The sequence below is a fragment of the Cebidichthys violaceus genome, unplaced genomic scaffold (genome assembly GCF_023349555.1).
Source record: "Cebidichthys violaceus isolate CVI_PGR_0920_01 unplaced genomic scaffold, fCebVio1.0.p SCAF_62, whole genome shotgun sequence".
NCBI lineage: Eukaryota > Metazoa > Chordata > Actinopteri > Perciformes > Stichaeidae > Cebidichthys > Cebidichthys violaceus.
The window spans coordinates 621,499-743,863 of record NW_027176839.1 but is presented as its reverse complement, the minus strand read 5'-3'; the positions used below and the strand labels follow the sequence as shown (position 1 = coordinate 743,863).

The window sequence follows — 122,365 nt, the reverse complement described above, 5'->3', positions numbered from 1 at the left end:
TGCTTTGCAGCGGTGTTCTTGTTTTTCTGTTAGGCTTTTTCTGTTTCAAGCACCGGCACACTTTTGTCACATAATGTTCAATTTCCTCTCTCATTTTTGGCCAAAAGAATCTCTCTCTGGCTAAAGATATCATCCTGTCAGCTCCTAAATGTCCTATCTCCTCATGTAGTTGCTGATAGATCAGTGACTTGAGCTCTTCAGGAACCACAAGCTGGATTCTGGAGTTTGTCTTTCGTCGCAGGATTCCATCCTTATCCAAGTGAAGACGAGGCCACTCTCTCAAGAGGCATTTCACTGTCATTGACTCTCTGATTTTATCTCTGTATCTCAGGCGTTCGTTCTGTTGTTTTAGAGTGATGACTCTGCTTATCACTTCATCCTCTCTTTGACTTGCCTGAATCTCTTCGACTGGTATTGGTTTTACAGTAGTTTCGCATGTAGTGGTCAGTTCAGGTAGCACATCTACATTACATGTGATGGCTGAAATCCAATCAGTGTCACCTTTGTTCTGAGCTCGCAGTCCTTCTCCAACTGCTGCGATGTTGTCTGGTTTACACTGCTCTGTGCATTCTTTTATCATCTGGTCCATTTCTGCTGGTTGACGGGATAAGAAGTCTGCATCACGGTTGACAGTTCCTGGTCTGTATTTCAGAGTGAAGCGGAAATCTGCTAACTCTAGACACCCAGCGATGTCCCACCGCATTTAGTTTTGCTGTTTTCATCACATACGTCAGGGGGTTATTATCGCTATACACCGTGAAGTGAGGGGCATGGAAGAGGTAATCACGGAATCGTTCAGTTACAGCCCATTTGAGAGCTAAGAATTCCAGCTTCCCTGAATGGAGTCTGTAATTCTTCTCTGTTGGAGTGAGTGTTCTCGATCCGTATCCTATCACTCTCAATGTCCCCTCTTGACGCTGATACAAAACGGCTCCAAGACCTTCCTCAGATGCATCAACATGTAGCACAAATGGCTTCTCAAGATCAGGATATGCCATTACTGGAGGATCTGACAGTGTGTCAACCAGTCTATCCAACACTTGCTGATGTAGTGCTGTCCACTCCACTGGCTGAGATGGAGGCAGCTGGGGAGAACGACGGCCTCGACCCTTCTTTATCGGTTTCTTCTCAGTCTTTGGGTGCGACAGTAGTTCATAAAGAGGCTTGGCAATCCTGGAAAAATCAGCAATGAATGACCTGTAGTAGCCCAAGAAGCTAACCAGGGATCTCACCTCTCTGACTGTTTTCGGTTTTCTTTTTTTCAAAGCTTGAACAGCCTCTACCTCTGTCAGGTTCATTCGATATCCCTCCTCTGAAATGACACGTCCCACGTAGCAAACTTCCTTTTTAAAGAAGTCACATTTCTTTGGTCTGAGTTTGATTCCACAGCCCTTTTGCTTTTGCAGCACCTTTCTCACATTCTCTACATGGAGGTCAAAGTTCTTACTAAACACCAAGACGTCATCAAGGTAAGGCACGCATACCTCATCTCTCAGGTCTCCAAGGCAACCTTCCATGTACCGCTGGAAAGCAGCAGGAGCATTTGTCAGTCCAAAGGGGATCCTGAGCCATTCATATAATCCCCAGGGCGTGATGAAGGCAGTGCATGTACGGCACTCTTCACTGACGAAGCCCTGATGATAGGCTTTACCTTGATCAAGCACTGTGAACCATGAGTTTCCTCCAAGATTCTCCAAGATTTCCTGGATTCTTGGGATGGGATGTCGATCAGAATGTGTCTTTTCATTCAGCTGTCGATAGTCTACACAGAGTCTGATAGTCGAATCCTTTTTCCTCACAATCACGATCGGTGATGAGTAGGAAGAGGTTGACTTCTGGATCCATCCTCTGCTGAGGAGGTCTTGTATGTGTTTTTTCACTTCCTCATACAGGTGACGTGGGATGGAATTGTATGTCTTTGTCACTGAGATGTCATCCTTCAAACGTATTTTCATCTGCAGATCAGGAATACATCCAGTGTCCCAATCATCCCTCGCGAAAACTTCGCTCTCTTCCCTCAGCATCTGTCTCACTTTGTGTTGCTGCTCTGATGTTAGGTGAGAGAGATTGACAGGTGGATCCCAGAGTTGCTTTTCTGGTTTACTTTCATTACAACTTCCGACTGTTGTTTCCTGACATGGTCTCACTTGTTCATTTTCGCTCAAATCTGCATTTTCATTAACTTCCTTTACAGCATCTACAGCATATAACCAACCAAGTACAGTTCTGTTTTGTAGTCTGTCATCATCTGTGTTGTTTTCAATCACAACCAACATGGTGGCTTTATCTTCACTAGGTAACTGTACTAGCTGTTGCTTTATATCCAGTCCAGCAGGCCATGGTGTGTCTTCATTTGGTTCCAGTACTGCATACTGCTCCCTTAATATGTTCTTGTTGAGTTTCCCACAGACCACCTTTACCATCTTGTGCTTTGGGATGATAACATCCTGTCTTCCCAGCCTTGCAATCTGACTCTCTGAGATGCTTTTCTGCTTTTTCAGAACTGAATATACTGCTCTTGCCTTTTTGTGTCCGACATCGAGGGCTGATCCAAGACTGTGCACAAATTTGCTTTCTACTGTTCTGTTAGTAGACAAGTTGGTCTGTGCTAACTCTTCAATCACATTGAACCCTATTATTGGTTTTGCAAGCAGGTTTGTGGTCACTAATAGCGGCACTAGTAGTTCACTGTCCTTATTTTCTGGTAGGCTGAACTTCACTCCTATCCATCCCTCATAAGGTATCTTTGTCCCATTTGCAGCAGAGAGATCCAATATACCCTCATCAAAGAGCTCTTGCACTGGTCGAATCTCAGCATCTGGCAAATGTGTCTTTTTCCAGTCCATGTCAACAATAGACACTTGGGATCCTGTATCCCATAACACTGTAGTCTGAACTCCACCAAGGTTACACTGGACAAGACTTTTGCGTCCTACTAACTTTGCTGTTCTTTCTTGTTTTCTTGTCAATATGGCCTGACTTAGCATAGCATCATTGTTCATGTTAACATCGGCCACTTCTATTTTGCATGTGCTGGCGGTAGTATCTTTTCTCTTTCGACAGCCAATAGCCCAATGTTCACTGCTGCCACACTTGTAACAGTGAGTACATCGGCTCTCTGGGTTAGATTTTTCACACTCAGAACACTTTCTTGGGTTTCGTGTCGCACTACTAAAGTTGTTTTGCTTAGTTTTAGCTGGTTTGTCTTCTTTTTTATTTCTCTTTGCTTGGTTGAGACTAGCCACATGAGTAGTGAGGTTCTGGAGAGCTTCACAGATCACTTTATTACCAGCATCAAGCTTCTCAAGTATAGGGTTAGGCTTAGCTGTGTGGCTTTTATTGTTCTTCACACCTCTAACCTGATCAACTTCACTGTTCTCCTCTTCTTGAACCATGGCCACTTTCACTCCTTTTGGTTTGGAGACAGATAAGAGTTTATTTCTCCTCTCCAGTTCCACACTGTAAGCGGCGCTCATTTTCTCGAGTAACACTTCGTCCTGTACAGATGGATCCTGCAGATAAGGCTTGATATCGGTACGTACAGCATCATCTTGTAACCCTGTCACCAATGTTTGCAAGAACTGGGTCTGTATGAGTTCTGGGTTATACTTCAGCCCTACCTTGGCTCTTTCTGAAGCAAATAGAACTTTCTGTCTGAAGTCCATAGTGCGGATTAGAAACTGCACAGGAGTTTCTTTTGGCTCTTGGACAGCACGGGTCAGTGAATGATAAAGTTCTGTGGCATCTTTCTCTATGAAATGAGTCCTAAGGACTTGTCTTAAAGAGTTCAGTGATAATTTTTGTCTGCTCTCCCAAGTACATCTTTAATCTGACTTCAGGTGCAATAGACTGGATTACTGCTTCTACAATCTCACCTTCATCGTAGCCTTTTTGTAGTCCACGTTCAATCTGTCTTTCAAGGCTGGTGAAATTCAGCTTGTCTTTTTGTCCCACTTCACCAATTTGACCAATAATCCTGAAATCCTTCCTGTACATGGGATGCATATTCATGTTGTTTCTGGTTTGTTCTGAGTCTCTTACTGAGCCTGTTAAACTGCTTAGCCTCTGTGGTGACAAAGCTGGTTGCGGTGTAGTACCATCTACCGTCGACAGGGGGCGTCCCATAACTGCCTCTGGCTGCCCACTCATCTCCTCCACACGTACCGATACATTCTGTCCACCAGCATCGTCAGTCTCTTTTCTCAAGTTGACAATAAAATCGTTTGTGGCTAAAAGCACTGAAAATCCTGTATCCTCCAAACCAGAAACTTCTTCACTCTCCAGGTAACCCAGGATCAGCCTTCTCAGTAACCGACTTGAAGATGTTATCTCCTCAATGGGCTGAAGTCCTAGCTCCTGACTTACGGCACTGAGATCAGTTACTGATAAAGTTAGTTTCTTCTCAACATCAGCCAGTAGCGATTCCCACTCACTGTCCATCTTTGCTCAGTCTTTGAATTACTTACAGCTTGAAGAAAGCAAGAGTGCTTTGTTTCTTTTCCTTCCACGCGTGTCTTTTCTGCTGCATCGGTGAGCTGGTAGCTGCTGTTAGCCGACGTAACAAGCTAGCTCGGCTACACTCGTTGTTCCCAAAAACACACCTTTTTCCGTCTGAAAACTTACTTAGACCGGGCGGAAACACCAAAAATTATGTTGCACCCTTAAAATGAACTGGACAGTTCATGAAACTCTTATCTGTCTCCAAAACACGTCCATCTTCTTTCTGCAACTTTTATTTACAAATCCCACGGTTAAGCACAAGCACATTTTGCCTTCAGCCTGCATACATCACGTTCTCTAAAAACTCTCTTAAAGCGACAGCGCTCTCTTCTAAAGGGTCAGTACAACAACTTTCTTCCCTTTACAGTTAGTAAGCATACAGTTAGGTAATGTTATTAACAACTGAAGTAATACAAATATGAATGAACGTAAACACATATTTAAAGCAAATGAGTTTACATAGACAAACTGATATTAAGTCAGCAAGAAATGTGAAATGACATGCAGTATTTCAGTGCGCTACAAGAGCAACAGAGGAGGATCCTCTATCAGGATGGACAGAAGTGGAATAGATGTCATGTGTACAGAATGAACAACATTACAGAGTTACACACATTCAAAGCATATGACAGATATTATTCATATAATATATTATATATATATATATATATATATATATATATATATATATATATATATATATATATATATATATATATATATATATATATATATATATAATAGTAAGTATAATGATGGAACAATTACGACTACTAATAATAGTACTATTAACAGCAGCAGTGGATATATTAGATCAATAATTATAATAAAAGCAGTAATGATGTTGGTAATAGCAATGTGACAAATAATAATAAAATCTGTAATCAGTATTACTGACTATGAACAATTAGCTCATCCCAGCTGACTGCTAGCATTCTAGCAGTGACCTGATCTCATAGGAAGGCTAATTAGGGCCAGAGCACTGCCGCGAGGACCCTATTGAAATTGTAGGAATTATTATTTTTCTCATTTTATCATATCCGAAAACTCACCAAAGTTGGTATGCATATCAGGACTGCAAGAAAATGTTGTATTTTATGGGTCCCATGCTATGAGAAAATTGCTCGCTAGCGCCCCCTAGAATTTAGCCCCCTCATCCTGTAGGGCCGATTAACTTGAAATTTTACACACACATGCAACCAATGAGGTCTACATAAAAGCCTCTTGGACACCTAAGCTCTGTCTTCCAAAATTTTACGCAATTTTGAATTTAGTGAAAAACACATTATTGCAAACTCCTCCTACACGCTGGGTCTGATTGCTATTAAATTTGCTGTATATCAGTAATGGATCTATATCATAAAATGCAATCAAAAGCTTTTCATTATCTAATTTAATTTAGAAGATATGGACCAATGAACTTGATAGGGCGTGGCTTTGTTTTTCAATACTCATTCACTTCAAACTTCAAAACCATTTAACCTATAATCGCGAAATTTGTCGCATTTGTGCACATAACATTCTGTTACGTACCCGAACATTTTCATTCCATTCAACCACTAGGGAGCGATACAGTAGTTAGTCCATTTTTGTCTTTTTTGTAAATTTTCATCATTTTCAGGCGTACTTTAACAAACTCCTCCAACAGAATTCATGCGATCAACTTCAGATTTGGTCAGAATGATCTAAAGACATTAATGATGAAAAGTTACTGAAATGGTCTACTGCCATTGAACAACCTTCGTTTTATGTGGCGCCCATTGCCCATTGCCGTGAAAATAAATATTTCATATGGCTTTTTGGCTTGACCGTTTTAAATTGCCTCGATAGCGCCCCAGTGCTACGTTTGATCTACATGTATGAAATTTGGTAGGCACATGTGTCACATGGAGACTTAAAAAAGTCACTTGGGACCATGCTCTAAAATTAACCGGAAGTTGGACATTTTGATTTTTGTGTTAGTATTCCCTTGATTTCTAGGTGCTATACTTTAACAAACTCCTCCCAGGGACTTTGTCAGCTCCATTTCAAATTTGGTCAGTACAATCTAAAGACCTTTGCAATTAAAAGTTACTCAAAGCTTTACTACGTTTGATTAAAATGGCGTAACCGTGGCATGGCGGCCATTTTACGTGAATCGCCATTAAACAACAAGCTAATGTAACTCCACTGGACTTGCTCAAATCTGTCCCAAACTTGCCATACTTGATAATAGTCATGGCCTGAGGATTTTCACTCATAGTCATAGCACCACCATACTGGCAACAGGAAAACAGGGTTATATGACAAATGGCATCCGATTTACATGATGTGGTCTATACTTGATATAGAGCAACATAATGCATGTTTGCGCGTGTTATCTAGCGCAACATAGTGGAGACAGGAACTGGTGGAATAACACTACATAATTTCCAGCGTCACACAGTCCACGTGGGAAAAATACGTTAAACTCCGGGACACGTTGTCTGATGGTCGAAGACATTCGCACCCATGTCTGCCGTCGTCCCGCCAGTGCCCCCGAGATGCAGGAAGGTGCGAGGGCTACATCGCTGCTTGCAGCTTTAATAGCACATTTCCCGACATTTCCATAGATCAGAAATGCTCCTTTTATCTCAGCCAGCTGGAGGAACGTGTCAGTGGCTGTGATTGATTGACAGCAGCTTGCAGACTCCGAGTGCTGAGGATACACCATAGGGAACAAGAGACATAGTAAAGAAATGGCTGTAGCCTAAATACGTAAGGACCACATCAGCATCCAACCAGACCCACGTTATATTTGAAGTGATGTTTACATGCTGTTTAATGTGCTGTGATTTAATTAGCTGCATAGAAATAAGGTATTCGATTACATGACCTGAAGTTTTTCCTGTTGAATTAATGCAATACTAGGGGGCGCCACAATGAAACCAGAAAATATAAAACTCCTCCTTTTTGGTTGCTGATTTTTTTCTCGAAAGAGAACACAGGACAAGTGATTTGCAGAGCAGATATGTTGCTGTAGAAGACGATACAAATGTAATTTGAATTCAGTTGAACTTTAATAGTTGAGCTGGGACGTTCATTCTTGACACAGGATTGGTTTGACAAAATAATCTCAATTCAAGGTCCACTTTTAAAGATTTTTACTGTATCATATTTGCTGTGTTTCCATTCAATTGTCCAGCGAATTTTCAGCAACTTTTACGAAATTGGTGAGAAGAAGAGGTTGTGAACCCGACACAAAACAAGTCACCTGGGCCATCTAACTCATCTCCGAGAGAAAAATGGAGAGAGCTTCAGAATATTTGGTTAAATCTTGCAATTTTGGTATCACTTTATAATCACTACACACTATGAAGCATTAGTTAAGTATGAATAAACACTTAATTCATCATTTGTAAAGCATTGTTCCTACATTAACACTCATAAGTATACTAATTTATACTTTATTTACTTTATAAATGATGGATTCCCCATTTGTAAATGAAGAATTATATATATGAAAAACCAATTATTAAGGAGTTGTAGATGATTAATAACATCATTTAGTAAAGTTAGTAAATGATTAAGAACTTATTTAGATGTACATTATTCATGCATGTATGTATGTATATATATAACGATTTAGATATGCACTAATGGTTAGGCACTATATTAATATATGCTTTATAAATGCGTATTAATACGGCAATTCATGATTAATTCAGGTAGTTACTAGTCATTAATTAAGTATTTTGTGTGACCTCATTTAAAGTGAGGACTATCTATGCCTTACAAAACATTTATAAATGATATTTAAAGGCCATCACATATCAATATATAATATGTGTGTGTGTGTGTGTGTGTGTGTGTGTGTGTGTGTGCGTGCGTGCGTGCGTGTGTGTGTGTGTTCAAGGACGTCTGACAGATGGAGCTCAGACTGGAATAAAGCCCCCACATTAGCTGATCTCTCTGAGTGGCACCTTCACACCTTGAATTAACACAGTAACACTCATACATCTAGTGCTATCCGGCTAATGGCTAGCAACCAATAACTAACGTTGAGCTATAAACATACCAGCCACCCCCCAAACACTGTGATTGACATTGCTACTGTTTGGAATTATTCAGGTGCAAGTAGCATAGCAAGCTGATTCACATCACTTTCTAGGTAGCAAGGAATACAAGGAATTTGTTTTGGTATTTTGGTGCACAACACTAAACATAGTAAAAATAAAAAGCAAGTACTGCCAACATTAACAATGATACATAAAATAGATATTTGCAATGAAGAAAAACTATAAAAGAAATATATAAATATATATTTATACTCAGTAAACATATCAAATATAGGTTTAAAATGAAAAGAGCGTTAAAGTGTTTAAACCTGTTCTGCACGACGCCCCCGAATTCGGTTTATCGATCAAAAACATAAAAGCTCCTTACTTGATCGATGTTGTCCAGTAAATTCCTGCTTAATTCCTTCAAACATATGTTCTATGTATATCCTGTGCGTCTCTGAAATGTTCCCGGGTAGAAACAAGGGTCTGTCTAACTAGGGGACCTGGGGAAAGGGTTTTGACTTTCAGCGAATCGTTTTTTATGCTTCAGGAGGGGCACCACGTTTTTAATTCTGACTGGCTAACGATTCTGTCAACTTGGGGAGCATTTCAATTCTACAATTTAAAATGTATGTTAAATGGTGAATACATTATAGGCTGATTTCAGTATTTTATATTTTACAAAAAAGTATATTTACATTTTTAAGAACAATAAATGAATTAATAAAACTAAACCTAAAAGCTTTGGACCTTCATGTTGGGAAACAATTGATCAGTTAACAAAATAAATAAAATATAAATACTAGTGCTGGGCAACGATTACAATTTTTAATTGCGATTAATCGCATGATTTTTTTGCGATTAATCTCAAATTCAATAATGAATTCAAAAGTAGTGTATTGCGCACTTTTATTTTAAAAGTACTGCTATATGAACAAAAGTGCAATAACATTTGGTTTGCAAACACTTTAAACAAATAAGGATATTTTTAACAGCAGTATACCCTTTACACAGTAGCAGCTAAAATACAGTTATGATTCTGATAATAGATATTCAGCCAGTGTTCACAACTTTATTTTTATGTGTGTAATAAATGCAATTTGAAATATACACCTTGAAAACTACAAACCTATCTTAGTCATGTTTTTTTCTTTATTTTTTTACGTTTGTTAAATTCTCAGTAGCGATAACTAAATGATATACTAATTATACATATTCCAAACAAATGAAACTCTAAAAAATAATTTAGATGAATCATTTATTTTTTGCTTTTTCTGGTATTTTGGTTAGACACATATGCAACGCTGATTAGCGTGTAATATGTGTGGTATTTGTTATAAATGTATGTTGGTACATAGAGGGTAATAAGAGCTGTACTGGGAGGGACTTAGGACCCAGGGTAATGTAGGTGAAGGAAACGGGAAGAGACGGAAGAGATGCCACACAAACAGCTGTTCACCGCTCGTTAACACCGATAAAATAATTGTCGGCATTAATTAATTAATGCGTTAACACGATATTAACATGTTAACTTGCCCAGCCCAAATAAAAACCAAATGAATGGAAAATGAACAGACTTAACAGTTAATGTTAATGACTGTGGCTCAGTGGTAGAGCAGGGTCGTCCTTCAATCAGAGGATCGGCGGTTCGATCCCCGGCTCCACTGGTCCATGTCCATGTGACCTTGGGTAAGACACTTAACCCCAAGTTGCTCCCGTAGCTGTGCCTACGGTGTGGGAATGTTGTGTGAATGTTAGTTAGTTGTGATGGGCAGGTGGAACCTTGCTGCAGTGCTGCATTCGACATGGTCCACCATGACATACTACTAGAAAGACTAAAAATCTGGGTGGGACTCTCTGGCACAACACTTAAGTGGTTTGAATCCTACTTGAAGGACGGAGAATACTTTGTGTCTGTATCTAATTACACATCAGCGCTGACTAAAATAACATGTGGTGTTCCCCAAGGTTCAATACTGGGGCCTCTTCTGTTCAACATCTACATGCTTCCATTAGCTCAGATTATGGAAAACAACAAAGTGTGTTATCATAATTAAGCAGACGACACACAAATCTACATAACTATATCACCAGGGGACTATAATCTCATGCAAGGGCTGGGTAAATGCATTGAACAAATCAACAACTGATGTGCCAGAATTTTCTTCAATTAAACAAAGATAAAACAGAAGTAATTGTTTTTGGTACCAAGGACGAATGATTGAAAGTCAGCGCTCAGCTTCAATCACTGATGTTAAAAACCACAAATCAAACCCGAAAGCTAGGTGTAGTTATGGATTCAGACCTCAACCTGAACAGCCATATCAAGACAATTATAAAATCAGCCTAGGTCGTCTGGGACCGGTCTACTTTCTGTTCCCAGAGTCAGAACTAAACATGGAGAAGCAGCGTTCAGTTTTTCTGCTCCACATATCTGGAACAAAGTCCCAGAAAGCTGCAGGTCTGCTGAGACCCTCAGCTCCTTTAAATCACGATTGAAGACTTTTCTGTTTGCTGCTGTCTTTAATTGAACCAGATTCAAGGATATTAAATAATTTCCTGCATTTCTGCATTGTACTACTCTATTTTATTTTCTTACACTGCTTTTTAGTGTTTTAATGACTGTTTTGAATGTTACAATGAATGTTCTTTATTGTTTTTAAATCTCCTTTTCTTTTGCCGTATGTTTTGATGCTTTTAATGGTTTTATGTGAAATACTTTGAATTGCCTTGTTGTTGAAATGTGCTATACAAATAAACTTGCCTTGCCTTGCCTTGCACGGTAGCTCCTGCCATTAGTGTATGAATGGGTGAATGATGACATGTAGTTTTAAAGCACTTTGAGTGGTCAGAAGACTAGAAAAGAGAAATACAAGTACAGTCCATTTACCATTTGGATTGAGATTTGAGATTCAGCTGCTGAACGCAACAAAGATTTCCATCCAACATCCATATTGACTTATTATTTGGCTTCTGGGTTTTGATTTCTCAACAACATTGGGAAGGCCACGTTCTTTAGCAGCTAATAATCAATTATTGGATGTTGGAGCATCTTGGAATGCTCCACAGAGGAACGTTTCTAGAATTGCCCCTTGACCAAATGATCGTAAAGAAACGCGGTAAATTGTTCATACTTGGAACCAGGTGGTAAAAGCCAACATGTAAATGTAAATGTACACAGGAAACCAAACTACTGTAAAGGACACTCTGCGCTGCAGCAGTCCTGCTGTGGATATTGACGTTGGACAGCAGAAGGCAAAGGTTCACCGTCTTTAACAGCAGTGCACCTGCTGAGAGGTCAAATAGTGCTGGGAAATACTGAGCTGGCTGGCTGTTGCCGACATGAGATTAATGAATATTCCTATGTTTTAGAATTAAAGTATTACCAAAAGTAATGAGTTTAGGATTGCCGATGAGTGTGGAACAAAAAGAGTCGCTGTGCTACTGCAGCTTGTTATGCGTGAGCTATAGGAAAGTGATGATCATTTCTGATTTGATGCTCTGTATTTTTGTTTGTCTGATGTATTTGGTGGTGTGGACACATTTTGTTTCCTTTGTAAAGTCTACTAGCTTCTAAGTTTGATAAATTATTACAAATACTGCATCATGATTGAAGCAGTGTTTTCTCCTCCCACAGAGGGGCCACTCCCTCATGTGCATGATGTAAGTGCTGCGTTGGTGCTGAAATAGTACAAGATTTATTTTCATTTGAACAGTACCTTTATTTTGGTAAACTGAACACCATTTCCTTCTGTGGATACTTTTATTCTAAAAATGACATGATCAAAATTGTGACTACATTAAAGATTCCACAACAATATAATTTGAAGTCTTTTGTGTGATTTATCCCGGCTTCACATGACTGTGTACAGTATGGGTTTACATCATCACTGCATTGTATCAAAGAAGCAAAACATGGTCATGTGCTGCTTTTAATAACGTTTCTCCTATAATATTTTGTTTTCCTTCATCTCTGCTTAGCATACATTCTGAGAAGTTCTGTGTTAATACTATTGCTTGTTATTTCAATGAATGGCCTTAGTTCAGTAAAGGAAATGTTCTGCGTCACTTGTGTCTCACTAATGGAACAGTTCTGACATCAAATCTGTGTCCAAAAACACAGAGAGCTGATTTAGCCAGGGAAGTTTTTTGAGGAATAATTTGTACTGCGTGATGGAAATACACCACAGTGTGCCTGTGCAGGACTCCTATCAAGTTAGAAAACATGCATTGCTGTTATGTGTAGCTGATATGTGATGTTGAAGTACTCTATCAGTTGAACTGAAGATACATTTTTTAGTACATATAGTTCTATATGACCATGTGCATTAAATAAAAAAATTGTTTAAATTTTTTTTTATCATTATGGTATCAATAAAGAGGCATGCCAACACATATGGGATGAGTTTGCACAAGCATAGCCATCAAAACAAGCATCTCAATATCTTGTATAGTGACGGACATAAATCCAGATAAACTCCACCAAAACATATGATATAGTTTTTTCATTTTTTGTGTGCGTTTTTCTTAATTTGGAATACAAACAACATTTCGTTGTGCAACCCTGTTGTACAATGACAATACATGACCCTTGTAACCTTGTGTTATTACAAAGGACCCCCCCCCCCCCCCAAACTCCCTTTAGAAATGAATGCATACGAACAAGACCCGTAAAGAGTATGTATACCACTTTAAGTAAGAAGGAAAGGGATACCAAGTTGCAGTAAAGTCTCCCTATTTATCCTTTTTCCAAATGTAATGTACAGCATTGGTTCATTTTGCAAACCAGAGGCAGTAATTATCTGCAGTTAGTCCATGATAAATTATAAAAATATAATGTATTTTGACTTTGATCATTGTTAAATATCTTCACTTTCTTACAAAATTAATGTTATTTGCATTAGCCTATATTTGTGTGAACAGACACCTAAACAAACATGTGAATCCACAATGATAACCAGATACTTATTAAGTAATGGTTTAAATCTGTAATTACAGAAACGTTGCAGAATTTCAGTCCTGATTAGCAGAAAACATGAATAAATTTGAACTGTTATTGAAGCTGTTATGCAGTGTCCTGATCGGTGGAAATTCATTCCAAATTATTTCCATCTCAATTGTTTTGGGGGTTGTTTCAATTTGGAAAGAAAAAGAATGCTAGATTTCCTAAATACAAAAATGCATTTTTTCCTCTTCACATTTTCTAAACTCATCACTATTCAGGGCCTGATGGAAAGCTCTGGCAGGCCTTGAGTTGCCGCCGATTGACGATCACTGTTCTAAGGGTTTGTTTTGGTTCTAAGTGCCTATTAAGTATGTTTGAGATTGCATCAAATAAATCTATCCAGAAAGGTAGTTTGGGTCAGAGTGCTAACTATATGAAAAACCGACATGAATCACACATGAGTGAGATATCTGGAAAGAATTCCTGAAAGTTGACTTTGGAAAAATCCAATCTGTGTACAACGTTGACTTGGATTAAAAAGTGTTTGGCATTAATAGAACAGATGTGGCATTCCACCTCTTCCCATGATTTCTCTATATCCTTTTAGATTTTGACAGGCATTGAAACAGTGGGAAATGGGATTACCCAATCAAAGACACTAATCAAGTCCATCAGGTTTAGCTGTGGCAAAATCTGCGAAGAAAGATTTCACATAGTTCCTCTGTAGGTGTCCAAGGAGAGTTGTTGACATGAAGTAAAATAGGCAGTAACAAGGATAATATACTGGCATTAACTGTTGTTTTAATATGATCCCAGATTAAAACATTGTGCTTATACTGTATTACCTCTGTAATTATTTTTTTTTACAGAGATTAAAGTACTGCAGATGTTAAATGTGATTAACAGTCCTCCCTTTGTATCTTTAACCACTCATCGCATTCAGAAGTTTCAGCAAATAAATCAAATGTAGTAATGAGATTGGGCTTCCACAATGGGATTCAGTCAGTCAATGCTAGACCCAAATCCAATGGGCATAAAAAATGTGTTGTAGTGGGTGAAATGCTCTTATTTTGTCCTCCCTGGTTTGGAATCTGGTATCACATTTAAAAAAAATCAAATCTAAGATGTTTCAAGACTTCATCTCACAACATTACTCTGCAGATGAAGCGTTCAGGGGAGAACGAGCCCCCCCCCCCCCTTCCCCTCCGCATTCTGCAAACACACATTAGTTTGGTTATGGCCTACTGTATTTACGTCAGACAGGACACATGTCAAGGCTAGAACTGGCAGTGCAGCGCTGCCAAAACTCTTCCACTTTGGCTTCTCCTGGCTCGTGTTCGCGGAGCGTGCGCTCCACCGCTCTCCTGAAGCGTGCCTTCACCAGGTGTGGTCCTCCTTCCTCCACACTCCTCCCCTCCTCCCTCTCATCTCGTTCCCCTTGACCCTGATCCACTGCGACCTAGACGCAGATAAAGGGAGAACAACCCCCCCATTCCTCACCCCTCGCCAATTGACACACTTCCAAAGGGGGATAACCTTGTTCCCTCACATTTCTCTGATGCTCCTCTGTGCTCCTGAGTGTGCTCTCTCCCTTGGTGTCTTTATGTCTCCTTCCACTATCATTTAATGACCATTTCATGACAATAAATGGCCACATTGCAATTATCACCAGTTGAATTAAAATGGTGATCAGCTTTTAATATTTCAATCACTAAGTATCTCCATCTGCTTTTTGACCAGTGATTTCTTTTGGTATAATAAGGTTCTACAAATAATGTGATGGGCTCTGCATTCAATTTCGGTAAGAAAAATACAGCGGTAGAGCAAATGTGATATTTCTGCACCAATTCACCACTTTGTGAAACAGTGATTGGAAGTGGAACAAAAGCTTGGTAGTGGGTCTTTGTTGGAAAATTTGGCAGCAACTGGTTATGCCAACCATGTGTTCTCATCTCACAGTGACGGAATCCTGCAGCCGGAGATGCTAAGAAGGTAATGTTTATTTTTTGTCCTTATAAACAATTTTCCAAAAGGAATGCGCACAATAAAGAATAAATAACAATAAGGCATCCCATTAAATGGAAAAAACAAAGATAAGACAACATAAAAATAAATGTTAAACAATAAGATTTAGGCTGAAGCCAAAAACGAGGCCTATTTTCAGGCCTCAGCTCGAAAAAAGATAAGAAATACCTAATTGAGTGTATAATTAAATTTAAAAAAAAAAAATGTTTTTATATATTTTTGAGATGTGAAAAGTCATGGAAATATCAGTATACATGTTACAGGTTAACATAAGATAAGGATGGAACACAGCACAACTTGGAAAATTCTAAAGCTCGCCCTGGAAAAACAGCAATTTCAGGATATTGTCTTTTGGAAATTATGGAAATCCCAGATTTAAAATATTCCCAGCTCTTATAACAACTGATAAAGGCTCTCTATACACAGTTATACATAGATACAGTGAAACATTTATAAAATATAGAGCATATAAAATTAAAAAACTGATTAAATATTCCAATATTTGAATAAAAAAATATTTTTTAAATTAAAAAACACTCTATATCACTTCTATGTATCACTCCTGATGTTCAATGAATCAAAAGACAGAAGATTGGGCTTTTTTGAGTGTTTTAAGCTCTTTCTAAGCCCTTTTTATGGTCATTTTATGGTCACATACTGCTTCAGATTCAGCCCACTCTCTCTGTTTAAGGCTGTATCTCAGCCCCCCTTTCTCCGATTTTCACCATTGAGACCTCCTTCGAACCGTAGGAGCCAATAGAATTGCCTGGAATTGAAAGCTAGATGATTGACAGCACTATTAGCCAATAAAGCTCACAAACGTCCCATCTGATGGCAGATCTGAAATCTAATTTGCTGAGCTTCCAACCATCCCAAGAAGCCGAGGAGTGTCGGAGAGACACGAATCGAACGGATTCACACGGAGCACATGCAGCTGGACATACCAAGCAGTGGAAGTACGGAGATATTTCATTTTTTCGCTGAGATTCGACCAAAAGTGAGTACAATATTCGATGAAAGCTGTGTAACTTTTTGTGTTCGAAGCTGAATATCTCTGCGATGGTTTACCGGAGAGAGAAATGGAAGATATGTCCGTAATCTCCGTCAAGCGGACATGCTTTTTCATGCTGCATGTTTGTAGGTAGCACGTTGCTAACGGAGTGTAGCAGCTGTTTTCTCCGGTCTTTTCCAGTCATATCTAGTTATGATTTATGATATTTTGTTATTTGTTTGCTTGGCTGATGGGAGATGTGTTTGTCTCATGTAGAAGTGACCTAGTTCATGTTATTCCCAGGACGCTGAGGTTTCTGCAGAACTATAACATCATTATATTCGTTCTTCGTGGGTTCTCTGCCAGTTACTTTTAACACAAAACCCTCTTAAGTTTTTATGTACTAGGTCCCCCATTTGGACGACCCTCGGGCTTAAGGTTATTATACCTACCCCTCATTTATTATATTCTAATAAGCAGCTCAGTCACTCGGTTTATGTAAAACAAAAACAATAACAAAGTTCCAAATATTTCATACACAATAATAATCTTTCTTCATACATATATATATATATATATATATATATATATATATATATTCTTTTTCAGATACACGTATGTTCTTTATATTTCTCTTTACACTTGTTTTTTGAACACCTCTATTCCTCTTAATTCCTACTATTTCAAACAACCCCTGACTTCAGCTGGGAATCTAAATATATATTGCGGAGTGCAATAGCTTGTAAAGCTATGAAACAGCATTAATGTGCTTCCAACATTATCTGTGTTCATTTACAGAACGTCAAACAACAGCAAACAACAAAAGCATAAACTCAAAGGTTTGACTTTAAAAAGTTTTAAAATGGGTGCTACAAACACAAACATTTTTATCAGCCCAGTGGTAGTCAACACGTTTAATAGCCTGCAGCCATAGACATCGCCGGTGCTTCGATTTAATGAGTGACAGTGTTAACTGGTGACTCTCAGCCGAATGTGTTCGTGGTTGCTCGTAGTGACGACAGCTGTTTAAAACTCCAACGGAACATGAAAGCGTCTCCGTAAAAGCCTTCAATCAATTTTAAATACATACTCATTTGTGTTTTTTATCTACAACAACCATTGTTACTACGAGCAAACACTGAAGCATTCGGCTGAAAGTCACCAGTTAAAGACACGGTCACGGTTAAAGTGAAACACCTGTAGCTCTAAAATGGTGGTGTTACTGTCTGAATTCTGTACAACTTGAGTCTGCTGTTGGAATATTGATTCTGACAACCTAACACATAACAAATAGATGTTTTGATGCTGGTGACAGTTTTCATTTAATTTTTTTATTTAACTTGTGTTGATGGCTAGGGCACAACAGCACTTCTGTTGCCAACATGTGCACGCATATTTCTGATGTCGTCGGCTGTAAAAGGATCTAAAGAGTGCTGCAGGGATGACATTTGTTTGTAGGCCAACATCGACTTGGTTCTCTCAACAAAACCAATGGAATTTCTCCATTGAATTTTGGATTATTGCAGAAGATATGTTCTATGTTAAAACATTTCTGTTACTTACATGTTTTGTTCAGCAAGATATTCTTCACAAATGAGCACCACTTTATGATTTTTTAAGCCTGGATGTGTGGAAGTAAAAAGAAACGTTAGGCAATGAAGGAACTACACCACGGTCACATGAGCGTAAGTAAACACAATGAGGTTGTGAAGGAGGTTTAGTCATTTGTTAGCAAGTCAAATTACCAAATGTAATTTCTCTAGACCAGCAGGTGATCCAATTCATGTTACCTCACCCTAAATCTAAACTCCTTAAAAAAGATGTCATGTATTGTGCCATCAGTCATCGGAATAGCTTCATCCTCTACATACGTAAGTCCAATAGCAAATCCTTATTCAAATACCATTTCAGAATGCATTACTTAAGCATCTTATCAATACTCCAATGTTTGTCATGTACAATGTTTTGTTCGTGGAGCCTGGTGATGGCTCTTGAGGCTAATTCAAAGTCAAACGTGATGTTGTATAAAGTAGAAGATTAGTCATTAAGCATCAACTACTGATGTTTCTTTTAAATGTATTAAAAAAATACATAAACATTCCCCCAGACAGGAAGGAAAGAGACAAGGAAACAGACTCAATTGATTTTGGTTTTGTTTTCACTTTTCTGCTGTGTTTTGTAATTCAGAATTCTCTCCTCGGTGCTTTTGCTCGTTCTTCAGTCTTTTTTTTTTTTTAAAGGCCTCTTTTATGACAGCTAATTACCAACCAGCCTGCTGTGGCCTTGAAAATGAATGTGACTCTGGCATGAATCTACACTTCAACATCTGGTGTCCAGATAATAAAATCTCTCAGCACCACACTCATAATGCAATAAATCCATGTTCTACATCAATATTGATAAGACCGGCAATTATCTGGTGAGGAAAAGATTTGAAGAAACCAAAAGAAGTCAGTTTAATGTCCCCATTTTCAGTTGTTATGAAATGCATGCAAACACTTTTAAGATCTCTCTCCAAATTCTCAGAGGGGAGTGTGGGTCAAGGATTATTTGAAGGGGATTTAGATAAAGTGTTTGGCATGGTTTATGGCCATATTTGCACTGTAAAATGTCTGCAAACTTTGTTATGAATTGGATTTACTGCTGATGTGCAACTCTCAATGAACCCATATCAGATCTCATTTCAATTGATAATTTACAAAAATATGTGATATTCTGTATTTTCCTTATTGACGACAAATCCCATGAAAAGACCAAAACCATCAATGATACAAACAATTATTGTGTGGGTCAAAGTCTGATATATCTTCTGTCTCTGTGCCTTCGAGGTCCATTGTCATCCAAAAATTATTAAAAACACATTGATGAGCCACACTGGACCTCTGGGTGACATGTTCCTTTATTACCATGAACACACACGAGATTCAGACTCAATCCCATATCCACCGTCCTGCTGCTCTAAATAGGTAGCATACTAGATCTGAAATACTAGATCAGTAAATGGTAAATAGTAAATGGACTGTACTTGTATAGCGCTTTTCTAGTTTTTCCGACCACCACACTACTTGTCATCATTTTCCCATTCATGGAAGGGGCTATCATGCAAGGTGCCACCTGCCCATCAGTATAACATTCCTATCTTGGGGTTAAGTGTCTTGATTAAATGCAGATTAATTCCCGGCAGAATATTCCCAAACATTTCTACCTTTCATTTGAGCAATGCTTCATATAAACTACAGTGACCACGGAATTACTGACATCAAAAAGTGCAACTATGTTAACTATTTCACATGACCACCTTTACAGTAATTGAGATGAGATGAGATGAGACCTTTACAGTAGGCATGGATTAAAACTATGGATGCACCGATCTGGCTTTCTTAGTCCTGATACCGATGTCTGGGCTTTGGGTACCGATCAGATACCGGTGTTTAATTCATGAACTGTATACCTCACTGTGCGGAAGAGACAGGGATCATTCTTTTATATCCAAGACTTAAACATTGTTTTCTTAACTTAAATGTAAGAATATATATACAACAATTAATACAAAGACATTCACTAAATTGTTATTTATTATCAAAATATTTATTTCTGGCCTAGTTACTTGGTAAAAAATCTTCAAAATTAACAGATATTACAATTCAAGTGTAAACCTTTTTAATGCAACAATGAATTGCTCAGAACTTAAACAGGAATTAAAATCCCAGTATATAATGTATATGTAGTATATAAAAATAATTCAACTACATAGATTGACCCCTGATTATCACTGATATCTGATCCAGTTATTGCAGTCAGTATTTGCCAGATGTCCAACATCAGTATCGGTAATTAGAACTGGGATTGAAAAAAGATCCTGGACTTTTGACCCTGAGTTAAACAGTATATCATAACCACCTTTTCACATATACGGTCCTCTAAAACATGACCGCAACAAAGAACATTCTCAAAAATGTCCATATTATTGACTCAACAAACTAAATGAGAAGTATCAGCAACAGCTGAACATCCCATAAGAGTCATGTGTGGCGACCCTCCTCTCATACACTAGGTGTCTCTGTGTCTTTTGGTTGTCATCTGCTGGCTGTGGCTCTCCCCTTGAAGGCCTTCTTGATTTGGCAGCCTGGCTCTCAGGTAGAGGAGACCCTTTGAACCACCAGCATTACACTGTTCTTTTGGGTTTCTATTCTGTTTATCTGCCACACACATCCATACATGCACTTAGGGACTGACAACTGATACCTAACCTTTGTATTGTTTCATTTGTTTGTGGAAAACATTTTTTTTTTTCTTAGCAGCCAGCTTGCTTGGCTCCCTGTTTTGTGGCAGTCTCTGAGCCTGGCTGTGACATATGGGGGCTCGTCCATTCCTGGTTGACCCGGTGTTGGTATTGACGTCAGAGTTTAGCTGTAATATCAGTAGCAACTGTAGCATGGTAGGCTGTGCGCCTTGTTTTGAATTGGTTTGTGAAATCTGCTTGATTGGGAAACATTTGAGTCTGTTAAGTAGGCTGATTTGTTTTGTGTTTGTGTCGCCGAGCTGTTATGCTGGTGATTTTGTGTCAGAGTCTGAGTGGCCTTCTTTACATGGTGAGCAGAGACAGAACATTACTGCTGTTCTGTCCCTGTTAGGCTGAAGAGCGGATTCCCTGTGGAGTTTGCTGGGGGGGTTCTCATAGTGTGGTGACGAAAGTGGTTGGAGCAGTTGTCTCGGGGGCACCTCCGAGGCTGCGGCTGGTTTGGCAGTTTATGGTGTCTTTACCAGGCCTGCGGGTTCAAGTGCATAAATATCCACCACAAGTAACACCTGAAGACTAGGGGGGAGTTTAGTTAGCCTCTGGTTAGGCAATTAGCGGGATGGGGCTGCGGTGATGTTTGGCTGTGTATGGGCCGATTGATCTCTGGCTGTTGGAGGATTTGTGTAACCGTGATTTGAACTGGGTGTTCTCCAGTCTAAACTGCATACTGTTAGTTCCACCTCAGACACGTTTGGTGCATCTGCCTCTAGTGGAGCTGGGGTGAGTAATGGTAACTTTTGAGCAGCACAAAGAGTTTCTGTTGTTGCAAGTGGAAATTAAAAGACTTGAACTGGTTGCGTTTGAGTGATGGTGGCCTGGGGAAGGTCTCTGTTGGTTTTTCCGGGCCCTCACGTGCTTGTTATGTAGCTATTAATCTGAGGTTGATTCCTCCGTTTTGTGAACAAGACCCAGATACTTTTTCTCGCTTTTTGAGCTGAGAGTAGAGAATGGTCGGATGCTGACTGCACATTACACTTGCATTGCGTTTTCACTGGTAAGGCGCAGCAAGCGTACACCCTTATTGTGGCTGATAGTAAAGTTTTTTGTCTGCCAAGGCTGCAGTGTTAAGAGGATATGAGTTGGTGCCTGAGGCATACCGCCAGAGATTCAGGTTAGTTAAGGTTCAGTTAAATACTTGTTTCAGTCACTAATGTACTTCATTGGGGATTCATTCTTATGAGGCCCTGTGTGATTTGATTGTCTTAAAAATTCTGTTCCCAGTCACATTGCTACTTACATAAATTAACATAAAGTGAGGACAGTGTCGGAAGCTGCTACTCTGTGTTGACACACTGGGGTGGCCGCGAGTGCGGGTCTCAGGATGATGCTGACTACAGGGAGGGTGGCAGTAACTTTCGCCAAGCAAGTAAACTGGGGGGGGTGGGACACAGTCCTCGCCGTGGTAAACCGGAATGGGCTGCATGGAGTCAGCAGCAGGTTGAGGCAAGTGACCTATGTCATTACTGTAAGGGCAGAGGACATTGGAAGGCTGAATGCCCTGTCAAGTCCAGTGCCAACAGTAGGTTCAGAAGTGAGCATGTCAAACCTGTCGCACTGGCTGTTACTGTCCGAAAAATCACTCCTGTTATTTTTCCCTGTGTCAGCTCTCCCTGTGTTTTTTCTCCCAGTGAGCAGGTGGAACCTGGAGTGGATTGCAGTCTGGAGCAGTCCGATTTTTCAGCTTTTGTGTCTGACGGCCATATGTCACTGGCAGGGAGTGCTGTTAAGGTACTGGTGAAAATACTGGCCTTTGATTTGTTCATTGTGAGTTCTGTGTTGCCTCTCGAACCACTGACCTGGGAACTGGTGAGACGTCGGCTCGAACCACCGACCCGAGACGTCTTTAGCCCAGTCAGATAAAGAACTCAACAGCCATGGCATGTGTTTTATTACCATGTGGCTGTCTTGGTTCGGACCACCGACCCGGGAACTGGCGAGACGTCGACTCAAACCACCGATCCAGGAAATGGTGAGATGTCGACTTGGACCACCGACCTAGGAACTAACGAGTTGTTGGCCAGGATGACGGACCCGGGAACTAGCGAGAGTCCTGGGGGGCTTCGGCTCGAAATGCCGATACAGGAACTAGGAGGCTAGCTTGCTGATGCCTAATTGACTGGAGAATAGCTGACTGGGAGGCATACTGGGAATCAAGGGTGTTTAGAAAATCTTTAGCCCAGTCAGGTAAAGAACTCAACAGCCATGGCATAAATAATGCCTCCCTGCCAACCTCAGAGCAGCCTCTTTAATTTCCCTATTTTGAGCTCATTTCTTCTTCTTTTTTTTTATCATGGAGGACTTTGTGGTGACGCTTAGTGCCTCCTCTACCGAGTACTTACATCCTTTTCTTTTTTTTCTTTTTTTTTTAGAAAACTTTATTTAATTTATAACAGGTTTACAGTTTTATAAATACATACACAATTTATAAATATACAGACATAATACACAAAGACAGGTACAGATACAAGAAAGTGCTGTGTGCCTGGATCAAAAGTTTAAAAAAAGACAAATGAGGATGGACCCAAATGCAGGTAGACAAAGGGAGCAGAAGGATGATAAATGTCCAAAACAAAACTTACTTGGCAGGTGAGTCCAAAAATTAGAAACTGACATTTTCCTTTTTGTTATTAGTATTTCAGCTGTCATGCTTTCAGATATTGCTGCTCACTACGGAAAGTCCTTCCGCAGAACAGGAATCCACTAAACTGCTTTAAAATATGATGTTGAACATTTCTTAATCACCTTTGAACGTATTGCACTGGCTTGTCGATAGCAGAAAAAAGACTGGGGTTTTCATCTCATACCATTACTTTCTGGCAAAGCTAGGGGTGCATATGTACACATGGATATTGATGATTCTCTTGATTATGATAAAGTCAAAAGAGCCATTCTCCATAAATATGATAATAACCCTGAGACATATAAACTGAGATTCCGTGCCCTTGAAGTAAGGCCTGAGGAGAACCCAAATGAGTTGTATGCACGGTTGAAGGAGTTGTACAGGAAGTGGATTAACCCACAAGGTAAAACAGTTCATGAAATTGGTGAAATCCTAATCTTGGAGCAATACTTGAGAATGCTTTCTCCTGAGCTGCAGGTCTGGATTAAAGAGCGTAACCCAGATTCTGCTGCTGAAGCCGATAAACTGGCTGATGTGTACGTGGCAGCACTGAGGAAAGGCCAGCCATGGTGTGACACCACGTGGGAAAGTAAAGATAACCGCAAGCCAGTCCCTCAGTACCACCAAAGGCCAACCGCAAGTGTGGGTAAGCCCCCTATGAGGGAAAACCAGCCTGCTAATATGTCATCAAAGCCTCCTGCCAAAATGCTAATTTGTTATCTATTTGGAATGGAAGGCCATACAAAACCAATGTGCCCCCAAAACTTTCAAGATAACCCAAATGTGTTGTGTGCCAAGGAGTGTTGAAACTGAAGTTAACCTGCATGAAAAAAATACTTCAATTGAAATCAATGGTAAAACCCTTAATTCACTCCTGGATTCCGGCAGTGACCTGAATGTACAGAAACATTTTGTACCACCAAATATCATCAGCACTAAGGAGACTATCCATGTTTGCTGTGTTCACGGGGATGAAAAGCCCTACCCAACAGCAGACATCTTCATCAAGGTGCAAGGGCAAACCTACCTCCTAAACATTGGTGTTGCTGATAATCTACCATTTCCTGCTGTGCTCGGTCAAGACCTGCTTGTGTTGTTTGATTTATTGAATTCCAGCCACAGATGTAACGTGGCAGTGACCATAACTCAAGCTAAGAAGGTGGAGGAGCCCTTTCAGACACTCAGTGCCCTGTCTTTCTATGATGCAGATCTGGAGACCGCACCCGGGAAGTCTAGTGAGTCACGCCGAGAGAAGGCAAGAGAAATTTCACCATACTGTTGGAACACCACCTTCTAGCCCTGAGCCTGAACTGCCCTTGGATTTCAGAATCCCTAACAATGTCATTGAAATGCAACAGAATGACCCCACCTTAGCTTGTCTTTTGCAGAGAGCTAGGGAGAAGGGACAAGGAACGGACCAAGACTCCTGCAGTGGTGAGGACTTCGTCCTGTAAGGTGGTATCCTTTATCGTCAGCAGGGATCAGACATACAGTTGGTGGTGCCCAGAACAGCTAGGGAAACTGTACTGAATATGGGGCACTCTGTTCTGTGGGCTGGCCATCTGGAAAAACACAGAACCTTTGCTCGCATTAAAAAAAAATATCCACTGGCCTGGCTTGCATGCAGATGTAGCTCTGTTGCCCTCAGTGCCAGAAAAACCACCCTTAAAATCCCCTCCAGAGCTTCGCTCCAGCCCCTACCAATCGTCAGTATGCCCTTTGAGCGGTTGGGAATGGACATTGTTGGCCCTGTTGAAAGGAGCAAAGCAGGCAACTGTTACATGCTTGTAATAACAGACTATGCCACTAAATATCCAGACGTTTTTCCTTTGAAGTCAATAAAGGCAAAAACGGTGGCCTTTTGCTTTGTGCAGTTTTTTTCAAGGGTCGACTTTCCCTGAGAGATCCTCACAGATCGTGGAACTAACTTCATGTTCACTTTGTTAAAACAGGTTTACCAGCTGCTTGGTATTAACTTCCTGGAAGGACAAACCTTGTTAAGCATGACATTGTGTTGAAAGAGGGAGTTTCTGTGAGACGCTTGAGTTACAGAATATCTGAACGTCTGCTGACCTGATGCTGTCTCTGGGGATCATTGAGTCATCAAAGAGTGAGTGGTGCAACCCAGTCGTCTTGGTTCCAAAGGACGGCAGCATACGGTTTTGTATTGACTTCAGGTATCTAAATTCCATCTCACAATTTAATTCATATCCTACTCCCTGGATTGGTGACCTGATCGAGCGCCTGGGAAAGGCAAGGTATCTAACCACCATAGATCTTTGCAAAGGCTATTGGCAGGTACCACTCACTCAATGCTCCAGAGAGCTGACACCCTTCCAGACACCATGGGGTTTGTTCCAATTCACAGTTCTGCCCTTCGGACTGCATGGTGCTCCAGCAACGCTCCAGAGGCTGATGGATCAAGTATTGTGTGACCTGTCAGACTTTGCTGCAGTATACCTTGATGACAATGTAATTTACAGCACCACCTGGGATGAGCATCTTAAACATCTGGGGAGGGTGCTGGAGCGTCTCCAGTCTGCCGTGCTGACCATTAATTCATCAAAATATGTCTTTGCCAAGGCCGGAACAGAGTACCTGGGTTTTGTTATTGGAAATGGGGTGATACAACCACAGGTGAATAAAATCCATGCCATCGAATCCTGTCCACTGCCAGAGACAAGGAAGCAACTCCGGTTCTTTCTGGGCATGGCAGGAATTTACCATCGGTAAGATGCAGCTCCCCTCACATGATTTGACTGGATCCAGATGTCCAAACTAGGTTCAGTGGACACAGGAGGCAGAGGCAGCCTTTCAGGACATCCAACAGTCACTGGGTAAGAGCACAGTCTTGTACATTCCTGACTTTCAAAAACAGTTCATCCTTCAAACTGATGCTTCGGAGAGCGGTCTTGTGGCTGTTCTCCTACAGGGACCTGCAGAGGGACGACACCCAATGGTCTTTATCAGCCGCAAGCTGTTTCAGAGGGAGGTCCGGTACTCAACGGTGGAGAAGGCACGAGCAATCAAGTGGGCCCTGGACTCTTTTAAATACTACCTCCTGGGACAAGAGTTCACCCTGGAGACAGACCACAAGACTCTTCAGTGGCTTGAGAAAATGAAGGACACCAATGGACGGATAACCCGATGGTACCTGGCATTGCAGCCATTCCGGTTTATTATCCATCACATTCCAGGAAAGGACAACTGCACAGCAGATTACCTCTCTCGCTATCCCAGCAGGAGCTTTGAAGGGGGGGAGTGTGTGGTGGCCACAGCCCCACAATGGAAGTTATCTGGCTGCTGAGTTCCCCTTCCTGGTCTGACAAAAGAAGGGGCTGAGGGTGGAGCCTGGTTTTATGCAGAGGCCTGAACCAAGGACCATACCAAGAGCTCTGACAGCATGGGGGGATCTAGGCGGTTTTGTGTTACCTTGTAGTTATTGTCTGTGTTGTCCTCCCCTGTATGCTTTTGTTGGTTTTGCCAGCCAGTATATAGGTTTCCCTCAGTTTCATTCTAGAGGGTTTTTGTTAATGGAGTTAACATCTTGTTTTGTTCACCTTATTCTTAAATAGTTATGTTTCGTTGACTTCTTTTATAGGGGCCCTATAACTCTGTTAATTAATTTATTTGTAGCTGATTGTTATTTAATAACTTTTGGGAAAATAAACCCACTTTTGAATTTAAAGCCTGTTTCCTTGTGCCTTGACTGCTTGGTCCACGACAACGTGCAAGGTAATTTTGAATAATGTCTTATACAGCTCCTCAATGTGCTTTGTGAATGTTAGTTATTTTTGTATTTAACCAAGGGGTTCATTCAAGAGCTGCTGCCCACTGTGATGGATTACGACACAGGAGATATATTTGAGAGCGAGCAAGGCTGCAATTAAGTTTAGCCTTAACTACATTTTCCTATTGTTAAATGAAACACAAAAGGCAAGTTATAAGAGGAGTGCAGTCGAGAATAGAATGTTCAAAATCAGGAACCTTGTCAAGGACAAGAAGAGGTGGTGATTTGTTATGTACCTCAGCCCCCACCCTCCGCTTCAATGCTGTGCAGTTCTTACAAGTGCCCTGCTAAGATGATGTTTTTTTGCTTTGTGTTGTTCAATTTGTATTTTCTGTCCTGATAATGACTTTTTCACAGAATATTGAAAAATACCTTTTAAAATGCCTTTCATTATTAATTCATAAAATACTGGCTATTTTTAGGTCTGTGAATTCCTCCCAGATAAATACATCACATTCAAATTATAGTGAAATCTCTGCCTAAAAATGTTACTGTAGACACTGTATTAAATCATTGCATATAATAAACCTGAAGAAATATCGTATTATTTACTCATTTGCTGGTGTGCTTACTTTTGTATTCATATATGTACCTCTGCTGATCTAAATACTTAAGATCTATTAAAAGATACCTTCTTTGAATCAATGTATTTGATGAGTAATTTATTTATCTTATATTTATCACATAAGTTTCAATTTAAAAAAACAACATTAAGCAACAAACTATGGCTTCCGAAACAATGTACTGTATACACATGTTATCTGATCTAACGGCCCTATCACCAGGACTGCCGTCCACAGATTTGGGTTGGTGGTGTGGGGAGAGAGGTTTTGGGTGGTAAGGCACAAGGGGGTCCAGAGGGTCTTATGTGAGCCAGAGACGAACGCTGCTGAGGATCTACAGCCAGACACATGTGTAACACGTCCTGGCAATTTTGCATCACTGGGCTCTGTGCTGCTGCTGTTACTTTCTATAAATGAGAAAAAATCAGGTTTACTAATGTACTCCACTCAAGTCATTTTGGGGGTTCTTTACTTCAGAATTTCCATTTTATACTACTTTATACTGCAAGTCTACTTCATTTATGGACAGCCTTACACTAGTTTCAAGATTTTCACATACAGTATGTTGAGCTCATAATATGTTGCATTGTCATCATATACAGTGGTAAAATAAATACTGAGATCCTTTACTTAAGTAAAGTATGTAAAGATACCTGCAACATTTCAGAATGATTATCAACAACATGTACTTAAACTATTTAAAGCAAAAAAAACAACTCAGAATCAGTATTTTCACATTATTTTTATGTTTTTATCATATTTTTATGTAGGCTACATCATATAATAATTTTCTTATTACTGAAGCCTTTACATGTAAGCAGCATCTACATGTTACATCTGCTCAAGGTGGAGCTGATTTGAACTACTAAATTGTTGGGTAGTGTAACAACCAACACTTGTAACTTGTGGGAGTCTTAAGTGTTTGAGATTTTGAAATGTGTTTAACTGAGCACAGAATATTCTAATGTGTTTCATTATGACCTCACCATAAAACAAATCACAACTGTGTCAAAGGGTTTCTAGAATTCTGCATCCCAGCACAGTAGATCCACACTGATACACCTCTGGTTTTGCATAGTGTGTTCACAAAAAAGTAGAAAATCAAGTATACTAAAACCAGACGATCTACACTTTTCTCCCACAATGCAATGCACAAAGTAAATTAGGGAGCAGCTCACAGCTGAAAAAATGTGTAGTATGTATGTAGTAAATGACGCTTCGCTAAGCCCCACCCCCGCTGCTACTCCGTCCACTAAACCAGACTGGACATGAAGAACATCTGAAACCATTGTATAAGAGTCTATGGAGCAGAGCCAGATGGATGAAAACAAATTATCTATTACGCTCTTGTTGATGTTTGTTGGTGGTGACGTTCCAAAGTTACAGTTTCAATGACATGCATTGGTACACCTGTATCTATTCCTGTGAAAACACCATGGTAAATGGTAAATGGACTTATATTTGCGTAACGCCTTTCTAGTCTTCCGACCACTTAAATCGCTTTAATTTTTAACACTACATGTTCACCCATTCACACCCATTCATACACTGATGACAGGGGCTACCATGTAAGGTGCCACCTGCCCACAGGACTAAACTTATTCACATTCACACCCATTCATACACTCTAACTCAGCAATCGGGAGCCGGGGATCGAATCGACGATCTTCCTATTGGAAGATGACCCCTATTAGATTTTGTAAACTAACTGCCAAAACATATACTAAGACAACTGACATATTTTTGTCACGACACACCCCCACAGGCTCGTCAGATGAACTCCTTATCAACAACATCTTATGTCTTAATTTGAATTGATATTAAAATGGATTTTATTACTGATTTAAAATGGGAAATTATTACATGTATGTATGTATCTATATATATATATATATATATATATATATATATATATATATATATATATATACAGAACATATAACATACTCATATATATGATACATTAGTTACATACAGCTTTTACAACATTACATATTCAACTTCTCCTCTGAGCCACAGCCAGAATGTACAACATATGTACAAGTATTTTTGACCCTATTTTGAATCTTCCTTCTGAATATCCAATGGGGATGCTTAGACTAAAAAATAATTTCCAATCAGGAATTCAGTTTCACTGTCCAATCACAGAGCCAGGGGGGCGAGCCTTCTTCTTTCAGTCTGGCTATCAACAAAGGCATTTTTCTTTGTTTTTCGCAATGCCTTCAAGATTTACTGCTGATAAATATCAACGACATCTACAGAATTGTTGATATTACTTTCACCTGAACCCACCAGCAAACGGGAGAAAGGTTCAAGGTGTACATATCAAGAAGTTCCGTCCACAATTACGAGGGTGAGTAATTAAAAGTGCAAGATCAGAGATCAAGAGCATTTTTTGATTGCCTCTTATAGGCACTGAATATGTCGATGCTGAACTGGCGCCTCAACGGTGCTAACAGCACTAACAGTGCAAACTATGGTGAAAGTGCTGACAGAGCTTTCAGTGTTTACCTGAGGTGGAACCAGAGGGTGGGTGCTATGCTTCTGTGACAATGCTGTTAATCTGGACAATGTTCGCTGTGAGAACTGTATGAGAGCAGTGCAGTGCAGCGGCCATGAGCTCACAAGTGGGGCACGCTCACATGCATTAAAATGCACCAAAAGGTGTGGTCTGACTTCCTCATGGACCTGTAGCATAACTTCCTAACACACACTACCTGGATACTGAGTAAAAATACAAGGACAGTTTATTAGAAATGCACTGTCCGTCCTCTGTCTTTCAATCCAGACAAACTCTCAAGTGACTAAGTGACTATTTGGACTGTGGAGGAGTGACGAGGAGACACTGTGGTAGCGGTATCGACCTGTCAATCACAAGGTAACCCCGCCTGAAAGCATGCCCTGCTTTATGGTCTGTTCGACTCTAAATAGACCATAATTTACTAAATGAACATCATGCTGTATTGAAGAAGACTTGAAACTAGATATTGAGACCATAAACTCATGTTTACAATGTTTACTGAGGTAATAAATCAAGAGAGAAGTAGAGTCATTTTCTCATAGACTTCTATACAACCAGAGGAGTCGCCCCCTAATGGTCAGTAGAGAGAATGCAGGTTAAAGCACCTCAGCATTGACTTCACTTTTCAGAAACTGAGGTTTCCGCCTGACTGAGACGCACGCCTGCACAGAGCCATCTACATAAATGAAAATGAGAGCGGATTTGTTGTGTGAGACTTGCAAGTAAAACTTTTGCAGTCTGGACGGGGGGGTTAGCCAATTGTGGGTTGTATTTATTCTATCAAACAATATAGCCGTGGTTGTTTCAGACACACCTGGCTGCACTGGTGGACTCAGTGGGGAACAGGTGCTGTATATATAGTGCTGAGTTGTAGAGTTTTACTGTTAAACAGTTTTTCACGATTTATTGGGCAGGTCTGAAATCATGGCTTGGTGATGCACTGGAGCCATCCTCAGCATAACCCCTCCACTAGCACATTACCTCAAGCACATAGCTTCTGCTGCTCAATCGCCAGTTACAACACTCACTTACCACAACCTACAGTTTGTTAGCTAGCAGTGGTGTACTGGCCCTCTGGCATAGCAGGACAAATCCATGTGGGTGCCGGTTTTATTTTTTCTCGCCTTATCAACTATCTTGATTAGAGGACCAAAGCCATCGATGCGACAGGTGAACTCCTCAGCACCACAGAGCACAAGTTCATAAAGCTCCCAGGAGTTCCCCACTGCAGCAATAATCTGCATGAACTTTGAATTCTGATTCAGAATCTTTCCTGTGCAGTGAAGGCATGCAAGGCCTGCAGAGGTAAAATGTGATCTTCTGAATGATTTTCGGCCAGATGGATTATGTTGATTAGCTTATCTCCTATGTCAAAGATGATGTCAAGTTTGAATAATTTGGCACAATAGAGGCGAATGAAGAAACTGTCTTTTGCTCTGACTCTGACACTTTCTTTATGGTTTGAACAAATCTCAGGTAGCAGTTCTTTTGACATCACGCAAGCAGATTATATCTTGAAAGCTTGACCAGCCTCTTTGAAGATGAAAGGCCTTCAGAGGATCTCTTCATCATATCGGGAGAGCTCCAATGAAGAAAAAGAATGAGTGTTTTTTTGTTGTCATCACTTATGAGGACATTTTTCCAATCTGCAAGTTGATGAACATTCAAACCATTACAATACACTGTTCACCACAATCTCTATGGTCCCTCTCAGCTGATTTAAGTGAATAAAGATGGTCAACATAAGTGTGTGTGCTGAAAACTGTTTCAGCTGCAGCAGGTAGACTTTTGATCATGCGCTCTGATACAATCATACTTTGGGGCACATTGTTTATGTAGAATGAAGAACTCCCATCTTGAATGAGACTACAGGAGAAGGGAGCTGTGCAAATTTAGCATTTCTGATTATGTAGTTCATCCCATGGGCTTTATTGGTTTTTACGAAGAAACCATCAATTGTTGAGATGGAATTTGGCGTCACAGTCAGGGGATAGCGCGATTGATGAAGCGCTGAACAATAAATCCACTTCAGATTCAGATTCAACTTTATTGTCATTGCACAGAGTACAAGTACTAGGACAATGAAATGCAGTTTTAACATCTAACCAGAAGTGCAAAAAAGAAGCAGTAAAGGTGCAGCGCAATGTGCTAGATAAATGGGGGCTATCACCGTGGTGCAGAGTTCAGTAAAGTGACAGCTGAGGGGAAGAAGCTGTTCCTGAGCCTGCTGGTCCTGGAACGGAGACTCCTATAGCGCCTCCCAGAGGGGAGGAGGGCAAACAGTCTATGGCCGGGGTTTGAGGTGTCCCAGATGATGCTGCGCACTCTCCGCAGGCAGCGCTTGAGGTGGCAGGGAGTGGAGTACCGGTGATGCGTTGGGCAGTTTTTACCACCCTCTGCAGTGCTTTCTGGTCTGAGACAGAGCAGTTGCCATACCAAACTGTGATGCAGCTTGTAAGGGTGCTCTCGATGGTGCAGCGGTAGAAGTTCACCAAGATCTTTCGGCCTCATTTTCTGGTTTGATACCACAAGCTTCCTTTTAGGTGTGGTGGGAGACATGGTCTTGAATTTGTTCCTCTTGATAGATTTGAATAGATTACTTTTTTGTAAGAAGTTGATCACATATGAACTTTTGAGTTTGACTATTTCTGAGCATTTAGCACATCATAGCTGCTCTTGAAGACAAACTTGTAAACGGCTGATAAGTCTCAAGCTGAAATGGCTTGATGAAAAAATGTCTCTATTGTTTTCTGCTCATGCTGCTTGGACAGAGGGATTTAAAATGGTGGTTGATCTCTTTGCTGCTTATCTGAACGCTCACCACGGCACTCTAGAGTAGACTGAGGTTAGGGTTGCTGCATCTGCACATGAACTTAGATATTGCGGGTAGATTATTACGGTGGTATGAATGGACCCTGCTGCATTTTAAAATTAAGTTAAAAACAAATTATAAACCTTTAGAAGGAATTTGGATCAGAATAATCATATTTGAAGAGAATTTGTCAAGCAGAAAGTATTTTTATTTGTCTATTTGGGGGTGTTTTTGATACTTTAAAATAGAATGGCAGGAAGCCCCAGAATCTTATTTTGTTGCTTTCCCTGTATTTTCAGGATACTCCTTATCAAATTCCATACTTGTAAGCCTATTAATAAATTTGTACCGCATATTGTCTGTTGTGCATTTGTTTCCTGCTGGAGTCATTAGGAATGGCTTTACAGGATACCCAGAGTCGCCAAGCAGCCATCCACTCAGGCCTTCTTCCTCCAGGTTAATTTTGCTGTCACTGCCGATATATGCTTAAGTGTAAAGTAAAAGTATAAAGACAAGAGAGGATTGCCAGAATAAATGACCCCTTGCTAATTCTTATTTTGTGTATTTGTCTAGATGTAAAGCATTGCTGAAAAAGGAACATCTATACTTATAAAACTACTACTAATAATAACTTTAAAATTTGTTACCATATCACCAATGGAATTTGGCACAAATTTATCTCCTACCAACAAAGAGAGCTATTTGTTGGCCTATATTCCTTGTCTGTAACCCTATATATATATAAAAAAACATTTCTCCTAAATGTTGAAAAGCCACTTTATCTGCTAAACAATGTAGGTCAGATTATTGTGAAGCTGTGGTACGATGGTATTCCAAGACTAGAATAGGGGCTTATGTTGTGAAGCATTTTCTATTTACTAAGATAAAGCCCACTGCAATGAAGGCCATAAGGTTATACTGTAGTTAATAAGCTGTCTTGGTAAATTGGGAACTTCACAAAAGCACTTTCTTGTGTTAAGGTGAAAGCATCACAAGTTGAGCCAGGCCACTTTGCTATCAAACAGTGCTTACTGAGGGATTTAGAACGGGGCAGTGTATGCCACTCTGGATTGGGTCAAATTACTTCTTATTTTTTTACTTGTATCAGAAAGGGGTATCTTTAGGGTGAACAGCATTTGATTATTGCTGCTCTGACAATTTCACTTGTTTACTTACTTATTGTCTACGGGGGAGTCTACCATTTGTGTCTTACTATTAACGAGTGGCATGTAGGCTACTTGTGTCCTTGTGATGTGCAGATGTTTAAACATGTACATTGTCTGCATTTGTACTACCCTGTGGGTCAATAATTTAAGAAAAGACACCATAGTCAGTCAGTGGTTAAATTATACCAGCAGGGGGCATGAGTCAATAAGACGAGTTAACAGCTAGGATTTATTATCCTCTTCAAACAGTATATCATTCAGTGCAATGGTAAGGCAGGTCATTTTGGAGACTGAACTTATTTTCTTGAGTACATTTTAACAAGCTGTTAAAGGATCAGAGAGATAAATTAGGTTTTTTGTTTTGACCTTGTAGGATGACACTGAGGAAAGCCCCTGCCATGTCTGATTTCTTTCCATGCTATTGTATTTGTTCTATTTAATTTCCCTTTTCTAAGTGGTTTGTTGTGGTTGTGCCCCAGCTTGGTCAAGGACAAACACGAGGACACTGAATGCAGGCTGTTTAGCCCTAAATCTCACTATTCTTGAATTATTGTGGAACATGATGCCCTGACGCTCTCACCCGTTCATACAACTCACATCTGTGGTGTAGATTAACTAATTACTTCAATATAAAGGTTGTGGCTGTGTTGGAGGACAGGCCTTTCTTGAGGATTTGAAAAATCTTTTCTTTTGAAAATCATTGCTAAAGTCAATAATGGGATTATTGGTATTTGGTAATGTTTTCAATGATATGTGGTGGTGTGTATGGAAGATTATTAGTGTCAAAATGACTGGGCAAGCCACATTAATTAATCATTAGCCAAAGCACACAGGGACCGTTCCATATCATGAACCAGGTTTTGAAGACAAAACCCTGATTTTCATTTTTCAAAATAGGTTATAGCACTGTTGAACCAAAAAATACTCATAGTGTAACAGTATCGTCACATAAACTCATGCAGAAGCATAAATCATCCTTGGAGGTCATATACTGTATATTTTACAGTCATGAGAAAGCCTCAAGTCTCAAAGCAGGCAGGGTCTAACAGGATGGCTCACTCAAAGGTCAAAACCTGTAAACTGGAGTTTGCATAGAATGGAGACAAACTTTCAAATCTGAGACCGAGCTGAGAAACTAGCAGCATCGAAACAATACTGCTTGCTCAAATCTACCTCTGGTATGAACAAAATATGACACTCAATACTTAGTACTTGCATGAATCTAATGATCCTGTCCCTGCTTACTTTCAAATCCAGCAGCTACTGTTTCATTTTATCTTACAAAACACTTGCTCATTAGTTTCATCATAAATGCCCATAAATTGGTAGCCCTGACATTTTTTCTATTTCCTATAGAATAAAGGTATAGTGTCATGCTATTCCACTTATCGACAGTTGGTGACAGTAACATATATGCACACAATGCAGGATTTCAAATGTTTTAAAAAACAGCCCTACAAATGTTTTATGAGGGCAGAAACACATTCACGTTGGTTAGACCTCAAGAACGCATTTAGGTGAGAACACTGACTGTGAACTTCATTTTTCCTTGGAACACCTTAAGTCTTACCTTGTAGGACAGCTGGATTCTCACGACGGCACGTGAGAACCTAAAGAGGTCTACGTAGTTGCTGCAATAGCATCAGCTCTATGAGAGTGTTTCTTCTGTGAAAGATTTTTGTCCATGGAAAAGATATTTTCTCGCTTCAATAAGAGTTTGATTGATGGATAGTTCTTCCAATCACCTACAAGTGCCTTTCCTTTTCCATATAGCTTCCAACTACGGCTTTTCGGATAGTTTTAAAGGTAAAAAAAAAAGGTATCATTAATGAATTGTTCACAGAATAGAAATGGTAAATGGACTTGTCTAGCGCTTTTCTAGTTTTCTGACCACTCAAAGCGCTTTAACACTACATTCATACACTGATGGAAGGTGCCACCTGCCCATCAGTACTCTTAACTAACATTCATACAACATTCACACACCATAGGCACAGCTTTTGGGATTAAGTGTCTTGCCCAAGGACACATTTACATGGACTAACGGAACCGGGATCGAACCACCGATCCTCTGATTGAAGGATGACCCTGCTCTACCACTGAGCCTCAGTCGCCCAAGAGAAAAAGGCAGCTGATCAAAAAGGTCTGAATCTCAAATCTTAGAAATTCTGGTCTTATTCTACACAGCATAGAAACTCATCCTCCTGTATCTTTCACCCAGAGTGATAGCAGCGCTATCTTCTTTCATCCACAAAGATCCTGCCACTGCAGCACAAAATGGTGTGGTGTGGGGGTATTAATGATGAAGTCAAAACACAAGCCAGGCCTCAGCCCTTTCCCTTTATTTATTTTACAAATATATCTGGGAGACAGAGACAGAGCTTGTCTGATGATGGGGCTCCTCTGACCTGTAGCCACAGCACACTTGCAAAACAAAATCGTGCCAGAGACAAACAGCAGATAGGCCATATTTCTTGGCCCCAGTGACAGAGGGCCCGGCTCAGCAGGGGCCTCCTGCTCCATTCAGCCTGGCTTGTTTTCTGGCCTGTGCTCCCTAATAGTCAGATGAACAGATTTAGGCTAGATATTGGCTAATCGAGGACCTTGCAGTGACTCTGGAAGGTCAGGGGTGAAACAAATCAATCGATAGAACCCTGTGTGCACTTTCTGCTGAGCACACAATCTAATGACATGTGCTGTGCAAGTTTTTAAAGAGCCAAGGCAACTTTGACATGGGTTCACTTTGCTTATGAATCTTTGCAATTAAGCTGTTCTAAAGTTCCTGCATATTATCATTTACTACTAAAACTAAAATTAAAAACAGTGTAGCAATGGCTGATGACAGACTGGGTATCGTGTTCTAAAAGTACATTTATCTTTTACTTAAATTGAATGTATCAAACAAATGATATTAGATCAAATGTAGACTCTCTTAGGGTAAAACGGTCAGAGATGATCCTGGACTCTGGGGTTTACTAGGCAAAGAAGAATTGAAGTATGCAAATAATTATAATGGAATATAATGTAGTAAGTTATTTATTACTTTCAAATATGGATTCTACTGTTGGTTAGCTATTTTCCTTTAATGTTATGCCTGATGATTCAACACCAATGGACATACCTTTCCATCCTCCTTCCTATCTTTTGTTCGGGGATGAAACCCCTTTAAATATGCATGTGGCACCTGTTCACGTCAATGATACATTGGGGCTCCATTAAGGGAACCATTAAGGCGGCAGCGGCTTGCGTTTGAGTCTGGCACAGGGCCCCTTTACTGCACGTCATCCCTTCTCAGCTTTTCCTGTCTGTCTCTCTCTCACACTCAGAATAAAAAGCTGAAAAAGCTATCTTAAGAAAAGATACACTCAATGAATTCACCCCTGGAAAGCTCTTTAATAATGTGTTTCAGCAAGATTTCTGCTCAAGTAAATCATACCCCACATATCTGTGTTCTCCAAGATGTAGTGCAGAAGTTGTAATATTTTGTGAAAAAAAGTTGTGATTAAAGTAGAATAAAGTGATATTTTAATAAGAACAAAATATTTTTTTCAGGGGGGGGGGGGGGGGGGCTTCTAGCTGTATAGGCCTTTTCACACTTGTCAGGACTGGTCAAAAATGTGATATTTTATAAAATGACATTTTAGAGGCCTCTAGCGTGGGTGTGATAAAATGTCTCACTAGCGCCCCCTAACAGTTTGCTAAATACAAGCCCCCACCTTTAACTTTCACATATGTATGGAAGGATTTTGGTAGATGTACCATGTTGAGACAGAAAGTCAGACATTTTGAATTCCATGGCCATTTTAGGTAGTTTTTAGCCAGGAACTGCAAGTTGTTGTAAAAATGTACTTTATATTGTCCAATCTGCCCTAAATCTTGTGGGAAATATCACTGCACTCAGATGAGACTTCCAGTTTCATTAGGGACCATTAGCCCCGCCCCTACACTTTAGCCCCGCCCTGTTTCATTTGGGCGCCCAGTATCCCGGCAGCACCACTGACACACAGGAAGGTGTGAGGGCACGTTTGTTGTTATTTTTAATTTAGATACTTTGTATTGCAACAGCTGCACAACACTTTCCCTTTGGATAAACTCCTCTATCTTATATTATCTTGAAATATTCAGCTTCGTATTTTATTGTGTTTTTGCTGTTACTGACAACACCAAGTCAAGCGTCGCACAACTAATTGTTGCCAGAAATCACACTGCAGGGCCAGGGTCTTACCCACTTATAACTTCTTGTACCTGACAGCTGCATATATCTTCATCTTTCTCAAGAAATGTGAAAATTTGCAATTTGGAATATGTTTTAGTGCAAATGTCTCATATGGTTTGTAAACACTTTAGTTCCCTGGTGATCAAAGGAGCCTTTGGAAAGATCAGTTGATTCGTTGATTTCTTTTATTATTTCTTTAGGACATTGTATCCCTTTTATTGTATTGCCAAGCAGAGAGTGACCAGATATGAGTGAAGTAAAGCTCCTACAATTTTGATCATAACATTGTGGTGAAATGGAATGGAGTAAATGGTTAGACAAACTGATTATGTCCTCAGTTTAAGGATAACAGCACAATGTATTCCTCCCTTCATGTATTAGGTAGAAGAGGTCGGATTTGATGAATGAGCTTCTTTGGTATCTTATATCTGTGATCAATCGATCCCCAATAACATTAATCAAACAGTTTTAGTTAATAATTCCAGATGTTCAAAACCCTCTCATGCACTGACAAACAACCGTTTTGTTTGGACTTACTGAGCATTTCTAACTGTATTGTATGCTCCTCAGTCTGCTCATACAACAATAATTACAGGATCTGAGTGAATGGAATATATAATTCAGAGGCCAATCCTCTAATCTGTGAGAGACCTAATTTAAGGCTGGTATCAAGGTTTACGTGTGTAAAATAGGATTTAGACATTTCAGGGTTATAAAAGGATTATTTGTCCTATTATATTATGAATAATAGAACTGTCTTACATTCGAGGAATAATGTGTATTCTGATACATTGTCTGAGTGGGGCTATTCTGGTGAATTAGAGCTGAATGAACATTAACAGGAACCCACCTCCTCAAGGAAAGCCACGGTCTGGAGCGGTCATCCTATAAGACCATGAGGGAGGGGAGCCTGCAGATAGAGAGACCTTCACTCTATGCAGAGACTGAACCCAGCTGACAGTCTAGAACGTGACCGTAATCAAAAACAGTGATTGGATGTGAATGTTTTGTGTCGACTTCAGTCATCGTTGTATTTCCTGTCTTTAAAATTGTGCTTTGGTCTATAGCTGAGGACCCTCAGCTTTGTTCGTGTTTCCACACAGTGACCCTCAGCAGCCACCCACTGCTTCCTGTCTCAACTAACAATAGACAGTTTGACTCTCCACAGCGCTTACCAAGCAAAATGCCCTGTCACAGTCAATTAATATTAATGCCAATGTATTTCAGTCTGCTGAAACATATGTCCTGGGACTACTCCACATGTGTACAACCAGATAAATATAGAAATCAATGAATGACCGAATAAGACAGGCTACATTGTTTCAATAGGCAGGGTAAAAATAAACTGACAAGCAGTATATATATATACGTATATACCAAATAAAAATATGTTGTACATTATATATATATATATATATATATATATATATATATATATATATATATATATATATATATCGTTATAATAATAACAGGTATTTTTAGGCTGTTATTAACAATATTGTAAAACTGATGTATTTTGCTATTATGCTATATACAGTTGGCAGAACTTGAAGGCCTCCCATAATATAAACGTATCCGTTGGGGTTTATTCATAAGTAAAAGTTAGTCTATGAAAATCTATTCTGCAGCTGCACATTTACGGCTGTTTCTTTATTTATTTCAAATAGTGTTGAAGCACAATTTTTTTTAATTGTGGCGGTGCATATCAAGTGTGAGTTCTCCATCAGCACCGCGCTCCGCGCTCCTGTCCAGGCATTTTCACGGAGGAGGCAGCGCCAACGAGCATCCGTCACGTGACTCGGCTTCCACCAATGGCATCACGGTAGTCTAACTTTTGTGATAAGGCAGGCGCAGTAAAGAGCGAGTGGACCGAAGGAGTTTCACTCCGAGATCTTCAATGGTAATCATCACTCACGCGCTACCGGCCCTACTGGCTCTTAAACCAGCTGTGTTTTAGACACCGACCATCCGGATTGATATTGGTCCTTTTTAAACTGTTTTCCTCAGCAGCCCATGCACGGCCACAGCAACACCCATTCAGGTTCTAATTATCAGACAATCATCGCTGACTGGCTGCTGTCTGTTGTTCAAATGTTGGGAGACAAGGCTCACGGTAAGTCTGTCCGTATTCTACACTCTGTGTTCTGCATTCGGAGCACAGCTTGCACATCCATCAGAGATATGACTTTTGTTTTGTTCGAGTAAAGAAACCAATTTCATCCCGATAAAGTCAGGTAGGCCTACATGTTGACGTACAGGCTAAATGGTCTGGCACTGCATAACTCATCCAGAGATCATAACCCGTTGTTTAATTATTAAGATTAATAATTGTCTGCCTTTTGTTGTAGCCAAACATAGTTTTATTCTATTATGAAACAGCAAATTACTGAACCAGCAGTAACTAACTTAGAACAGAAGGGCACTTTCTAAAGTAGATCGATTTTAAAAGAAATATTTAAAAATTACACCATGAATTGTGAAACGTAACTGATCCAAATGTACAAAAGTGAAATAGAAAATAATTCAATAGAATAAAAGTATATTATTAAAAGTATATTATTGTTTGGTAGCCTAGAGACTCAACGTAAAATCTCTTAATTAATAATTCAGCAAAGCTACTGCAAAATACTATAAATATTAGGTCAATCGTTTTAGAATGCAAAAACGCGTATGATAATAATAATAATAATAATAATAATAATATGAATGATAATACTGCTACTAGTAATAATAATACTAATACTACTACTACTATTATTACTACTACTACTACTAATAATAATAATAATAATATGAATGATAATACTAGTTATAATAATAATAATAATACTATTACTACTAATAATAATACTACTACTTCTACTACTACTACTTCTACTACTACTACTATTACTACTACTACTACTACTACTACTACTACTACTAATAATAATAATAATAATAATAGTAATAATAATTCAAGATTTGGTGTTTGTCTTCTGATGCCCGTGGTGCTGATGGCGCGCGGCGACACACAAGAGCCCACATAGCGTGCGTGTTCCCTGGACTGCTTCGTGGGGCGCGAGGCTCCTCTTTTTCGCTGTTGTCGGCAGCAGTGTAATAAAGGCTAATATTTCCCAGCTGATCACTGCTCCGTGCGACGGGACCGAATCGAGAGTCAGTTTGGCTCCGTAATATAAATCCAGTCTAACGGAGAAATGGAGCGGGCTCAAAGCCACGGAAAGGACAAGATGTGTCTTACAAACATATGTATGGCTACATTTATCCGTGGTATGTTGATTTTATTAATTCCAGTACTCGAGTGGAGACCATAGCTTATATAACTTCCGTATTAATATGTGTATTTTTTTAGAGGCTATGATGACTAATTGTATATGGCTTTATTAGCCCGTATTAAAATATATGTGCACATATTTATATTATTATAATGTATATTAAAACAGTTACATTCATTTTGATTATTTATTATTTAGATAGGGCTATGCAACGTATGTAAGGCCTTATTATATAAAACCGTCTTTCTTTGTGAAATGTATATGTTTATGTATTATCATTATTGTAATGATTATAATGTCGATCAAATACATATATACATATATTACTTATTTCATGTCTAGGGCATTTCGAAATAAACAGTTAAAGCTCATTTAAAAATGATCAAATTGTTCTTATTTTCACGTCAGATGAAATTGCATTACATGTGAAAAACAACAACGCGACAGCACTGGAACTATTTCACATGGTCAACTGCATACAAATGAAGGCAAATTACTGAGCAATGTAAGTTAAGTTGAAAGAGGAAGAAACAACAGACGGCACATTATTATGTTTGCGTGATAGAAGAACCTCGTGTCAGGCACCCGGCCGATCAGAACGCTCCTGGAGGCCTGGAGGATTTTCGGATTTTTCTCTGCAATCAACGGCAGAACATTCTGCACGCCGTGTTTATTTCCATTGTACGCTAAGTGTGCCGTGTTGCCTTTGGTGGATGCATGTGTCTGTCTGTCTGTGTGTGTGTGTGTGTGTGTGTGTGTGTGTGTGTGTGTGTGTGTGTGTGTGTGTGTGTGTATGTGCACGTGCGTATGTACCAGGTGTCACTTTGAAGGTTATGGAATACACATATGATGATGACCTGGAAGAGCTGTGTCCTGTGTGCGGAGACAAAGTGTCTGGATACCACTACGGTCTGCTCACCTGCGAGAGCTGCAAGGTAACACATGGAAATAAACGAACCCGAAACCAATCGAAACGGATGTTGTCATGATATTCGATATGATAAATCATCACACCAAACTTTAAAGTGAACCTCTCCCACAATATTTTGGCATTAAAAATATTTCTTGATTATTCAAATGTGTGCTTTGAAATACTGAAATAGAAAAACGCTACATTGCTCACTTTAGCTAATATATAAAGTCCTTAGCGCTTGCTTTTAGACGCCATATGCATTGTCGAGTATTTTTTTTTCTCTACGACTATTGGAACACAGTCACGGTTCACCCGTTTTATTTCGAGGGCGCAAGATTGCGTCCTAAAATGTACAATGCGTGTACAAATACACTGCTAACCTGCCGTTTTCAACGTGTCTCTGTCGTTTAGGGCTTCTTCAAGAGGACAGTGCAGAACAACAAGAGGTACACATGTGCGGAAAACCAGGAGTGTAAAATAGACAAAACCCAGAGGAAGAGATGTCCTTTCTGTCGCTTCCAAAAGTGCCTCAACGTCGGGATGCGGCTAGAAGGTAGAGTTCACTGTATTCAAGCTCTTAAAATAATATTAATAACAACAACAACAACAATAATAATAATAATACTATCACTTTATTTATTTGGGAGAAAAAATAAGATTGTATATATTTAGATTTTGGCCATTGTTGCACATTTCTCATTGTGTATTTTAATTCCAACTTTAATAACAATGATGCAAAGGCACATATTGTGGGTATTCATTTTAAATGTAATTGTTATTACATGATTACTATGATTACTATGATTAAAAACCTTTCTCATGTTGTTCCCTACACACATGGGATGGGATTAATTCCCAGACAGCAATGCAGGAAAGCACCTGCTTCCGTAGCAGAAAAAAGGACACATTCTTGACTTACTGATAAAAACCCAGAGACTCCCCTGTTTTAAATCAAAAGCTTTATTTAGACTACAAGAAGGAGTAGAGCTGCACAGGCTCTGAGGATTCTTCTCAGCCCTAAATAGGAAAGTATAAATGACCAACATGTCTGTTATTTACAGGAATAGTTGGGGATGCTGGTGGAATACAAGTTATGATTTTACTCTATAGTGTTACAGTTCAATGGGATCTCTGCAGTGCAGGACATTCACTAGAGTTGGAGTTTCATCTGTAAATCTGTTTTTCACCTCTTGTCTCTTGTGTGACAGCGGTGCGTGCAGACCGCATGCGTGGGGGGAGGAATAAATTTGGCCCCATGTACAAGAGAGACAGGGCCTTGAAGCAGCAGAAGAAGGCTTTGATACGATCCAACGGGTTCAAGCTGGAGAGTGCGGCTCCTCCACCGGCCTCTCCTCTTCAGACTGACTACGGATTCACCGGCACCCTGCACAGCCTGCCCACCATCTCCAAAAGTCTGCTTCCCTCCACTCCGAGCTCCATCACCCCTACGGAGTACGAGGCCAACCTCTATGGACCCCCATCCCTGGGCATGGCCATGCAGTCCCACGTGCCCCTCACCTCTCAGTACCAGTACACAGCCTTCCCTGGCAGGGCGATTAAAGCTGAATGTCCCGACTACACCAGCTCCCCTGAGTCTCTGACCGGATACCCCTACCCAGACATATACCCCTCGGCCTCGCCACAGCCACCCAGCCTGCCGCCGCTGGTGTTGGAGCTGCTGCGCTGTGATCCAGACGAGCTGGTGGTGCAGAATAAGATCGTAGCTCATCTGCAGCAGGAGCAGAGTGGCCGGGGCCGGCTGGACAAGCCCAGCACCTTCAGCCTCATGTGTCGCATGGCAGATCAGACTCTATTCTCCATAGTGGAGTGGGCCCGGAGCTGTATCTTCTTCAAGGAGCTCAGGGTGAGTACCGAACCCTGTATCATATCCTCATGCTCACAAATGTACACACTCCACATGGTGGAGGATAACGTCTCATTTTACAGCTGCACTGATTCTAAAATAATCCTCTCTCTTTTTCTGTTTATTTCCTCTCACTTCTTTTCATTTTTGTTTCTCCTGCTCACCTTGAGACATCTATGGTTCTGATTTCAGTCAGAAAAATGTTGTGAAAAATGTTTTAATAAATCAACTGCTTCGGGAGGCAAAACATTCAAATTCGTTCTCACTGCAGAGCCAGTGTGCTCAGACAAGAACAGAGCTGGTACAAATTGCTCGTGATGTCTGTATTACGACTGTAAGCGGCCTCACAATCAAAATCTGTGTCCATCTGTTGAACAATTTACGAATCAAAACTGGATTTTTTTTTTCATTTGTATTGCCCAATATAAAGAAATTGCCCCAAATAGCTTTACAATCTGCTCTACACGCAAAATCCTCTGTCCTTGGACCCTCGCGTCAGTAAAGGAAAACGTTATTTTTCAAAAGAATACAAATTTTTTATTTTAAAGGGGAAAAAAGGAAGAAACCTCAGTTAGAGCAACAGAGGAGGGATCCCTCTCCCATGATGGACAGAGGTGCAATAGATGTCTTAAACAACATTATAAAATTACAATATAATTCATCACAGCAATAATGATAGAAGAATGACAAATAAATGTCCCCTCAGCAGTGAACTCTGGTTATACACTTTGAATACCGTCTGCCTTCAAACATGTGGAGAATAAAAAACAATCTACTACATAGAACAAGTCAGCCTTTAATGTAGAAATTCAAAGTAGGCTCATGTAATGCCTCAAATTGTATAAACATATGAATCTTGGATGAATCCCCAAACACTACTAATGTGAGACACTACAGGTAAATAGGAGAAGATTATTAAGAATTATTTTTACATTTACTTCAAAATAATATAAGTTTAAATATTCAAATTAGTCATTATTTATATTATGCATACATTTCCAGGTTAAAAATTCTCGTTTCATTTTCTTTCAACAAAATGAAACAAGCTGGAAAGGTTTTTACAAAGGGAATTTTTCTTTGTATTAAATCAGAAAATACAAACAACAGACTAAAGTGTTGCATAAATAAGAATAATAATGAATGATACAATAACAATGCCCTCAGTAAAAACCTTCAGAGTATAGATAGCAATGAAACGGGAGGAGATTTCTGGCTCAGAGTCCGAGAAAAAAAACCCCTTTAAAGATGTATTTTAAATGACATTTTGAAGACACTACAGGTGAATTGATTACTTACATGAAGACAATTCTTTTCTCATTATGTAATGCTAACTCTTGGGGAATTTAGGAGAAATCTACACTAAAAGTCCAATTAGCATTAAATGAAAAAAATAACAACAAAGTCTCAAGGCAGTTTGTGAAATAGTCACAAAATGCTACCTATTGGTTTTCTGTTCAGGAACACAAAGTGTGTTAGGCTTCGACAACAAAACCAGTTAGTTGGGTTTAGGAAAACCGTCACAAAACCACAACACGCTGTCAAACATTCAAGTGGTTTAAAAGACCTGTGTTTGTTGGACCCATCCACCTCTCCTCCCGACCACCTTAAGTCTTAATCGATATTTAATACTATGTCATTCGGTCTGCCCCTGCATAGTCACATGGATGTGTTTAATTTGTGTATCCACTGTGAAAAAGGATCCTTAATGACTTCCCATTAGCATTGTTTCGTCCTGAGCAAGGAATATATTTTTTTGAAGCAAAATAGCCCCACATCTCAAAATTGACCAGTGTTTGAACAACAATGCTTTTGGTAATTGTTGTTTTTAAAGGGCAGCTATAACTGATGTTCTGTTTGCCATTTTGGATGTCACAAAAGTTCATCACATTAATAATCACAAGCTTTAGCAAGGACTCGTCACCTTGTTCTTCCTTTATTCCTGTCTTTTATTTACTATTTGTTACTTTTTCTTTACCAACACAACATGTTAATTGTGCCAACATAACACAAACATGGGTACATAACATTTACTTTGCTAAAAAGGAGTAAGACAGGTTTTTTTAAGACCAGGTAACTTGTTTAAGCCGCTAAATCGCATACAGTGGTTTGTATAATATTTTACAAAAAGTTACTCCTCATTTTTTGTGCGTTTTCCTACAAAAGTCTAGCAACACATGTCTGCTCGTTACATGCATATGGTCTTTTTAAAATAAACTTCAGTCTTACCAGGAAACTTTTTAGTCAGGTTGAGGCCACAAAACTATTTAGTTTTAAAATATTGTGGTTTGGGTTTAAAAAACTACGGAAGTGCCGTAACTGAAGTCCCCAAGTTATGTGACAAAGAAATCAACGTTGACTTTTTGTGTCACACAGGGAACGAACAGTTCCCATTAACAACAAAGACCTTTTTTTATCCCTGGGATATCTAAGAATTAAGTGCATTCATTTTTGTAGGTATAGAGCGCTGTATGAGAACAGCCTGTACAGTTCACAGTCTTAGATAGACCTGCTTGAGGTAATTCATGTAAATGTAGAATCAGATTTGATATTTGCCAAAATCATAGACTGTAGATAAGAAGTGGACGTAGTCACTGTGACATCACGCATTAGATTCAAGCACTACTTTGGCATTTTGGCCGTCTCCGTCTTGTTTTTTTGAGAGCAGAAGGGCCACAAGAGGGCGGAGCTAAGTACAACCAAAAGCTAAATAAGACATTTTCAGGCGATCAAATTGTTACATTTATTTGTACTTTCCTTATTCCTATTCATGGCAATTAGATACCACTATTTGATTATCTTGAATGAGGAGTGAGTACTGAATTACTTTCAGCCGTGTAAGGCGATTCTGCCTGGCTGGTGTTTCCTCAATGCTGATCCACACACAGACACATCTGGGGATAATGATTGGACATACATCAGTGTCCTACTCCATCATCTCCAGCACTGTGATTGTGCCACAGACACAGTAGTTTTGGACAGAGCAGATGATTTAGTAACAGTCCCATGCTGGAGAAATCAATACTGTTGTTGTGGTGAACAGTAAGGCTGGATACGCCCACCTCTCCGAGTGAAAATAGGGGATTCTGACAAATCAGATCACAACGATGAAGAAAAACTTCCTGCGTGAGTCATCACATAATGTGCTGACAAACAAACATCTGTCAACAAGCCATGTTCAAACTGATTCAACTGATTAGTTTATCAAGCAACAAAAGGTTGATTCTGGCCTTGGTGAGATTTGGTGAGATTCCTCCCTGTCTTTGAATCAAATAGAGTTTTTTTACTCAGGTAGAGTCAGAGCAGGTCTACTCCTTTCCTGCTTCACACTCATTCACATGTGTGCTCTTCTACTGCTGGTTGCTAGGTAAATAAACAAGTTCATAATCTGTTCAGAACCACATTTTAGCAGGGATATATGCACATAGCCCCTCTGTTTCGCTAGAAACCATAATGAACAGAACCTGATCAACAGAGCTGTACGGATCACTTGTCGATGTTTCAAATTCCTGCAACATGCAACTCAACAGGTCCTGTGACTGAAGTAACATCCTTTCACCCCTAACCACGATCATCTTCATAAACCGTTGTTTTGTTGAAAAAAGTTTCCAACAGGAATATCTCTTTCCAGAAACAGTATCTCTGTTTCTCTCGCACACGTCAGAGCTTCCAGAGAGTAATTCCCATGAAAACAGTTGTTCAGATATATCCGATTGATAATTAAAAAAACAAAACTCTCAGCATGGCTACTATCAACAGGTGTGTGTGTGTGTTTTTTTTTTTTTTATTTGGGTGCATGAATCAGACATTTATAGTAAAGGGAGCCATTGTCTATGTTAACAATATTTTAGATGGCCATTCACACAACACCACCTAGTACAGCAAAGTACTCTGATACAATAAATAAGCGCATCTTGGCATTTTGTTTTCCTGTATGATAACCATCTGTTGAATGAATGGAACTGATTTTTACAACATTCGATCTGCTCTCAGTGTCCAAATTCCAAACCAAAGTATGAAAACGACTCAAAGTGGTGATAGAATTCTTAGTTTCTGAGAACATCCAGAAGGATTAGTCTTTTTTGTTGTTACTATTGTACCTTCCTTGTCTCAAAAACAAAGAGCACATTGTGGTGCTGAGGAGATTTGTTGTATCTTCTCAGACTAACAACAACAAGGTATCTTTATACTGCCTGTAAGTGGAAGAGGGATTACTTGTCTGAAATACTCCCCTGCATTACTGATGCAGAAGCATACATGTTGCTCATCTTTCATTATCATGGAAGTGTTACATAAACATATATATTTTAATAATGCATTTCTTTGAATCCTCACCAAAATATTCCTGTTGATGCTGGTTTTCATTCAGTGTGGCTTTGTGGCACAGGCAGTAAAACTGACTGTAATCCTGCGGGCTTATTATTCTTATTCTCCATCTTCCACATCCGAGTTTGGAACGCTTCTAGTTTGCTTTTACATTCTGTCAAAAGAACCTGTCTCTGTTTTCATTTGAGATGTCCTCCGCTGTGTAGGAGGCTATGTGGTAAAACATAGTCATAACTCCTATTTCATACATGTTACTACTTAATCATGTTGTTTAACGTGTTTTTATTTTGTCATGTGCAATATAGCTGCAACACTGATGCACAAAAAGTGGTAACCGCCGTCATATGCAGTCTCAGTGGGTCCCTTCGCCCTTATAACACATTCATTCTCACACATGTGCAAATAACTTAAACAGCAGCTGAACACATAGTGAAAATTCTGGTAATCAGTAATGAATGATGATCTGTGGATGCACTTTTCTTAACCCACTGTACAAGCACTGAGAATATTATAATTTATTTGAATAAGCCTTCATTGTTCTTAATTATGTCATGGGCACCAGACAAAACTTTACTTTTCTGGTTACTCCACTGAGAAAACATGACACTGTTACTTATTACAGCAATGCTTGACTAGCCATTTCTCTCTTGAAATTATGCTCGCTACTAATTTGTTTTTCCAGTTATGGTTAGAGGGAGGAAGAGCAGGAGATCAGTGTACGAGTCAGTACGAGCAACGCAGTTTCAGTTTCAGTGTCAGCAACAAGAGCATGCTGGTTAAGCTTTGTGACGGATGGTGATTTCACTTTATTGTCAATATAGTAAACATATCCCGTCTCAACAGTAATCGTTGACTTCTTGAGTACTAAATTACTGCAAGAATTTAATGTTTCCTTAACTAGGAGCTGTGTGCCTAAACATAACGTTAAAATAAACTTGTAATAATGCTGTAGTTTGCAAAGATGGGATATTAATTATGTAGACAAGTTCAGTAAGAACATTTCAGTGACTGTAGACATTTAAAAGGTTTCCTATTCATGTTGTTGCAAATTATGGTAACACTTTCTCTAACCATAATGCATTATAAACATACTCCTGATGCATTATAATATGCTTATAGCACTCTATAATTATGGTTAAGCACTCATAAATATTCATAATGATTTATAGCAATAATCACAACACATTATAAAGTGTTTTATAATGACTTATAAAGAGTTAAGTATCATAATGACAAGGATCATAGAATATTATAATTCCCATAGTTAGGTGGATGCTAATGTATAATCTATGGCTCTTATAATTTTTTTTATAAAACATTATAATCACTGTTATAATGCATTATAACGTAATGTATAAATTACTAGAGGTGGTCATTGTTTGTTTTAAATTAAGTGAAAAAATATAATTAAATGCAACAACACAGAACGTAAAATACATTTTTACTTGACTTGTAAAAAAGGGACTCAGTGAGTGATCAGCAATTATGAAATATTACGGTACTTGACCTTATAAGTCAATATAAAATGCTTTATATCGTCTCAATGTTATAAAGCATTATGAATATTTAGTGCTTATAACTATAGTTATACAGAGCTATAAGTTGATTATAATGAGCATATATGCATTTCATTTCTAGTAGACAGCTGGTTAGACACAAAACATAATCTGTCAAATTTTTTATCCAACCAACTAAAATGCTTTCTTACTGAATGATTTCACTGGACATTGTTAGTTAACTGACGCATTTATAAGCAGAATGGTTACAAGTTTGTGTGTGGGAAATGGGATGGTATTTTAGCTTTGATATGCATTGTTCTCAGATGACAGAAAATATGAATAAACATTTAGCTTAATGTTGCGTCAGAGATAGTAAAAAGTAAAAAGAAAATAGTAAAATAGTGATAGCCTCTTTTATTTCAAAATAAAGTAATCTTTAGGCGTAATGAAAATCCCTTCTATGAAAACACAGGTAGAGTATAAACCAGCATTTTGTGCATAAGGTCATCTCCACATTTTCCAGTTTTTCACTTTTTTTTGTGCAATTTTACAGTTTTTCTCACCATAACAACGTGCTGCTTCATTTTGCCTCCTCAAAACCTTGTGCTTTACGAGATGTAATTCTGATGACAGTCAGACCATTCTCATGTATGCAGACAGTGAGAACAAAGCTGTGCATATTTTGCCAAGAAAGCCTCGCACAGAAAGAGCTGGGCTGGATAATTACATTCCATGCAGGCGATAACGGGGAAATGTGTGCTCTCCACTGCTTGGCTCTCACTGCTCTCGTCTACATTGTTGCTAATTTGTGAGCAGAATGGAAGCTACTGATTTCTGCAGTTCCCCAGAGGATGTCTTTGTCGTGTCTTGTATTTGACCTTCCATTCACCTGTTGAACACGGAAGATGTCGCTGAGGAAGTGCACACAATGAGCATCATAAATGTTCAGCTACTTAAGGCAGTATACAGGAGACATTGAATTTAAAAGTCACATGTGCGAGAAGGTTTGAATAGAAATACTATTTAAAATGGGAGAAACAGTTAAAAGACTGTGAACTGAGAAACATGTTGATAATCGTCCAATTTTTAAATATGGATTTTTTTTTGGTTTGGTTTCATTAAATCTTTCCCAGCCTTATTTCAGCACACTGACACACCACAGCTACACTGTGAGGATAATCTGTCACACCTCTGCAAATCCCACTCAATGCACATATTTAGCCTCGAGCGATAATCCCTCAGAATAAAAATAATTGATATTGATCAGCAAGCTGATTAGTATATAAAGATGTCTTCTCTGATACTGTCTTCCTACTTCCATCAAGCTCAATCCAGATCTGTTGAATTGAAATGGTTGTTGCTGTTCTTTTTTACACACAGGGTTGTTACTTTATATATATTTTAAAGGTTGATAATATAACATATCTGTGTGCTAATGCTAGACATTTCTGCTGATAAGAAATGTCCATAACAACATCTGCCTGTGTAACTCAAAATGGAAAACTGTCAGTCATCTGTGGAAGCTAATGGACTGAAACTGTCAGTAAGAGGAGCAACATGTTAAAGGGCCAACTAGTAAGACGCACCAAGTATTGTACAGTGTAGGTAGTGAAGTCTTGTTAACTATTACTACAAGAAGGGTTCCACCAGCTGCATTTGTAGCTTTAACTTCACACATGTACAACTGTTTTTGGGGTCTAAACTTAAGGTTTAAAAGTTTCCAAAAAATCTGAAATGCCAGTAAAAAGATTATAGAGGCTGCCCTATTTGTTAAATTGTTATAACATACACATTTGCACAAAATGCTGCTAATTCATTGGTCAGTGTGACGGCAAGGGTTTATATTGAGGCCTCTAACAATGTCGATTGATCTATCATGTCTATGTGATGAAATGCAAAAATGCTGCAAATTTTGGGAATAATAATATAATTCATGGGATTATTTTTTTGTTTTGGAGGATCTAATGCATACCTGTTGACATAAGAAGGGTGATGGGAAATAAAAAAAGACACTGTAAACCTTAAAAACAGTGCTAGGACGAACACTCTTCAGTACTTTACTCTTTGCTTTGATCGTGAGTTCCTCTGGTCTCCTCTGGTAGATCTTCCATGTTACATTCCTGCAAGCCGCAGATATGTTGAATATCACTGTTTCTGAACCAAAAATATGTTTCATCAACTCTTGCAGAAATGCACAATAATTGCTCGATATTCCACGTCATTTGCTTTGCGCTTTACTTGTTGCACTACGTTACTTTGTCAGACCAAAAAAAATTGTGGTTTGCAGAAACCTACAATGCTAACATCTTTTCCTGCCGACTGGGATGTTTTCTTCCACTGCTGGCCAGCTGACAGCGTCATCAGCTGCCGTACAATGTGTTGACAGGATTACGATGCACAGTTTTTATTTCCGGTGACAATCCCTGAGAATTGGACTTCATGGCTGTAAGATAGAATATGGCTTTGACAGGTAAAATGACACTTGACAGATGATAACCTGATATATCAATCCAACCCAGTTCCACGATCTAACATGGACAGAAAGAAACATTTAGAACCCACGTTCAGGACATTTGAGTTTTTTTAGAGGGATTTTTTGGCTGCAGCAGAGTGTCCGACTCCTCTTGAAGAGGAAGCACAGGAGGTCACAGAGACCTCTTGCTTCCTTAACCCCATCCTTTATCACTGTACACCCAGACCCCCACCTCTGATCCAGCCCAGATGTGATCAACCAAATTGGACCCACCCCTCTGCGACTGATATATAGTTTCATTCAGATGGACAGTAATTCTGTCATCTTGGTGTCAGACGAATGTGTGTCTGGGCTATTAGCAGCTGTGGCTGCAAAATTACTGACTGTCGTGTCCTTCAGTTTGCAGACAATATTGCAGCAAGCGGGGGCTCAATCTAAAAACACACCCATCCCCCAGAGCATAGCAGATGTGACTGGGAGAGGTGGTGGTGTTGGGGGGTGGTGGTTAGGAAGAGGTGAGCAGGTTGAAGAGGTCTCAGACGATGCTCGTAAATACACAACACGGGGCATGGCAGTAACACAGACTCCCACCAGCACACACACACACACACACACACACACACACACACACACACACACACACACACACACACACACACACACACACGCACACCAACAAGCGTCACTCCCCATTCTCCCCATTTTTCACTTGATCTGTTTTTGCAACATACTTCGGTGACATTTGGCTCCGCATTAATAGCATGCCAGTAGAGTTGATTGCATTGTTGAATTCATCTGAAATCTGAATCAAGTTTTATGGCTGAGTGATTACACACAAAAGGAATTCAGCCATGTGCAATGCTTCCATGATCCATAATAAACAATACAAAATTATAGAAAATACAATTGAAAAATACTTTGAAAAAGAGGATATTGATTTCCACGTCCATACAACATGAAGACATGCTGTGGGAGACAGTAATTATTAACACAATTTTAGTTTGAAAGAATATTGATCAGGATCTTTAGTGTGTAAATAACAGAGAAGGAAAAAAGCTACAGTATATACATGTATGAACAGAGTGAAGCTCTGACTGTAGTTTAAGATGTAGTTTAAGATAATGTATTTTTTCATCTCTCTCTCTCTCTGTGTGTGTGTGTGTGTGTGTGTGTGTGTGTGTGTGTGTGTGTGTGTTTCCTGGAGGTGGGAGATCAAATGAAGCTGCTCCATAACTGCTGGTCTGAACTTCTGGTCCTGGATCACATCTTCAGACAAGTGCAACATGGACAGGAAGACAGTATCCTGCTGGTGACCGGCCAGGAGGTAACAACTCCCTCACACAACTTCCCATCAGCACAATGAACTGTCCGCTTCATACATTTGCACTGCACTTTATTCAAAAATATAGTTAAAGCTCAAATATTAGATTTGTCAAATGGACCAGCTGTAAAACCAGTTGAATAAAGGACTTACGGGTCATTTGTAAGGCTTCAGGGTTTACAGCAAAATGTGATATCTTTGTACTGAAGCCACTCATGGTCCATACTTTGCACAAAAATTGTAAATATTTTTAAATTTGCTCATTTACTTGCGTACCATATAGTATAATGTTTCCTTCAGAAATGTGTGAAACCAAGAATTGATTTGCATTCATATGAGCACAAAATCAATTGAATTTCTTCTATTTTTTGTGGCTCATGAGGAGACTCTATTATATGAAAGGTGGACTGACAGTGAATGACATGTCATTGGCTTCATGATAAATGGTCATTATGACCCATCCAATATTTCAAACCTGAAAGACATCATGTGAAAGTGGTGGATTTGATTTTGCAACAAATGTAATTCTCATAAGCATGGCTGGAGTAACCCTGCATTCTTCCCATACCCTGGGCAGGTGGAAGGTGTGGTGGATGTGTAAAAAATGTTGTGTTGTTCCGTTGCGTTGTTCCAACAAGTTGTGTTATTTTGTTATGAAACACAAACCATGATCTTGTTTCTTACCTTCACCATATAGTTTTGCTGCCTAAACGTAACCAATTGTTTCACAATGTTAACCGTGTGGCATTGTGTGTTTCTGCGAGTGTGATACATATTCATTAAACGTTTTTTGTCCTCCACAGTCAATGGATCCCGTGGTTTGTAGAAACGTACAGTGCCAACATTTTTTTCTGGTGACTGGGTTGATGAAAACTGAATAATTTTCCAGACATGGCTTAATTTTGTAAAAAAGCAGGACATCAGTTCATAATGTTGTCCTAAATGTGTTCATCAGGTCATCAGCAAAATGTAATTTCTATTTGCCTCTCTAACATTACATAAAAACTCACACTACATTATTAAATAATTGTCTGATTCCAACCATTTTTACCAGCTCTATGGCTCTATGAAGACGTCTCCAGCTTAATAAAATAACTATGAATTAATATGAACTGTTTAACCTATACACTGCACAATATAGGTGACAATGAAAGGTTTCCACTCATTTACGTATGTGTATACTTGTATACCTAGTTGACGTTGGAATATATAGGCAGGAAGATTACGGGATGATTATTAAATTTGAAGCAGCCTTCATTTTGAAAAAACACATATCATGTAACCACATACCTTAACACACTGCATCATCTACACTACAATTACTACTACTACAAATCATATTGAGTAATAAACTTAATTTCTCAAATTATATAACTGAAGGAGAGAAAACATCTTAAATTTCTCAAAAAAAAGTCACGTTTGGGGATTGAATTGTAAAGGACTTCACTGACCTAAATCGGATGTATACAAAGGACTTAGAAAATAACTAGGATTCTGTGTTTTCAGGTGGAGCTGTCGTTCATCCTGTCCCAAGCTGAGGCAACTCTGTCCAATCTGGTCCAGAGAGGGCAGGAGCTGGCGGCGAGGCTGCGGGTGCTGCAGTTGGACCGCAGAGAGATCGCCTGTTTGAAATTCCTTCTCCTCTTCAACCCCAGTGAGTCAGCCTCATGTTTGTGCTGCATCGCTGTGATGAATGTGAGGATGGTGTGGCTGGAGATGAAGTGTTGAATAAAATAAACAATAATGAATTATAGCCAGTGATCATCATCTGACAGAAATTATATTTTGAGAAGAGACACTGTCTTCATAGCTGAATCATCGGGTCTCGTACAAAAACGGATATCAGAACAAATTTTTGTTTGCATCCACAATTTGTTCTTATTTTGTTAGTACCCATCGATTTTTGGGATCCACCAATATTTTCTTACTTTTGCTCTTCTCTTACAGAGAAAAATATGAGTAGTTGAGAGAACTCTTACCAAGATAGGGAAAAAAACATCTTGTTTGTCCAACGTAAGGAAACAGGTTTTTAATTTGAGGAACATAAAAAAACACATTAATATAACACAATAACATTTAGATTATTATATGTTTTAGAGTTATTATAATAATTTGATATTTAAATACATATTATTGGTCCATTGATCCAATTATCAAAACCCTTGGATGATTCTGAACAGCTAACATAGTGCTCTTCAATGCTTTTTGATTTTCCTGTAAAGCCAGTACTGAAAACCACATGTTGACTTTGTTTAAATATAATTAACAGCAGTACTGATCTTTACCACTACTGCCACATCTATCCAAATCATGGGCATGTGTCAGAGTATTTGCACATAGCACAACACCTGCCCTTATATAAAGTTTCGGGGGGTGTAATCTATGCTCGAAATATACAGCCACCACATGCCTGCCATTCATGATCAAGGGGATTCTTCATTCAGTACCCCTGGTAAGAGCAGATTTGGATGGTTAAGAACATTTGGTGCATTTGGAGATGACGTCTCTCTCTACAGAAAATGAAGAGAAAATATGAGAGGAATTTAAGAGTCTTTTGATGCATGAGGCCCAAACTGTTTGTCGGGCTAAAACAGCTAAAACAGGAAAAACTCTATCTCTTTCTTTAAACATTAGCATTAGTCAGAGTATTTGATCTTTGATTGACCTATCTACAAATGAATGTGTTCTTGAGCGTAGGCCTGAGCTTACATGTTTGCTTGTAGATTGTGTGTTTTCAGAAGAATGGTGGGTTTTGATGTAAAAATCAATCAACTTGGTTGGGCTGCGGGGTCATACTGATGCTGTACTTTGGCGGAATTTGAATAGCAACACTGACATTTTAATGAAAAAAAAGTCACAATTGCAGATTATCTGCAATACCTATTTATCTGTAAGGTTACAAGCATTTTCCAAAGTGGCCCTTTTCCCTCCAATAAATTCACTTAATTAAATTTCTAGGGTTGACAAAAGCCAATATTAACAAAGACATCCTCCTCCACCATTGTCCACTAATGGCATTCAAAAGAGGCGTAATGGATGGTCTATCATTCGATGGCAGGACCGACATTCATGTGGCGGCTTGTGCAGATGGAGAGAGCATAGATGTAGCTTGCCCAGATTCTCAGAAGTGTTTGCTGTTTAGCGCTAGCAAGCGGGGAACAAAGAGCTTTTGAATGGGGAGAGCACTTGTCATAGACAGAGAATATTTGCTGTCTTTGCCTGCGGCTTCTTTGCTCTCGCTCTCCCTCATCTTCAGAGTCAGGTTTGTCGGGGGTAATTTAATTGCCCTTAAGCAGTTTGAAAAGATGATTCAGAACATTGATTCAAAACATTTAATTACTGTGTGAATGGATTCTCCAAGATGGGCTCAGCTGATGCTGAATGCCGGTCCACCGCAGGGCTTGGCTATTGTCTCACACAAACACGCATACACACAGCCACCCACACTCCATGATCTCACTCTATTTCATACTTAACGTATAGATACAGCATACAAAAAAACTCTAGTAACTAGCGTTAATAGCACAAATTAATGGTTTACATGCACCATTAGAACTGTTTTATTTCTACTTTCTGATATAAAACATATACAACCTAACCACAACAATACCAACAAACTACAAATTGAAGGGCTTCCTCTTAAAGAAAACTGTCAAATTTACACTCAATATTGGCTATGAGCAGCTTGAGCACAAATATATGATCTGTAAAAGCCTTCAAGAACCCTAGTTTATATCCAAATATCTAGATTTTAAGCTTGTTAAACCAAATCTGCAAAGCAAAACAGGAACCTTCTAGAAACTGATCTCAACTAGAGTTTGCTCAGTTGTGATAGAGTTGGCTCACTTGTTAAAATATGACCTGAATATAAAACTCCATTACCTGATGACCGTGAGATGTATCTGAAAGCTCTAGAACAAAACCTAGTACACTAACAAGATAAGACTATTGTCAAATTACTATTTCCAAGGAAAGTAACTTTCATGCGCATCATCAGCATCTATTCAACATAGTAGAGGAAAAACCAGCAGGTTCCACACCACTGTTCAATAAATCGTCTTTGTTAATATGTCAAACTTTTGTGATATTTTTGCATATTCTCAAATGCACAAGAACTCCATTCCATGTGAATCTTTAACCTTTCAAAATCCAGGGTTACCCTTTTATATGGGATTGTATGCCGGACGAGCCCACAGACAACACAATCCCGGTTCAGGTGGAAGCAACAGGAAGAGGGAAACAAAGTTTAATGAACCAAATTTTAAGTGTTAGTAAATGCATGTGATGAGCATCATTTGACATGCTGGCCCTGACACGTCTAAATCTGACACTAGCGTAGAGCATCATATTTTAAAGCGTAGGGCCACTGAAGTGCCAGTATTTGACGTCATGGGAGTGAGAATGTGTTAGACCACATATCAGCAGATTCCTATTTCCCTCACTGAGTCATGATCCATGTTCATCCTGTGTGTGTGTGTACAGATGTGAAGCTGCTTGAGGACCAGGCATTTGTGGAGGGCGTCCAGGAGCAGGTGAACGGGGCTCTGCTGGAGTACACCCTGTCCACCTATCCTCAGTTCCAGGAGAAGTTCAGCCAGCTGGTTGTGCGGCTGCCGGAGCTTCGCTCCCTCAGCACGCAGGCTGAGGACTACCTGTGCTACATGCATCTGAGCGGAGAGGTGCCCTGCAACAACCTGCTCATCGAGATGCTGCACGCCAAGCGAGCGTGCGTGTGAGGGATACACACAGGTGGCGCCCCCGTCATGTGTTGTTTCTCGAGGTGAAACTGTGTGTGTGGGAGGGAAAGTGTGAGTGGGATGAAAAAAATGGAAGGGTGATAGACAGGTTCGTATGGGATCGTCTTCGTGAGGGCTTTTGTTAGAGTTGGAGAGGAGAAAATGTTTTTTAGAGTTTGGAATTATAAAGCTCCATCTGTACTCAAGGTAGTTACATTTCGAATGTTAATGTTTTCATATCAAGCAGAGCTACATTAATGTGACCTTTATAAACTGGATTTTCTACCTTGTTTTCAAAAATTTAAAATTAGATCTGCCTGTAGAGTTACATTATATCCTCTTTGACCCAATATCGCATGAATCACGACAAGATTTTCTACGTTCCACAGAGCTGCCCAGCAATCATTTAGACTCAGAGGACGAGGCTTCAACCTGCATCAGTGCTGAACAGTCATGAAAACATTGTGACTGTTGAGGTATCTATCCATAGCTGCAATCTGCATAATTTTTGAAACATACATACATAAATATCGTTCTGATAAGACTGTAAAACTGTCTCCAACGCCACTTTAGGGTTTTTTATTGTAATCTGTAAATCTGGTGCTGGTTAGGCTGGTGTTGAACTGTCACATTACAAAATGGAACTATTTGCGTGGAAACATCTATTGAATGCTTGCTGGGTGAGCTAATGTGCACTTTTCACAATTTTTAGTGTTAAATGAGTCGTTTTTGATCCAAATGTCAGATGCAAGTTTATGATTCCAAGGTCACCAACACTGTTCCTAGATTATTTTTTATTTAATTTTTTCAGATGAAGACAGACTTCAGGATAACACAACACACTGTGGTCTCGTCAGACTAGATTAGCACTATCTTTACACTTGTTCTTTTTTGCCACCAATCAAAAAAAAAAAAGTAAATATGAAAGCTCTATGGGGTTGAATATAGTTTTGTTTTAATCTATTTAGATGTTAATATATTGATATATAGCAGCCAGACATGTTAAAAACACATTATTATGCAGTTATTCATCATACCTTTACCAAGAAAGAGAAAATGAAAGGGAGAAAAAGACAGATAAGAAAGAGGGACACAGACAATGAATTGGGGAGGATGAAGAAAGGGGAGAAATTGTACACAGTGACGCATTATGGATGAAAAAAAAAAAGAAAGCCAGAAGACGGAGGAGCAGAAAGAGGAGTGAAAAAAGACATATCAATGTGCAAATGATAAGGGAGAGATGAATAGCAAAGACAGAATTTTTCCTTCCTTAAGTAAAGGTGTGAATAACAACAGCAACAACACGCATATGTCAGTGTTTGCCCTTCAGTTTCCACCAAGGAGCCAGACAGAGACAACACAGGGAGGGAAAAGATGCATCCGGCGACATTTGGTTTCAAGTTTCTTTTTTCAAATTAGATTTGTTTATGGGGTCAGTGCCTCAAAAAACAAAGGAGTCATGTTCACTCTCACATTTGTGTCACCTTTCAACACACTGTACTGTATGTATGATCTGAGTGTGTGCCAATAGTGATATGTTTTGGATTGAAGATGCTGTTGAGTTGTAGGTTTTTAGTAGGCTATCGATTATGAAAATGATTTTCCATTTCCATTCTGTAAATAATCCCATGAAAAGACCAAAACCATCAATGTGTCAATACTTTCTTACTTTCCGACCCTGTCTGTGCCTCTGTCTCAAGCCCATTGGAAATAGCGCATTTGTGGATGATATTTGGTGCAGGACGACAGTTGTATATGAAAATTTATAATTTGTAACGACCGTCATCAAATAACATGAAGAACTTGAGGAAAGCTGATTTTTTTTCGCCCTCAATATTGTGTGTTAGACAACTCCAAAAAAAACACTGGATGCTCTCTGAACACCTCCTGCTTCATGTTGTTGTTCATCTCAACCAGCAACAGTGAACACAACAGCTGTACACAACACACAGGTGAAATTCTGTGAATTAAACAAGGTCTGTTTCATTCAAAGCATAACTGATGCACATTTTAATATAAACCAGTGTTTAAACAGTGTTTGCCACTGTAACGGGCTGGCTGAGTTTTTTTTATAGTTTTTCTTCACTATTCTTTAGTACACTGATTTTTCACTTAACAGTATCACTGTGAACCGACCAGGTTAGCACTGTGTTGGTGGTTAAAACAAACATGCTCACGGGTGTTACCCCTGTGCAGTGGATCCTCATCATTCTGCCCTGTCTGTTCATCCAACATGTGTCTGCTGGTTAAAGACTTAATACTTTGTGTTTGATCATTTTACACAATGAGCTTGTATACAGAGTATGTCAGGTGTGCGCGCATTTGGATACAAACAAGAGCCTGTACCGACAGCTTCATCTCCCAGATCAGCAACATGAACATTACCCGTTAGTGCTGTATTTTGATGTGCTGATGTGCTAATGTGCTGATGGCTGTTAATTATTTTTTTTGTTGGGGTTCCATCTACCCCCAGCCCCCCTTTATTACTGCGTTCATACGAAGTGCAGAATATTGACATAGAAATTAGGGTCTGCGTCCTAAATTACACGTGTGGTTAGACCAATATTTAGTTAAGCTTGAAAATGAAAATGTTACTCATTTACTCAGATTCTCTACGCTTGGTAATGTTACTACTCCAGTGCTTGTTTTAGTTAAAATGTCACCCGAGTGAGTCAGCGACTTGGCGGTTTAGTTTATACGGACGTTAGCTTGTTACGACAGTAGCAATGGCAACATACACATAAACTTCCTGCAATGTTGAATAGAATGGGAATACGTTATACTCCTATTCTATCTCTATGGCTGAAATATCATTTGTTCATGGTAATGTTAGCCAATGTTTCTTTGGAAGAGGGAGTTATTTTGTTTTGGTTGACCCTAAACAATCAGTAGTGATAGCCATATCCATCCTGCCGGCATCATTTTTAGTCAACACAGAAGCTTCCAGAGCATCAGAGAGGTGGAGCACATTTATGGAAAAATGTGTTGATTTAAGTTTGCTGAAAGTCAATTTATAACAACAACCTGTACAGTCGCCTCGATCTCATCCACACCTGGCATATATTCTTTTTCTGACACTATTTTCATTGGTGTAGCTTGGTAGCTAGCTGTATTGTTTCTAAAAAAGGTGGAATTAGTCGTCAAAGAGCACAACAACAGACCTTTCTTTTAAATTAAGAGTTAAGAGTTTCTTTATTATTTGACCAACGTATGTCCCCTATAAATAATTAATCAAATAAAGAAGTTAGTGTTTATTACAGACTTTTGTTCTCAGGTTGATGAGTGTAAACATCATGGGTCAGTAATACTCTCCACTGATTAGAAAATCTGACATATTCCTGTGTATTTTTTATATTTTGAACTAAATATCTTGTCAGAAAACCAGTGAACCACACTGCAGGCCTTATCGGCCCCTCACGCAGTGTCAGAAACCTCAACACTGTACTGTGTATTTGTAGCAGTCAGTGATGTATCTGTGGCACTTACTATGTTGAAAAGTAACACCAATGTTTTTCCCCAAACCGAACTCATGGATTTTTGAAAAAATGACACACCCTATTTTAAAGCACATGACTCTCAGCGATGTTGACAATGTAACGGATCTTCACTGTCACTGTCGCCAACTGAAAAACAAAGACACAGTCAAAGCAATGTTTGTAATATTGTGCAGATCAACTTTCTCACTGTGGACCTTTTAAGATCATTCCTTGTTCATCCATTTCAAGGTATCGTAGACAATCACTCCGCCTGCCTTAACTTAATGTCTGCCTGCAAAACATGCACACACACCTTGGTTTTCCAGTTGAAATAGCTGTGCGTTATCACTCTGTACAGTATATTTATGTTGTGAAGTGACTATCTACTGCAAGATGAAGATACATTTCAACGGAAAAAAGTTCTCCGCTTTATGTTGAGGTCAAATCGCTACTGTTGTGGAACTGATTCTCTTGATATTGCCTTTGTTTTTGCTCTTTGTTCACTTTTTATTTCCCTGTGAGCTGACAGTCCCGTCTTAAACTTAAAGTGTTTTTTTCTCTTAAAAGAGAAAGTGACCAAAACTTTTTTCTTTAAATATATTTTATTGTAATAGCATCAAACCAATAAATTTCAGTGAAGTAAAGCTCCACTCGTGTGTCTGCTATTATTTCACAACATTCATCAGTTGTGCACAAATGATACAGAGCTCATAAATAGAAGTTTCTTCACATCAGTCATAGCTGTTGTTTAGCCTTGTCCGACTTACACAGACACATACTCAGTTACATTCTAAAACATTAAACATTAGTTCTAGAAACAAATACTAGAAAGTAATCCCCATTTAATATCTCTTCAAATAGACATCAGTCTTGAGACTGTGACATCTGTAAGGTATAAAATGTTTTTTTTATGCTATGATACATTTTTCATATTTTAAGGACTGATTACATTTCATGGTGGAACAAAACTCTCTAAAGGGAAATTTATTTATTACTCAAAGGTCCATCTACAAAAATGTGTCAGTGTAGAACATGCCAGTCTTGTACTCAACTATGTCTGATAACTGTAGGTGAGGGGTCACCTGGGTCAAAGTCCCACTTGCTGGAAGCAAAAAAGTCTGTCTTGAGTAGTACTTAGAAACTTGAGAGAGACTTGAGAAATTAATATAATTCTGGATTATTGCATGACATATAAATCCTTGGTTGCTGCTGTTATCATTACACTACAATTTAAGGTTGCTGAATAGTTTTAAAATGGTATTGTAATTGTCCTTGGCTAAAGATGCTGACCCACACTCACAATGTAAAGTTCCCAGAGTGAAGGAAAACTACAGGACACATGCCCAAAGCTTTTGGCAATGACAGCGAATAGTAAAAATTTGATGCCAAGTGGGGCTGAATGTTGACTCACTGCAATTTGATTTACTATTTGCCAAGTACTGTTGTTGTCTTTTGAAGAACAAGTTAGCATTAATATGTTTGTTTTTTTTATTAAGAAAATGAACTGCAATCACAATGAAAGATGTGGTTTATCACAAATTTGAAAGTCTGTCTTCTTCCACCAAAAGAAATGGCACTACCTAACACCACAACAGAGAGAACACATTTTAGACCATTACAGCAGATACAGTACCAAAGACCAAGAATTGTGATTCTTATTTTAATATAAACATCAGCAACTACAACATGATTCTTGGCAGGTCAGGCTATCTACAGTATAAGCCCAACAGAGTCACCAGCTCAGTCGCCAGGAAAAAATGTTGCCATTGAACGTTCTGCAAACCATGCATTTGTTAAGTGTGGACGTTCTTGCAGTGACAGTACAAAGAGTAATTTATGTATTCAGAAACGTCCACACTTAACATATCACAAGGTTTGTATTTTCTCTGGCGACTGCGTTGGAGTCACACAGACCCTCTCACAAACATTCAGCACGTTGTAAGAGTTTGAGCCTTTAGCTTATAGTGCATCCTGCTGTAGGAGAGATAGGGGAGAGTTAAAATGGCTGCTGCTTTTATTATACAGAACAAGAGAGAAACAAGACAATTCTGCAGTCTGAAGCATTCACAAGTTTGAGAGAAGATAGTGTAGATAAGCGTACCAGAGGCAACAGAACATGTGCCTCTTGTTTCTCAAGTCAGAATATCTCTGAAAACTTGACACACTTGACACTCACAGCATCATGTCTGTTGTACAGTCTTATTTAATGCTCTCTGTAATCATCTATTTGCAACACTAAAACCATAAACACACTATATAGAAAGGCATTATCATGCTTGGTTGTCCATGCTGACAAAATGTTTGGTAACTATAGACAACATTTAATGAACCACAATATCAAGGGCCACGGGCCTTTGTTCTTTGTAGTAGGCTTGAAATACTACTGAATTGTAGAGCAATTTACAGGAAACATTAGGACAGAAGAGTGAGAAGGAAGCCCAGCATTAATATCCGTCAAATATATGTTACTGTTTTCAAACAATATTTTGTGATGCTAGGAGCACCACAAAAGAAAAAATCTGCTTCACTTTACCCAAAACCTTCAAACTGATTTGTGATTTTGGTGAGCTGACCCTTTAGAATTTGGTGCGACGTCTTGTTTTTGGTTTTCAAAACAAACACTCATTTGTGCCTTGTAGAGATCAGGTCACCTGTTTACAATACCAAGCGATACATAGGATATTTTTCAGACTGACTTGTTACTTTCTGAAAGAGATATTGATGTTTGCTGCTTATATGATGAATTCCATGAAAATAAATCCATTACGTCTACTGTATTTGTTCCTAAACTGAGGACTCATAATCTAATATGGCTGCCAGTGAGTCAGCGACATCACCTAAAACGTGTCCATTTGTAATTTTGTTGGTGATCAAAAACATACAACATACAACAAACAGTGAGTAGTTTAAAGAATACTGATCTGATCTGAGAACAGAACGGTAAGAGACGATGGAGCTTCTTCATCCTGCCTTCATGCTTACTTTAGTCCACACTCTTCCTCCCAGATGAGTGTGTGTGTGTGTGTGTGTGTGTGTGTGTGTGTGTGTGTGTGTATGTGTGTGCATGCTTGTTGTTACTGAGTATCAGGATCCACTCCATTTGCAGTTCAACAACCTGCGGTGAAATTAAGTAAAAGGCGTTAGCTGCGAGTCCCAGCTCTGATGTTTTTTGCGTTACAGGACTTTGGGTGTGTTTGTGTACAAAGAGATAGCAAGAAATGAGGGGAATGAAAGGCAGAGTGAGAGAGCAGGTGTTGGAGTGGTTAATGGCTGATGAGATTGAATAGCCCGCCCTGTCCATTCCTGATTAAGGGAATGAACTTCTCCTTTGTCTCGTCGGTCAACAATGAACACCCCGCAGCACTCAAACACCATCCATCAGGCGTTCTTCCCAGACAGCTAAACATTTAATGAATCTGAAAACTTAATTTTCCCTACTGCCAGGCAATTTAGAGCCATTGACAGTGACTTGACCCTCTGGAAGAATGGGAACCATCTGTTGTGTTTGCCTGCACATTGAAATCACAAAAGACAGTTGGGGTAGTTTTCACACAGGCCTAAATGCTGTACACTGTGCAGGTAAATGGAGACAGTCCAGGGAAAATAAAACCCCTTTTGCTCTTTCTCCTCTGGTCAGTTGTCAATTTAGATTCAAGTCATTATTAGATGATGCTTTCTGCAAATACTCAGTGCCTTTCAAATTATTGTCATGACAGAAACAGAGAATAAACATAGAAATATTTTAAAAACAGCATTTAGACTTTCACTCCTCACTGAACACCCGTTATGGAACCCTGTGCTAATTATAACAAGAATACATATTATTGTTATTGACTTAATTCAGTCAACTCAAATGAGAAATTTCAATGATGCATGTATGTAAACGCAAATAGATATTTTTCTTTTTGTTTCTTTCTGCTTTAAAATACTCCATATAATGAAAACCAGACAAAGAGAAGGCAGGTAGAGCTCAATGCATTCCTAACATGAGGCCACAGGTAGATGCTGAAGACATTTCTTGTTAAAATCAACATTTGAAATGATGAAGGCACTTGTTAATGTAAAGGTAGTACAAAATGTTATCCATACTTTGGTGTTTCATTTTTACCTCTTTACTTAAGATTTCATCAAACTTATTTTTTTTCTTTTTACCAAATGTAGACACCAAAGTATGGTTGACATTTTGTACTATCTTGTCATTTCCAAGTGCCTTCATCATTTCAAGTGTAAGAAATGTTATTTGAACACATCTGCAAACTCACACTCTGCTGTCCATCCTGTTAGAGGTTTTTGTTTTGGGAGGGGGAGGGGTCCTGTACCGATGTGAGGGTCCTGGGACAGAAGATGTCGTATGTGTAAAGATTGTAAAGCCCTCTGAGGCAAATTTGTGATTTTGGGCTGTACAAAATGAATTGAATTGAATTGGCATATGAAACATACTGTATGCAGCATAAAAGTCATTTTCAGAATGTGATGTCATTGACCCATCTCATTTCAGAGTTGAAGTGTGAATACACTAATGTATTTCTGCATTTGTATGTATTTGTGTGTGGATTTTTCTATTTGTTTATGGATTTGTATGTATTTGTTTGTGGATCGCACTGCATTTGTTTGTGGATTGCTCCGCATTTGTGTGTGGGTTTTATGAGACCCCTCTAACGTCTCAGGATTCGCAAATGCGTTTTTTTCAATATGGACCTATCTGTAGCCAATCAAATGTCAGCCTCATTTTCAACCAATCACATGAGCGCAGCTCCCCCTCCCCTCCCCATGTGGCTGCCAGCTGTGTTCACACCAAGCGGCGCAATGAGATTACATACAAAGTATATGCACAGACGCGATGAGACTGGAGTGACGCGAATTTGGGATGGCGCGGCGCGTTTGGAGCGGCGCGATTGATGCGAATTCGCTTCAATCGCCAAAACGCCCCAAACGCGTGAGTTAAATTTTTTCAACTCTGGCAAAAAATGGCGTGACGCTGCGGCGCGATAGCCTATCAGCGTTGAGATGTTCCTCCTGTCATCACTGACGTCCTGCCGTTGTTGAATCAGGAAATACATACTGTATCCGTCTGTGTTCACCCAGAGCTTTACGCAGGGGCGTGCGGTCCTGCCATCATGAAAAGTAAAAAACAAATAATGCTAAAATACAAAAAATATTAATATTTCTATACTGAACTGTGCTATAATTGTAAATTATGTATGATTCCAATCATTTCAAGCATTTTTATAATCAAAATCGCTGAATTAGAGGTGAGGCAGCGACGAGCTGTTCCTCACCTCATATTGTGAATCCCTCACTAAGTGTGTTGAGCGCATGCCTTTTGCTGTCTCATTCCTGCACACACTGTAATATTTGCAGACTCTTTTATTATATGTACTTTATTTTCATAGAATAGGTAATGTATTTCACGTCTGTGTAGAACATATTTAGTGTTGCTGATCTGACATTAAACCGCAGTGAAAAAGCACAGAGGGGAGGCAAACAGTACCTCTGCCTCAATGAAGGGGTGTGCGAGAGTCCACGGGTCGGGTTTATTGCGTCAAGAGCAGATCGACCCAGACAGGAAGTCAAACACCGAAAAGGGATAAAGCATCCGGTAATCTTTCAAAATAAAACACTATGTGCAGCCGAATCGCAGTGTACACGCTCCCGGTGGAATAAAATATGTACTTTACCTAAAGAATGCTGATATGAATAATGAAAAACAACCAGTAGTCAATGTGCAAGCTGCCAATTGAATGGCGATTTAAGCTACTCTATTGGTTTCATATATTTGTAAATCTGACTCTGAAAGAGTCAGTGCCTCACCAGTCACGATCCTCACTGCACGTCATATTAGCAGAGACCGGACCAAACTATGTGTATAGATGTGTGTGTGTAAACCATATGGTACAAACAATGAAAAAGACGCTGCCGTATTTATGCCGAGATGACTTTATTTTGAGTGTTGATGGAGCTGCTACAATGTTAGCATAGTCTAGCACCGATCGATCCAAGCTCCATTGAGAAAACAAGTATTTTAAAAGTTATTTGCTTGTCGTCTTGCGGAAAGAAACATAACATGAATTCAGACTTTTTACAAATCATTACGTAGTTATTTCGGCATCCCTATTTGTCCGTTTATTGCAGTTAAATCACAGCCAAATCTGTTTATTTGTGGTTCATACAGCTGTAGTAAACCAGCCGACGGGTGGCTTGCTAGACACACTGAATACAGCTCGATAAAATTCACGGAGCTCCTCCGGTCTATGTTATGAACCCAGACATGACGGCGTTCAGTTTCTCGGGATATCTGGGACTTCCACAACAAGTACTAAGCAGAAATATAGGTTATTTTGTCCATGGTTGATGGCGGACAGTTGAACGGCTTCCAGGACGATAAGCCACACCCCCTGTCTGGCGCGATTCACGCGAATGAACACAAATGGTCCCCAGCGAGACCGGCGGCGCGAATGGCGCGAATGGCGCGATTAACGCGACGCATTTGGTGTGAACACAGCACGCTTGCAGCCACGTGGCGAGGGGAGGGGGGAGCTGCGCTCATGTGATTGGTTGAAAATGAGGCTGACATCTGATTGGCTACAGATAGGTCCATGTTGAAAAAAACGCATTTGTGAATCCTGCGACGTCAGGGGAGTCTCAAAAAACCCACACACAAATGTAGAGCAATCCACAAACAAATGCAGAGCGATCCACACACAAATACATACAAATGCAGAAATATATTAGTGATTTTTTTTTTACATTTATATAAATCGTAATTTATTTATGTGTGCATTGGAATGTATTTGTGAATCGTTCTGAGTGCATTTGTGAGTCAAATTTATTTGTAAATCCTTCTGTGTGCATTTGTAAATCAAAAATATTTGTGAATTGTACTGGCCGCATTTGTGAGTCTCTGTGTGCAATTGCAATTATTGAGACTGATCTGACTCCATAGGGTTCACACTTCAAAATCAGCACCTACAGTAACAATCTTTAAAATACTTGAGATTTAATTGACATGTGATTCTTTTCTCTCTAAATTCAAGTCAGTTACTCCTGAGTTCATTTCAGGGAGATCAATACGGTTCACTTACTTTCTATTGAGGCACAGTCAAAATAGATGGCACAGTACACAAGCACTACACACCTCTGTATTAATTCTGTTTTACTTGATCTTGCATTAACATCTAGACTATACAGATCACATACAGGACTCCTTACTAAAAAATTAGTCTTTGAGGGTCTTGATTTGGACAGGAAAGACACAGGACTTTTACCTAGTAGACTGCTGTTCTTATTACGTTACATTGTTACGTTATTATTTGAACACAAGCCATGATCTTTTTTCTAACTTCAACCAACTACTTTTGTTGCCTAAACCTTACCAACCACGTCACAATGTGCTATTGTGTTTTTCTGCAAGCGTGATACAAGGCTGATATGAAGTGTATTAAGACACGTCCACATTCAGCGTATCCAATGGTTTGCAGAAACATGCAATGCCAACATTTTTTCCTGGTGAATGGATTCAATCACCAAAAAAATGCTACTGGACAATAATCAATCACTGTCCTCCACTATGAACCGTTCGTGCAACTGCCTTTGCTATCTGTCTGTCTGTCTATCTACCTGTCTGTCTGTCTGTCTGTCTGTCTGTCTGTCTATCTATCTATCTATCTATCTATCTATCTATCTATCTATCTATCTATCTGTCTATCTGTCTGTCTGTCTGTCTATATATAGAAACAAGACACTTTACCATCCAATTCCAATTCCTCAGTGCAGTTTGTTCTATTTAATCGTAACTTCCTATCTCCTCACTTTATTTGTTCCTATTTTGTGAGTATTGTGAGTATTTTGTTTCAGTAAACTTTGTTGTATCAACATGCAACTGCTCTTGTTCTTTCTAATGCTGTGCTAATTGACTTTCCCCGTGGGATCAATAATGTTTACCTTCTACTTTTCATTTAAACTAATACCAACTCTTGATGATTCAAGACCAGTATCAAGTTATGTTAGAGTTGTACCTGATGGCTTGAACCCAGTCAGCTGGACCACCTGTTTTAAATAAAAATACATACACAATACTCAGTCATCTTAAACAGTGTGACAGCAATGCAGTGATAATGCATACAGCATGTTACTTACTTGGTTTCCTGATGCCGGTTTAATAGAGAAACTCACAAAGCTTTCCTTTCTGAAGCTCTCTGAAAGACAAAACACACCTTTTTGTATTTAACGTTCTCTCTTTCAGAACCAACACATTCAAGGTCAAATAATTTAAGACAAAGAAATACAAGCAGCACAAAGCACAGAATAAATAAGTCTTTATAAAAAGCACACAAGGAAACAAAAATGCAAACAATGTGAATGACAAAAGAACATTATGGGAATCTCAGTACACTGACTTTTGGTTCCTTCTGTATGCATGTCTTTGTTTTTTTGCCCTTCTCTTTCTTAATAATTTACATCTTTCATTATAGCCTTGCATCAGCAGGACAGATTGCTGCTGATGAGAGAAGTATAGATAAACAAAAGCAAGACAAGCTAACAGATGCTACAGAGAAGTGGATAGATACAAACTGCAGGCCGACTAGTATTGTGGAAGATGTCTGTCTGAGGAACGTTCTTAGGATCGCAACGAATGACGGCACGTATGAGCCTCCCTCGAGACGCACCATCACAAGAAGAATACACGAGTTGTATGTAAAGGAGAGGACTACAAAAGAGACGGCGTTACAACGTGCATCAGTAGTCTCTCACTGGAGACTACTTGACATCGCTGGTAAACCATCATCACCTCAGCGTTACAGTGCATTATATTGATGAACAGTGGGAGCTGCATTCACATGCTCTGACTGTCATGAAAACAGAAGACACACATTTTGATGAAACGTGCGCGGAACATTTTATTCATGTTGCACAGCAGTGGAATGTTTCAAATAAAGTCAGCACACTGAGCACAGGTAGTGAAGAAATATAACTGCTACTGTGTAAAGGGAATACTGCTGTTAAAAAGAACCTGATTTGTTTAAAGTGTTTGCAAACCAAATGTTATTGAACTTTTCTTCATAGCAGTACTTTTAAAATAATAGTGTGCAATACACTACTTTTGAATTCATTATTGAACTTTGCCCATAACAATGCAATGAATCGCAATTAAAAATTGTAATCGTTGCCCAGCACTAATATATATATATAAAATAATAATTAAACTAAAAGTCTTATTTTGTCACTCTGCAGTTGTCAGGTTAACATTAACCAAGATCTTTTCCTAAACTTAACTAAGTTTAGTAAACTTTATTGCCTGAATCTAACTACCTGTGACAACAGAAGTTTATTTGAAAAGACATTATTTAGCCAATGGTAAAATGGTAACTGGACTGTACTTGTGTAGCGCTTTTCTAGTCTTCCGACCACTCACAGCGCTTTAGCACTACATCATCATTCACACTTATTCATACTCTGATGACAGGGGCTACCATGCAAGGTGCCACCTGCCCATCAGGAGTCTAACTAATCACTCATACTCGTTCACACACCGTTTCCTGCGGGAGCAAGTTGGGGTTAAGTGTCTTGCCCAAGGACAATTCGACTAGTGGAGCCGGGGATCAAACCTCCGATCCACCACTGAGCCACAGTTGCCCCAATTAGAACATTTACGCCCACATTTTTAGAGCTTTGAAGAGCTGGTCAGCTACAAAGAGCACATGTTGACAATGTTTGTAATTACTCTTACTGCCAGAAGGGTAGACACAGGTCCACTGTATGTTTAACCATGGGATATTGGAAAATAATAATAATGACCTAAATCAAGAACCACCGATTTGTCAATAGCTAGCCATTTAGCAGCTAGCTAGCAGACAGACAGACAAGACAGGGGTTTTTTTGCTGTCTGTACTAATATTGATATTCTTATACAACCTAATATGAATTTCAACTCTCCCTGCAGACCTGTGTCTACCCATCTGGTTGCGAGAGTAATTACAAACACTGTCCATATGTGCTTTCGTTAGACCAGTCATACAGGTAAGTGTATTCATGCTTTGGTATTTTTGTAGTTCCTCATAGCGGAGCCATCTACACCAAGAGACAATACAAAGCCAAAAAAGGTGTCCTCATTCTTTCAGTCCCTGATGGCTGATGAATGTGGTGTAAAACAGTGGAGCTGATGAATGTTCTCAAATATATTTTTTTTGTTTACAGCACCACTAGCGCTAAACCAGAAGAACAAATGCAATTGCATTCTAACAGTAAGTAAAACAAATAGATGGGGCAGCATAAGGAGAATTGACACTCCATCCCGGACACGTCCAAAACTGACACTTGAGGGGAACCTACCCCGTAGTAGTTTAGCGACGGGACACTGACCAAGCCTCGATGTTAAGAGTTGGTTGGGTGTCATCATTACCCCATTCACACCCATTCATACACTGATGACAGGGGCTACCACGCAAGGTGCCACCTGCCCATCAGGACATCATACAACATTCACACACCGTAGGCACAGGTACAGGAAGAACTTGGGGTCTTGTCCATCAACATGGACTAGCGGAGCCGAGGATTGAACCGCCAATCCTCTGATTGACAGATGACCCTGCTCTACCACTGAACCACTTAAATAACATATTACGTGAGACCAAACACACAATCCTCACAAAATACCTCCCCTCCCCGAGGGGAGTAATGTCACACACAGTACACACACATCAGTCCAAAGTTGCCAGCCTACCGTTCTTGATGACCAATGATGTGTAGGTGGAGCTGGGGGGTCCAGAGGTCTCACTTGTTTCAGGGCTAGAGGGGGTTGGTGGACTGCGGCCCCAGGAGGTAATCGGGGCCCTCTGGGAAGGTAGGAAGCTGGTTGGCTGGGAACAGTTCTGAAAATACACCACAACCCACTCAGAAGTGACTTTAGGGAAATTATTTTTCAGAAAGTATAATATATGGACTACACTACTACGAGACTAAAAAATGTATCATACAAAAACAAAGTCGGACTTCCACTAAAATTAACATTTGTAAAGAGGAATGTATTTTCTGTCCTGTACTGATGAACCTGATCACTGCTGTGTGCTTTTTACACACTCACCGTGAAAGATAAGGCCTTTCTCTTTTCTTTGATCCTCTTTATGGCATTCCTCACCTAAATGAGAAGCAGCGTTTACACCCACTAGTTTGTCCAAAAGGCTGGTAGCCTCACATACCGCACGAAGATACATTCTGATATTCTGCCGCAGTGGCAACAGACAGCAGCATTGACAATGGACTGAATACATCCTTACCTCACTGTTGTAAACAGCATACACGAAGAAGATATACAGGCCCTGCGGAGAGAAGAGAGGCACATAAGGCATGTGAGAAGTGGAAAGCGGAGAATAGATTCCAATTCCATTCATGCAGTTTTTATTGACAATACCTTCATCAAGTCCATTTAGTACTCCGCTCACTCTCCGGTAAACTCTGCTTTTCTCTTTACCAACAATTTACCAAGTATTGCGAAAGACCTTTTCATGCTCTCAATCTGTGTGGTTTTCTACTCCCTTTTGGCATGAACTCCAGTCGGATCCAGCAGGGTACAGCACTCAAGTCTGAGCTGAACTGAATCCAATCTATCTATCTGTAAATGTAATTTGGAAAAAGTTTTTTTTTGTATGTCCAGTGATATACTGAAGAACTGGGAATACTATAAAACTATGATCCCTTCACCCAACCATGCATGCTCTACAGCAGAAGCAGCAGCAAGACTGGGTTATACTAGAAAATAACTAGTTAGTACGTGAATGAAGTCAGAAGGAAGTGTTTGCAGATGCAACGTGATCTCATCCCTACTTTTCATATGTTGTCACTTTGGCAGAAGCATTTTAAGTAGTATCTTGACCCTGTTGGTTTGCAAGTAATTAACACAAAGGCGTTTATGCTCAATGTGCTGTTCGTTGCATTATTCTCCGAAACCCCCAGAGGGCGTACAAACAAAATGTACTGTGAAGAAGCAAGAAGACAACGAGTGTAACTGGCCAAACACCATAAGCCAATTGTCACTATATAGAGGAGGAACTGAAATTAACTGTTAACTCATATCTCATATGACTACTTTATTGCCTTCATACAAACCCTGGAAAGAAAGAAGTATTACATGCATTTAAATGAAACAGTCAGATCTAAAAAGCTCTGATCACATGCAAAAAATCAGAGGTGCTTGGCTTGAAATAAGTGTAATATATAATAACTATGCTTATAACGAACTGTAAGCTACGGACATAATGACATGTGACTCAGTGATGTAGCGGTAGATGACAGAACGTCACTGAACGTGATATAACGTCACGTCGTCAGTAAAAATCACTCAACTTTTGGTTGTACATAGCACACAAATGCTGGTCTCCTGTGAAAAAAAACTGTGTTTGTTTGATGTTTGTGTTTTGTTTCACCACCCCTCCATTAGAGGACTTCTCGGTCTTTACACTACGTCAATTTGTCTAATGTCTAGTGTCTAATAATGACTCAGATGGGTTTACGCTGGAGTTAGATGAAATTCTGCTGCATCTCATACAGACACGAGAGGGTGCCTTGTGTGTCGTCATCAAGAAACCACGGACCAAGTGTTGGTTTTTGATGCCCTGGGGGTGAGGCCAGGTTAGCAGATATGTCCAACAGCCACAGTTGAAGATGATGTGAAAAGCCTGTCATCGTAGAGAGTGGCGAGATGCGATAATCGTTTAAATACTGGGATAACAGTGCACATTTCTCACAAGTCTCACCTGAAAAACATTCAGTTCAAACCCTGCTTACGTTGTCAGTGTGCTTAAATGTCAGCTTGTTGCAGTGACAGAAATATAGGAGCCACACTGCAGTGTGTATACTGTGTGTACAGTGTGTGTACAGTGTGTAACCTGCACCACACCATTACCAACAGTACGCCTAATAAATCAGACAGATCAATAAGTCAGTGTTGAGACAGACATTTAGTGGACAGAAGCAGAAAAGGAAGATCTAGAGATATCGGAGAGACTAGTGTAGTGGATTAAAACCTACACTGGATATTATTATTCAGCACAGTTTTGCCCTCAGGCTCTGCTGTCTTGGCTTGTAGACTCTCTGTGCCATACTTTGCTTTTATAGACTGTTGAAGCAGCCCAGTAAAATCACTTTTCTTTGTCAAAAGAAGAAGATGGGCTGGCCCAGCATCATCCTCCTACCTACATGAGGAAGAACTCCTACTGTAGTGTTATCTGCCCTCAGCTGGACACTGGCAGTAAATCTGAATTAACTAGCAGCTCTCTGGGGGTCACCCAGGGGCTAGCTCATTTTGATTAATTAAAGACCCGGGAAGAGCTCGGAGGGGTGGGTGGGGTCAGAGAAGACAAAGAGAGAGAATGGACGGAAAGTATAAGCAAAACAGGGACAGCGTATTGAAAAAGGTTGATGTGAGAGAAGAGTGTCTACGAGAGGAAGTAACTGCTGTGTTATCAGGGGAGGAGAGCTGGAGGTAGATGTGGTATGACCTGCCGTTCAAAGGCCTCCTGGCTTCTCCCACACATACACGCACATGCACGCTCGCAAGCATGCACAAATACACATGAAGGTGCATGAACAGTGGCCCCAGTGCACTAGTTACTAGTTATGAAATGCGCACACACACACGAAACAAATACACACACAAACACACATGCTGTGGCATCATAATGAGGTTATTAGGAGGTAATTCAACTGTAGCAGGACAGCACAGAAGGCCCAGGTATAAAATGCACGGCCCGCCATTGCACACACATAATCACACCCAACTATTAGATTAGTATATATATATATTAGGGGTATAACGGTTCACAACATTCTTGGTTCGGTTCAATACGACACAGTGGTGCCACGGTTCGGTACGTTTTCATTAGAGCAAAAAAACAGAAATACCAGAGAAATTTCCTTGATATAAAAATATTTTTATTTATTAAAATTATTATCATAAAGTATGTTTTTTTTATTTTGAACAATGATGGATTAATTTGTGTAGAGGAAACTGCAGCAACTCCTGTTTTGTGCTTCAGTGAAAGGAGGTCACAATCTCTGATCTTTGGAGGAGGCGAGAGATCCGCTGCACTGCTGTTTCTGAGATGCTAGATTGATGACATGGGCAAAGGATCCTATTTGTGGTCCTAGTCCAGCAGCTCTAACAGCATTTATTATATTCCTGGCATTGTCAGTCATCACAGGAATAGTTACATTAGCTCGCTTCAACTTCCACTGCTTCTGTCATCTCTTGGGCCAAATCCTCGCTGTGAGACTTTCAAAGGGGCGTGTCTGAAGAACATGGCTCTTCATCTCCCATTCAGTAGTGAGGTAATGTGTTGTTACAATCAAGGTAGCTTTGTGTAGTCTATGAAGTCCAGCCGTCTGTTGTCAGAGCAGCAGCGGGAGCTTCGGACATTTGATTCTCTGTTTGTTTTATTACAAAACAGGAATTATGGTTTGTCGAAATGGGCTCGTGAATGAGTAGTGTCACTGGGCTCAATAACATTAAGCATGTTCGTACAGCCTGCGGTTTCCACCCCAGAGTAAGGTCTCATAGCCGCGGCAATAAATATAACAATCGCCTGTTCAGACACGTGGCGACACACGTGTCTGAACAGAATAGAATGTTGATCTTCAGTGGTGTGTCAGTCTGCACATTGTCTGTTTCATCAGGTTGTCCGTTACATCAAGATGGTTCAACTGTAGTAGGACAGTACTGAAAGCTGAAGTCCTTTCGCTACATTAAGAACAGAAAAGAACGATGCCGAAGGAACAAAGAGACTTTTGCTTTTTTGGGTATTTTGGTTAGACACATATGCAACGCTGAGTACCGTGTAATATGTGCGGTATTTGTTATAAATGTATGTTGGTACATAGAGGGTGATAAGAAGCTGTACCTGGAGGGGCTGAGGACCCAGGGGAATTTAGGTGAAGAAAATAGGAAGAGACAGAAGACACGCCACACAAACAGCTGTTCACCGCTCGCTTGCCGGTTCTTGTGTTAAAAATGGCCGCTTAATAATTAAATGCACGATAAAATAATTTTTGTTAATTAATGCGTTAACATGAAGAAAAAAAAAGATATATATATATATATATATATATATATATATATATATATATATATATATATATATATATGGACATATGTATATGTAAAATCAACAATGTGTTTGATTTTTAAAGTAAAATGTGTTTCTTGCGCTATTTTACTGGAAAAGTAGAAAGGTCAAAGAGAAAGCTTTCAGTGGGAATAAGCATATAATTTTGGTATAGATAAGCAACTGACTTTATCCCCCAAAAAATCTAACTTTGATGGATATGGGTTTGCCTTTTTGAGGATTTATATATCAAATGGCACCTTTATAGATATAATGCAGTCTTCTTTATAGTTGTGTGCATTGGTGTCAATAAACAGCAATTCCAAGCACCTGCTCTCTATTCAACATTGTGTCGGAGGGCATGCTCTCTCTGCATTGAGTAACATGTCATTATGTCAGTGGTTTACATTACAAGTGCACTTATTTTAGGCCAAAACATGTCATTTTTTTAACCCGAAACAAGTGCTTTTTTCACAACGTTAACCATGTGTTACAATGTTAACCGCTAACCCCCTTTGTTTCACAACGTTAACCACGTGTTACAACGTACACCGCCACCATTTCACAACAATAACCACATGTTACAACAATAACCACACGTCACAAAGTTAACCACGTGTTACAACGTTAAAAACGCTTACAACACTAACCACCACCGTTTCACAATGTTAATCATATGTTACAACGTTAACCGGCAACCTTTTACAACGTTATCCACGTTACAATGTTAACCACCATCGTTTTACAACGTTATCTACGTGTTACAATGTTAACCACCATTGTTTTACAACATTAACCACATACCACATTTACTGTGAGTGTTTCACAATGTTAACTGCAACTGTTTCACAAAGTATTCATTAATACTTTATGAAACGGTCACGGACCGTGGCTAAGTGGAGAGCAGGGCCGCCTTTCAATCAGAGGGTCGGCAGTTCGATCCCCAGCTAGCGGAGCTCCTGCTCCGCTCGTCTCATGTCTATGTGTCCTTGAGCAAGACACTTAACCCAAAAATTGCTCACGTAGCTGTGTCTACTGTGTAGATAGATACTGAATTGTAAGTCGCTTTGGATAAAAGCGTCTGCTGAATGACCAAAATGTAATGTAATGTAATTAAGATACTTAAAGATCTTTAAGGACGGGGCCTCTGCTAAATTGGAAAATATGACAAGGATGTATATGTTTCTGTTTGTACAAAAAAGGAGACTCCCCATCTGAATTCTTACCCCAGTCCACCCCTGGTTGCTTTCAACATATTCATCCATGTCAGATGTGTCTTGGAGCTGCTTCAGGGTGTGCTTTGACGGTGTACTGTCTTTTTTTGAAATAATTTGGAGGGTACCATAATGTGTTGAAGTGGTGAGTGGTGTTTCTTGCCACCTGATGAATGTAAGAACAGTATTCTCTCTCTTTGAGCTCTGGTTTTGTTCTCTACCTACTCAATATCTGTCTCTTTAGCTACTAAATGTTCCACTATGTTCACCAGCTAGTCTGTAACTGTGTTTGCTGTTTGGTAGTGCCTGCTGCTGCAAAAAACTACCATATGAAAGCGGTGAGATGTTTTTTTACCTGGAGTGCATTGAGAACGATGAAAATATAGGCAACTACTATCGACAGATGGACGAGCACTCCACACAGCCAGGTCAAACCCAGCACTGGCAGCAGGATGAGAACTGGACGGGTCACAGCCCTGGAAAAAAAATACACAGAATGTCCACACATGAATCATAAGTGCATATACAGTATGTGCATGAATTACTCTCAAATACAGATGCATGAGAATTGGGTCTAACAGACCACAGGAACAAAACTTGTGTTGTGGCACCTTTTGATTCCTCAGTGCTCTCTTCTCTTTGTCAACCATTATACAAAACATGGGTATAGGCCAAGAGAAGGAGCCAGCAAAGTGGAGTTTTCAAGGTATTTTGATGACAATTTCTCCTTGAATATTTCCTACTTGAATCCTGATCAAACATCTCAGCACAGCTATAGATTTTACCGCCTACCACATACTCCTGTTTCTTTGCAATCATCCTTTCAGGGATCCTGGTGCTTATGCGGCCAATAACCGTTCCATGGGGCAAGGCAGAAAAGGTTGCCTTTGTTCAAACCACTATTGTTGTCACACTGCAGCACCTGGGTAGAGAGATCGAGTTTTCAGACTGCGCTATGCCTGCAAGGACAAAGCCAGCACTCACTTCTCTCTCTCCCCTTTTATTTTTGAAAGTCGTTCTCCCTCTAATCTCCTGAATTCACGTAACACTCTAGAGCTGGCACAGACATGTACTTTCAGTCTGTTTGTGAGGGAATGAAGAGAGACAGTGGGGGCGGGAAGGTTGGGGGGTGGCGTTGTGGCATTTCCATCATAGACAAATGTGCGAAGGAAGAATCTGGATGGAATAGAATAGAATATAGGAAATAGAATAGAAAAAAATATATAGAAAATATAGAAAAGAAGTGCAGAGGCTCGATCGATTAAAGCTTGAATCCTCTGTGTTGTTTGTTTGGACTCATCTCATGTGTTGGCAGCACGATGGTGCAGTGGATAGCACCAGCTGGTTGGGTCTTTTTGCTGCATGTTGGGTTGAAGGACTTTTTACCTAACTATGAAAAGACATTCAAGTCTCTCCTTAGCTATAAGACATATTAGCAATTCCTTCTAATTCCAGTGTACTGACCTGTTTTTAACCTAATTAGTATACTCAAAATACTGAAAGAAAAATGCCACTAATACTATATATTTGTCCAGGTTTGGATACATCTGTCTCAGAAATTTCTGCCTTTACCCAAATGCCATGGAGGTGAATTTTGTTTTAATTGTGTTCAAACGTCCCCATTAATCTGGATACTGCACAGATCTCACTGTCAACTGTTCATTGGTAGAAGGTAACAACAAGGTATGTGGATTGTCATGGGTAATATGCTTACTGTTAAATGGACTTGCATTTACATAGCCTCTTTATTCTAACCACTAAAAGCATTGAACACTACATGCCAACATTCATACATTCACACACACATTCACACACTGATGCCTTATAAAGTGCCACCTGCTCGTCAGATTGTAATCCAATCATTCCCACACTCTCACACATCAATGGCACAGCCTTCTGCAGCCATTTGCGGGTTCAGTATCTTGCAGACTAGAGGAGCTAGGGATTGAACCTCCGATCATCCAATTAGTGGACGACCTGCTCTACCTCCTGAGCAGCCCCAGCCACCCCTTAATGCCGCTCTAATGTCAATCCATATGGAGTTTATATGTTTTGCAAGAAATGCATCACCTGTATGTGTACAGTATATGGAAAAAAGTAATTTGCACCATAATTAGCATCAGTGGTTCAGGTGCTAAAAATGTTGCTTGGATACATAACTATACTGTAACAGTAGCAATGTTTGTATAATGTATATTCATAATCATGTAACCATAGCTATATAGATAGACCTGACACAATAAAAAGGGAAATTGTTTTGCTGCTCAGCCTTTGACTAACAATAACACACTATGTATTCAAAGTTGAAGCAGAGTGATTGTAATAGGAAATAAAAATGTATAATAACACATCAAACATTTCTCTCTGCTACAAGCTGCTGGCTTATTTAAAGCCTAAGTCTGCTGAAATATTTTCTTATTGTTAAGAAATCCCTTGAAAAGAACAAACCAAAGCAACAAATCTATCCACTAACAAGTAATGTGTGTGTATCAGCTTGCTCTATTTTATTCCTCTGTGCCACAGAGCTCCATTGTTGTCCAAAAATGATTAAAAACACATCACTCAAGCTTTAGCTGCTAACGTTCTGCTTCCAGTCATCCCTGCAGAGACACCAGCTCCGTCTGCAGAGGATGAAGACAACATCACATCGGCAAATGGTACATACTGCTTCTGTCTAGGTCGGTAAGCTGTTTCCGCCATGGCTTTAACAGCTCAGAGGCTTAATTATGTCTTGCCCGCAATACCAGACAACTAGCAAAGTGCAGTGTGAGCTCCACAGGTCTGGTGGATTTTCTCAGGGGTGCATGGTTGCACAGGGGCATCTTGTCCTGGCACGCCCCCCTTAGACGAAGGCCTCGCGATCTACATTCCAAAGTCAGTTGGCTGGTCAGAGAGCTGGTTCTAGGGTTTGTGGCAGTTGCCCATCAAGTGGTATTGCTGGGTCTCCTGCACATGCAGTGCCTGCAGACCTGGAGGACCAACACTTCAACCTCCTCCAGCAACAGGCAGTGTCCTTGGTCCGCTTTAGGTCCCTGATACGGGGAAGACACGTTTTGGTGAGGACTGACAACAGCATCATCATGACTTTAAACATCATCATGACCTTAATCAACAGGCAGGGCGACATTTCATTTGATGGACTTTCTGTACCGGAGGTACAGACCATGCAGGCAGCAAGAGTGGGATCCTCTTTTGCCTGTTACAGGTCAAATTGGTCAGGGTTCCAATGCTGGTGCAAGGACAGGAGAATAGCTGCCCTGTTCTATGCAGTTGGGTCTATTCTCTTTTATGAGAGGATGTTGTATGTTGTAGGGATTATAAAGCCCTCTGAGACAAATCTGTGATTTGTGATACTGAGCTACACAAATAAATTTGAATAGAACTGAATTGTATGCAATGTTTGATGGTAGGTGGTCAAACTCAAACTAACACATTGCTGGTTTAAGTCTTTTCACAGTTTAATGTTAAGAACTGGTACTTAAGAAAGCGTGGTAGCAGAAGATTGAACTTGATGGCAAGCGACTGTTCTTTGACAACGACTATGTAGCTGACATAATGGATCCGGTACCGGACGCCCTATACCAACATACAAGTGTACTGGGATGCCGGACTGCGGATCTACGAGAGCGCCTACGAAGCTGCATGGGACCTGAATAAATGTGGGATAAAGGTGTTGGTGACGTCAGGGTGAACACCGCGGGTGCCATGAAGGAGAGGCTGAATGAGGTGTTGCCATGGAAACGTACTGACGCGTCAGACAGCGCAGCCCAGCGTCCCAGAGAGAGACTCACCGAGTTCAGACCGAGCCCACCGCCTTAAAACGAAGGGATTGAAATGAAGTAGACCAGATAAATAATAAACATTCTAGACCTAAACTGTTTTTTTCTTTTTATACCACAAAACTGGGACACAGGCTATGTCACTTTGAAATCAGCAATGGGAGAGACAGAGCCATAGTTTTAGTCATCTATACTGCTATTTTCCAACCTGACGTCTGGGGATTGAGATTCTGACTCTTACACAGGCTTTTTTTTTTTTCTTGTCGTTTGATTACTTTGGTATGGTCTTTCCCAAATGAAAATATGCAAACCCTGGCTAAATATTTAGGAAGACGTACGACTCACACTAGTGTGCCGTGAGAGATTGTCAGGTGTGCAGTGGGAAAATGTCCAATTTCACTTAATCAGTCCAAAAAATATTATTTAGTTTCTGCAAATACTGTGCCCTTGTTGAGCGTCTGAGCCTGCAATATAGTGGCTGATTAAGTAGTTAAAAACTCTTCCATGCCAGTGGGTGGCAGTAGGTAGCGCAATAATGACCTTATTAATTTAAACCCGTTAAGCCCTAAGCCTTTTTGTAGGCCTCTCCTTGATTTTTGCAACCCATAGTAAAGAGAGTGATTTTCGTCTAAATATAAGGTGTATTTTAATAGTTTTTCTATTTTAGAAAGCTGACCCTTGTGAAATTTGTTCTGATTTGTAAATATCAGTATATATGTTACTGGTTAAGAGAACAGTAAGATGGAACACAGCATAAATTGAAATTCTTTATCTCCGATTATAAATTAATCCAATTTTGATAAGATATTTTTTTTTTATGTTGTAGTTGTAAGCTCAAACCTCTCCCAGATCATAGCCCAATGGGTTGAGAGTCTCTCTGCACAATGTTTTCTTTGATAAAGTGAAGCATTCAAGAGCTAGAGAGGTCTGAGTGCAGAGATTTCAGCCGAGGTCAACCAAAATGTCATTTGGTTCCAGCTGTTCCATTGTAATTTTATATAGTATATAATTATATATTTCACTTCTTTTATGACTAATAGTGTTCAATCTATCATATGCAGCAGTTTGGCATCATTTAGAGAGCCTGGATCCTCTCTGAGCCTGTTTATGTCTGTCATCCATGGGATTTTCTCATCTGGCTTCCACTACAGGTCTCCTAGTTCAGCCTATGGTTGGTCGATTTCAGTCAATGGACCCTGCTTAGAAGCGTCTGAGTCCTGGCTATCTAACAAACACCTCGTGATTTTGATAGACAGAAGCGTTAGCCAGTAGGGAGTAAATCCGTGGCGCGTCACCTGAAACGTGCGCAAAAGGCCGTGGGGGGATGGGTTCCTTTGTTAGACGGACCCTTGTTTCTGCACGGGGGACATTTCAGAGACGCACCGGAAATACGTAGAAATATTGTTGATGGAAATAAGCGGAGATATACAGCAGAACAACGAAAAGGTAAGGACCTTTGGATGATTTTGAAGGATATTACGCATTGTGTTTCTGGTGTTTGTTTGCTCACAGCCTTGTGAGGGTTTACTGGAGAGACGATCTGATGGTAGTTCTGGAATCAGTGTCGAATGCTTTTTGCTATCACGGTTGCCTATGCTAACCGTTAGCTTTGTTATGCTAACTCGGAGAAGAGCGAGTTATGGCTAGAAATACGTGATTTTGTGATAAATCTTTTATTTGCATACACTATTTGTGTAGAATAGTGTTTGGAGTGTGTAAGAATGTCTTAGATTGATTGTTTTACCCAGATTTTGAATTTTCTTTTTGAATTTTTTATTTTTTTTTCATATTCATAAATACATGCATAAATGGACATTTTTGGACGGTAAATGCTACAGCGGACCCGAATTCGGGTCCGTCGGGCTAAATTAAATGATGCGCGGGAAAGGTTGCGGTGACAAGACGAACAGCAAAGGACAAATATTTGAAAAGGAAAAATGCAGACTCTGAACTAGGCCCTGGACAACATTCTAACCCGGATGAAAAGCCTCATAAGGATCAACAAATTGAGAGACTTGTCATTAAGTTGTCAGCGGCCCTCGGTACAATTATATCCGGCCCGCGAGAAAATATCATATGTCACACCACAGAGCTCCGGGACGAAAAGTGGTGATGTTAACTGGCCTTTTTGCGCGACATAACGAAGCATCTCACTGCGCTAAACCTCCAGCTTCAGGGACGGGGACATGTGACCACAGACATGTGTGATGCAGTGAGAGCTTTCCAAGCCAATCTGCGCCTGTGGGTCACTCAGATGCAGTGAGGAAACTTGGGTCACTTTCAGTGTTGCCAAACCTTGTCTTCACCACTGTGTTGGTAAAACATACCAAAAATAACAATGGAGAGGTTAATCCTACAATCTTGTGGGACGCTCTTAAAGCAGTTATGAGAAGGAAAGTTATTGCTAAGACAGCAGCTATCAAGAGAGCTAAAAAAGAACCATACAAGAAGGAAAAGGAAAAACTGCTTGAAATCGAACAACAGCACAAAAATACCAGCGATTCTACATTGCTACCAAAAATTAAAGAAACTAGAGACAATATAGATAAGCTACTAACTACAGAGACAGAAAAGAACACAAGATTTCTTAAACAATATGGTTACAAATCAAATTTCAGGAACTATTATCAAAATGTTTATAGGATTATAAGAACCAAATTAAAGCTGCAAGCAGCATTGATCGGGCCCTCGCAACGTCACACAAGTCGAGGGTACTGGCAGGACTCTGGTTGATGCGGCAATGCATTTCTGTGACCATCATACACTGCATGCACAAGTTAGATGATATTTCCTGCGTCGACCAGCAGCATAGCAAGACCATGTTGCCAGGTCTTAAGCCTCAAATGTTTTGAGTGTACCTCCGATACAATCATAAGAGAAATTCATACAAAATTCAAATTGGCTGACTTCCGGTTGGGTTTAGAGCATGGACCCCTAAGACTTTTTTTTAAGTCTACATGTGATACACCTGCTTACTTAATTTCATACATCTCGGTGAAACGTACAGCGAGGGCTGCATCGTCGAAATATTGTAGGGGGCGCTATCGAGCCGAGTTGCCACTCTGAAGCATTAAAATCACATCAGATAACTACATTCAGGATTTTAAATGTGTGTGACAAGTTTGATTTTGTTTTGAGTATTTTTAGCCCCTCAAAAACACCTTTGTTTTTCATGGCGAGGAATGCATCGCCACGGCTAAAACAGACTAAAATTCAAAATGGCTGACTTCCGGTTGGGTTTAGGGCATGGCCCCAAGAGACTTTTATTTAAGTCCACATGTGATACATGTGCCTACCAAATTTTGTTATTCTATGTGAAACGTACTGCGAGGGCTGCTTCGTCGAAATTTTGTAGGGGGCGCTATTGAGCCGATTTAACACTCTGATTGAATAAAATCATATTATAGAACTACATTTTGGCCTTGTGATCTGTGTGTCAAGTTTGCTTGTGTTTCGAGCTTTTTTAACCTCTCCAAATGACCATCGTTTTTCACGGCGAAGACTGCGTTACAATGGCAACGGCGTTTGACAAAACATCAAAAGCTTAGAGAACTGGCATTATGAACTTCTTACATTTGTGTGGAACAAATTTGATGTCGATCTGATTTTCCAACTAAGAGAAACAAGCCGAAGTATAAAGACTTTAACTTACTGTTGCCAGTAGGTGGCGCTATGACTATGATTCAAAATTGTCATATACATGTGTTCAGGGTCAGGATGTTATGACATCTGAGAAATTTGGAGCAGATTAGGCAATGTACAGCCGAGTTACAACAACTTCCTGTTTCATGGCGAATGGTGTTTTTTTGCCGCCACGCCACGGACACATAGTTCGATAACTTTTTGATCTTTGAGTATCGTTTCACTGCCAAGGTCTCAAGAGCATACTGACCAAATCTGAAGGCAATTGGGTTTAATCTCTTGGAGGAGTTCGTTAAAGTAGAGCGCCTGGAAATTGAAAAAACAACACTAGAAATTCAGACTAAATTCAAAATGGCTGACTTCCGGTTGGATTTAGGGCATGGCCCCAAGAGACTTTTATTCAAGTCCACATGTGATACATGTGCCTACCAAATTTTGTTAATCTATGTGAAACGTACTGCGAGGGCTGCTTCGTCGAAATTTTGTAGGGGGCGCTATTGAGCCGATTTAACACTCTGATTGAATAAAATCATATTATAGAACTACATTTTGGCCTTGTGATCTGTGTGTCAAGTTTGCTTGTGTTTCGAGCTTTTTTAACCTCTCCAAATGACCATCATTTTTCACGGCAAAGACTGCGTTACCACGGCAACGGCGTTCGACGAAACATCAAAAGCTTAGAGAACTGGCATTATGAACTTCTTACATTTGTGTGGAACAAATTTGATGTTGATCTGATTTTCCAACTTAGAGAAACAAGCCAAAGTATAAAGACTTTAACTTACTGTTGCCAGTAGGTGGCGCTATGACTATGATTCAAAATTGGCTTGCAGATGTCTTCAGGCCTGGAGTTTAATCAAACATGTGAAATCTGGTAAAGATCTGATGATGCAGAGTCGAGTTACATCAGTTTATTCGTTCATGGCGAAGGATCGAAATTCGCAGAGCCGCCACGTCGCCACGCTTCGACAACTTCCTACAATTTTCACAATGAAGCATTATCAAGGTCTTAAGGCTTTTGTGACAAAATTTGAGAGGGATCCGATTAATCTGTGAGCAGTAGGGTGTCAAAGTACACAACCTATGACTTCCTGTTGCCACTAGGTGGCGCTATTACTATGATTCAAAATGGTCATATACATGTGTTCAGGGTCAGGATGTTATGACATATGAGAAATTTGGAGCAGATTAGGCAATGTACAGCCGAGTTACAACAACTTCCTGTTTCATGGCGAATGGTGTTTTTTTGCCGCCACGCCACGGACACATAGTTCGATAACTTTTTGATCTTTGAGTATCGTTTCACTGCCAAGGTCTCAAGAGCATACTGACCAAATCTGAAGGCAATCGGGTTTAATCTCTAGGAGGAGTTCGTTAAAGTACGGCGCCTTGAAACGGTCCAAAAACGTCATAAAATTCAAAATGGCCGACTTCCTGTTGAGTTTAGGATATACCTCCTTTTGATTGTTTTGTACGTCCCATCACGTTCCACATACCTACCAAATTTCATACAGCTAGGTGAAACCCAAAGTTGGGGCTACTCTGTAGGGGGCGCTATCGAGCCAAAATGTCATGCCGCAGCTGGACACCCCAATAATACTGGAATTTTCACCACGATTGAATTTTGTGCCAAATTTCAAAAGATTCCCAGTATCCCAAGCACCTCCTTTTTGCGATGAAACTGGTACGATAATAATAATAATAATAATAATAATAATAATAATAATAAAAAACATTAGAATAACAATAGGTCCTCCGCTCCGACTACGTCGGTGCTCGGGCCCTAATTAAAGCTGCAAGCAGCATTGATCGGGCCCTCGCAACGTCACACACGTCGAGGGTACTGGCAGGACTCTGGTTGACGCGGCCATGCATTTCTGTGACCATCATACATTGCGTGCACGAGTTAAACAGTATTTCCTGCCTCAACCAGCAGCATAGCAAGATCATGTTGCCAGGTCGAGTGTACCTCCGATACAATCATAAATGTAAGCCTGTTAAGATCATTAAGAAAATGAATGTGTGAATGTGTTTATAAAATAACAGACCGTCAGTTTACTGGGATGGGGTTCAACTCCCTGCAGTGTCCTGCTGATTGTATTTGAACTTACATGAAAGTTAACAGAGCAGTATTGTCATTTGCTTTTACTTGAACACTTTAATTTAACACTGTTTTCATTTTAAGCTCTTCTATAACTTTAGATTGTAGTGTGAAGCATTCATTGTAACATTTAACGTGATTTTCATGTAGAAGCTCTGGACAGATCATTTGTACTAATGCCCACTGACATGGTTTGAGAACCACTGTTGTCTAACTTTTGCTCTCCATGCATCTTAGTTTGCACATATTTAGATCAGAGAAGTCTTTTTCTCATGGTGTGCACACGAACCCTTTAAATAAATTCAGTGTTTGGGCTGCTGTAATTAAAGAATCCTGCTTACTTCTGTGGTTGCCAGTAGGTGCTGCTATGACTATGAGTTAATATTGGCATGCAAAAGTCCTAAAATCATGACAGTAATCAAGCATGTCAAGTTTGGGGCAGTTTTGACAAAGTAAGGTTGAGTTACAACAGCTTGGTGGATGATGGCGAATCATGTAAAATTGCCGCGACACCAAGTCCATGTTATCCGATGAAACATCAAGCTTTTAGTAACTTTTAATCATTAAGGTCTTTAGGTTGTTCTGACCAAATTCTAAGCTGATCGGATTATTTCCCTAGGAGGAGATCGTAGTGCAGCACCTGGAAAAGGAAATGAAACCACAAGAAATTCATACAAAATTCAAATTGGCTGACTTCCGGTTGGGTTTAGAGCATGGACCCCTAAGACTTTTTTTTAAGTCTACATGTGATACACCTGCTTACTTAATTTCATACATCTAGGTGAAACGTACAGCGAGGGCTGCATCGTCGAAATATTGTAGGGGGCGCTATCGAGCCGAGTTGCCACTCTGAAGCATTAAAATCACATCAGATAACTACATTCAGGATTTTAAATGTGTGTGACAAGTTTGATTTTGTTTTGAGTATTTTTAGCCCCTCAAAAACACCTTTGTTTTTCATGGCGAGGAATGCATCGCCACGGCAACGGCATTTCACGAAACAACAAGCTTTGAGTAACTTTTAATCACAAAGGTCTTTAGATTGTTCTGACCAAATTCTAAGTTGATCTGATTAGTTCCCTGGGAGGAGTTCATTAAAGTAGAGCGCCTGGAAATTGAAAAAACGACACTAGAAATTCAGACTAAATTCAAAATGGCTGACTTCCGGTTGGGTTTAGGGCATGGCCCCAAGAGACTTTTATTTAAGTCCACATGTGATACATGTGCCTACCAAATTTTGTTAATCTATGTGAAACGTACAGCGAGGGCTGCTTCGTCGAAATTTTGTAGGGGGCGCTATTGAGCCGATTTAACACTCTGATTGAATAAAATCATATTATAGAACTACATTTTGGCCTTGTGATCTGTGTGTCAAGTTTGCTTGTGTTTCGAGCTTTTTTAACCTCTCCAAATGACCATCGTTTTTCACGGCGAAGACTGCATTACCACGGCAACGGCGTTCGACGAAACATCAAAAGCTTAGAGAACTGGCATTATGAACTTCTTACATTTGTGTGGAACAAATTTGATGTTGATCTGATTGTCCAACTAAGAGAAACAAGCCAAAGTATAAAGACTTTAACTTACTGTTGCCAGTAGGTGGCGCTATGACTATGATTCAAAATTGGCTTGCAGATGTCTTCAGGCCTGGAGTTTAATCAAACATGTGAAATCTGGTAAAGATCTGATGATGCAGAGTCGAGTTACATCAGTTTATTCGTTCATGGCAAAGGATCGAAATTCGCAGAGCCACCACATCGCCACGCTTCGACAACTTCCTACAATTTTCACAATGAAGCATTATCAAGGTCTTAAGGCTTTTGTGACAAAATTTGAGAGGGATCCGATTAATCTGTGAGCAGTAGGGTGTCAAAGTACACAACCTATAACTTCCTGTTGCCACTAGGTGGCGCTATTACTATGATTCAAAATGGTCATATACATGTGTTCAGGGTCAGGATGTTATGACATATGAGAAATTTGGAGCAGATTAGGCAATGTACAGCCGAGTTACAACAACTTCCTGTTTCATGGCGAATGGTGTTTTTTTGCCGCCACGCCACGGACACATAGTTCGATAACTTTTTGATCTTTGAGTATCATTTCACTGCCAAGGTCTCAAGAGCATACTGACCAAATCTGAAGGCAATCGGGTTTAATCTCTAGGAGGAGTTCGTTAAAGTACGGCGCCTTGAAACGGTCCAAAAACGTCATAAAATTCAAAATGGCCGACTTCCTGTTGAGTTTAGGATATACCTCCTTTTGATTTTTTTGTACGTCCCATCACGTTCCACATACCTACCAAATTTCATACAGCTAGGTGAAACCCAAAGTTGGGGCTACTCTGTAGGGGGCGCTATCGAGCCAAAATGTCATGCCGCAGCTGGACACCCCAATAATACTGGAATTTTCACCACGATTGAATTTTGTGCCAAATTTCAAAAGATTCCCAGTATCCCAAGCACCTCCTTTTTGCGATGAAACTGGTACGATAATAATAATAATAATAATAATAATAAAAAACATTAGAATAACAATAGGTCCTCCGCTCCGACTACGTCGGTGCTCGGGCCCTAATAATAAAAAACATTAGAATAACAATAGGTCCTCTGCTCCGACTACGTCGGTGCTCGGGCCCTAATAATAATAATAATAATAATAATAAAAAACATTAGAATAACAATAGGTCCTCCGCTCCGACTACGTCGGTGCTCGGGCCCTAATAATTAAAGCTGCAAGCAGCATTGATCGGGCCCTCGCAACTTCACACACGTCGAGGGTACTGGCAGGACTCTGGTTGATGCGGCAATGCATTTCTGTGACCATCATACACTGCATGCACTAGTTAGATGATATTTCCTGCGTCGACCAGCAGCATAGCAAGACCATGTTGCCAGGTCTTAAGCCTCAAATGTTTTGAGTGTACCTCCGATACAATAATAAATGTAAGCCTGTTAAGATCATTAAGAAAATGAACGTGTGAATGTGCTTCAGTATTTGTAACATAACAGACTGTCAGGTTACTGGGATGGAGTTCAACTCCCTGCAGTGTCCTACTGATTGTATTTGGACTTACATGAAAGTTAACAGAACAGCAGTGTCATTTGTTTTTACTTGAACACTTTAATTTGACACTGTTTTCATTTTAAGCTCTTCTGTAACTTTAGATTGTAGTGTGAAGCATTCATTGTAACATTTAACCTGATTCTCATGTAGAAGCTCTAGACAGATCATTTATACTAATGCCCACTGACATGGTTTGAAAAACACTGTTGATTAACTTTTGTTCTCCAAGCATCTTAGTTTGCACATATTTAGATCAGAGAAGTCTTTTTCTCATGGTGTGCCCACAAACCCTGTTTGGGCCGCTGTTATTATAGAATTCTGTTTACGTCCGTGGTTGCCAGTAGGTGGCGCTATGACTATGAGTTAATATTGGCATGCAGAAGTCCTAAAATCACAACAGCAATCAAGCATGTCAAGTTTGGGGCAGTTTTGACAAAGTAAGGTTGAGTTACAAAAGCTTGATGGATGATGACGAATCATGTAAAATTGCCGCGACACCAAGTCCATGTTATCCGATGAAACATCAAGCTTTTAGTAACTTTTAATCGTTAAGGTCTTTAGGTTGTTCTGACCAAATTCTAAGCTGATCGGATTATTTCCCTAGGAGGAGTTTGTAGTGCAGCACCTGGAAAAGGAAATAAAACCACAAGAAATTCATACAAAATTCAAATTGGCTGACTTCCGGTTGGGTTTAGAGCATGGACCCCTAAGACTTTTTTTTAAGTCTACATGTGATACACCTGCTTACTTAATTTCATACATCTAGGTGAAACGTACAGCGAGGGCTGCATCGTCGAAATATTGTAGGGGGCGCTATCGAGCCGAGTTGCCACTCTGAAGCATTAAAATCACATCAGATAACTACATTCAGGATTTTAAATGTGTGTGACAAGTTTGATTTTGTTTTGAGTATGTTTAGCCCCTCAAAAACACCTTTGTTTTTCATGGCGAGGAATGCATCGCCACGGCAACGGCATTTCACGAAACAACAAGCTTTGAGTAACTTTTAATCACAAAGGTCTTTAGATTGTTCTGACCAAATTCTAAGTGGATCTGATTAGTTCCCGGGGAGGAGTTCGTTAAAGTAGAGCGCCTGGAAATTGAAAAAACGACACTAGAAATTCAGACTAAATTCAAAATGGCTGACTTCCGGTTGGGTTTAGGGCATGGCCCCAAGAGACTTTTATTTAAGTCCACATGTGATACATGTGCCTACCAAATTTTGTTAATCTATGTGAAACGTACAGCGAGGGCTGCTTCGTCGAAATTTTGTAGGGGGCGCTATTGAGCCGATTTAACACTCTGATTGAATAAAATCATATTATAGAACTACATTTTGGCCTTGTGATCTGTGTGTCAAGTTTGCTTGTGTTTCGAGCTTTTTTAACCTCTCCAAATGACCATCGTTTTTCACGGCGAAGACTGCGTTACCACGGCAACGGCGTTCGACGAAACATCAAAAGCTTAGAGAACTGGCATTATGAACTTCTTACATTTGTGTGGAACAAATTTGATGTTGATCTGATTTTCCAACTTAGAGAAACAAGCCAAAGTATAAAGACTTTAACTTACTGTTGCCAGTAGGTGGCGCTATGACTATGATTCAAAATTGGCTTGCAGATGTCTTCAGGCCTGGAGTTTAATCAAACATGTGAAATCTGGTAAAGATCTGATGATGCGGAGTTGAGTTACATCAGTTTATTCGTTCATGGCGAAGGATCGAAATTCGCAGAGCCGCCACGTCGCCACGCTTTGACAACTTCCTACAATTTTCACAATGAAGCATTATCAAGGTCTTAAGGCTTTTGTGACAAAATTTGAGAGGGATCCGATTAATCTGTGAGCAGTAGGGTGTCAAAGTACACAACCTATGACTTCCTGTTGCCACTAGGTGGCGCGATTACTATGAATCTAAATTGTCATATACATGTGTTCAGGGTCAGGATGTTATGACATATGAGAAATTTGGAGCAGATTAGGCAATGTACAGCCGAGTTACAACAACTTCCTGTTTCATGGCGAATGGTGTTTTTTTGCCGCCACGCCACGGACACATAGTTCGATAACTTTTTGATCTTTGAGTATCGTTTCACTGCCAAGGTCTCAAGAGCATACTGACCAAATCTGAAGGCAATCGGGTTTAATCTCTAGGAGGAGTTCGTTAAAGTACGGCGCCTTGAAACGGTCCAAAAACGTCATAAAATTCAAAATGGCCGACTTCCTGTTTGGTTTAGGATATACCTCCTTTTGATTTTTTTGTACGTCCCATCACGTTCCACATACCTACCAAATTTCATACAGCTAGGTGAAACCCAAAGTTGGGGCTACTCTGTAGGGGGCGCTATCGAGCCAAAATGTCATGCCGCAGCTGGACACCCCAATAATACTGGAATTTTCACCACGATTGAATTTTGTGCCAAATTTCAAAAGATTCCCAGTATCCCAAGCACCTCCTTTTTGCGATGAAACTGGTACGATAATAATAATAATAATAATAATAATAATAAAAAACATTAGAATAACAATAGGTCCTCCGCTCCGACTACGTCGGTGCTCGGGCCCTAATTATAATAATAATAATAATAATAATAATAAAAAACATTAGAATAACAATAGGTCTTCCGCTCCGACTACGTCGGTGCTCGGGCCCTAATAATAATAAAAAACATTAGAATAACAATAGGTCCTCCGCTCCGACTACGTCGGTGCTCGGGCCCTAATAATAATAATAAAAAACATTAGAATAACAATAGGTCCTCCGCTCCGACTACGTCGGTGCTCGGGCCCTAATAATAAAAAACATTAGAATAACAGTGATTCCAAAGGGAAAGAACAGTGATACCTGCTCTGGTTATGGACCCATATCAATAACATAAATTATAAATGGACAATAGGTCTTCCGCTCCGACTACGTCGGTGCTCGGGCCCTAATAATAATAAAAAACATTAGAATAACAATAGGTCCTCCGCTCCGACTACGTCGGTGCTCGGGCCCTAATAATAAAAAACATTAGAATAACAATAGGTCCTCCGCTCCGACTACGTCGGTGCTCGGGCCCTAATAATAATAAAAAACATTAGAATAACAGTGATTCCAAAGGGAAAGAACAGTGATACCTGCTCTGGTTATGGACCCATATCAATAACATAAATTATAAATGATATACCTTGATTATTGCAAAAAGATATAGCACTTTATGAATGAAATTATAGATGAAGACCAGACCATCAAGGGGCGCAAAGCCAAGATAACTTAAGAAGAACCCTACCTATAATTGAACATATCAATGCAGCCCTAATAAGTCTTGATGCAGAAAAGGCATTTGACAGTGTCAACTTGACATTTCTGCATCAGGTACTTGAGAAATTTGGACTAAATGAAAAAATTCAATGTGTTAAAGCACTTTACCAAAATCCAACAGCAAGGATGAAAATAAATGGCAGTCTGACTGATAGTATAGCATTATCTATCAGGTCTACCAGGCAGGGATGATGTCTTGCACTGACTTTATTTGCAATTTGTATAGAGCCTCTGGCACAAGCAATTAGGCAGAATAAAGACCTTAAAGGGATAAAGGTTGGCAACAAAGAACACGTCATTGGGCTTTTTGCAGATGACGTGATCTGTTATTTAGAGAACCCTGACTCATGCCTCCCTATATTAATCAACCAACTTGAGACATTCGGCTCTTACTCTGGATATAAATTTAACTTGTCAAAAACAGAGATTTTAACACTGAATTACAAACCATCCGAAACTATACAACAAACACTTAACTTAAATTGGAGTTCTAAAAGAATGACATATCTAGGGGTTACTATAACAAAAAGTGTTGATGATCTACTGTATATAAAGCCAACTATAATAAAGTGGATCAAGACATTAGGAGTGATAGGGAGAGGTGGGATGTTCTTCCACTAGATATCAGTTCACGGATAGATACTATAAAAATGAGCATACTTCCAAGACTCCTCTATTTCTTTCAGTCAATACCAATCGAGATCCCTGAGAAACAATTCATAGCCTGGGATAAAGTTATATCGAGGTTTATATGGAATGGTCAAAGGCCAAGAGTCAAATACAAAACGCTACAGTTTGGAAAACATAAAGGGGGCATGCCATTACCAAACCATAGGGCATATTTCCATGCAGCTCAAATTAAACCAGTAATTTATTGGTGTACCAATGATTATGAAGCAAAATGGAAAAACCTAGAATGATATGTAGAAGGAAGGGAAATTCAAAGCCTTATTGGAGACAGAAATATAGCAAAAGATGTACTTGAACAGATGGATGTTGTCACCCAATTTACGTTAGAGATGTGATTTAAAGTGGTACGAAAATACAGATTAGAAGAAGAGCTCAGGCTTCTACGATGGACTGCCTATGATAGACATTTTATCCTAGGTATTCTCGATCTGAGGTTCAAATAATGGATTTCATATGGAATAACAGCAATATGCACAGTTATTAAAGATGGGAGTGTTGTGAGTTTCCAGGAGCTGAAAGAAAAATACTCACTAAATAACCAGGACCGCTTCAGATATCTGCAATTAAGGGACTTTTTTGACAGAGAAATAAAGCACAAAATTAACTTGGATAAAAATGGAATAATTAGAACCATAATAGGAGTTTACAACTCAAAGAAATATAGAACCATATCGACTATATATCAACATCCAATGGAAAAATTAGGAAATGCAACATTTTATGTAAAACTGAAATGGGAGCAAGAACTTGTGAATATTACAGAGGATGAATGGTTGAATATTTGGAGGACACAACATCCTCGTGTACTTGGAGAGAACATTGTTGGAAGAATGTAATCAGATTCTTTATTACTCCCCAAATTACAAACAAATGTCTATGTCTATTGTTCAACCATGTTGGAGGAAATGTGGGGCAGTAAATGTAGACCACTCCCATGTATTTTGGCTATGTCAGAAAATTGTACAGTTTTGGGGAAATGTCCGTACGGTTATCGTCAAAATTCTTGGCTATGATATACCTAAGTCATGTATGTTTCTCTACTTTGGTAATATGACAGCAGATATTGCGTTAAAAAAAGATAGGTATCTGCTGAAAATTTGACTAGCAGCTTGTAACAAGGCTATTACGAAGAGATGGCACAAGGTAGAACCACCATCACAAGATGGATAGCTGAAAATTGTGAATGAATTGTATGACATGGAACAGTTAACTCACAGAATAAGAGCTCAAGAGGAATGATGTCGTGAGAAGTGGGAGAAATGGACGATGTTTACATGTCAACGATAACACAAGATAAGAACACCTGAATATTTCTCAGGATTTATTTTGCTTTTGAGGGGACAGAGCAATCCAGATCCTTTTTTATTTTTTTATTTTTTATTCTGTGGTTTTGTTTTTGTTTTATTTCTGTATGTATGTGTTCTGTCTGGTGAAAAGGCAAAAATTAAAGTGTGAAAAAACTGAATTGTGTTTTCAAGGTCCTATAACAAAGTCCTTTAAAGTTACCATTCTGAATTCACTGTTGTTTCACATATGTCATGTTTTAGACACTGATCACGTTGAAAAGTGTCTAAAAGAACTAAACCCTGCTAGGAGGAAGCTAGATAGAACTTAAGATGTAACACACTCTTTCACACACACACACACACACACACACACACACACACACACACACACACACACACACACACACCTCCAGTTGTGTTGGGACCAGGTGTTTAGCTGATAAGCTCTTACAACTCCCACAGCAGACTCCCAAACCTAAACTCCCAATCTCTCACACTGTCTCTATTGACTTTGAGGAAACAGCAAGTATGTGTGTATGTGTGTGTGTGTGTGTGTGTGTGTGTGTGTGAGAGAGAGAGAGAGAGAGAGAGAGAGAGAGAGAGAGAGAGAGAGAGAGTGGGCGCACAAGAGAAAAAAAGACTCAAGAAAGAAAGCACACAAAAAGCAAGAGGAGAGAGAGAGAGATGTAGAGAAGCCATTGTATCTCACCAGGTGAGGTCAAAAGCCTGCATCTTTGACGCTGAGCTTGGACTGAGCATCTTAGCCCGACGACGAGCGCTGGAAACAGTCACCATGACAACCCGACACAGCACGACTATATTGACCTGCAGGCAGAGGACAACAGCATCAACATGGCCTCCTGCAAGCATGAGACGTGCTACTGCAGATACACTTGGCCTCAGACTCACATGTAAAGAGGGGCACATTTACCCTGCTCATCAGGCTGCAGACACGTCACACTAAACAGTACTCAGCTGAGGTTCATTATTTCATTTTTCACTGCTCCTGCCTTTCTCAGATGGAAATGCAGAAGCGCAATCTTCATTTGGAAGCTTGAATCTTCTGTGTTGTTAGTACTGTGGTAAGCACTGTTTCCCAGCAAAATATTAAATTAATTTCCTTCATCATTAAACCACGTTAAACAACTTTTTTGAATATTTTGAAACGTTCTCTCTGCCTTTTACTAGTGGATTCGGGCCGGGACTCATGTTCATGTTAGATGCAAACCCAAAGAAGACTTGCTCATCATAACAATTCTCCATAACACCACTAGTGGTCAAAAACTCCATGAGCGGGGTGTCGTGATATACATTGATTGACAATAACCGTGAGATTAAAAAAATGAAATGTTGACATATATACAGTATATATATTATGATATTGTGTAATAATCTAGTGCCTCTTTAATCATTTTATATATAGTCATGGCAACAGACTCTCTCTCAACCTCCCTACACTTTTTGAGTCTTTTGAATGAAATTCATTTTCCATAAAAGAGACAGACTGCACAATAAACAAAGTTAAAGATTGATAGAGTTTGTTAATAGATATGGCAATAATGTTATCATGAATTCTTTTGGCCTCAAAGTATACACTTCAAGATGAAACTGTCAAATACATTGGGCTTTAACACAGAGTGCATGTTGTCAATGTAGACATTTATTTGATTAATTTGAATGATTTGATTTAATACAGTATTATTATCCTCGTCTCTTCCTTTTCCTTTTCCTACTTTAAACTTTAAAATAAATATAATTTTCCATACTTTAATAGTCACAAAACTCACACAACAATTCAAAGGTTTGCTAGACACGCATACACACACACACACACACACACACACACACACACACACAGTGAGATTACATACCGCCAAGACAAATATAACAGGTCCCACAAAGGCCCAGATGGTGTCAGTCTTCACATTGAGCCAGCAGTGATCATCTGCCTTGTACTCATCCACTGATACTGTCAGTGTTACACCAACTATTAGAACAGGTAGTCCTGGAAAACAGTTTGATAGAAGAAAATGAACGGTGGTAGTGTTGTGACAACATACAAATCAGCATGTTTAAAATACATATTTATAGAAGAGACTATTTAGTCTGTTTCGTTCTTTTAGTCTATTTAGTCTGAGGGGAACATGGAGAGCTGAGACGAACGCCTTCAAATGTTTGTGTTGCTTATTCACACACTGTTCTCAGCGACATAACACACACTCACAGATGTATTTGGGAACATGAACAGTAGCAGCTGCAGGATGTTTTAAAAAAAAAAGGGGTTAAGGTTACAGCACAAAAAAAAATTAATATACATGACAGTTAGTGGATTGAAATGCAATTCATATGTTTTTTACTTTTTTAGTCTCGGCACTTTCTAAAAATGTTTCTTTGATCGAGTGCATAGGATGAAAGTCGTTCTAGCACAGTTCCTGTATCCTCTTTAAGTTATTTTCAATAGCTGAATTGCTGTTAACATCTTTCCTTAATCTGATTTCACCCCAAGCTTCCCATCCCCGCTATTTAGCCTGGGGGTCTGTGATCGACAACAGTTAATGGGTTTACTGGCTTTGGACTAACGTATCACCGGCATGAATCATAACAAAAACCCCATTACAAAAACACCTATGTAGGGATTCACATCAAGTTGTGTTGTCTTAACTGGCAATATTATAACCAGCATTATAACTTACATTTGGTTTACAGTGCTTTAATATTCCAGTACTCATATTAAATAAACCTGAAGAATGATTGTAGTCATGTAAATCAGCACAGTTTCTATATAAAGCATGGATTATGTATTAATAAAATGATTAGGATTCAATTAAGCCCTGGAACTGACAAAATGATCAGGCAAAAACATTAATGAATACATCATTAAATAACATTTTTACTCAAGTAAATAAACAGTGCACAGCCTGTGTTTAGATATTAATTAAAACATTTGTTTAGATCACATATTTTTGGTAAATAGTAGACAATTTACACCATGGTAATATCATTTTTATTATTCATCAGTTTCCCAGAAGAAAAATAGAAGTTCAGGTCCTTTACTATTGAGCCACTGCAGCCCTGTGAAGCTGGCTGTCCCCTCACCCTGTCTGTCCCACATGAACTCTATCATCGTCTGTGTGAAGTCAGTTATACACAACAGTAAGAGAGGTAATGTCAGTAAGTGGCTGGTGTTAGACAACCAAGCAAATAAATGCTTATTTGTTATTAAGTGTAAAAAAATATATTTAGATGTAGTGTGATTTAGCCGTTTATCACATGCCTCCTAAAGTTATGCTATTATTAACGTAACAACATAATTATCTTGAGGTATCAAGATCATGGTTCTGGTTTAATTACTGTATCCCCTCATCAATAGGTTATAAAATGTCTTATTGAATTTAATTTGATAATCTGTTCACAGAGGATCCTGACTTTGTGAAAGCATGCTTACAGATGGAAAATGTGGTCTTTTTCACTAACTATGGTTTACTATAGAATGTAAATCACAATCAGTTAGCTAATACTTTGTGATAATGACTTTGAAATTTGAACTCATCTAGTCTGCATTGTAATTTACGGGTACGTAATTAGGTCATAAATCAAACTCCAACTTGACAAGTCACTGAAGGCAGATGAGAGTTTACCCCAGCCAATGATGTAATAGAGCTTCATCCTTCGGTCCTCGCTGATGTTGACCGACACGACTTTACTCCAGAGCAGCAGGCCCTCCACCAGCATCCAGGAGAAGGAGGCCATGAAGAAGAGGTGGAGTAGTGCAGTCACCACGAAGCATGCTGACTACAGGATAATACAGGAAGTATTTACTTTGTATCAATAGCATAATGGTGTAACAAAAAAAGAATGTGCCCAAATGTACTTCTCAAACAGTGAGTCTAATGATGATGACCAACGCTGTAACACACTTCTATAAATACGTCATAAGTGGAGTCTCACCTCATTGGCAGACGCCCAGTCACTGCACATCAACAGCAGCTCAGCAATGCCCAGAGCAACAATCAGGTTCTTATGGACAGTGGTGCGGTCTGATTTAGGGATACTGCACAGGTACACACACAAACACACACACACACATACACACACACATATACACACACACACACACACACACACACACACACACACACACACACACACACACACACACACACACCATTTATGAGCGAGGATCTCACATTAGTTTTCAGGATAAAAAAAAATTCTTTGGTTCTGTATTTTTCTTCCATTTATTGATGTGAATCTGGGAGGGTTTTATGAAATGCTTTTCACCCTCTGTGCTTTACAGAGTGCACTCTGTGATGTTTGTGACTCACCCCAGAGTGATGAAGAGGATGAAGGTGAAGAGGAGGCCACACAGAGACACTCCACAGCCGATGAACGTCAGCACCTGCAGAGCTTTTTCGTTCTCTGGGCTCCTCTGACACACACACACACACACACACACACACACACACACACACACACACACACAGTGCATGAGCTGGAAATAGCATACTGTATATAAAAGTCTACACAAAATACACAGTGATAATTGGAGAAAGCAATGTTACCTGGGCTTCATAAACCTGCAGCAGCAATGCAAAATTGGTGGTGTGGTTGCAGGAGCACACAGTGTATCCATATTGTTTGGACACTACATCACAGCCTTTGGTATTCCACCACCCACCAGTCTCCGGACTAGTAAGACACAAACGGCACATACTTGCATATCTACATACACACAGGAATGCCAAGAATGACAATATGCGCCTATCCAAAGGTTTTGCAAAGTCAATCACATTCTTTTGGTGAAACAGGTAAGATAACTGTGGTGTTCCAGAGGAATGGGACCTCCAAATCGCCCTTTTTAAAACCATTCATTGGCACTTACGTGAGATCAAAATCCCAGAAGGCGCACACTGGATCATATACAGTACCAGTGGGATTCTGTAATACAAATAAAATATATATATAATATATATAAGAAAAAAAATGGAGAATATTTGAGAGATTTTGCTAACCTGTACTCTGTGCTGGAGTTGGAAACGAACTGCTGTGCTAACCGGCTGGTTGTCTCCCATCACTGTGGTGGATATGACAGAAGAGCCCAGAACGGTGCCCAAATACCTGTTTATGTACACAAATTCACACATATGTTTTACTCCAAGACAAGAAGAAAAACTATTTGAAAGTAAATTGGAAAGTAACTCTTTAAAAACTATCTTTCTTATCACTCTGGGTTAAACGTGGCCTTTGCTGAAGATCCTTTGATATGTTTACATTTTCATCAGTTCATTTCATCAGTTATTTTCCCACCGCCATGTTAACATGTTTGCAAGAATGCTATCAATAAGCTAGCTTATTTTTTTTTAGTAAAGAACAGACTTAGAAAATCTGAATTCAAATGTGTTCTGCTCCTGCCACAATTATAGAAGAGTTGGATGAGGAGGAGGAGCTCCTGTACCTACAATGAATAAGGTTGTTGTTGCTGTAACGAATGTGAGATACTTATCCAGAATTACCACCTCAAAGCTCTGATTTCCAATCAAATTTCTGCAGCTTCCATTGTGCCTAGCATCATATTTATTCTACAAGCTCAAGTAAGAGATAAATCACTGAACAGGCCTTTATTTGAATGAGGTGTTGAAAGTCTGTGTAGTCTTGGAACATGTAGTGCCTGTTTCTAGACAACAACAAAAATGCATGGACAAAAGTGTAGGTACAATGATTATTTTGGTGGAAAAAAACACTTTACAGCATGAAAATGTGTTTTGTTTACTCCTCACCCTCTTGACCTCGCAAGACTGATGGAAGCCAAAGCTTGGGTTAAATATCCAATTTATTCTTTTGCCTCAGTATCTGGTATAAAATCATGTTATTCTATGATAGGTGTGGTTGTACCTTACCTCTGACTGCCATCTGTGACGGTAGGAACCATGGTGATGTTCTCCTCTGGATTGAAAAGAGGCCACAGAGAGCCGTACCACGTGTTGACCAATGTGAGCTTAAGGAAGCCTACACATTCAACACAACAGCAAGATGAGGCTTTCTTCAGTTTACAACAGACGGCCAAATGAAACAGTATTAAGAGAACCGTAGTTCATTTAGGATCACTCATTGTTCAAGAGGAAACGGTTGTTTCAAAACCCAACAATGCCCCTCCACCTGCACTTCACTGCAAGACCTTGGGAGTTTAAGTGGGTGAATGCATACTACACATTCACAAGTTTGTCGTGAATATAATGCATGTTTTCTCTTTGCAATGACTCTTCGTTGTGATAAATAAGTCTGAATAAGTGACTACTTAAAGTGCAGGCAGAAGAAGAGGATTGGTTGTTGTTGCATTTTACCTACCGTTGTTATGGAGATCCTGTATCTTCTGATGTGGGACTGAAATGCAGTCTAGTTTGGTGTGCTTCTCTGTCTCAGGCCCACAGAAGCTAAATCCTCTGGATCCTTCCTGCAGCCTCTGCTGCTGCATCTCCACTTCTGAAAAAGACAATTTGTTTAAATATTTTTCCACATAAAGTGTCTGAAGAAAGTTCACACTGTCTATGTTAAGTAACAACACTTAGACATTTTTAATAACCGCACAAATCAGCGGTATATGGTTTCAATAAAGATTGATTAATCAGAGCTGAGATTTTTCTCACAACGTCTGTACAATGCCAAGGTAAGACAAATTGGACAATATTGATTTATTGAAGGATTGTTGAATTTGTAATGACTAGAATTTTTTGTATGGAAACCATGAGCTTTGCTCTGTCACATTTCACAGCTCGGTTTTCAACAAAACGATTGCTTGAGCATGACGACATTAGTAAAAATAGCTTCCATTGGACATTCAGAGATCTCAGGATTTACTCTGGTGAGTACAGTGTTATAATCACTGATAGCCATATATATAAATAAGATTATTCTTCTATTTACTATGAACCATATCTTCTTAAAGTTCAGCTATTCATCTGGCATGTTCAGTGCAGCCAGTTTACCAAAGGACCTCAGTGATGGACCCAGACCTGGCTCAAATGAGTCATCCTTTGTAACCAAATGACTTTGCTATATTTGTTTAACGTTTCAATATGTTAGTGTGTGTGTGTGACTCACTGATGTTAGGTCTGTGAATGATCAGGTGATCAGTCTCTGCCATCAAGCGAGTTGTCAGGCTGGTCACCATCCGGTCAATACTCTTGACCACATCCATGGGGCCGTTCACCACCTAAAACACACGGAGCACAGATGTCTCAGCAGCAGCAACACTCATCCACTCTGCCCTCCGGAGTACAGTTGTCAAAGGTAAGGAAGTAGGACTACATTTCAAAATGACCATTCAAATGCCGCACCATGAGAAAATGCTTTCAGCGTCGATAACTCTTCGCCAGAGTTTGGCTATAGAGGGCACACACAGTTCAATCGATTGACCTATAATGGTGGGTGCATCTGTGGATGTTGCCTTTTTGGAACCCATCTTTCTGAATTCAATATGCCCATCTAAGAGCTGAGCCTTAGAGACAGAGCTTTGAGCAGTGTGAGGGAGGTTGGTGATGAGTACAGCCACAGTTTTTCAGAGTGCTGCTCATCCATTGAGTCTGGGCTGAGGTGGCCTTGGAGCGCTGAGAGGCCTGGGGGGAAGGGAGCCAAGCGCTGAGAGAAACACAACACTTGTCATAAGGCAACCTCATCATGTTGCACACATCAATAGTGCAAAGGCTAAAGTGACAAAAAAAGACTAGGTAAGAGAACACAATGTACCAACTGTGAACTGGATGAAAGCATGGTTTCCTCTCTGAATTCTATTTTTGATCAGAAATTCAGAATATGAAAATTGGAGGATTAAGCTATGTCTCAATAGAGACGTATGGAGGCTGCTGTAACATTTGTCAACTCTTCTACTATTCTTGTGGTAACTTCATCATTTCACTGAAGATGATGAGCTCATATGAAATATAGAAGCGCACTGCCCTCTAGAGCTTTAGAGCAGAAATGGCATCTATCTATCTATCTATCTATCTATCTATCTATCTATCTATCTATCTATCTATCTATCTATCTATCTATCTATCTATCTATCTATCTGTCTGTCTGTCTGTCTGTCTGTTTGTCTGTCTTCAGACAGACAGACAGACATTGTGCCATTTTTCTGTTAGGTATATATCAATTTCAATAGTACAATGTTTCACATTACTGTATGAATTGATACAGGAGATTGAACTGGATTCACATTTAAAAATTTGTTTTATGATGTGCACAAGATGGACTGACTAAATGATGTGGAGTTTGAACAAGTAGTTTTGAGAATTTCAATTCTGATCTAAGAAATGTATCAAAGTGATAGAGGAAAACCTATTAAGCTCAACTTTTTTCTTCATTTCAAATTTCATTTGAACCCCTTTTTGAATGCAGAAATGTTTTAAGATCAGGAGAGGCAAAGATAACCCTTTATTCAATAAGAATCCCAAAAAGAACATTTTGAGGAGGTTGAATCAACTGTTTGGCCTTTGTCGCTCTCTTGTGTAGCATACCCTCACTGACCTACTCCTGGACCCCCTGCAGTTCGCTTACAGAGCCAACAGGTCTGTAGACGACGCAGTCAACATGGCCCTTCACTTCATCCTCCAGCATCTGGACTCTTCAGGAACCTACGCCAGGATCCTGTTTGACTTCAGCTCTGACTTCAGCTCTGCCTTCACCACCATCATCCCGTCTCTGCTGCATGACAAGCTCTCTCAGCGCATGCCCGACTCCACCTGCAAGTGGATCACAGACTTCCTGTCTGACAGAAAGCAGCATGTGAAGCTGGGATAGCACGTCTCAGCCTCCCGGACCATCAGCATCGGTTCCCCACAAGGCTGCGTTCTTTCCCCTCTGCTCTTCTCCCTGTACACCAAAAGCTGCACCTCCAGCCACCAGTCTGTCAAGCTCCTGAAGTTTGCAGATGACATCACCCTCATTGGACTCATCTCTGGTTAGTTAGCATCATTCGCTCTGCTGAGAGGGTGATTGGCTGCAATCTGCCGTCCCTCCAGGACTTGCTCACTTCAAGGACCCTGAAGTGAGTAAGAAAGATTTAAGCCGACCCCTCTCACCCTGGACACAAACTGTTCGTGCCCCTTCCATCTGGTAGGAGGCTCCATCAGGACCAAGACCTCACGCCACAAGAACAGTTTCTTCCCATCAGCAGTCGGGTTCATCAATAAAGCCCCACTGACTCTGTCATCCCCAGGACAATTCCCTACCGGTCACTCCCCTGCACATCCCTTCTCTGTTTCTTCATTTAAACACACTTGACCCTTTACATTACACTTCATCATACTTATTTACAGTACTGTTATCTGTTTGTTGTGCACTTTATTTTATATTTTTTTATATTCTATTGTAAATTTTAATATGTTTTTTATTTCTTGCACTGTCTGGATTGTTGTTGATTGTTTAACGTTATGCACTACCCGCCATGACACATTCCTTGTAAGTGCATACATTGGCAATAAACGGTTTCTGATTCTGATTCTGATAAGCCATCTTCTGCAGCTTTTGTCAACTTCCGATCTAAGATCCACTCTGGTCGAAAGGATGAATCAGCATGAGTATGGCAATGTTCATTTCCCAATGATAGGCATTTTAGTTTAATATATCTTTAGATAACAAAGTACCACTAGCCATCTGCACATTTAGAATTCTACATGAAGTGTTTACATTTACAAACATGAAATCAGTGACAGACCAGTAAAAATTCTGCACCCCCCCAAGTCTTAAGGCACTGCCTCCTCTCCAGGGGGTATGTTGGTTGGGTTTAGGAGTTCCTCAAAGTGCTCTTTCCACCACCCTACAATGTCCCCCGTCCGGGTAAGCAGTCGTCCGTCCGTCCCCCCCCCCGGGTAAGCAGTCCCCCCCCCCCCCCCCCCCTTCCCCCACTGAACAGCCTGGGTAGGCCCTGCTTTCCCTTCCTGAGCCGTCGGATGGTTTGCCAGAACCGAACGTCCTCCATGGGCTCTCTGAACTCCTCCCATGCCCTAGTTTTAGCATCCGCAACCACCGCAGCTGCCGGTACCTCTCAGCTGCTTCAGAAGACCCCTGAGCCAATCAGCCCCGAAAGGCCTCCTTCTTAATCTTGACGGCTTCCCTCACCTCCGGTGTCCATCACCGGGTTATCGGATTGCGCGCCACGACAGGCACCGATGATGTTTCCCGACAACAACTCCTAGCGGCCGCATCCACAATAGAGGCTTTGAACATGATCCACTCAGATGCCATGTCCCCAACCTCCCTCGGGATGTGTGAGAAGTTCTTCCGGAGATGGGAGTTGGCGGACAGGATCCTCCGCCAGACGTTCCCAGTTCACCCTCACTACACGCTTGGGCTTGCCAGGTCTTTCCAGTCGGCTCCCCCGCCATCTGATCCAACTCACTACCAGGTGGTGATCAGTTGACAGCTCTGCTCCTCTCTTCACCAAGACATATGGCTGCAGATCAGATGATACGATTATAAAGTCGATCATTGATCTCCGGCCTAAGGTGTTCTGGTACCAGGTACACTTATGAGCCACCATATGCTCGAACATGGTGTTCGTTATGGCCAAACCGTGGCTAGAACAGAAGTCCAATAGTGAGACACTACTCAGGTTCAGATCGGGCAAGCCGTTCCTCCCAATCACCCCCCGCCAGGTTTCTCCGTCATTGCCAACATGAGTGTTGAAGTCCCCCAGGAGAACCAAGAGAACCAGGAGAACAGGCGGTGCCCTTTCCAGGACCCATCCCATCGACTCCAAGAAGGCCGGATACTCCGAACTTCTGCCTGGTGTATAAGCACCGACAACAGTCAGAGCCTTGCTCCCCGCAAACCGTAGGCGCATGGAGGCGACCCTCTCGCACTCAGCCAGGGGCTTGTGAGTATCCCTACTCCTGCCCGGCGCCTCTCACCCTGGGCATCTCCAGAAAAGGACAAAGTCCAACCCCTCTCCAGGAACTTGGTTGCAGAGCCAGTGCTGTCTGTGGAGGTGAGTCCAACTATATCTAGCTGGTACCGCTCCACCTCCTGCACCAGCTCCGTCTCTTTTCCCGCTAGCAAGGCGACGTAGAGCCTATCCTAAAAATGATATTGTCTTATTCTTCTGAAAAAAATCTAAATCTATGCTATATCATGTCAGATGTAAATACAATGGACAAATGTACAAGTTCAGTGAGGAGCCACACATGCACCAGGGCTAAATAAACAGTGGGAATATGCAGTGCTACTGAGTATGTAGACCTCTTTGATGGCCTGCCACTTGAGGGCGTTGTCTTCACTGATGACGCTGGCAGCCACACTGATGAAGTGCTGGCTGAGCTCCTGGACCATGTCCCGGCTGTGGTTGGTGGCTTCGGTGAGTGGTTGAGCAGGGACATCAGCAGCCAGAGACAGCAGCTGGATGATGGACACCATGTCTGTTGGCTGCAGTCCCTCTTGCTGTGTGTCCTCCAGGGCCTGGACAGAGATGTCCAGCAGGGCAGAGGCCTCGGCCAGGCTGCTCAGCCCTGACGGCTGCTGCCCCAGCACTGCCTGGGTGTGGAGACACTGGGTTCAACAGAGCTACAAGACCTCTTTCATTTTATCAATTCCAAAACCTGTTTTTATTTTAGTTTTATTCAGAACATTACAGAGGGATAGAATGCTGGATATAATTTAGCTTATTTGATCACATATTTGTTGTATAATTTGTCAGTATGTTGGGGACCCGAAACGATTATTTTAGAATATCATGATATCATTTTTTAAAGTTTTTTTTTCTTCTTGGGTGATGATAAATTTAGGTAATAGTCCTGTAAATTAAGTTTGGTTGAGAATTATTTGGCATGAAAATTAGCTATGAATATTAGCACCGAATACGCACCAGTGGCGTAAGGTAGGTAGAAGTGCACTCCATTATGACATCCCCAGAGCACGCTAGTTATTTATGAAGCACACACACACACACACACACACACACACACACACACACACACACACACACACTATTAGGCAAACTCTGTGCTCAGCTTTATAGTTTACTTATAGTTTTTTATAGTTTGTGTAGAATAAGCACATCATTTAGTTACAGATTGCTTCTGATTATTTTACAAAAAAATTAAAGAAAGGAAAACCATGACGGAGATGAGTTTTCCTTTTTGAGGACGTATGGCATCATGACACGTCACCCATCTGACTTCTTCTTTGAACACAGCGTATATCTCAGGGGGCAATCTGAATCATTTGCAAGGGCCAGTTCTCTGTGCAACACATTATTGGAGGTAAGGCCTCTGTGAAACTGCACCGCCTGCACTACAAAAACCTATATCAAACACACACATGTCAGTACAATTGAATTTGTTATCATTAGAGAATGGTGTAGACCAACAAAAAAGAAAGAAAAAAGTTATCTCGAGACACTTTTCATATAGAGCAGATCTAGACTTGTTCTCTATAAATTCTAAATACACCATACAACACACTCTCTGGCTTAATTGAAGACACTACTCAATATTAGGTGTGGTAAACAGGCTAAGAACTAATTTGAAAGAAAAGCGCCTTAGAAGACAGAATGTTTATCATAGTAAAATCTTTAAAGATTTATCTTTACCCTAAATGAAGATGTGTGGGTAGTCTACCTGGGTTTTGTTGGAAAGCTTCATCAGATGGTTCATAAAGGTTGTGGGCTGGGAGTTCTGAGAATCAGTCATCTGCTTCATCTTCAGGTAACGCTCTGTGCCAAAAACAACACAACACCAGTGTGGATGATGTAATGGCAGGATGCTCTGCTGTTTAAAGAACTCATCCTTCAGCTGGAAGAGTTCAACCCTGAGCCTGCTAACGCGTCCAGAATAAAACACTCAACTCCCAGCACAGCCTGATCTTTGACCTCCTTGTCAACAGGGGGATTTCCCTCACTTAAGGCTCAGATATTATAATAAGTTACAGCAGGCAAACATTGTATACTCTTTTCCTTTCCTATACTCTTATTCTTCACGTATTTGTGTCTTTACTAATTTATGAAAAACATAGTTTTCCTGGCTATGGCCCAGGGTAAAAATCCATGAATTGACCCTGATACAAATCAACTCAATGTTCTCGCTGCATTTGTATATTCAACATTAAAGTCAATGTTTGAGATCTTATATTTACTACAGTTTTTTTGTCTAAAAAACCCATTACGTTGTGCATGCTGCACCATCATTTAGAATTAATGTATCCATTCACCATTACCACTAATATTATATCATTCTATCACAAGTCTGTTCTTGTGGACATTGTATGAGGCTCACCTCTTCTGTTCCTGCAGATGAACAACAGTGGATCAGAGCAGTCTGTCAAGCCGAACAGTGGGAGCTGATCTGACCATCCCAGCAGCGTTCTGCAGCCCTGCAGCTCCATCTGCTGGTGCACTGCTGCTCACGCATTCTCACACACACACACACACACACACACACACACACACACACACACACACACACACACACACACACACACACACACACACACACACACACACACACACGAGTCAACTTGAGTCTGTTTAAATGCCTTCACTGGTAAAAAAAACACATAAACAATGAGGCAAATATCAGATTTGATTCAAAAGAAAACTGGCATTTAGGAACATTGAGGAACACCAACAACTAAATTGTTTTTGTAACAAAAACCCTGACTGCATGGGTCCTTTAAGAGGAAAGGAAACTCAGACAGTGGGGGAGTTATTGTTCACCGCTGCATAGAGTTCTGTCCTTCCACAAGCTGCCCCCGCACTGCTGGAGCTGTGGGAATCCCCTCCATCCCCTCCTTTTCTCTGACTCACTGTCACTGCCCTTCATTTTGTCAGTCAGTCATCCTGTGTTTCTGGACTGTTAAGTACTGTTACTGTAGTGTCACCAAAATCACTTAAGCAGGGGTGTCAAACTCATTTTCACCCTGGGCCACATCAGCATCATGGTTGCCCTCAAAGGGCCGGTTGTAACTGTAAGACTTTATAAATGTAACTACTCCTAACATATTGTTAAATAACTGTCTCTGCATTTGATTATTGTTTATTCAAGTGTAAAAATATTGTACATGCAGTTATATAAATGTACAAATATATGTAAGAACATTTAGGGTTAAGAAACCCACATTACTCTATCAAAGATCAAACTTTTAAAGAAAATAACAAAGACAAATATCATCAAACACAAGTTATTACATTGACTTTGTTCAAAGCTGTTTTTGTGAACCCTCCCCGTTGTCTCCCGTGCATGGCAGCTACATCCAAGAGCTCCTCACTGACAGTCAAGTCTGCCTTCAGCCTCTAATAAACATTGATAGATGCACTGTATCCGTGTTCTCTGTGCTTTCATCAACATCTAATGAAAAAGACAAGTAACTGCTCGTCTCTTCAGCTAGCTGTGTTGTCAGATTGCCTGCTAGTTCCTGAACTCGGTCTGCGATGGTGTTTCTTCACAAACTGATATTTTTAAAAGTCTGTATCTGGTTGGAGTACACCTGCTCACATACCTTTAGCATGCACTGCTTCAATGCACCCTCTGAAAAACACTTGGAAGCTCAAGCGATTTCTTCAGCCACGATAAAGCTAGCTTTCACATCATTTTTGGCTGTAACTTTTGTAAACATATTCTGCTGCGATTGCAGTCTGCCTTTTAATTCTTGGACAATTTTATGTTTTTCTTGAAGGCTAAATTTAGCATACTTGGCTCCATGTTTGGTGTCAAAATGCCGACATAAATTGTATTCCTTCACCACCGACACTGCCTCATAGCACAGAAGACAGACCAATTTTTCTCCTTGAAGCACAAACATGCATTCGCTTTCCCATCTTTCATTAAATGTTCTTCCCTCTGCATACATTTTTCTCTTCTTGGACATTTGGGGATTATTTGTTGATCTTTTTCAACTCAATCACTTGTTGGAAAACCACACAGACATGTTGTTGCCATGAGTGAATAATAGTGGTGTAACGGATCGTTGTCGATCCTTGATCCGTACAGTCTCCTCTCATGGTTCGGCACACATGCGAACCACAGATTAATTACTTAATTAATTTATATTAAAAGTCATAATTATGACTTTCTATCTCATAATTTCGACTTTCTATCTCATAATTTTGACCATGGGAATATTTTTATTTGCAAGTCTAACTTTAAATTTTTTTTTGCTAGCGGATTCGCAGGCCACATAAAATGACGTGGTAGGCCGAATTCGGCCCGTGGGCCTTGAGTTTGACACATGTGACTTAATGCATCAATATTCTACAAGTCTTTTTTGGGGAAAAATATTCGATACTACTCAAATTTGTGCAAAATATTTTTTTCCAAAATAAGCATTGTAGTAGGATGAGCACAAAGAGGCATGAAGTGAGTTTATTTAATATTTTTCCCAATAGAAATTCACCAAAATTATGCAATGACACAAAATAAGTGTTGCAGTATGACCAGGAGTAGAGGAAGTGTTGTAGGAAGTGCCTTTGTTGAGGCCACACTGCACAAGCTATTGAATATTGCACTTTGTATTTGGTCCCTGAGCACTCATCTCACAGCCGGCTTCACGTAGAAAACAAAGTTATTTGTCCAGCTCGGAGGACGACTTGTTTTGATGAAAGTTTGTTGTCTACCTTACTACGGTTGCAAAGAGGCATCGTTTGTGTTTTAACGACCTTTTGATAATGAGTTATGTCCGGAAAGTCTTTATCAGTGAAAATCTTTCTAACTTTACTGAACTATACCTTCACTTTTCTCATAATTATGAGTTCATGATCCCGAGAACTTTGGTCATAATTATTAGATCTTTTCTTGTAAATAGGAGATAGTAGCTTATTGTAGTTTTCATAATATTTAGTCAACTTTATTGATAATAAGATATTTTATTTGCTGTTGTGGACTTAACTTTCATCCCGCTTTACTTTTGCACCTGCTCTCCCTATTGCAAGAGCACACAGTACTGCACACAGCTCAGTATTATGGCAGGAAATAGTGAAATAGTCAGGAAATGCAATCTTTCGGTATCCGGATTTATAACCACGAGACCAGTGTTTGACACCACGTTGTGGTTTTATGATTGTGGTTTTGTTGCCTAAAGCTAACGTTTGCTTTGTTGCATCAACCCAACTTTACGTAGTTACACAATATCACTACAAAAAAGTACAAGGAGGCCAGAAACATAAGCAGTCAGATGTTGAGACAGATTGGAAACCAACAGGTTATCCAGATTACTGAAAGTGAGCAAACCTGAATTATCTTCAACTAATCCTTTCTTCATTGCACAGGAAAATTGTGTGCATGTTCAATTATAGTAAACACATAGGGTCAAGGTTTAACCAGGTCAATCTGGCCTATGATGGTTTTGGTAAAAATGTTTACCTTTTGCCTTTGTTGTCTTTTGGAAACAATTTTCACTAGTCCATTTTTTTTCCTTCTAAAACCTGATTCCGTTTTTTTGCCACTTCCGATTCCGATTTCAAATGTAAATAATGTGGTGTGTACAACAATATAATCCCCAAAATAATTGTTGCAAAAACTACAAAAAATAGGACCCAAATTGTAAAAAATCAGAATTATCCTATAAGAAGGAAACCTGACTAAAAACCTCTGAATGTCCAGACTGTCTTGACTAGAGTAAGTCTAGAGTACACATAACTTTCACTTACTTCAAACTCAACATCATTTCTTTACAAATAATAGAGCGATTTGTCAAACTCTGTCCAACAAAGGTTTAGTTATCAGAGGATTTAAGACAAGTGTGCTTAACTTGTGCCTGCTTTCCAATTAGGACAACATTCACAACAATATTACCCCTACTGTATGTGACAATAGACAGTTTCCTGATTCTTTTGAAAGACACATCCTGGGTTTCAATCATATACAGTATATAAGAAGTGGACCGTGGCGTCACCCATTGGTTTGTGGACTACCGTTTTGAAGCCTTGAGTTTAGCATTTTGCTGTCGCCATCTAATTTTCTTTGGAATCAGATGTGGTCATATTTGGATGAGAAGATGGCGCTCTGGAGGAGGTAACTTTAGCATAACAAACGATAAGCTTCCAGCGTGCACTAATGAGTGCTAGCTTGGTTAGCAACTGTGATATTAATTGGGATGCTAATATTGGCTAGCAAAAAACAGGCATAAAATAACCATGTTTCTTCTGGAGAAAAGAGTAGCTGACTTCTTATGGTGTGTTCACACCAAATGCGAAGCAAACTTTCTTTGTAATCACAAATGGAGGAAAGGTGGTGGTGACTTGCCAGATACACTGAAAACATTTGAACTTAGCTCAACTTTCAACACAGAGTTCCTAAAACATGCCCCACCAATGAAGCCTCTTGCCTTTTTTAAACAAGGGTTATATTTGGTCTGAATAGTTACTTACAGGACGTTTTGCCCCTCACCTACAGAGACATTAGTTGTGTTCTCCATATTTAGGCACAGGTGGGCCCTTTGGAGAGGATCAGTCTTACACACCCGTGATGAAATGCTGACTTGAATGAGGTAGCCCCTGAAATGGGACTCAGAATATACAGAATGTGATCTTACCTGGGCAAAAAAGAAGGGCCTGGACCTCTTTCACCATTGGGTGGCTGCTTAGGTAGGCAAGATTCCAACTGAAGAGCACTTCCGGGGTTATGGGTGAACATGTGTTGAGAGCATGGATATGCCTTGTTTCCAGAGACATATTCCAAACATTAAGGTCAGTGATATTTCCAAAAAAAGGCTCTGTGAAATTCCCTCCAAATGAATCTTGGTCCTGACCCAGTATAAATATACCATCCCCATAGATATTCCTGGAAGAGTCTGTGGCTAAGCCCATGTCCTTTCTGTCCCCATCCACATAGATAGCCCAGTGGCCACTGCTCCGGAGCCATGTGACACATATGTGATGCCAAGCTCCGTCGTTGGGGAAGGACGCCTTATATGGCAGGTGCTTCCCGTGGATGATGAGCGCAAGGAGAATGCGTCCCTGCACATCTACTTGGCCTCTTAGCTGAAATTCATTGGTAAAGACAGGTGCAGCGTAGGAGAAGATGGTTGACACATCATTCCACTCTGGGTTCCACTGAACTCGAACACACACACTGACAGACGACAAAGTGGGAAAGGACATGTTGACACGAGCAAAGCCCTCACGGGATTCCTTTGGGAAGCTTAGAGCTGAGAACTGTACATCTAAACAAAAGCAGAAGAAGTGGTCAGTGATGAAAGTGTTTTGTATCTCTTAACTTGCTTTAGATGTTTGAAGGTCCACTGATTGCACTCACACTGTTTGGAGAGGGCCACAGCCCCAGAGGCTGCTTTGCTGGGATCCCTGATCCAGATAGGCGAATGATGTCCAGTCTGCCGAAGCAGCTCAAAGACTCCCTCCTGGTCCTCTAACTGTTCAAGGGTGGCAAGGGAGCTGAACTGGCCTCTGCAGAATCTGTCAGCCCTGGAGAAGGCCAGTGAGTCATTGGCCAGCTGGAAGGCCCAGTGAGAAGTCAGATGGACCAGTCTTGATTTCCCTGGTGAATCTGACAAAGAAAACAATCACAACAAGCATGAATGAAAAATAGTAACGCAGCAATCAATAACATATTCAATGATTTTTTGATGGATAGAGTGGATGAAAAAGAGAAGTCAGTACTATGAATTGAATTGCTGGCCACTAAAAGTCATTAACAGTCTCACCATGTGACTCCCCCACTCTGTCTGGCCCAGCATGTGTTGGCTCACTTTCACATACCACCTACAGGAGAGAAAGTCAAGTTTATGTTTTATTTTAACAGTTGCTTTTCAACATTTGCCTGTAAGCAGCATGCACAAGTTGGAGTTTATCTGCCATTTCAAAATAAATGGTTTATGTGTGTTTTTGAAAACACAGTCATCGTTATCAATTTAGAAGACTCCAAAGTTGATGTACTGATTAGCATTTTCAATACGATACAATCTTAATACAAAATAACACAATAAACTATTTGCATGGTTTTTGTTATATGATAAAATATTATTAACATTACCACAAATGAGAAGAGTATGAGTCCAGTATGCAGGGCACCAATCATCTCTAGACCAGTGTAGTTTCCAAATGAAATAGACCACTGATTTTATCTAGAAAATAATATATCTGCTTCAATTTAGAAAAAGTCACAAAGTGAGTACAAGACCCTATTTGCGTGTCAGTCATCAGCAGGCAGTTTTCCAAATTTCTGGAGTTAATGTCCTGAGTCATTGTTGCTCTGTCCCCATTTTCCTTTATAGCAGCAGAAAGTCTCTTTGAGTAAACTGGGAAGGAACTCCATGCGTGGTATGATCAAACCCAAATCTGGTCCAGACTCCTCAACTAGTGCTTCGGCTTCAATATCCAGCATATCCAGCAGAGTTTCTGGTCTCCTGACTGGAAAAGAGTCAACAATCCCAATGCGTCTGTCCAAAAAACCCTGTCTGTGTCCTGACTCCCTTCAGACCCCAACCCCTCCCTCCCCCTCCTTAGTACCCTGAAGCCATCTGCCTTTGTGATGCAAATGTGGTAATTTTTTAAAAGAACCCTACTTACGCAAGCAGTGTCAAGCATTTGGCACAGAGAGTTCATCAAGAGCAGCAGGGCAGCTGACATTTTTACCACATAGCCCGTCTTTATGCCTACTATAGAAATCTCTAAAGTTATTTTGAACATCTGTTTCATTGATGTACTTCATAGTCAATAGAAGATTAGTTTTATTCATGTGTTCAGTAAATTAATTAAACCGTACAGTTTGGTTGGCTTTCAGCTTTTCTATGCCTTTTGACATCTGCATTCACAATACTGCTGCCACATGTTTTTCATTTCCAGATAATCAAATTGATGACTAAGTAAATGTATAGTTCACAGAGTTAAACATATCGGTCCCAAATCTAGACAAAGAAGCTAAGGTGGCAACACCATGGCTGACTAAAATACAGTGAGAACACCTATTGTCAAGCAAATCACTTACTTCCCATCGCTGACATACATATTGTGACTCCTAAAATATAACACAGCATGACCTTTTTTGTATATGATGTTGAGTTGTTATAGTATAACTCTAATTTATTCTTACTATTTCTTCTTGTAGGTTTGGTCATCAAGTTCAGTTACTTTATTATACGCTATGTTTATTGTAAGTGGAGATATGCTTGAAGTTAGCACACTTTGAGGAATTTTAACCACGAGAGAAGGACTACTATGACCCACAAGGTGAGGTTCAAGTGACCAACAAGGGTGGCCCGGTTAGTGCTTTGCTAATGGCTGAATGTAGCATACTGTTGGATGGCCAACAATGGCTGTGCAAGCACATATTCTAAATTGTATTGATCACAAATATTGTGGGTTTGGCAATACTGTTTGATGGGTCATTTGTGTATAAAATGTTTACTTGAAATTCCATTTGTTTTGTTTTTACAACAGTTGTAAGTTACAGAGTTTGAGCTGTGCCAACTGAATAGCTAGATCTCCAGCTAAAGGTTATGAAGTTAGTAGCAATCTGTGTTAGATCGTGTTAAAATTTGGTGATAATAGAAATACAAGAATCGGAAAAGGATCTGTGTATTGAAATAATGCTTACATGGAGACCGTGGTTAAGTGGAGAGCAGGGCCGTCCTTTAAACGGAGGATCGGTGGTTCGATCCCCGGCTCCTGCTCCGCCAGTCTCATGTTAATGTGTCCTTGAGCAAGACACTTAATGTCTTAATGTCCCCAAATTGCTCCCTACGGGTTATAGATAGATACTGAATTGTAAGTCGCTTTGGATAAAAGTGTCTGCTAAATGACTGTAATGTAATGGTAGTCTATACAGTGACTATACATGTATTTAGGCAAACAACAAAGGAAGGCAAATGTTATACTGAGCTAAGAAACCGTAACTTTAAAAATGTATATTTTATCCATAACTGACACTCTTTAAGAACATACATCCCTAATTGTACTTGCAGAAAACTTTTGGGATCTGTTATTCCCTACACATTTCTCTTCAGTGCAAATATTGGCCAGTAAACAGGGTTTTCACAACGTATAAGCCCCGGCATAATTGATGTTGTTGAGTTAGATGAACAGGCGACAGAAGAGGAGAGCATGAGGTAGAGCGGTGTCCAGGACTTTCAGATACCTAGGTGGAAAACCAATGACTGGCTTTGTCTCAATCAGTTCTTGTCTGGATCACTGGATTCTGGGCATTAGGGATGTTTCGGCTCTTCTTGATCAGTCTCTCTCTGAGAGTCTGTCTAGACAGGTGTGTGTAAAGCCACAAGAGGCAAGATGTTCATGTTAAAGGATTATGCTGGTGTGATAACATTGTACTTACCCAAGGTAATTGTGGAGTTCTACACCTTTTAGCTAAATGTATTTTGATTAGTAATTGGAGGTGAACAGAAACATGAAATAGTACAAATAAAAAAAACTGTGAAAAGGTAAACTTTTTTTTAACCATGTTCTTTCTGTGTTCTTTTATAAACACAAACATGAATAAAAACTAATATATTGAAATATAGTGAAATATCCCGAAACCTGAAGACATGGATTTTAAAACCGAAAATGTGCATGTCATGGTGTTTGAGATTCTTTATTTCTTTGTTATTCAAGTCACAATTCTCAATTATGAATTTAACATATTCTGCTTCTTACTTTTATTATGTTGGCATATGAGCATTTTCTTTTACAGAAACAGAGATTTTTACATTTGTAAAAAAAAAAACAGTGTAAAAATCCTAATTCAAATTCGATCGTGCAATCTTCATTTTTATTTTAACTACTTGCATTGTCATTCTCTGACAATATTAAAACGCAAATGCAACAATCATTTCAAATACTAACACTGCTTTATGGTTAACAATATTTAAATGTTATTTTAAGTTAAAAGGGAAGGTGCCACCTGGCGATAAGTTTTAGATACATTTATGAGGTTGTTTGAGGAAATAAACTTTTGCCGTTCTAAAGCTGCCTCTAGGAGCAGATGAGCCATTGACTTTGACAGACTTCACTGAGGATAAGGTTCCGATTGCTAGCCTACGTATTCCCGCCTTCCGAGAATGACTAATAAAAAGGAGTTGGTCTTTCAAAATTGTATGTCAAATGGCTTTTCCAGTTTCATTTTTGACTCAATTAATACAAATGTACAGAAGTGGAAAATGAAAAATGCTATTGTGTGAATACATTTTCATTTAGTCTGCCAAATACTTCCATAGTAAATGCTTATATGCCAACATAATGCAAGAAAGTAAGCAGAGTCTGTTTTCAGTTTTCAATCATTCCTTTTTGCAAAACTTGTCCCAAAAATTATCAGAGATTAATTTAATGATAACAAATAGTATACAAAAATTGTAAATTAAAAAAAAGTTACCATTGTTCGGACCAGGCCGCCAAGAGGGATTGGGTACAGACAGAGACAAACATTATATAACATCAACATGTTAGTATTGTCCCTGTGAGCATGTCGAATGCAGATGTTTACATTTAAACAACAAAGTTTCAATATATATATATGGTAATTTTATGAACTTTTGAGAATTGTCTTGTAGTGCACACACACACACACACACACACACACACACACACACACACACACACACACACACACACACACATACACACACACACAGAGTCTTACAGCAGAATTTTAGAAACCCACATTTGTGATGTGTTCTATAAGGAAGAGGCACCTCTGAGCCTGAACCCTTGGACGATGATGTCAAGGAGACAATGAGAGAAATCACTGATATTGGAGATGGACCTAAAAAGAGACCGAGGGTCTCTGAACTTGACCAGAGACATGAGGACGCCACCTTATCCTCCTTGGAGGTTGCAACACCCAGGAAAAAGAGGCACTCTTCTCTGACACCACATCCACCTCAGAGGAAACCAGCAGTTCCAGGCTAAATACAACCAACTTCACCACTTGGTGAGGAAGGCCACGGGTCGGTCTACGCAGGTTAAAGGAGAGCATTTTCTCTGTGGCAAAAAAAAACTCATTCCCAGGGACAGTGTCATCTGTAAAGGCGTCACTCATATTAGGAGGATCAATCAAAAAACATCACCCACCGGGACTTAACGTTGGAAAACATCTTAATTGAAAGAAGCTCTGATGTCCCACACTTGCGGGCCTCAACTGCTTTTCGAAGAAGACCTCATCATACAGGAACTTCTGTGGTATCTCAGCCTACATCCCACCCGAACAGAAACAGTGCTGGACCTACAGGTCCAGACCTACCACAGTGTGGCAACTTTGAGTGGTCCTGTACGACATGCTGCAGACACAGGAGAAAAGCTCCTGAGCAACAAACTCAACATCAGCGAGGACGTGTCTCAAAACTGCCAGGACTGTTGTGTCTGGATGTAGATCCTCAGCAGTGTCCCACTCTGGAGCAGCTCGGGCATTACCACCCACGACCTCTCTTACCATAACCCACATGCATTTGTTTTATGGTTTAATGACCTGACAAGGAGTTTTTACAACTACACATGTGGTGTGTTCTGAAGACTGATTTTGATCTTTTCTGCTGCCCACAAAATCAGTTATTACAGGTGTAACTAAAGGATCTGTCAAGTCTGAATAAAAAGTAATACAAAAATTATTTAATACACACCTATCTGAATGACAAAAAGCCAATACTTTAAAAAAATATTTGAAAACCTTTTGAAAAAGAAAGAAAGAAGGAAGGAACTTGAATTTTCCTTTAACACCAACACTGGTTGTGGAGTAGCAAACTTCTTGTAAAGCTGACAGCTGGTGAAAACAGGTATAGGTGCTGAAATGGGTCAACTATAATCCAGTGAACTGAGTCATAAACACAGGCAGTCAACAGAAATGCAGAGCAAGAGATACTAAGGCATTTCCCTATGCATCCCTGAGCAACAGGTTCACATAACATGTTGAAACGGCCCTGACCTACTTAACTACATTAAATGTTTGGAAAGTCTAAATCTGCCCAATGTGTCCATGTGTCTGCTTACACAAATATTCTTAGATGCATTATTGCCTACTCTCTTATCATATGTACAAACACAACAGCAATATATCTGGAGGCTGGAGTGAAAGTAAGGTAGTTCTGTGTGTGTGTGTTTATGCAAACAGAGTGTTTCTTTACACAATCTCACAATTACACTCTGAGCTTAGTGTGCAAACAGTCGTTCAGCGCTCTTTTACTGGCTCCGTGTCAACACTACACTCTGCACACTTCAGTTCAGTAGATGAGCAACTGACAGAACATTCAGGGGAATTTACGTCAAAGATTCTTGTTTTTTGGATTCAGTCAGTAAAGCCACATTAATCTAACATTTTTAAGCCATGTGTTTTGGCAACAATAAAGAGTTGGAATCTTTAGGAAGGTTTTTTCCCAGTTATTTTTTTTCTGCTTTTTGCTTGAAGTCAACAAACGCCTTTGGTCAGAGCTCTCCTAATCAACAGTCTTGGCCACAGTGAGCAGAAGCTCACAAAAGAGGCTGGGCTAATTCACCTCCTCCCTTTGCATGCTCTTTCCTCCACTGTAACTTCGCTGCTACTGCCACCCAGTGTATTTCCATGACAACCTGGGGATTGTAAGAGTGGTATGGAAATGTCAAACACTCAGTGGGCTCGCATCGTCGCACACAAAAGGCCAGTGACCTACATGTGGAGCGTGGATGAAGGCTTTTCCCAGAAGAACAGGCTCAGCGGCATTAATGGACGGTGATAGAAACACTGTTTTTGTCTCCAACTGCTCAGAGGCAAAACAGACTTGAAAAAAGTTGACTACTCTAGCACGTAAACCTGTTGCATCCTGATCTCATGATTTGAAAATAGAGCGTTGTATAAAAGAAAAGAGATTTATATAAATACTTTGGGGAGTGAGTTCTGCATATATTTCATTAAGTAGTAATTGTTTAAATGGAGTCAGTTAATTAACAAGTTTGTATTCCAACTCACCTCATCACGTAAAAACTTGTCTTTCAGCCAGGAGACCGCTGTTCATTCCCCGCACGAAACGAGAAGTCAACGTTGATTTATTTGTCACGTAACCTACTTAATTAAATAACGTCACTTCTGTAGTTACTTTAACCCAAGCAACAATCTTTTCTTAAACCTAACCAGGAAGTTTTGTTGCCTAAATCTAACTAAATGTCTTGTAAAGAAGGAAGTTCATTTTGAAAAAGACTATGAATGTAAATTGACATGTGTTACTGGACTTTTGTAAGAAAAAAAAAATGAGGAGTAACTTTTTCGTAAGATATGATACGAACCGTTGTATGAGGATATGTTGTGTCTGTAAATCTGAGAGCAGAAAATGAATGCAGAATGCTCCCTTGTAAACAAACATTCCTAGCTGGTCGGCAATCGGGGGGCATGTTTGTCTGGCCTAATCTGGCAACAGCAGATAGTCTTTATGGCCGCCTCTCAGCCATCAATCAGGCCTGCTACTGAGGACCTGGTTGACAGCAGCAGGGGTCCCGCGGTTGCTACGGAGACCGCCATTTAAAGCAGTCATATAGGAAACAAAAAGAAAGGGAAAGACAGAGGGAGGGAGGGAAGGTGGAGGGAGGGACGGGCCAGTCCAGTGTTAGTTGTGTCCTCTTTGGACAGAATCAGACTTCAGCTTCAGTGAGACTATACTGAGCTGAGTCAACCCCTGAGTTCATGCATTAACACAACAAAGTTCACACCGATACATGAGTTTGCCAGTGGCAGCATATAATTAAAGTTCCAATATCATTACTGTTGTCCCCCTCTATGATATAGGACAGTTTTGATTTGCATTTTGATAGAATTATTGTTGGTATTATTCTGACTTTCAGCAGACAGTTTATCCAATTCTAAGGCAAACACTGTCGTTATTTGACTGTGAAGATGTAACCTCTGTGAGATGTCTCCTAGCTAAATGAATCTCATGGAGCTGGTCA

At 39.9% G+C, this 122,365-nt stretch overlaps 2 protein-coding genes across 6 annotated transcripts; one reads left to right on the top strand and one right to left on the bottom strand.

Moving 5' to 3' along the window:
- Positions 1-40,354: 40,354 nt before the first annotated feature.
- LOC137890140 (steroidogenic factor 1-like) lies at positions 40,355-63,001 on the top strand. The gene is made up of 7 exons (XM_068734260.1): positions 40,355-40,584; positions 42,563-42,681; positions 43,071-43,212; positions 43,868-44,523; positions 54,023-54,142; positions 55,646-55,793; positions 58,622-63,001. The coding sequence occupies exons 1-7, from the start codon at positions 40,485-40,487 to the stop codon at positions 58,873-58,875; spliced, it is 1,539 nt and encodes a 512-aa protein (XP_068590361.1). The 5' UTR covers positions 40,355-40,484; the 3' UTR covers positions 58,876-63,001.
- On the bottom strand, positions 55,764-115,865 carry adgrd2 (adhesion G protein-coupled receptor D2). 5 transcript variants are annotated; one of them, XM_068734254.1, is made up of 26 exons: positions 115,500-115,865; positions 115,171-115,228; positions 114,765-115,013; positions 114,043-114,672; positions 109,791-109,913; positions 109,137-109,231; positions 107,761-108,051; positions 103,624-103,735; positions 102,871-103,005; positions 102,423-102,531; positions 101,538-101,643; positions 101,408-101,463; positions 101,088-101,214; positions 100,851-100,954; positions 100,474-100,576; positions 100,164-100,317; positions 98,397-98,530; positions 97,235-97,350; positions 79,016-79,136; positions 73,625-73,666; positions 73,432-73,485; positions 73,072-73,219; positions 70,488-70,546; positions 70,367-70,397; positions 66,614-66,683; positions 63,845-65,466 (listed from the first exon to the last, which is right to left on the bottom strand). In XM_068734254.1, the coding sequence occupies exons 1-26, from the start codon at positions 115,542-115,544 to the stop codon at positions 65,436-65,438; spliced, it is 3,303 nt and encodes a 1,100-aa protein (XP_068590355.1). In that variant the 5' UTR covers positions 115,545-115,865; the 3' UTR covers positions 63,845-65,435. The 5 variants fall into 5 exon arrangements, with proteins under 5 accessions (XP_068590359.1, XP_068590358.1, XP_068590355.1 ...); XM_068734256.1 differs by having other exon boundaries at positions 102,871-103,002; XM_068734258.1 differs by lacking the exons at positions 63,845-65,466; positions 66,614-66,683 and adding an exon at positions 55,764-55,849.
- Positions 115,866-122,365: the final 6,500 nt, after the last annotated feature.

Coding starts and splice junctions, on each gene's coding strand:
- adgrd2 (XM_068734254.1), bottom strand. CDS start 115,544: ATGATTGGTGCCCTGCATACTGGACTCATACTCTTCTCATTTGTG. Junction 100,577..100,850: donor ATCCTCTTCATCACTCTGGG/GTGAGTCACAAA, acceptor GTACCTGTGCAG/TATCCCTAAATCAGACCGCA. Junction 79,137..97,234: donor CAGGCTTTTGACCTCACCTG/GTGAGATACAAT, acceptor TTTTTTTTCCAG/GGCTGTGACCCGTCCAGTTC.
- LOC137890140 (XM_068734260.1), top strand. CDS start 40,485: ATGCACGGCCACAGCAACACCCATTCAGGTTCTAATTATCAGACAATC. Junction 43,213..43,867: donor CGTCGGGATGCGGCTAGAAG/GTAGAGTTCACT, acceptor CTTGTGTGACAG/CGGTGCGTGCAGACCGCATG. Junction 44,524..54,022: donor TCTTCTTCAAGGAGCTCAGG/GTGAGTACCGAA, acceptor TGTTTCCTGGAG/GTGGGAGATCAAATGAAGCT.